A 121,896-nucleotide genomic window follows, 5' to 3' on the forward strand; every position below is an offset into this window, starting at 1 on the left:
ACCTCTTGGTACTAGACCACCAAGCCTATACATATAACATATTACATACATATTATGTATAACTTTTTATATTTCTTACAAAAGTATTGATATCAACATCAGATCATAAGCTTTTACGCCAAAAATAATAAAATAATTTTTGAATAAATCTCAAATCGTTTCTGTTAGAACTCTGAATCTAAATAAATTAATGCAACAAATTTGCTTCCCCGCGTCTGCTCAAACACTTACATAACTCTGATTAGCTGTGTGTCCACGGCCTGGCACATACCCACATACATCGCGTCTGTTTTTATATTATTAAGAGGTATTCCAAGATCATCGGTCGTCTCTATGTGATATACACAAGCATTCTGTATGACTGCAACGATTGCGAGTGTACCAGTCGTATTAAGAGCCGGGGGTTTGTTATCCAATCGATTTCGTTCAAGTTCAATATTTGCGCGATGAAAGTTTCTTGCAGCCTCTCCGAGACTTCTTGTTAACTAATGTAATATAGCAGCAACTCGACGACTACATAAAGCTATCTCTCGAACACTCACTCCACTTTGGTTAAAACTTTCACGGCCTTTCATATTCAATCAGCGTCGTCTGCAAACGTTTCGAATGATATCGTCGAAATCGCCGCAAACTGACATATTTAGGTATCACATACATATAATAATATACATAATAGGTAAACCCGTGTACGTGGGTGTCTTGTGGTGGTTTCGAAATTTCACTGAAACAGTTATTCGATGCGAATTTAAAGTGACTATTTGCGCACTGTCATGTATGAATGTATATCATTGTACAGATGTTCTTCTTAAATTACCAAAGTCGAACACGACGTGGCACTTAAATAATCCTCTTACATACATAGTACTCGCTGCGTATAGTTTACTTATCATTAAAAGTTAGTTGCGTACAATGGAATGATTGTATTGTTTGTTTTTATTAGACGTTACTTATAATCGACATTATTCGAAATATAAAGGTTTTTAGTTTATTTAAAAGTATGTTTCAATTATTTAGCTTAGCTGTAGTCAATTTACAATAAGGATTTTTGTGGTATGTGTGTAGAGATTGCAATTTACCGTCAAATTTCATTAACCGGTAAACGGTAAATGAAAAAATCGTGGATTACGTAACTGTATGTGGTTACTTTTGCTAAGAAATGATTGACTTGGACATCATGAATGTTCAGATCTTATCAGCAGAAATACTATACATCATACAAAGTATGATTCTTCTCAATCAAAGTCTAATCAGGAAACTCTCAGTCACTATTAGGGATTGCAATTTACCGTCAAATTTCATAAACTGGTAAACGGTAAATCATTTTTTACCGGTAAACCGTTTATCAGTAAATGGTAAACTTTAACTTATATTGAATCTAACCTCTTCTTAGTTCGGAATCGATTTTGTCGCCTGACGAAATTTAGGTTCTTATCCGATCGTTCTCAAACTTGATTTGGTCATCAATATAAGTGGAAATGACGTCCGCCATTACCATGATGAAAAATAATCGTAATATACACGTTTGAAAATACTGCATCTTCCTTCATGGTGATATCTATCGTCCACACTGTCCAATTTGTCCACACTGTTATGATCGTTTATACCCTTTTCGCACCCCTCTCGCTTTGGCAGATTGAGAACTTTGCCATTCTCATGATCAAAGTTTACGGAGAGAATTGGTGATTTCTTAATTAGGTTTCTTTTTATATATTGTCTTAATTTTATAAACAAAATATAGAAGAGGTTAGTTTTTAAAAAACATTTTTTAATAAATTTAGATTGTGTTTGGATTTGAAAATGATTTATATACTTTTTCAATTTATCACAAAGCAGCTAATATAAAAAAAACATACGGATAATTTTCAACGTTGTAAATGTGGTGAGCTGTCGATAAGGTGTGTCGTAAGTTACGCCGATAACACGCACACCATTTATATAGTGTAAAATATAAGAAGAAAAAAAATAAATCTTCGATCGAGCTAATCGCGATTTTGCGTCCGCTACACGGGATTAATAATTTTCTCTCGCCCCAGACACGGTGTTCTCAATTTTCCGGTTCAGTTTTCCCGGATTTCGTTTCCCTACGCCGCGATAAGTATAATCCCTCATAATCCTCGGCAGACGCAGGCGCACATCTCCTATCCCCGGAGACCGTTCAATTTTAAACCAACGAACTCGAATTCCCACGATGAAATTATTCCCGAATAAATTGGTATAAATAAGAGTTCATCGTGGCGCGCGTTAATTTTCGATAAATTCATCTGGCGACGGTGCGAAATTGAACCTACGACGGTTTACGGCTATTAATTGTATGCAAATGTGGTAAATAAATAGCGGTCGGTCAGGAGGAGATGGAAATTGAAAATATGGAGATTTTTCCGCCGAGTCTGTGGGGTATCTCGACGTGTTGGCCCGGCTTTCATCTGGCCTGCCGTTCATCACCTGTCGGCACTGCTTTGACTTCGCCCTATCATTTTGCATGTTTATTAAAAAAATATTTTAATATTCATACCCGTCCCTGGCGACTTTCATACGTTCGGGAATGGCTGCCCAACGTCGATTTCCGTTTTTAATTAAAAATCGTATCTCTCCAAACACATCAAATATCATATATATTCAAATTTTTTTTATAATTATTATTAGTACGCCAATCTTTTGACGAGGATAGTTGATTAAAATCGTCTCCAGTTGGTTCTATAAAGTACATACATAGTACATATGTAGTGTCACGTTCCAATGAAAGATTTATTTATTAATTTTTACTACTTGGTTAACCAAGATTTATTTTATAATATATTATTTAATTATATGATTTATAGTTAATATATTATTCATAATAATATATATTATTAGATTTATTTTATTATAATATAAAATAAAATAGTCCGACCAGGACTAATTTATTTTATTTCTCCAAATTTACTAAATGCACGGTCTTCATATTTTATGTATATAATATTATACTTCATCAAAACCTCTAAAATTCGAATTATTCCATTGCAAAATAAAAACATTCATCAATATCAAAAGAAATAATTATTTTCGAATAGCCCTCTTAAGAAAGCCCTTAAGAGGGCTGGACAGCAGCGCCTTGTCCATACAAACGTACTATACTTCTCCCTTCCTCAATTATGGCACTAGAGAAATTATTTTTTAATATGCTATGGATATCTACCATTGAGGTGCATCTATCGTTTTATTTTTTTGATTAATTATTTTTTATAGGAGCTAGGTGCCGCCAAACATCTATAAAATCTCCTCTTTTTTACACCCACGAAACGAGTCCAGCGTGCTTATTTAACGGTCGATTTAAAGAAAAATAAGCCAATAGATGCACAGAAAGTATCTTTCTCATACCGATGATGATTTTTTTTTAAAATTGGTCCAGTTTTGGAGGAGAAAATAGGAGAATACGAAACCTCGATTTTGTCAATTTAAAATACGTTTTATCTGGTCGAAGCGCAACTGTCGCATTCACTCAATATATATATATTGATATATATGTTGTCGCATTCACTCAATATATACATACACTCAATATATATATATATCGAAGAAAGGAATGGTATCAAAATTAAGGTTTCGGGTGTACAGCCCTCTTAAGCACGTGCCTCACAGATAGGTGAGATTCAGTACGCACCGCGCTCAAGGGTCGGTGTGCGAATGATATCCGATTTAGAATGACGGCTCTGCTACAGCCTTATTTGTTTCCTTCATTTCTTGCACTGTATTTATATTATTCCACATTTAATACTTTTATCACTAATTTCAATAATTAGCCTCGCAGATTTTTCATTATTTTAACCTAAAGCCCTCCATTTATAACTGGATGCTTGGAGTCCAGCATAGCGTCTAGCGCATTTTTTTAGCACAGTAAGGCAGGTGTTAAACCAGTTTAACTGTATGTATGTACATACATATATACATATATGATAAGATTGATCATAACAGATAAAATGGCGCCTAAATGAAGATGCTCAAAGTTACGGAAATTGCATATGTTTAATTGAGTCCGATTTCCAATCCCAAAGATATGCATACTATATATCGGCACAAAATTAAAATTCCGTAAACTTCTATTGTTGTAATCATTGCAATGTAATGTTTTCTTTGTGATCATGAAAGTTTCTCCGACTCTAAGTTGATGGTGGACAATTTTCGAACAAACTGAAGGTAGATGTATTCGTAGACGAAGGCTAAGACATAATGACCATAGCTCAAGTTGACTTAAAGCACTCGCTTCTAGGTGCGATTGCCTAATAAGTCCTCAGACATCTTTAAAGCTTTTAGGGCGAGCACGTTCTGTTGCGTAAGCTTGCGAAAGTGGATCGAAAGAAACCCGAGAAATTGAACTACTTTTATAACCGATTCGTACGAAAGTTTTAGGCTGCGAATAAAACTCTAAATTATTATTTTTTATATGAAAAATAATATAAGTCAATCGTGATAGCGATTGACTTTGAAAATATTGAGAGAAGGAGTTGGAGATTAGCCGTTATCTTTATCAGCCCGTTCATCAGAGTGTGACGAATCTCAGGCCCTCTTTCATCCTTTAGGGATTTCGGAGATAAAGCGTTGCACACGAGTATCTATAGACACCGAGTGTTTAGTAAAAAGCATTATAACTCGTTTGTAGCGGCTAATCGCTAGGGATTAGCTCGACTAATGTTTTAGAAACTACGTGACATTATCAGAGAGGAGGTACTTCAACTTTTCTTGTTGCCAACGTCAACTTTTCGTTTGTGTTTTTGTTCCCGCCAACGCCATTTATCCCTTAATAATACCAACTGATAAATTTAGTTTTACAACACATTGTGGAAACTCTCGCGTTAATTAACAGCGAATTTCCCGTCTATCTGACGACGATCTGTCCGTCTATATTTAGACGTATGGATGTCGACTGTTTTGTACAATATGAATTTCCCTTTTGATTATATTTAATTGAGTTTCATTCAAAATATAATTTATAAGTTTTAAGCATTGGGACAAAGCGTCAAAGTTTATTTTGCTAAGATGATCACATTTATGCTATTTTTTATTTTTATATATATGAGTAATTTATCTTTATTTATGTGTATTTATGTGTTTATGTGTATATGCATGTATAATGTTTGTATGTTTATGGATGTATGTAATGTATGTGTATGTGTATATGTATATGTATATGTATATGTATGTATGTGTATTTGTGTATACGTGTAAGTAATTGTGTATATATGGATGGTGTACATACATGTTTATATAATTGTCTTTGGCCAGGAAGGCGCATTGGGTTTACCTGTTAGGCCTTCTTGGTGTAAATTAAATAAAAAATAAAAAATAAAAATAAATAAATAACATTTAGAAGAGTTACACACAGTTTTGTCATAAATATACATCCATTAGAAATATCAATTACAATACCGATATACATTCAACCATCATAAATTTCAATTCATTCATTAACAAAATTTTAATAATTTTCCAACTTTTCATTGGTACGTTTTCTTTCAAAATATTATTTAAATTGACAAATGTTACAATTGACATTCCTTCACACTTAGCATTCCAAATATACTGAATGCAGTCTTCTTATTTTATTCATTTATCATAAAAACCTCTATAATTCTAATTATGTCATTATGAAAGGGTACCATTTATCGGCCACGAAAAATAGCTGAATTACCTGAAAAATTAGGTATTTGTCATGACATAATATGCAAATGACCATCTCTAAAACGTTTCGCCCTGCAAATAAAAAGAGTTCCCCTCTCTAAAATAGCTCGCACGACCCAATCGGGGTCCGCCCGACAAATGAAACGTCAAATGGGTATCGTATATTCCTGTACGCACCAGATGGAAACACAAAAAATATTAATAATAATTTGGTATCAAAATATAAGCTCTTTTACTGCATTGCAACGCATGCCGGGAATAACAACAATAACAACAATAAAATAAAATAACAACAATCGCCCAAAAACGGGAATGGAAATGGGAAAAACAGAAATAAGTGTCATTGCAACGCTATAATTTCAAATGTTTTCACATCGCGACCAACTTGTTTGCTGCCTACGTTTTTCAGACAAATGAGAACGGGAACGGGAACGGGAATTACATATATGCGTTATTGTGGCATTGCAACGCATGCCCGGTTCAGCTAGTTATGGAATAAAAATATTGATCAATACCAACAGAAATAATTATTTTCGCGGAAACCTCTAGTACATGCGCCTCAAAGATGCAAGAGAGAGGGGGAATTCAGTACGCGCCGCATTCAGCGGTCAGTGTGAGAATGATATCCGCCATAGAATGATGGCTCTGCTTCAGCCAAATTTTTTTATTCCTCGCACTTTTTTTATATTATTAACGGTTAATTCTTGATAATATGATTTTTATCGCTAATTACAATAATTAACCTAGCAGATTTTGCATTATTTTAACTTAAAACGCACTTAGTTTTTTACTGGACGCTTAGCGTCCAACACAGTGGCTAGCGGATTTTAAGCACAGTAAGACTGTAAGTGTTAACTATCACATATTATTGCTCTGAGCGAAAAAACTCCGATTTATAGCAATTTTAAAGGTAACATATGTACATACAAATGTATTATTGAATGGACTCACTAATGTTTAGACGCAATTTTACATCACAGTTTCAAATATTTTTTGATTTAAATATATAAATAAAGCAGTAAGCATATCATAAAATGTGGTAAACGGATTATTCCGCAAAAAGTCATTAGAATCTCGATCAAGGAACATCTGGCACTCGAATTCTCGTTAGTACAATATTTCGTGATTGATGGAGTTTTTCAGTGCCAGATCCTCTGTGATTGAGATTTTAGTGACTTGTGCGAGATCTCTTTTTGCGGAATAATCTCCGAACTATAAAAAGTACGTACATTCAACTACAAATTTACTAATTCCAGAAGAGTATTTCAATGATAAAACCTGTTATTCAATAATAAAACCCAGATGATACAACCTGTTATTTGTAGTGTCAATATCATCTCCTCAAAATATGCATATGGATAGTTGAATATTTCATCGTTTATTGAATTATGATCGCGAAGGTACAACCTAAGTGTACATATGTATATACAAAAGTGTTCGAAATCGCGTCGTAGCAAATTCCGTAGGCCGTAGTACTTCATCCGATGTAACAAGCGATCGAATCGGCCAGCATCTGTATTGAATTACGCGTACCACCCACCCACCCCTAAATAAAACGACAGAGGAGAAACGTCTAGGTATGAACGCGTAGTACATTGTAGGTAGAAAATAACAGAACCCGGACCCCGGAGCCGTATTATCAAATTAGCTTTATATTGAGCTACCACTCGGCAACCCTTTGTGATACGTACATATATACATATGTACATTTGTATATATTTATGTACGTAATACATTACACTGTACATACGCATATGTGTGTATACACGCAAAATTAATAATCAAATTAGGGTTAATTATTGAGAGGCGCCTTATTATTAAATGCCTTTCTCATGTACGATACATTTATAGTGGATTATTGAGGGCAAATTATTATTTTTCTTTTTAAGTGTTCGTATAATATGTATGTAAGGAATCAATATTACTATTATTATTGGATCAATCAATTTTATGTTAATTTAACAAATGAGAAATTTCAAATTTTGAAATAAAATTTGACATCAAAATATGCTGCGCTTAAATTTATATTTGTAAAATGTTAGATTCTTCGATGTATATAATATGTTAAATTTTAATAATGTAATGTTAGGGTAATATATTTTTAAGTTTTCCAAAAAATATTTGACTTTGATAAACGTTTAAGGTCATAAGGTATTGTAAGGTCATAAGGTAAGTGATAAAACATTGGACTAATTAGGAAAAGTTTTCATATTTGAATATGTTTGACTTGGTCTATTATCAGTGCAATTTTTATTTTAAATTTTCATACTATTATGTACATATATTCTTTTAGGGAAATTTAAAATTATAAATAGTTAAAACATATCATTTCAAAATGAGTGGTTACAATTTATATGAACGCACGCTATTTTAGAGTGGTTTATATATAGAAAAATATTTTATTTTTATTTTATATATGTATGTATGTATGATATTAGTATTAGATGATTGCAGTTTACCGTTTTTAATCGTGCATGCACTTTTTTGTCATGAATAAATCTTTAAGAGAAAATTTGACCAAAATAATACAAATTTTATAAGCATACCTACATATCAGTGGCGTGCCGTGACTTTTAAACCCAAGGACTAGGTATGGACAAAAAAATACATTAATATATATATATATATATATATATATATATATATATATATATATATATATATATATATATATATATATATATATATATATATATATATATATATGTATATACATTTTAATTAGAATAATCTGTCTTGAAGTGATGAGTACTTTTCATTTTTGTGTTAACAGAAATATTATCAGCCATATAATACAAATTATCAATGAGTCAAACCTATTCATAACAATACATAACAGTTAGTCATTTTTTCATTCCATATGCTACCATATTCAAAATACACATAAATTGATATCAAAAAAAAATAATACATACGTTATTTATTATAATAATTCGGTCTTTGTGCGTGCGTAAGCCTACCGAAGACTTAAAATCTACCGATGGAAACTCTCTCGCGTGGGTGGATTATAAACGAAAGCTCTGCTAAGCAATGAACAAACGCAACCCCCTTCCCTCCAACCCGTTTCGATTACTCGTTTTGCTATGATGATACGAAATAACGATGTTTACCCGCCTAAGATCCGACCCCGTTAATACGAATCGCTTCTAAAGCTTCCCCAATCCGAACGTATCCGGTTCGCAAACACCGAACGCGAATGCACTTCTTTCGATACGTTGATAAATTTACATCGTTACCTTACGTATATATATGTATGTATATAATATATAATAAGATGAAATTTTCGGTAATTCGACGCTTCAGCTTCTTCTTTGGATTTATTTGACTTGTTGGAAGAATTTGTATGGTTTAGTATGCGATATTCGTTTCGGTGTGCTCGGAAGTTTCGCACGATCAACTCAAACAATGGAAAACTTGAATTTTCAAAGGTCATCTCTCGGAGCAACGCTAATTACTGTGTAACGTTTAAATTATACACACGCCACGTCTGATACATACTAAGTACGTATCCTAACCGATAGAATCTTGCTTGTGTCAGTATACAGGAATATTTAAAATCTATCAGCGTTTGCACAATATAAATTAGCCTTTCATCAAGCACGGGAAATCGGTTCATTTTTTTTATTTGTATTCAGTTTTTTTATGTATGTATTCGTGTTACGTATTTACATCTTCGTCATATCTTGAATTTTTCTAGTTAATTCAGATTTTACTAAATACGAAATTCTGCTTTTAAATCTAATAATTCGTCCTGTGGAAATTCTTGACAAGCTTTTTCACCGATGAGTACTACATATGTATTGTCACGTTCCAATGTAAGATTTATTTATTTTTTAAAACTACTTGGTTAACTAACCAAGTTTTATTTATTATTATTAAAATGTTACATTTATCTAATATTATAGATATATTCGAAAAACGATAGATTATGGAACGATGATAATTTAATGAGATACGTAAAACTTATTTCACTATAACTTTAACTTTTGTTCACTTTATTCTGCTGACCGTCATTTGCGGACGCGTTCTCGGAGTCTTGATGATGACGACTGTCGCTCTCAGAGTCGATGATGATGACTGACTGTCACTGCGGAGTCGATGTTGATGACTGAATAATTCGATCGAATCGCGATCTATATAAATGATTTATTATCTTATGGGCGGGGCACATTCCTGGATTCTTATCTTATCTGAATATCCTATTACAGGAATGTTTATTAACTTGTTTACGCGAGTATGAGCGTGAAAAATTGATATTTGATTATTATGGGATCGAGGTACATGTATGTATGTATGTATGGATAACCAAAGCTGAGAAAATAGCACAGATAAATAAACCATTTTTATTTAAAAAGAAAATATTAAATATATATAATATATATACATATCATCACTGTCTAGCTTCTAGTACTCTCTTTCCTATAGTCAAATGATTCTAATATCTAAAAATAATATAATCTGTGATACAAACCAAATTTTAAGTCAAATTTTGAGCAAATCGTTGATTTTCTCAACTTGTTATTTCATAGAACTTCTTTTTAGATTTAGAAAAGCATATACATATATGTAGTTTTGTACATAAATTTGAAATGTAATGTTCAATGAAGTTAATTTATGATTGAAATTTACGATATCTCTAACATAGGTATTTATCATATATCTAATGAAACTTACTTTTAACGGATATGGCTAGTGAAAATCGATAAAATCTGTATTTTATAAATAATTTGGTTTAAAGTAAATATCCTAAATATGGTTGTAATCAAACCGACTAATTTGATACTAATATTAATGGTAATGTGTAGTATATGTAATATACATACATACAAGATAAAAAATTAAATATGTATTAATGACGAAACAAATCAAAAAGTTTATATTACTTAAATGAAGTATTTTTCCAACAGTGAATATTGGGATTTAAAATGCTGCTTTATTTTTTTTTATAGAAAAAATTGTATGTATGTACGTACGAAATAATGCTTACAGATCTTCTCATTACTTTCTTGGATATATATGTAAAATAATGTTGCTTTTTACTGCCTTAGTTGAAATCTCTAAATATAAATTTTGAAACTTTCACATATTTGCATATGTAGATATATCAATAAAATTTTGCTATTACTTTTTATATGCATATGTACATTTTGTATACCCATCCAAAGTAAAGCCGTTGTATTTCAAAGTGGTGGAAGTTCAATTTCCTGTTCCAAAAACACAATTTCTGTTTGACTTAATTCACTTATTTTAATTTGATATGTCCAGAATCTTGGAGTAGTAGAATAAACGTATTACAGGCCGCCAGAATTTTTAAATATTGTTAAAGGCAAAATATTGTATTTAAGGTTTTGCTAAATATTTCTCGAAATCAAGAATATATACTTCAATACAGATAATAAATTTTATTAACACACAAAGATTTACTTGAACTTTTAGCATAACGACTGCATATTTATGAAAACGCAGCACTATTCGCGTTTCACGGCATTTTACGATGTGTCGCCGCGTTGAAAAATTGCCCATTTCGTCCAAAAATCGCACACAACACTTGCCCGAATATAAATAAAATGCAAACATTTATCTTCCGTGCAATTTATGGTCTATGTTGATTTTGATTTTGGAAGCTAAATATGCCCCATTTTCCTCGGAAATTTCACTTCGCGAGCCCAAAGGAAATTTCCGAGTGTTTTTATGTGTATTGGATTAGAGCAAACAACATCTTCAAAGTTTTTGTTTTTCGAATCAATTTCACACAATACACTTTTTGATTGAATTCTCACTTTGCTCCGAGCATTCGTCGTCTCGTTCACTTACATAAACTGTCTCGCCGAATTTTGCGCCCTTTGAAACTTTCGAATGTTTATTCAATAAGGAAATCCTTCCGTTTGTTGTATAATATAAAAGGGGGGCGTTCATTGCTAGAACAAATAGATTTAAAACATAATCCGAAAAGGTTTCGTACGTTTTATATTGAATTATTATTGTATTATATCGTACGTATTACGTTGAATATATAATAATATATTGAAAATACATGTGAACATATAATATGTACGCAGTCACGAGATAAAAGGAATACGATGAAATTATCGACAGATTTTTCTTTTACGATTTTGGTCAATTTCGACTCCCTATCTGTTTCCTCGTCGCTTAGTCAGCCTGTTTTCTTTTCTGGCGTTTTCCGTGCTTTTCTAGCGATTGAAAACATTTTTCTGTTTTTCCATAAAAGAAGTGATTTATTTACGGAGTCACCACTTCGACGATTTATTGCGTTTGCAAAAGCAGATCGTAGGATGCATCCGAATGTAAGAAAAAAATATTACACACATACATTACCATTATTTTCATATAAAAATACAATTAACTCTAAAAGCGCTATTTTCTGTATATAAATATAAATTCGGTATTTTTAATAATTTAGAATATTCATATAAAATGCATACGATATATCAAGTTGTCATTTTTTTATTTATTTCTTCCAGAAGATGCAAGATAGTATGAGTTATTATGTATATTATTTTCATATAAACCAGCAGAATAGACTAGTGTTTAGTATCTAATGCTTCTAACAAAATGGTCACCTGTTCAAATCCCACTGGTTTCTGTTGGCCAGACCTTGAATTTGTGACTCCAGGTTGATCGTTTCCTATCAGAGTTTGTCAATTTATATGATTTTCATTGAAACGGTTCCAAAAAATTGGCAACCTTACCCATTTTCTCGCAAATCTCGGTTTTTAGCAATCTTGAATTTTGCTGAATTGTATAAAATGCTGCAAATTTTCAAATTTGAACATTTATTTATTTATTTATTTATTTATTTATTTATTTATTTATTTAATAGTTTTGGACCATTTTGGCATTACAGGAAGAACCTAATGCGCCACAATGGCCTACATTTGAAAAAGATATAAAAACATGATATAAAAACTGTAAATAAAGGAAAAAAGCAAAAGCAGAAAAAATGGTAAAATAAAATAATAAAAAAAGTAACAAAAGGAAAATAATACATCATTCAGAGAGAAAAAAAATAACAAAAGTGTAAAAATTAAAAAATGTATCAGTGGATGTTAATTGATATGTATTTACTTTGTATATTACTAATAATAGTTTTATCAAATTTGTATCAAATTTACAATATTTCTGGCCAGGAAGACGCATTAGGGTTCCTATTAGGCCTTCCTGGTAAAAAATAAAAATTAAATTATATATTATATACTTATAAATATACATATGTAAAATATAATCATTATAACATAAAATCCTTCACAAAGTACTAAAACTAGTATTTACTCGGACACTTAAAAGCAATCCAATTTCAACCGGACTATGCTTATTGTATTAATATAATATTTTAATTGCCAGTCCAATTTCCTTACACTATGTATCGTACGAGTGTATTAAACACCCATGTACATTCTTACACATATAAACGTGTGCGTATTTTCGTCTTTATGTAATAAACGCGAAATTATTCCGCCGAGACCGTGTTTTATATCACATTGCGACCACTCTCTGTTCTTTTTGGCCACTCGCTATTTTCCCATTTTGGCCGTTTCAACATTCGCACGTCCAAAAAAGGCGGCGTCCACTATCCCCGAGCATAAATTCAAATTTATAATACAACAGAGCGACATAATTTTCGGATAATGACGTCTTTATAGTGTCGAGACGCTTAATATGCCTCGCCTTTGGCAGCGCGAAGCTTTCATCATCTCGAATCTAATGTACCATCTCTCATCGTAAACACGACGTAAAGCAACTAAATCCATTTTAAATGTTACACTACGCACAAGTATTCGTCGACTTTGTATAATATAATAATATACAGAATCGATATCGACAAGGATTTACTATATTTATGTTTGTGTGCAGTGTTTTGTTCCCATGAGGTTTTCTGCACACGTTATTGTATCGATTTCCACTAATTAGGTAATACAATATTCTAAGTGAGTATTAGTGTTCGTGAGTATAATCAAATAAATGTGGTATTGACTGATTTCCGATTTGATTACTTTTACAAACTAATAATTTAATTTAAGAATAATTTTTACATAGCATCATAGTGACATCAATGGATAAATTTGCAGTTTTTTTATAAATCAGTGAATTCAAGATGTTGTAAGCTTGAATTTTGCAAGAAATTGGACAGAGTTTCCAATTTGTTGGAACTGTTTCAATGAAATTAGATAAATTCTGTTTCAATGAAACTAGGCAAACTCTGATAGGATACAATCGACTTTGGAGTCACATATCCTAGGTCTGGCCAGCAGCACAGCTAGGGATTAAACCCGTGACCATCATTGATCCATGCTGATGGTTATCATTCTAAGATCTCAATATGAAAAAAAATCATTTGAATAGTAAATTCTAGGCAATATGTGTTTTTTTTTTGTATAAAGATAGACGATAGGTTCAATAAATAGAGGCACTTATAAAGTTGAAGTATTTCGAAGAAAGAAAATTGGCATTTACAGTCAGTGAATTGGAATTTGATACTATAAATTGAACATTTGTTATCGGAATTTATAATCATTCGATATTCTTTCTTACGTTAGTTATTGTTGTCGTTATTTCAACGTTTACATCATTATCGTGCACACTTTATTGCGTGAAATCAACAACATGTATAGTTATTATAGTTTTGATTGACAGCATATAAAATTTTATACATTTTAACATTACGTTTACGCAATACTGAATATTATACAATACTGAGCTGATTGTCATCAGGCCAACTAATTATAATACTTATTGAAATACAAAAAATCATGTTTTTTACTCACAGACACTTATAAATACATATGTTTTAGGTTTAATCCAATTCGAATAAGAATATTATTTTTGTTGATTTCTTCTTGTTTAAAATGTAAGCGCTTAAAAAATGCTCAATTTTTACAGACTTTTGGCTTTGCAGTCTTTAGCTCAAAATCTAGTATTGTGCTAAAAATAAGTATATTAATCAATAGGCAGGCAATTTTTCTAATCATTGTGATATTTTATTGCTTTATTTTACGTAGAAATAATTATTTAGCGAATTTTAAAGGTCAAAAATATATTTTTTTACACATTTTTTTCTCGAGCTATTGTGCATTTATTGAACCGGTTCTATATTTCAATACATTCACAAAGATTGGTTTTCAATCTCAATTGTTACTAATTTGAAAGTTAAATGATTTTAAATAACATAATGAAATATTCTAGGCTCGATCATCGCTCGTAAGTAAACGGGAGCAAATGAGTCAAAATTCGTAAAAATTAAATAGTCTCCACTTAATTATTAGTTATTATTCCCAATTCATTCATCAATATAATTGAAATTGCAATGTGAAAGATCTTACGTCATATTTTCAAATTTAAACTGCTACAAATTTAAATATTAACTGATTTGTAAACGTATATTACACGTCAAATTTTTCAAACACAATCTGCTTTAGATCGTCGACTTTAGAGAGTCTTTTATTAATATTATGTACATATATTAGATGTATTATGAGCATTTATAAGAATTTTAAATAGGTTTTTGAGCTCTTTTTCCTATTATGCTGTACATTAGTTTATGTACTTACAAATCTAAAATATCTAGTTATTCTTTTAATGAATTTGAAGTGCCGAGTAAAGGACGCATATAAGGCTCGAAGAAGATGCATTTTGAAGGAAAAATAAACATACATATAAATCTATAAATCATGTCTTACAGATAGCTCCAAAGCGACGAGTATATTATATAGATCAAGTAACACAACAAATTATACATTAATAGATAATTATTATGTATTTTTACACAGATTATCTAAACACAATCTGCTTTAGATCGGCGACTGTAGAGAGTCTTTAATTAATATTATGTATTATGAGTATTTATAAAAATTGTAAATAGGTTTTTGAGCTCTTTTTCCTATTATGCTGTACATTAATATTGGAATAATATACTACTATGATTACTAACAAAATTAAATTAAAATTGTAAAATAGAAAATGATCAGTAGATCAGTAGCAATAAGATGTATTGTGAACATAATTTAGTAATAATAAGAAGCATTTAGAAATCAAAATTTCAAACGGCACATTTTCGACACTCAATGTATTTATAAAACAATATGTGAAAACTTATTTACTACGCAGCCTTATTTAGACACTTTGTCATGCACTTGTTAAAGCGAAGGAAGGAAAGGTTATACAATACATATGTATATGCACACATACATACGTATAAAGATACGAGAAATGATGTGCGTCAAGCAAAATTGAAAGCATTGAAGCGTAACGGCAAAGTAGCACGACTGCTTATTTATGCTTACGCTCTCATTTGCATGTGTACGACCGCATTCGTATCCCGGAAAAACGTCGTTGGCGAAAATTTGTGTAAGTTTTCCGTTCGTTTGCTCGATTTTCTCGCATTTTTGCCGCACAAGTGCACCCACCCAAACACACTACATACGTATACACGATTGTATAATACGTACATATGTGCAGAGCCATCCAACGACACACAATACGCGGAATCCGTACGTACGTAATTGGAAATATTTGCCATGTTGGAGTCGCACAGTCTGCGTTTTGTATCGTTAAATTTGAGACAACGAGTCTCTCCGATAACGACCGGCTCGTATATGATACGCTTCTCGTTTGATACTCGTTGATTCAGTTCAAAAGTTTTTTTTTTGTTCCATTGAAGAGTTGCTGTTAAATTTTCGATGCTTTCCTGGTTCATAGGGAACGGTCTAAAAAAGTTCCAATGGGACATTTGATATGCAACTGTTGTTTGTTTTAATAAAAAAAATATTCAAAATTTTTCCACTGAATAGATAATATTGATTTTATTGTGAACTTCTTAAATAATTCTATTTTTATCTCTTACATAATATTTGTTTGTTCCTAGAGACATATACATACATATAATAAAATAATATGACTTTTCAAAGGTGCAGTAAAATATTGATTCGAAAACACCTGCTCAAATCTAAGCTGCTTAAAGCTCCGAAATTTAGTTCATTTACTAATGTGAAGCTTGGAGCTTCAGCCAAAATGAAGATAGCCGACTTGCATCCATTGAATTAATGAAAAATCCAATTAAATACATTTAGATACAACCAAATCAAAATGAATCATATTTAAGTTGTAAAAGCTGCTTAACCAAGAGACATCCTACCAAGGTGGTTAAGTTAGTAACCAGATTCTATCACAAAGGCAGATATTTATTTATTTTAAACAGACCATTGTGGCATAACAGGAATTCCTAAAGCGCCACAATGGTCAAAAAATATAACACAAAAAAGAAAAAAAACAAAATAACAATTAAACATAAACATAAATACATCCATACATACATAAAAAATAGCATTTATAATAACAGATAAAGTAAAAATATCAAATAAAATATAGCATAAGGAATGCCTTGCACCTACAGCCAGTTTCAATAAATATGTAAGAAACAACTACAAATACAAAACATCCCTGTAAGGCCCAAATGGAAGAGAGTTAATCAAAATTTCACTCATAAATCACAATCAATCATGAAAACAATGATGAGCGCAGACTACCAGATAAATGGGTTAGAGTAATTTCCGACAATTTACGCTCACTAAGGTGGAAAATATCACATTCAGTCTCGGCAGCAACGATTTCATTAAGAAGTCGGATAGCTCTTGGAATAGGAGCCATTCGAAAAAGGACTGTGCGGGCAGGAGGTCAGCAAATGATGATGTCTACCACGCACATAGTGAATAGGGACATAAAGCCCCAACTGCTCCAGATATGATTGCGTCATAATGAAAATATTGCAAAACGTTGATTAACTAGAAAAAAAATTACTAAAAAGTGAGCAAAGGGATGCTAAAGGGAGTCTGGAGAAGGTAAAAAGTTATCATTTTAAATTTATTTGCTAAAATAAAACCTGTAAGAGTTTTTAAGATGTAATATAGGTAACAAATATAATATATACAATTAAACCATATATAAATTTGTTTTTTGCAAATAAATTTGTATGCCTATACGTTTTCATATAATTAAATCAAAACTATAATATATAAACATAACTATGTTATATTTCAGAAACCTTTGTGTTAATTAAATTTACAATATGTTTTGATTCGACTTATACAATTTATGTTCAAAATAGCTCATAGTTTATTCTTAGACCAGTTATAAGTAAATTTGATAATTAACGACTCTCTTGCATCTCCCACATTCGTATGAATTTTCTTCGACATAATACGTCTTGTTTAGGTGGGTTTTCCCACGCAAAAGCTCGTTGTTACATATTCATCGATCCACGTTCAAATCTGCGGAATTAAATGGAATTTTCCAATCCTCGCGAGGGGGACTTCGGCACGTCTGGACACCATTTTCCGAGGATTTTCCGTAAAAACCCCTAAAACGTTTCCGGAAATCTATACGGTTCCAATTTGGAACACACGCTCCGAAAACCGCCTTTTACAATCCTCGTCATTTTATAATATGACACGAGATTATGGGAAAGTTTTCGTTTAATAACATTTTTCGGTATACTTTGTTAATACGTATAGGTATACGTGTGTATGAATTTAGGTTTATTTTCTTTTTACACTTAAAATGTCTACAAAGTATTATGTCAAAATTGGAATTTATCTATTACGGATAGCTCTTTTTTCGGACGATTTATATTCGCGATGTTTTTTCTGTTTATTACGTTTCGTGCAGGGACCACATCTCAGATTGGAAATAAATGAGGAAAATCGAAAAAAAAATAATTCCCGTCCGAGGAAATTGCCGAAGAAAAAGCGAAAGAGAGACGAAGAACCTACGGTCGGGAAAAAATAAAGAGGCTTCCATTTGTTATGAAAACAAGCGGCCAAAAAGAAGAACGAAAGTAAGAATAAAATAAAACATGAAAAAAAAATGAAAGAATCCGTTTTGATATAATTACAGTACGTGGAAGTGATGAACAGAAGCCGCATACGAGAAAGAAAAACAAAAGTGGGTTTTGAAAGAAACCATCCGAAGTTTGGAAAGCTTTGACGTCGTCTTGGGGATTTTAAAGTTTCATCCCAAAATAGCCACCAGCCAATTAATTACCGATTAGATAGGACGAAGATCAAACAAGCTGGCGCTGAAGCTGACTCGGCTCCTTGATGGCTATAATCGTTCTATCGACCCAAAATTCGTAAATACAAATTTTACAAACAACACAAGCGGAATACATCTTAAATATTTAGAAAAATGAACCTTTAAAATCCCATTAAATGATATCAAAAGATAAAAAACCAATAAATACATACATACATACACTCATTCAGTATCCAGTCTTAAGTGGGATGAAAGAATCTTTGATACATGCATATGTATTATAATTCATCAGAATCATAGTTTTGATTTGGTCAGCTATGTATTATATATATATATATATATATATATATATATATATATATATATATATATATATATATATATATATATATATCAGTATTTCATCATTTTATGAATGAAAGCCTCTTCAATTCTTGTCCATTCCTAATTTTGTCTTATCTTTTTTTTCTAATCATCTTTCACGATACATTTTTGCAACCACTTCCTACATAATAATTGAGCGTTTCTTTTGTTCATCTATCATTTACATATACATACATACATATTACCATTTTCTCAGCTACGTACATCTGTCATTCTTTTGATCCATGTAGAATTCTCTTTTGATTCATTTGTAACATTCCAAGAGATATTTACCATAAAATTCATTGCAATGTAAAAAACATCAACAATCCAAAAACACTTCATCCGTCTTATTTCCTCTTCATTTCAAACAGTCATACATCAGTCCAATTTTTCTAGATATGTATATGTAGGTATAGGGCTTCCAAGCCGGCTTAAACCGAAACCGAAAAGCCGGTTTTTTGACCATTTTTCAAAAAACCGAAAACCGGTTTCTTTAGCTTGATCAACCGGCTTTTTAAGGTCTTCTTTAATTAACGTTTTTTTCCTCAAAAATAACAATTATAAATTTCAAATTTTTTATCCAGATCAAAAAAATTGTATATCCAAAATCGGCGCATATTTATTTGAACAACAAAAAAAGGTACAACACTTAGCAGTGGCTTTGAGATTTAGTAATAGACGAAGACCAGGTCATAATAACCAATAAAATATTGTTAAAACAACATAGTTTGAATAACTATACGAGGACTTTAATAACTCATTTTAATTTCTAATCAATTATTTTTTTTGCATAATATAACTTGTATATTTACAATTTTGTTTTCGATATAAAAATTTAAAACTTGAAAACAATCTTCTGGAAGCGGTGAAAGCTTTTTATTTGAAAAAAAAACGAAAACTGGCTTTTTCTTTCGGGTGGTTTTTTGGAAACCCTTAATGTATGTAGATATAAACTACACTTGAAATTGACTACATACATACTTACATAGTCCATCCTATCTATTCTGTATTTATATTGCCGATATTTGGAATTTTTGTTGCTTTCATAAGCTTCTTTATCTTTACACACCCCACATACATATATATCATTGGTTTTAACGCTTTGACCGCGAGTTATCAGCTTACGCGCCGGTTAGTTTGCGTTCCAATGTCGCCGATATCGACGATGCGGTCATTGTTCGCCATTATGACCATGCGACCGAAACAGACATCGATTATTCTCAGAATTAGCCGCCGTACATTGTGAACAGGGGAACGAGAGGATGAGGAGGATCGTTCGTTCCACGTTGGAAGCTGCGACCTCGAATATCCCGCATAGACGGCAAGGTTCCGACAAGATATATTATCGGTGTGGTCACCCCAGTCGCCGGCCATCCGTTATCATATTAACGTCTAAGCGCAAAGCGATGAAACGATCTCAAATTTATATGTGTATGTATATAATATACTATTAAAAGAGCGGTTATTGTATAATATAATATGTTCGGGCTAAAGTAATTTGATGAAATTAGATGATATTACCCGTTTCTATTCGAGTACATATTATGTACATACATATGTAGATTTCAATTTGGGGAAAATTCGTTTAATTGGTGGGTTCTTTAAAACTTGAGTATCGTTTCCCAGATATCGCGTTAATAAAGTACATTAATGTTTTAGTCGCAAGACTCAATCAATTAGGGTAGTGTTTTAAAAATTTAAATAATTCAATAAGATTAAACATTAAAATGATAATTCATTATAATAATATTCAAAAAGTATTACTATATGACTAACTGTCTTTATTTGGTATGTAACTTCGTTTGATTTGGTCACTAAATAGATGATCAGTAAGTTATATCACCGGTCGGTGACTGCTTTACAAAAACTGGTTTACTGACCATTTTTATCTATGTAAATACATACATACATGTACATACTAAATTCTCGAAAAAGTTTATTGAAAAATCTGATAATTCAATCTTTTTGCTTTTCAATCTAAATTTTTTAAGCTTTTATTTTTTATTGACCCGTTAAAATTTCAACGGTTGCTTTTGAAAAGGACTTGATACTTGATTTGAAATAAAAGTTTAAAAGTATTACCACTATATTACGTTATTTTTAAGTATTAATTAGAGTGCCTTTTAAAAGCTATTTTGAATCTTAATATAAGAAAATAAGTGATTTATAAAACTTGAACAAAACACAATATACTAAGCAGCAATACATTGATTTTAAATTATCATTAATTACATATATTCACAATACATCATAGGTCTATTCTAATAGCTACTGATACAATGATCATTGTCTATTTTACACAATATTTTTCACGTAAGTATTTATAGTATTTTTTTTACTTTATCTATTTACGTAGTAACAATAGACGAAGTTTTGTGATCATACAAAAATTCTAACTAGAGATTTTGACTGATTCGAGCTCAGAATTGATCACTGATCACGTTGTCATGATCTAGAAAAAATGTGTGTGTATATATTTTGGGAATTTTTTGAAAACCGTTAGTCCTATCAAACTGAAACTTAGTATAGGTTACTGAAATTCTTGTTTATCCGACGATAATTTTTTTTAAATTTTACCTTCCCTTATATGTGTCTTCTTTTTTATATACATATGTAAGTGTATACGGTATAATAGAAAAAAAGCTTAAAAACCTATTTACAATTCATATAAATGACAATAATAGATACATTTGTATATACATATGTATTATTTTTAACTAAAGGCTTTTTAAAGTCGACGATCTCAGTCAAATTGTGTTTAGGTAATCTGTGTTTTATACTGAATCCAACGAAGCCTGTTCTTATTTTATTTGATCGTAAGACAAAATGTCTTTTAAATCGTAGCTTTAGCGATTGATGCTCAGTCTTCCAGATATTTATGTTACAATTTTCGGTTGGAACTTGTTCGCAATAAAATGTTTGCAGTTGAAAGATTATCCCATCAGAACGACGATCGTGTGCACTGGTAACTTCAAAGAGCTCTCTTTTAGCTGGAGAGCGAAAAAATGCATTCATTTATGCAGCCGAAGGAGCATGAGCACTTGGTGATTTCCAGCAAAATGCACTCTTTGTAGTATGTAGACAAAGCGCATTTTTCAATTTTGTTTTTACATCGATTTTGCATTCCTACGAACATATTTACATACATTCCAATACTGATTCTGCTTAGCTTGTACGATGCGGAATTATAATATTGTTTTGACGTAAACTTTTTAAATATTTATTAATTCAATGGGGAAAAAATGAAAAATTCCGATCGCGTAAAAATGAAAAGCTTTCACATTCTCTCTTTTTTTCAATATATATGTAAAGTGTTGGCAAACAAATTTAATCCATCTGCGTTCGGTAGCGCTACGGCGAACGTGAAATGGGTATTTCAACTGTATTACCCACTGTAGAAATTACGATGGGGGAAAGCTTTCAATACTTTCATTTTTCATGACTGCAATTTGTATTACAAATCTAATTCCAATCATTTTTTATCTAATTTATAATATTATTTCATATTCCAATAAACATTTCATTTAAAGAGTTTTTCAAATTGACTGCATACAATATGTAAATTATTGAAAAGCTTCATATGAAAGATAATTCGTCTAGAAATTTATATGGTTCTTATATTAATATCATTCTATTATTTGTTATTTTTCTGGTAGTCTGCGCTCATCATTATGTATAAATGTGTTTTTGTCTGTGTATATACATACATACATATGAATATATTTATTTTTCTTTTAATAAGACATTCCCTTCTTTGTTTTTTTTATAATTTGTAATTATTACTATACGCTATTTTATAGCTTATTGTTTTTTTATGATTATGTTAAATGTGTTATTTGTGTATATATGTATATATATATACATATATATATATATATATATATATATATATATATATATATATATATATATATATATATATATATATATATATATATATAAATCAATGTTTGTCTGTCTCTCTCTCTGTATTGTTTTTGTAATATCTAATTTCTATAGTAATTATTTTGTTTCTTTTCTGTTATATTTTTGACCATTTTGGCGTGGCGCAATAGGAATTCCTGTAATGCTACAATAAAGCCTTTCTAACACAACTACCGCTCGAGTTAGTACTTTTAGATAAAAAAAATTGAGATAGTAAAACAATCCTTATAAACGAAGTGAGATAAAAAAACGAATAAAAGCATAATAGCATGAAAAAAAATGTGTAAAATATATATATATATATATATATATATATATATATATATATATATATATATATATATATATATATATATATATTTGACTTTTAAAATTCGCTAGATAATTAATTATAAGTATTTTAAAGCAATTAAATATCACAATCAATGGGAAAAATATCTGACTATTGATTCCAATACTCATTTTGAACAGAAAAATACTACATTTTTTGAGTTAAAGACCGTAAATGCCAAAAATCTATAAAAATTGCGCATTTTCTTAAAACGCTCATATCTCATAAACCGTATCGAAATTTGGGTTTACCCGTTATGGCTTCCTAGTATACACATATCAATGTAAAATAAAAAACGTCAATTTTTTTTATTTTTTGGAAGTTATTTTGAATGGCTTTGAAATGTTAAGATTTTGTAAGGAAGTCATTTTGCTATATCATCTCGGTATAATTTGATATAATGAAAACTTTAAAATACGATTTTCTTAAATAATATATGTACATATGTATGTGACTTTAAACAGATGATTCTACGAAAATTTCACTAAAGTTAGTTTAACATTCAACAAACTTAAGATAAAAAAAAATCGTTCAGCCACCAAATATATTTTATCATTAATATAATCCCCAATTTGTAGGTGATCAAATGATAATATTATATTGATATTCCATATCATAACGACAAATTCATATTAAATTCAAAGCTTCTAATGTAAGTTAAATTGTATATATTTTTATTACCATATTTGGTCACAGCGACATAACAGATATCCTCAATTTGTCGTTATGATTTAAATATAAGATATCAAAGTACTTTTTTAATACTAATTATATATGCAGACACGGAGGCACTCACTGAAGATGACATCACGAAAATTTCATGATGAAACAGCACTAATCCAAATACACACATTCGATCGTATACCCGGAATAGTGGGATTGTGTGTGCGTTCGGTTCATTATACATATAATGGCCGTTATGAGGGGTCGGTTTTGATCGAGATATTCAAATTAGCCACGTAACGGTTTTCCGTTGCGAATTTGCATTCGGATGAAGAACGGGACCATGGCGAAATATGCGCCGAATATGTTCGAGATGTGCAAATTGGCTCTGGAAACGGTATGCAGTTGCAAATCGAAACGTAAACGCGTCAGTGGAATACTCGAATGTTTCACATTTTACCATACGTCGCATCGTGCGTGAATATCTCACCGGAATTTCGGTTAAATTGAAATTTGAAATAAATTCATACATATATGTATCTGTCTCTAATATTAATTAGAAGCATTAGGTTTAGTTGCATTACATTAATTAATTTTCAATCTAAATAATTGGTAACAAATGGTTTTTACGTTATTCAAAACAAATATATGCTGTGTATAATACATATGTAAATATGTAGTCGTCCGGTTGTCATAGTCGCATAGTAATTTTATACAAAAAAAAATGTATTTCATATCTCAATAATGCTTCTTTATAAGATTACTTTAAAAAGTCGTAGCATATGTACGAATTTAGAATACTAAAAAAAATGGAAGAATTATAGCCGAAAACACATGAGATCACGTTCTTGTATGGTTTAAATTCAATTAAAATAAAATAAACATTTCAGATACCAAATTTACTAACATGAATCTATAGCTTTTATAAATCCGACAAATACTAAAAAAATACTAAGATTCTCTTCACATACATTTATTTATTTTAAGTTTGGACCATTGTAGCATTACAGGAATTCCTAATGCGACACAATGGTCAAAAATATAACAGAAAAGAAAAGAAACAAAATAATTCACTGTATTGTAATTATCATATGTTCTCGAATCATGCATATATTTTTCATTGATTTTTATAACGATTTCAAAATCTAAAAAAAATAAATTGAAGTCTATTGTTGAACATAAATATTAAAATTAATTTAATACTAGAAATTGGCCCAATAAGAACAATTTAAAAAATAAAATAAATCAAACTACTAAAAAACAAACTGAAAAAGTAAGAACTACAAAAACCCATTATTTTAAGTTTCTTTTTAAAAAGGTTAAGGCTACTAAAAGTTACTAATTCATTAGATAGACTATTCCAAATGTTAACCACTGTATTTAAAAAGGATTGTCTCATTATTTTGAAGTGAATATATTTTTAGGGTCTGGGAGTATGACCTCTCAGATGACAGTTATTTTAAAACGTAAGGAGGTTAACCATAAGACAATTGTTATGGTTATTTATAATTTTATAGACTTCAATTAGATCACCTCTCATTCTTCTCGTCTCTTAAGTGGAAAGATTCATTATTTATAATCTCATATCGTATTAGCGTGATTTTAGTTCGGAAGGCATTTATGAAATTCTTCATTAAACATAATTTATTCATACATTCATTTATAGTTTTGGACCATTGTGACATTACAAGAAGAACCTAATGCGCCACAATGGCTTACATTAAATAATAAACTACAAAGTCCTATTTATATATCTATAAGGTTTAAAATGATATAATCAAATCCCAGTTTTGGTATAATATAGGTTTTATAAATTTTGGTCAATAGCTTGGCATTGAGATAATTAAAAACACCTTTTTTTAAGACATAGAACAGAATAACAATTTTTAATGATAGAATTTAGAGTTGACCAAGTGGTAATAACTCCAAGATCGGACTGAACTTTGACTGGATTAACTAAATTTGAATCTAAATTATAAGTAAAAATTCAAATTATTAAAGCCTAGATGAAGAATTCGACGTTTCTATAATAAAAAATTGCATTATTTCCAAAAATATTAGACGAAATGGAGGCTTGTTATCAAGAAAAATATAATAAAGTAATAACATTTTTATGAAACTTCCCATTTAAGGCGGGGTTTCTTTTTATATTACCAACACTGAAAATTCAGTCGAAATTCAATACTTTTCGCCACTCTGTACATCATCATATTACGATTGATATCAACTTTCAATAAGAAACAATTGAAAAACAATCGCATACACTATCCTCCCGTGATTGTTTCGAAGGGTTTAACCCTTAGCGTGCGCGCTTCGCATCTTGATTCTCCTTAATCCCACATTGGCTTACGGTCATATATCAACGTTGGCACTTGCACCACCGCACCGCACCACCAGGGGGTATGACGGGGGTTGGATTGAGAAAGGGGAGGCTGGGCACACCCGTGCCGGCCACTTAACCGAAAAACCGAATAATTTAATTAAACGAAAACTGAAACGGTAAAAAGGGTCGCGACGATCAATCAGTTAACGTCATTCACAAAAACCCGGCCAAATACAATCGAATCGCGTCACACGCACCACCCTACTCCCCCACCCCCTATATATAAATATACATATACATATACGTAGAACAGACATGGAAGGTGTAGATTCGCGGAATTTAATTTATTACGATTAAACTGATTGTTTTCAGCGTGAAGCTTTTATAGTTTGCGATATGCGAAATGATAATTCGTATGAATGGCGGTGTGTTTCGTTTAGTGTTTTTCATTTAAATGGTTTTTTGCTTGATTAAAATATTATTTTTTTAATATTGGACGATTGTTTCATGTTGTTAGCGTCTATTAACAGTATGGATATTCTTAAATATGTATAAGATCTGGATTAATGTAAATATTACTTTTTTTTGCGATGCGTCATGTAATATATGGAAATATTATGTATATTTTTATACATTATGATAGATTGGCTAACTTTGTAATGTAATTCAGAAAAAAGTTTTGCCATTTTTTATATAACATTTTAAGAAACGTCATGTATATTGAATTAATAATGATTTCCAAATTTTCTTTGCATTATAATTTATTTATTTTCGTGTTTTTTAATGATAAGTAGTTACTATATAAGTAGACTATATGTACATATGTATGTACATATATATATATATATATATATATATATATATATATATATATATATATATATATATATATATATATATATATATATATATATATATATATATATATATATATATATATATATATATATATATATAAAATATATCTGGCCTCATTTTTCATTACAGAATAATAACATGTTTTTTACTTGTCTAGCCGAAGTAACTATTTAAATATCACTTTTACTCAATTTGGAAATAAATACATGTATATTAAAAAATACTATTATATATTTATATTAAAATACTGATAATTAATTTGTATTTTATTCGAGAAATATGATAAAATATCGTTCTAATATTTAATTCATATAACTTTTCTATCTGTGTGTTATTTTCCAAACAGATTCACTTTTATATCTTATACATAATATACATATATGTATTTAAATATGTACCATATTACTACCATACATCATAACTTATAACATAATTGTTGATTTTCAAATTTTACTCAAATATTATATGTACATATAATATTAGTCTGGAATAAGAAATTCCGTCTACATCAGTGCTACTCAAACTTTTTCAGCTGGCGGACCAGTATATATTTATCAGTAATTCTCACGGATGGCATCATATTTTAAAATAAAAGGGTTATATATTTATATGGTTGAAAACTTGTAAACAAATTAAAATAAAATAAAATCTAAGTAGTAAAATTTATTTTATTGAATTCAAAGAAGTACAATATGTATATACTTAGACAAAGATAAAATATGTATATACTTAGACAAAGATAAAAAATGAAAATATAAAAACTAATGAGACATACATATGAGCTTTTTTGTTATTAGATAACTTATCCAGTCGTGGTTTAATCGAAGACAATGCCACACGCAATGGATCATAAATATGTATACACACTATTACCATGTTTTGTTTAAATTATACTCATTGTTGAGAAACCAGTCTCGCAAAGGTAAATTGATGCAAATGGTAAAAGAGTTTTTACTGCAAGTTCATAAATATATGGGAATTCTACTTTTAATTTGATCCAAAAGCCTGCAAGTGAAGTTGTGGTTTCAAAACATTTTTTTTAATTCTTGATTTGCAGTCAGATCAATTGGTGTATCTTCCAAATTAGGTGATAGATCATAATTCCATTGCAAAAATGGATTTCGTATCCATCCTTTTCCCTTTCGTGGATCGTCATCTGGTGGAAAATAGAAATCGAATCGCTCTGATAAATTTGTCAAATGACAACTGATAATATCGCGCAAAGACGTCATATTAAGCTCCTCTCCTTCTTCGTCATAGCAATCTCTTGAAACACGAATCTTCCACGTTTTTAGTTTTCGTTTCAACCCATCTGTACTGTATTGTTGTGAAACAAGATGACATTCTTCCTTTCATGGATAAGTTAAGGTCATTCAAAATGCAAAAAATATCTGTCAAATAAGCTATCTTGGCTATCCAGTCTATATTTTGAAATAGTTCAGACATAAGCTATTGTTTTATTTTTTTAATTACGTCTTGCTCCGTGGACCAGTAATGGGCCGCGGACCATAGTTTGAGTAGCACTGGTCTACATTGAGGATTCCACTTATTCACTATCTATATGACAACAGTTAGTTTTACTAATCTATATAATAAGTACATGCTTATAAAAACTATATATAAATTAAATACTGTGATTTGAAATACTATTTTATTTTTAGATAAAAAAAGTAAACAAAAAATTTCATATCAAATGTCAAATTACAAATTTTGTTGATAGTGCTATAAAAATATTATTGATGAAAGTCTCAAGGAAACTGGCGTTTGTGTATGTATCGATCTTAATTTTTTTATCATTAGAACACCCAAACGTTATATTTATTTTATTTGTAATAAAAAAGGTTTTCCGCTTCTGATTCAAACGACAGGTCACAAACTATCATTAATCAAACGTTTTTTTCTTCGCATAAAACGTATAAAAGAAATAATGGTTTTGTATTATAATGTCGAAATACAATATATCAAATGTGCCATGTACGGATCGATGAACAAAAAAAGGTTTTCCTTGTCGAAAAATGACTTGTTCGGTTCTGCAACATTTCTTCTGGTCTTTTGGATCGCAAAAAATCTAAAAAAAAATAAAATAAACCAAGAAGACCTTCTATTAAGAACGTAATATAAAGTCACTTCTAGAGGGTCGTGTCGAATGAATATTAAATAGTGAAATCTGCGGTTGACGATAAAGGTTCCATTGGAATTTTAAATGATACCCATTTTGTCGGCAATCGCAAACCATCGCCGTTTATTGGCATCGAATCGAATCGCTTTCCTATCGCGATTCCGGTTACGAAACCTATCAAAAAAAAAAAAACCTCTCATATCCCTAAAGAGCTATGCATTTAAGATTCAAAGATCGGATAGTTCCAACTTGAAGTAAATTAAAATTTTATTTTGATAACTTAACCAGACATAATGCAAATACATATATTGAACGTGCCTCGCATCAAACTGTTGCACCGTTCGCGGCAATTGCATTATTAATTTTCGCAATCAACGTCAATGATGTTGAATTGAATTCGAGCGATTTGCAAACAATTAATTCAATTGCGAACGAATCAGACGAAATCAATTTGAACGTCTGTATGGTGCGCGCGAAAAATATTCCAGAACTAATTGATGCACCTCGAAAATATTGGTTTGGTTTTAAATTATTCGACACGTATCGTGTTTTCGCGCTTTGGGATGTATCGTGCCAATAATTACAAATGGGAGGGTGGCTGGGAGGAGATTCAATTGAACTCTATGGTGTTTCACAACCCCTCGTCAATTATTTGTATGTACCTACGTTTAATTTTACAATATATACACTACTATTTTATTGCCTGTTGAGGCTACAACGGAAATTTAGTTCAATACAACTTTATGATCGTAAAAATCAGCTAACCACAAAGCTAAATACACTCATTCAAAACCCTCAAATGCATTTATGACCACCCGATATTTATTTAATTCACATACAAATAAAATCTCATACTCATGAAATGCACGTAGTTATTTAGTCGAACAATAACATCAAATTTTTGATTGGGATTAAATTTCATACACTATTTCTACATATATGTATAGAATTTAAATATTATAGAAATTAAAATCACCTATGTACATATTAAACGCGTCTAGATTAGACACACATAGACACTCAAGTCGCACTTATGTATATATTTTTTAACTTTATCTCTATAGGTATGTATGTACGTTATACCAATAGATGAAGTTTTGTGATCATGGAAATATATTGTCCAACTCAAGGTTTTGACTGATTCGAGCTCAGAATCAATCACTAATCATGTTTTCAGGATCTAGAAAAATGTGTAAGCGATAGTATGTGTGTCTGTTCATTTTGGTGATTTTTTTAACACTGTTAGTCTTATCAAACTGAAACTTAATATCGGTTACTGAAATGCTAATCGATACGATGAAAAATTTTTAAGTTGACCGGAAATGGTACCTCCGCTTAAACATACATAGTGTCGTCTTTTTTTTAAGTTTTTGGATTCAATTATCTCCGAATTTTTTACATGTAATAGAAATTATAAATTTCATACAATAATATTTTTTAAATATTTTCACCTCAACTGAAAATAGTACTTTTAATCTAGTTTTCTCATAATTTCGTATTTTTATGACCAATTTGGTGCACTAGGGACTTTAATAATGCCAAAATGGTTCAAATTTAAATATATAAATTATTTAGCGCACTGATAAAAATGAGATGGAGGTGCCAACTCTGTCTATGATTCAAATATTAAGACTATCCTCACGGAGTCTGATGTTGTGACTGAATGTCGCATCGAAGTGCGGTTTATACAGCCGATTTTTATATCTTGTTGCAAGTCATATCATCATATATATGTATATAATAGCGCTATTATGTGTGTCTCCGATAACGCTTGCAGTAGTATAATAGTCGTTTCGATTCGACATATGTATGTATGTACGTCACAGTTAAAACACAAATGTAAAACAAATGTAAAACAAACAAAATGTACGAATGTAAAAACGTATCAAGAAAAAACCTGTATACATACAAATTATTTTTGTATTTTGAAAAAACCTGTATACATACTCTATTTCTGATTTCTGATTGTTTATGTAATCTGTATTTCGTTAACGTACACCCGCCGCATTGGAGCAAATCTGTAATGGCGAGTGTATATTGATTTGTAACAATAAAATAAAAATAAAATAAAATATATACTTTTCGCAAACAATATTTCCTCTAGGAAAATATGTAGTCTCACCAGCATTTAGCGCCATCTATTTAAAATTACTTGAATTAATTAATTAATTTTTCTATTGGTGGTTTATATCGTTTATATATGTAGGTAGGTTAGTAGTCTTTATTTATAATACACTCGATTAAATTTTCATAGAGTCTAGCACTTTATTAATCGAAATTGCTTACCTCTAATATGTAATGTCGAAAGAGACTTTGTATGTAAGTATTTAAGTATGTATGTATATATGAAAGTATCTTTGGTTGGGAACTTCGTAAACAAAACTAAGTTTCTATGACGACAATTCAATTGGTTGAATATCATATTTTTTGGATTCAAACAAATTAAAAAAAGAAATGAATATTTACTATTAGATTCGCCATATTTAAGCTGTTTATATACAAATACTGAGCGAAGCCGGGTAAAACAACTAGTATAAAATATACGTAACGGTCATTTTTATGGAGGCTTTGAATCAAACAATGAAATAAAAATATTAAATTAATTGTATTTTAAGGGTATTTGAAAAAAATACGACCGCGATGCAAATCGAACACATTACTGACACATTCTTTTTTATTGAATAATTTAATATGCCATAGCCCATACGATGATATCTCATCAGGCCAATCACTAGTATTGTATAGCTATGAAGAGTGAAATTAGAGTGTGGGGATGTTGAAAGATAAGCGAGGTATGTAAAACTATGTATATAGAAAAATGTATCGATCTTTGAGTAGAAAGCGCTTTTCATTAAGCGTATTGTGTACGAAAGTTTATTTTGTTTGATAAAAGTTTAATTATTGTCGATCGCGCGTTTTTAATCAAACGCGCCGAGTTGGATACATTTTTTCCGGATTCCGGAATCCGTTTGGCCGGAACGGGTTGCCCGGCAATAAAAACGCCGTTATCGACACATTTCACGGTTTCGTGCCAATTTTTCCGATTGTCCACTAAATTCGGCCGAAAGTTTCGCGCCAACAGTGGACTGTTAACGGCGCTGAAAGAATGGGATTTCCGTGTAAATTGAATGGACAATGGTTTCGGTCGATTCGCTAATGCCCCACCTCCACCATCAGATGGTTCAGAATCACTGCTTTTATTGGGCGTGTGCGAATGTTGGTGTCCGAATTTTCAAATTTACATACCATGACGACGCATGAAGCTTTTCCAGTGATGCGTATTGGTTTTTTTAATACTGAAACCAGTCGGTGTAAATTGAATCGATAGTCAAACCAATACACGTATGTATTTTTTTTATTTTTAAATGCTTTTATTTAAATGTTGAAACAGGTTACTCATCAAATCAGCAAACCATCCTATTTACTACATATTTGTCATCACTCTTTGAATTTAATTTCAAATTTATCATCTATAAATTTATATATAATATATACATGTTTAAAACTATATAGAAATGGCACCATGTTAAAATATTTGATTTTTAAATGCTTTTTATTATTACGAAATTATGTTCACAATACATCTTACATATATCTATTTTAATAGCTACTGATCTACTGATCATTTTCTATTTTACAATTTTAATTTAATTTTGTTAGTAATCATAATATTATATTATTCTAATTTTAATGTACAGCATAATAGGAAAAAGAGCTCTAAAACCTATTTACAATTCTTATAAATACTCATAATACATCTAATACATAATATTAATTAAAGACTCTCTGAAGTCGATGACCTAAAGCAGATTGTGCTCAGGTTATCTGTGTTTATACCTGAAGGGTATAGACATTTTGTTGTAATCACCGAGACTCTTCACAGGTTTGTTAGTATGGTTATTAGTGATTCTGTTATAGAATCTACTGGTTAGTTCGTTAGTAATGTCTGTAACAAACGGAATATTATTTATAGCATGCAGTTTTTCCAAGTTAGTATATATGGGTGTATCGGTCGTTAAGCTTCTGCTTAACACTGAGAGGCCCCGAGTTCGATCCCTTGAGCTGACCTCGATTGAAAAGAATTTTTCTGAGTATATCTGTAATGCTGCTGGTCAGACCAGGATTTGTGACTCCTGGTTGATCGTTTCCTATCAGAGTTTGCCAATTTTCTCTGATTTCATTGTTGAAACGATTCCCGATTAAAAATTGGCTAAAAAATCCTTCCTACCCACTATGTCACCACTATTTGAGTATGATTAATGTAAATATTACAATAAAAATGTATGTACAATTCATAGATGTCTCGTTAATTGTCGAGTTTAAGTCAGTGTCTCGTAATTTAGCGACTTATATAATAAAAAATGCTGTATTGTTTGTAATTTGGCCAGGAAGGCGCATTGGGGTTTACCTGTAATGCCTTCCTGGTATGAAATAAAATAAAAATAAAAAAAAAATAAAAATTATAAATTATTTTTAGGTATTTACTTTATATTATTTGGAGCTTGTAAAGGTTAGTATTCGAGGCGTTATTCCATACAGGCGAAGCATAAGTTAATAATGGTAATATGAGCGCGCGATATAATTTTATTTTATTTTGAGTTGAGAAAGAGCTATGACGATTAAAACGTATTAAGCAATTTGATATCGATGAAAATTTTACAACAATATATGTATGCATGTTCATATGGGCCGTTGTATTAGAAAGTGGCATAAGTTCACTTTCCTTCATTTCAAGACATATTTTGCAAAACATTAAATATTAATAATATTTTACCTTTAACAATATTTAAAAATACTGGCGGCCTGTAATATGTTTATTCTGCTCTGACATCGAATTAAAATAAGTGAAAGCAATTTGTGAATTAAATCAAACAGAAGTAGTGTTTTTGGACATGAAAATTGGACTTCCGCCATTTTCAAATAAATATACATAATTTATATGTATGTTGGTAATATGCTACTCAGTGTACTCAAAATCATAAGCCATGCAATTTGAAGACATTGTTGCGTAGGGGTGGGTTCAGGATCCGAATTAAAGGCCAAAGTCGCTTCACAGCATTTATTCAACGATCCCAGAGGTCTAGACGGAACCACCGCTCACTCCAAAATAATCTGATCTACCGTGTGTACCTCCTTATAAAGAACAACTTGCACAGCACAGCTTCCCCGATCCATTAATGTGTCTTTTTTCTAGGCACGTACTAGTCTATTTTTTACGCACGCACTTGCCCAAGTCTGTGAAAACTTCAACGTATCCTTTGTTCGGGCATTTACTGAGCCCTCTTAGCCTAATCCGGGGTGTATTGTTCACCCACGACTTAGACAGTGAATACTCTCTCTCTCATTTTCCCACGTTACAATATCATTGCAGTCCACTTAATCAATATGAAACTTTCACAATAATAAAAACAAACATCGCATTCAAATTTATGCCATCGATTTGTATGCAAGGCAAATTTCCCAAATTGAATATACAAGTTGAAATTGAAATTTCAAGTTGAAAAACTCCATTTTAATCAACATTCTGAATTCTTTGTTGTTCTTTTGCTTCATTTATCTGGCTTGGTAAAACAATCGCCGAATAATTATCAACCTGGCAACACAACTTCGAACGCTACACATTGACGCCATTTCTCAATCTTCCGGCTCGCATCCCAGAGGGTCTGGAGCTTTTCGCCGGAACTTAAATCATTTCCAATCCCTGTTGTATTATTTACGGCAAGGCAGGGGGTGTGTGGGTGGATAATCCGCGCGCCGATGCACCCCATCCCACATCCCTACAATGCACAGTGAACACCTTTATATACATTTATTTGTTTAGTGAAATTTGTTATGGTGGTTTGAGTAAGTTTATCAGGGCGGAACTAAAATTGAAACTTTATACGTCACTCAAATATGTGAAGTATGTATAGTATGCGCAACTTATCCAAGACGTTATTAATTTTAATGTAAATGAGATGAGATTAAATAAGAGTGAAATAAGTAACTGTTAACCTCTGAGCTATGAAAGGGTGATAGAAAGCCATTTTTAGATAGTTAGCTGTCATTGCTTTGATTTTACACAAGATTCTAATGTAATTTTTAATGAGTTCGTTGGTAATTCAATTTCTCTGGCTTCATCTCACATTCGTTAACTTACTTCAATGTTAGTGAACCCCCCGTATTTCGGTAAGATATCAAAGTGAACTGAAGAGTAGAAGTGGTTCAAATTCAATTAAAATTTTTTGGCGGATAGGAATGTCACTGAACTAACCGAGTGAAGCTAATAAAAAACTTGTAAAAGCACACAAAATTTATAAAATGCAAAGCGATTGGAATTCAATTTTATTGATAACTGGTCGGCGTTGCTCAAGTTTCAAATAAAGTCTTCAAATAGCTCCGATTTCATTCAAAACCCGTCTACATAAGCTAAGGTACAAAACTTTAGGGTCCAAAATTGTAAACAGTAGATTTGTTCTTTCAATCATTTGTGTACTTTTTTATCAATATGTAGATTTTCTGGTGTTGGTTGGTTGAATGAATTCTAATAAGAAACAGTTACAGTAAATCAAAAATAGCCAGAAATAATTTAATAAATTTAATAGTCTTAAATTTAAAACTGTAGATTTGCATAGCAAACAAACATACAAATGTACAAATGTAGAAACGTCCATTTTTTATAAACATGCGTAATAGATTCACTTATTTGATTTGAACATTAGATTTTAAGCGGTGCGTTATTAACCATTTCAAAACATTCATCCTATATTTTTTACTTCGTAGTCGAGTTGTATTAAAAAAGATATTTAGCTGCCCTAATTTATTGGTTGCTTTCTGAAATAGAAAGAATTAAGTTAGGGTATATTTTGCAAGATTTAACATGCAGCATATCTCAGTGGTTATTGTATAATACTTACCACTTGCAACTGATCTTTTCCTATCAGAATTTGCCAATTTATATGAATTCATTGTTGAAACCTTTCCTACCAAAGTGGCCGACTACCATCATTATTTGAATTTAATATCAAATTTATAATAATATCACAAATGTATATAAAGTACATATGCTAGCAGTATGGCTCAATGGTAGCGTGTATGTTTAGCACCAAGTGATCAGTGGGTTTGATCCGCCGTACTGCTGGTTAGATTTGGGGGTATTTGTAACTCCAAATCGATCGTTTCTTATCAGATTTTTCCAATTTTATCTGATCATTGTTGAAACGGTTTCACAAAATTGGCAAAAAATCATCTTTCCTGTTGTCACAAATCTTCTGTATTTATTGAATGTACAATTTGTAAACCATATGTTCAAATCAAAATCAATAGATGTCTCAATGTTAATTATTTAATTAATGAAATAATTAATTATTATTTCGTGTTCTTCAGCTTCTCAAAATACAGTGATTTATGTAATAATAAAATGCTGCATTGTTTGTAATTAATTGTCCAGTAAGGCGCATTGGGGTCTTCCTGTCAAGCCTTCCTATCTATCTATGTAAATAAGTATATAGAATAAAAAAATTACTTACGAAAGAGTTATTAGAAAATTACTTAGCTAACCAACATTGTACATACATTTTTTTTGCAATTTATAGTTTGAATATGCTAAACACTCTTTAGATGTGCTAATGTGGGCTTTCGAATATCAATCAGTTGATCGATTATATTTTATACTTCGAACCACTGATGGAGAAATACTAGTGTTGTAATCATTGATTGATATAACTGGTGGTTTTGGAAAAGACATTGATAAATGAATTAAATTCTTAAGTAATTTATTTATTCTATATACTTATTTACATAGATATATGTATAGGAAGACTTGACAGGAAGACGGATGCGGTGCATCCGCTCTAAAATCGCCAGACAAATTGAACGACAGATTAACGGACGGCTGCTTTAAATGCAACTATCGTCTTCTCGAATGATATATTGCACATCAGATGACGGGTAACCTTTCGATATGCACAGATGCAATTATTAAAATGGTAATTATTAAAATTGAGTTAGATCTTTCAGGCGAGTTTAATAAGGCAAGATTCGATAAGTTCTGAATCTTGCCTTATTAAACTCGCCAGAAAGAGCCAACTCAATTTTAATAATTGCATCTGTGCACATCGAAAGGTTACTCGTCATCTGATGTGCAATCTATCATTCGAGAAAAAGAGAATTATGTTTAAAGCTGCCGTTCTGTTAATCTGGCGATTTTAGAGCAGATGCACCAAACCTGAGTAATGACACCATGGTAAAAATTAATTTAAAAGTGTATCAAATTTTTAGTAGTGCCTCTTTGAAAACAATTATATCAACAATTGCAGTCAGACTAAATCTTTAAATTTTTACAGTAGAAAGTCGAAAAAAATTCAAAGCTTGCCAGATGTAATATATGTATGTCCTCGAATCGTATAGATTTTTCAAATAAATTTTTAGATTTCTATGAGTTTGAAGCTTGATCTATTATATGATTTGATTTTTACTGGAAATCGACGATGTCTAGTCGGATTGCTAAACGGCTGCACTGTGCGGTGCGGGGTCGTAGTCTCCTCTCGGCCTCCCCCTTTAGTACCCCCCCCCCCCCCCATGACTATCCGACTTCTCTGGCAAAATAATGCAAAAGGATTAATTTATAATTTATATTGTGGCGTGTAGCAGCCCGGCCACTCAGGCAAACACCTTTAGTGTTAATTGGGAAAGTTTGCGGTGGTGCCGCTGCTGATGTCGCATGGTGTAACATTATACCAGTTTTCTTTCGCGTCGGCGATTTTCCCAACACTTTGCATACGCTCTTTATAATACGCTTCACTTTAAACTTTGGTCCGTCTATATTTGGGCTCTGGTTAATGTGATCTCGTTAAACTCGGCTGTCTCCTCTTTGAACCAAAGTCGCGTACTTAGCCTTCAAGATTGGATATATCATTAGGAATTTTTGTCGGTTTCAAAAACCATCTGTATCTTTGATATGGCATACCTAGTAGTAGCTGGATAGAAAATGTAGAACAATAGGCCTAAAAATAAGCGTAGATTAGACTAAATTATAGAGTATTACATGCCTGATAGCATTACATTACAAGACAGTGGAAGTATTTAATAATAATATATACGTATGTACATATAGGTTGAATCATTGACATGTCGGGTAGCAGAGAAAAGGAAAAAAGGCGTCTGGAATTAAGATAAAGATAATTATAGTTATTAAAATATGACGCTATACAACTGTGTAACGGGTGGTTAGCATACAATGCTTTCGAGCAGTTACATAGAGTCCCGCTGCTAGCCAGATCTTGGTTTATGACTCCAGGTCCTTTTTATTCTTATCAAAGTTTTTCTGATTTTCATTTAAACGGTTCCTGTAAATATTGGCATCTCTTTCCCTATCTCACTTGCTAATCTCAAGTTATTTAGCGTCTTTAGGTTCGCCAATAAAATGCTGCAAAAAATTCTCCATAGATGTCACTGTGGATGTTTGTATGAATTCAAATTATATAAAACGCTTATGTATATTGATTGTATTATATCTTTATAATTGTACTCGTCGCTTTGGAGCGATCTGTAATAAAATAAGTTCTATGAAATAAAATAAAATAAAAAATATATATTTACATATGTCAACGATACGTATTCAATTTGAAGGCAAAATAGATATTTTCCACCTAGAATATAAATAAAAAAAAGAAATAATCAAGTATATACATATGTATATTCGTATTTTAGAACTTTACACATACATAAATATTACATTAGTGGCAACTTTATACAAATCATTCAGCAGAGTGGTTTTCACTTTGTTGAATTTTTTTTCCTATTTCCTAGTAAGTTTGTACAAGTCTCTTGGTAAATGTTTCATCGTCTATATTTTTAGTTTTTAGGGATGTTTCTCATATAGAATACTTTTCCAATAAGCATAAATTCAATGGTGATACATAAATCTTGTGACTTTAATCAAATGTATAAATTATCTATTTATATTTCAGGCGAAATTTATCTCAAATGTATAAGCTATTTTGATCACTTAATTGATGTAATATTTCTCTAAATGTACTAAATCGGGGATAGTGTGATTTCCACATTATTCAAACTTGTGATTTAACCTTCCATTTTCCTTTTACTTTTATATAACATTATTTCAACCCCAAAGGTAAAACCTACTAGTGACGATTAACGCAATCAGAGCACACATTCACGTGACACACTCCGAAGCATTTTATACATATCGCGTTATAGATAATAACCGTGCAAAAAAAATCCAAACGATGACACGCAACGGAAAAGAGCCTATATAACCGCCGATAAGGAGAGCAGGGCAATTTATGTCGCTTCCAAGGACCGAATGTAAACGGCCCTTAATTTTATTGCCCGTGAAATGAAAACACATACGGCCACGGGGGTGGATTGGGGTGCGTGTGTATGTTTTTTTTTTTCAACACACGCACCCTTTCGAATCTATTTTTTCCGTTCGTGTTCCTTCAACCCCCATGCCTCCACCAACCATCCCTTAACCGGCTACGCAATATTGAATCGCACATTTCTCTTTGCGCTAAGCCACCGTGAAAAATGGAGCAAATAACATTTCTATTTTTGTGTACATTTTTCATTCTTGTAGGGGGGCAGGCGTTTGAGAGGCTGGGGATGGGGAGAGGTGGGAGGTATGGGTGCTCGCTCACATTCAAATTGAACGTATAAATTTGAATGTAATGGGACTTGATAAGACCTGATTCCGGTCCTGCCGTCACTCGTGACTGATATATTTCCTTTTATTGTATTTTCGTCACTGCCGAAGTCGTATCGTTTCAATCGAGCGACTAAAGATAATATGTTTTGCTGGTTTTTTTTTTCTTTTATTTATTTATTTTTTTTGCCATCGTTTTCACTATCGTGCCATATGACAACTGATGCGACAGTTATCCTATTCCTATATATTTACATTCATATGTATGTATGTACATATATACATACATACATATGAAGTCATATTTTATATATTCTTTCTAATCAAAAAAGTTTCGCCATATCTGATCTTATGCTTGAAAGTTACTGGCAATAAACCATTTATTATTATATGACTCAACACTATCGATATCAAGAAATAAAACTAAATAGTAATATTAAATACAATATATCATTGGTATACTGGCAGCAAAAGTTAAGCAAAATATTCACTCGTCACTCGACGCTCCGTGAGAACGGACGTGCCGAAGACGTACTCTCTGTGCGAGCGCTCATAATACAGCGATACGCCATACCGTCAAAAAACCCACACCTTTTAACATACAAAACAAACACCCCCCACAAAACGAACACCAAACGAACACATGTTGGCACCATGCGAGGATCCAACCTGAAAAAGCGAATTAAGAAGACACTGATAACTACAACCGAAGCTCCTCAACCAGGCTGCTCTCAGACCGCTCAGATGGAGACCGAGTGGCAGTTTCCAAAACATACGGCAAAGAACGTGAAAGATGTTGCTCCTGAATTTAAAATTCAGGAGAAAAACAAATTTGAAGGGCTCTTGGAAGTTTCCGATGTCCCCAGAAGCGGTGGAAGAATCCCGCCCATCATCATGACAGCTACTGGCACTCACGGCAGCATGATCGAGTCGATCAAGAAGTTTATAAAAGACTTCACAATGACTTACATTGGTCAAAATAATGTCAAGATACAATGTAAAAGTCTTGAAGACTTTAAAAAACTTCGGGATGGATTGACACCAGACCGACAATTCCATACCTTTTCCAGGAAGGAGGAAAAGGAAATAAAAAGTGTCGTACGTGGCTTGCCGAAATTGCCGGAAGCTGATATTAAAGATGACATCATCAGACAGGGATTCCCTGTAACCAAAGTCATACAGATGAAGACGAAGGAGCCTAGGAGCAACGCCACCGAGCTATACTTGGTGTTCTTCGAGCCATCGGTATCGGCAAAGAAGATTAAAGAAATCCGGTACATCTGTTACACAAAGGTCAGTGTCGTTAAATATACTAGTAAATCACAAAATATTACTCAATGTTTCAGATGCCAAGAATATGGACACGCTGCGAAAAACTGCAATCGGCAGGCCAAGTGCGTCAAATGTGCCGGCACTCACCTCACCGCACAATGCAATCAAGGAATAGTTACCCCTGCTGTCTGCTCAGGCTGTTCAGGATCTCACCCCGCTAACTTCAAAGACTGTCCAAAAAGACAGAGCTATCTGAAAATGCTGGAATCGAGGAAGAATCGAGCATCAATTGTCAAAGCCAACCCTTGGAAACTCCCAGTGGCGCAGCCACAAAATATCCCGGTCGTTAACGATCATAACTTCCCAAAGCTACCGACCATTAAAACCCCTTCACCAAATATCCCAAATATCCCTAAAAAACCCCACCAACCAACCAATCCCAACATTCAACCAACAACAGACCTAACTTCCATGGCGTCTATGACGAAGATGTTGAAGATCCTCCAGGAGATTCGTGCCAAGGCCAGCGGTTGCACCGACAAACTAGAGCTGGCACTCATGCTTGTCGAATATCTCGATGTCTTTGATTAACGGGAGGCGCCTGAACATTCTAGCGTGGAATGCTCGTGGACTTAAGAATAAGATTGACGAACTAGAGTCGGCGATCGGTGAGTACTGTGTTGACATAGTTTTAATCTCCGAGACCTTCTTTAAACCTCATATCCGTATTAACCTACCTAACTTTAACTGCTATCGCGAAGACCGAGAACAGCATGGAGGGGGAGTTGCCATTTTTATAAAATCGTCAATTAAACATTATCGCGTAATAACTCCGCCACTAAAAAATTTAGAACTAACCGCCATCGAACTAACAATTAACAACACCCGTCACATAGTAGCATCCGCTTACAATCCTCCCCAAAAACGATTATTGGCATCCGATCTTAACAAAATATTTAACATTGGTAGTTCGGTAGTGGTAGCTGGTGACTTTAATGCCAAACATCCGTTATGGAGTTGCGTAAACACTGACCTACAAGGCACAACTCTTTATAAATACATTCAACTAACAGATACAATCTTACTTCATCCGGATACATACACACACTATCCCACAAATAACTCACAACCATCCACACTAGATCTTGTCCTCGTCAAGAACTGCCCAAAAATATCGACACCAAATGCCCTTCAAACCCTGTCGTCTGATCATCTCCCGATAATCTTCTCAATCGACGGGAAACCCGAGGAAATCATCAAGCATAGTTGGGATTACGGGAGAGCTAACTGGCGAGAGTTCAAGTCGTACATAAATGACCAAACCATTCTAACTTCTACCACACTCACAAACAAAACCGAAATCGACAGCTCCATAATACACCTAACGGAATCAATAACTCGATCCAAACACCTTCACATACCTAAGACACAATACATTGAACACAAATTAGAGATAACTGACTTTGTTGCAAATCTAATTAAAAGTAAAAATAAACTCCGTAAAATTTGGCAAACATCAAAAAATCCAGCATTAAAAACATTAATTAATAAGCTCACATATCAAATTAAAATTAGAATCAAAGAAATCAAAAATGAAGCTTGGTCTAAAAAATTAGAAAAATTGAGCTCAGTTGATGGCTCTCTATGGAAATTAGCTAAAGCGATTCGCAGGACAAAAAACTCGATTCCTCCATTAGATGATGCAGGAATCTCAGTGACGCGTGATTGCGACAAAGCAGAACTATTATCAAAATCCTTCCAAAAACATCACACACTCACACAACATTACAATCACATACCAACGCATAATAAAGTCAACCGGTCCATTAAAATCATCACAAAAACTCCCACTAACAGTACTAAAAATATAAAATTGGTGCATCCGTGTGAAATCCAAAATATAATACGTAATTTAAAAAATAAAAAGGCACCTGGGCGAGATTCAATAGATAACATCACAATCAAACAACTTCCATTTAAAGCTTTAGTCTCACTATCTAAAATATTCAACGCATGTTTACTCACCGGGTATTTCCCAGAATACTGGAAAACAGCCAACGTAATTCCCATACTTAAGCCCGATAAAAGCTCAAAAAACCCGGCCAATTATCGACCCATTAGCTTACTTTGCACGCTTTCAAAAATTCTGGAAAAAATAATCTACACACGTTTACTTAAAGTCGTAAATAAGAAATTAATAAATGAACAATTTGGATTTCGCACTGGACATTCCACGACCCAACAACTAACAAGACTAACTGAACACGTGACGAAGAACTTTAATATGAAGAGAAGTACCGGAATGGTATGTCTCGACATAGAAAAGGCCTTCGACACGGTTTGGCACGATGGACTCATTCATAAGCTCCTTATTAACAAAATACCAAACTACCTAATTCTCATCATCAAATCGTACTTAACTCGTAGAAAGCTAGTGGTTAGCGTAAATAATGAATTATCGTCTCCAAAAATAATCGCAGCTGGCGTTCCGCAGGGGAGCTTGCTTGGCCCACTCTTGTTCTCCATATATATAAATGACATACCTATTCCAAAAAACTGTCACATAGCCCTATATGCAGATGATACAGCTTGCTTCACAAGTAGCAAAAAACCAGACACTATTCTTAAAAATCTTGAATTTGCAATTAAAACAATGACTGAACACTTCACTAAGTGGAAAATTCAAATTAATCAAACCAAAACAGACGCCATATTCTTTAGTGTTAGAAAACATAAGCCAAGTTCAGATCTGAAAATCCCCTCTGGAGAAAGTCTGAAATGGCAGTCAGTAATAAAATATTTAGGAGTAACGTTTGATAAAAGAATGAGATGGGCACCTCACATTGAGGCAGCGAAATGCAAGGCGATGCGGGGTATATCCTCAATATATCCAATTTTTAATCGCCATAGTTCTTTATCAACGCTAAATAAAATAAAATTATATCGCGCGCTCATATTACCATTATTAACCTATGCTTCACCTGTATGGAATAACGCCTCGAATACTAACCTTTCCAAGCTCCAAGTAATACAAAATAAATCCCTTAAAATAATTTATAATACACCCATATATACTAACCTGAAAAAACTGCATGCTATATATAATATTCCGTTTGTTACAGACATTACTAACAAACTAACCAGTAGATTCTATGAAAGAATCACTAATAACCATACTAACACACTTGTGAAGAGTCTCGGTGATTACAACAAAATGTCTATACCCTTCAGGTATAAACACAGATTACCTAAACATAATCTGCTTTAGGTCATCGACTTTAGATAGTCTTTAATTAATATTATGTATTAGATGTATTATGAACATTTATAAGGATTGTAAATAGGTTTTTGAGCTCTTTTTCCTATTATGCTTTAGATTAACATTAGAATAATATAATACTGTAATTACTAACCAAATTAAATTAAAATTGTAAAATAGAAAATGATCAGTAGATCAGTAGCTATTAAAATAGATATAAGATGTATTGTGAACATAATTTCGTAATAATAAAAAGCATTTAAAAATCAAAAAAAGCAAAATATTGGATGTTTTGAATTTATTAAGAATTTGCTATTGAATTTGGATTTTTTTAAATTTATTATTGAATTAAGTCAAAAAATGAATTATTATTTAGGTCACAAAATAGAGAGCTTCAAACTTCTTGATTTTCTCTAAACAAGGATTTTCGACTTAAAGTTTTCTGCCAGTATACCGATGGTATAATATTATGCATATATCGAAATAAATTAGTACTAAAAAAGCAGCTATTTTCTGTCGAAGAAAGAGAAGTAAAAACATTATAGAGTTAGTATTTTGATTGTATTGTTTTCATTGTAATATTCAAATGATAAATTCGTTCTGCATAGATTTAGACCCGCCCTTAAATGATGGGAAGTTTTTGTCCCTCCTTAAAGCAACAAACCACTGGAATAACATTCACGAAACGACCATTTTACTACTATATAACATAAAAATATTAGTCTAACAATGAAAACACGACCCTTCAAGTTTACTTAAACGATCATTTCTATTGTATAATATTTTATTTGACTCATTCAGAAAAGGTTACATGCAAAGCTGGCGCCACCAAATTTTCACAATTCTCCAACTTTTATCCCAACATTATCCCCTTCAGTAGATGCAGAGCATCCCCTTTCCAAGATATTTCAACATAATAAAAACCTGTGTTGGTGTGTAAAAATAAAATTAAAAAAATGTATTTTCACTTCACATCGTTCGATTTACGAGTACTTATTTGTAATATAAAGAGCTTACGCCCTCGGAAAGGAGAGAGAGAAAAGAAGGAAAAAATACTTGAAAGGGATTTTACGGCGTGTTAAAATTTCTTGTACACGAAAATTTGCCATAGTGCTAAAGTAGCGTCAGGCGATAAAGCGTGATGATTAAAAATTTATGAACGTCGGACGACGCGTTCTGATAATATATACGCTTCTGGTGCTAGTATCGGACCCTCGGATAAACTTATTATTTATTATTATTTCGCGAGACTTTCGGTCGAATATATGTATATGTATTTGTATACATTTGTGATATGTATTGTATGTACATATAATATGTAGGTATTGTTCTCTGAACTTCAACAGAGGCGCCTGCGAACTTGCCCACTGCTGTTATCGTTCTCTCTACTCCACTGTTTCCTAAAGTTCGCTGGGTATTTCGACTGGAAGAATTTCAGATGACGTAATTCCACCTGTATATGATATTTATAAACCAAAAGTGAAAGATTTAATATTGATTTTAGTATAATTACAAAAAAAAATTGATTGATCTGAACTCAGAATCGGTCAATGATATCGTTTTTATGGGCTTTAAAAAATGTGTGTGTGTGGTTTAGTATGTATCGATGCATTTTGGCATTCGAAACTATCAATTACTGAAAAGTTTATTCTAAATTTGCTCTCTTTTTGATGGAATTTAATGTAATTTTTTTTCAATTGATAATTTATTAAGATGTAATAAAACATCATGCTTTCATGTAATAAAATCGAATTTGCAAATTGTCTTTATTCTAAAAAATATCATTATTAGCTTCATATTTAGTACGCATATTCAGATGCAGGAGATCGTGTCGTAATCACTGATAAAGACATTTACGGACTTATTTGTATGTGGACGACCGGGCAAGAGTGTGGGGATGGAACGAGAGGATAGCGTGGCCGGTAGAGTGAAGGGGATGGTGTGTAAGGGCAGCAATAAATAACATTATGTAATGTAGATATGACTGAAAGGACTCATCGTGTTGGTTCATGTGCCAATTCTTTGAAATATCAACGGGCACTATACTATTTTAATGTAAAACAATACTATTTTAAAATAATACGGGCACTAAAAATATTCACTAACATCATAAAATATTATTAGAACTTCTATAACAATATAGAATGAAAACGTGTTCCTCCAATTTTGTTATCTGCTCGTAAAGTTTATGGTTTTCACATACATATTTTTATAATTCACATACATACATATATCAAATAATTTTCAGCGTTCAGACGCAATAATATACAGATTTTACCAAGCGATAGATTGAAAAGCGACACTTTTTCGCATACCGAAGAACTTCGAATTTATATACGTACATACATACTAAAGAGTATATTACCGCCTAACTTGTTTACCGGTAAATGGCTCGAAAAGTAGCTCGGTAAATTATTAAGTTTTATCAAATTTCTCTCCATTATTTAATCTTCTGACAAGACTGATCCTACCTAGAGCTTCATATTTGAGAAAAAATATACAATAATAAAAATAATATTACAAAATATACATATTATGTATACATACATAGATCGGATTTACAAGGAAGATGCAGTAAATCTAACTGTTTTAAATACCGATGATGATATTGTAGTAGTTCTATCTACGACTAGTACGAAGTGGTATTGTCAGTAAAAGAAAGGCTTTAGTTAGCTTTTAGAAATAAAACTGAATTCAGATTGGAAATAGAACTGATCCAGAAGAAAATAATAAAGCAATTGTGAGAATGGAAATTACTTTTTTGATGAAATGAAATAGAACTGAAAAAAATACTTGAAAAATAATATCACAACTTTTGGACTATAGGGTGAATACATTATATTTTCTTTGCTGTAATTTTCGGGTTCCTTTTTCAGCTCTGGATCCAGAATCGAATTCCTTTTTCAGTTTCGGGTCCCGATACCTTTTTCAGTTCCGGATCTCTTATATATATTAAAAAAAATCTGCTTGTGTGTAATTAATTGCTGATTACCTGTCCTTAACCTTTCTTCGATTCAAACAAATTTTATAAAAAAAAAAACAAATGAATGTTTACTATTAGATTAGCCATATTTAAGCGGTTTATATATAAGCCATAATAATATAATATAAGCAGCATAGCTCGGTCGTTAAACTTCTGCCTAACACCGAGAGGCACCGGGCTCGATCCCATGAGCTGACCTCGATTGAAAAGTATATCTATAGTGCTGCCGATCAGACCTGGATATTTGTGACTCCAAGTCGATCATTTCCTATCAGAGATTACCAATTTATCTGATTTCATTCTCGAAACGGTTCCCGATTAAAATTGGCTAAAAACCTTCCTACCTACTATGTCATCACTATTTGAGTATGATTAATGTACAATACAATGTCTCGTTAATTTGCGAGTTTTTCAGTGTCTCGTAATTCATCGACTTGTGTAATTAAAATGCTGCATTGTTTGTAATTGGCCAGGAAGGCGAATTGGGGTTTACCTGTAAGACCTTCCTGGTATAAAATGTAATAACTAAAGGGCGGATAGGAAGCGTGCTTTTTACAGGAATCAAGGCGTTTTGGGTCTATTTACAAAGCTAGAGTTAAAAAAAAAGTTCGGCGTACCTTTAGCAAAGCACGGCAAACAAATTAACAATGAACGGCACGTTTCCCGTCCGCTCACAAGTAATAACAAATACCGAGCGACGCCTAGTAAAATCGCCAGTAATAAATAATGTTAATTTTCGTTTGGTTAAATATCTATATTTAGTACAAAAAAAGGAGTTTATTTTTTAAATTGAAACATCCGGTAATTTACCGATATGCTGGTAAACGGTAATTACGGTAAATTGAACTCCCTAGTTACTAGGTGACTACGTTTACATATGTAGTATGCCTAGTACAAATATGTATGTACAAATATTCAATCAAACACGTGAAATATTTTCCAAAAATTTAAACAAAGCTTACGCTTTTCTCAGCGACGGTCTAGTCAATACTTATATTATCATATCAAAACAGCGTACATACATATTTGTAAAAGCTCCCGACTAAAAATGATTTATGCGACACGCGCCGCCAATGCGGCAGTGGTATTTACGTCTGCACGAACAATGCGGTTGCGGCAGCCAGGGCTGGCGCGTGATCTACGGCATTTTCTACTGCCCTCGCCACCGAACGGACTCCACTGCAATTTTGCAATTGTTTTCGCGAACCACCCACCCACCCACCTACAGACTATGCACCCACCCCTCGGAGAAAATTCAAGCCTTTCAGCGCGGCCAGAACGGCTCCTCGTACATATCCTGCTCTCAGGTCGGTGCACTCGCCTCCCCCAACACCCACAATGCTAATTCGAATGTAATTAAACACGGTCTAGATAATTATTAGGTGTATGGTATAAAATTCCCGTTTAAAAACATTGGCCAGCTAGCTCTGGCTTGAAAATGCGAGAGTTTTTAGACCAAGTCGCTTTCCGTTACTACCTTTCATTAGTGCTCGGCGATTGTTTTCCGAGTGGTTGGAAATTGAGTTGTTTCCAATAGTGGAAGTAAAATTGATTTTCTCGAAAAGCGCGTACTCCTATAATAAGGTTTTTTCCGCAACAGTATCGGAGTTAATGTTTTCTCTTGGTAGATAAAGTCTACCCTGGAAAAGCATTATTGATTGTAGAGTGCGTGTTATACGTACATAGGTATGCTTTTTCCTATCGACAAATTGTTTCACTACTATTTTTCGTTTTATCTAATTGGTTTTGTATTTGCTATGTGAATTTTAATTAAATCTGTGGGATTATTCTGAAGAGCTTACAAACTATATTTAGATTTGCTTTGATCTTGGATCGTATATTATATATTGTAGATTATTCGTCTGCTTAATGAGCAAAACTACAATACTTAGTTGCTTTCATCTCCAAAGCTATTGAAATATTTATACTACATATACATTATGAAACCTTGAATATTGATTTTTTAAGAAAAGCTTTTTATCAACCATATTATATTAGGGGTACAGAAATATATAGTAAATCCAATTATCTGAATGAAATTTTTTTTCAACGATAAATTTCATTACCTTTACTTTCTTAAATTGAATATTATTTAGGTTAATAATAAATCTGCTCTTACGAATTTAATGATATATACAATGTACATTTGTACATACATATATTTAAAACACTGCTAAATGTTTCCAATCTACATATGTCAAACTTGAATCTTATTTTAAACAATAATTAGCTTCATATTTTCTATATAGTATATATGTATAATATACATACATATTTATTTTCATCACTCATAGCATTTACTTTTATTTGTACATGCATTTTACGACCATAAATGCGAGTATATGGAATTTAGTAATTTTATGTAAATTTCAATTCATTTTCGAAATAAGCGTTCGTTGAAATATCAACAGTAGCGATTTAGCCTTATAAAATAGGCTTTAGTGAGGTTAAGCTCTTTTTTAAAGCTATTTTGTTATTATAAACCTTTAGGATTTCATTTTTTTGTGATATTTCTTTGCGGAAGGAAGAAGTTTAATATTTATTTTTTTATTTTTATTTTTATTTTACATATATACCAGGAAGGCCTTACAGGAAAATCCCAATGCGCCTTCCTGGCCAATTACAAATACAAATGCAGCATTTTTTTATTATAAGTCGTTGAATTGCGAGACACTGAAAAAACTCGCAAATTAACGAGACATCTATGAATTGTACATAAATTTTTATTGTACATCCATCAAATTTCAAATAGTGGTGACATAGTAGGTAGGAAGGATTTTTAGCCAATTTTTTTTCCGGGAACCGTTTCAACAATGAAATCAGAGAAAATTGGCAAACCCTGATAGGAAACGATCAACCTGGAGTCACAAATCCAGGTCTGACCAACAGCATACTCTGAAAAATTAATTTTCATTCAGGGATAGAACCCGGCACCTTCTTGACGGTAAGCAGAAGCTTAACGTCCGAGCTATGCTGCTGGCTAATATGTATTATATTATACATATATTATTATATTTTATAAAAAAATTACATGTGTATGTATGTGTGTGATTCTCTTTTGATTCTTATTCTTATTTTCGCGAATTTCCTCCCAAAATTGCAATAGTTGAACGTCTCAAATTTGATTCGTTTTCTGAATTTGCGATTGAGTAAATATTAATCAGCGGCAGATTCGTGGAAGAGATTCGCCCAAGGCAACGCGCCATGGCGGCACAGTCACGTCCTGCCGCCAACCATTTGTCAACAGACCGGCACAGTTTCGCCGGAGAGTTTTCCGCTCGTCAAAAGCTCCTTTTCCTCTTTTTCGTTTTTCTCTAGCATTATATTGATTTCGAAATAAATTGGTTTTCTGACGCGCTCGCCGAGCGATCCTGTCCCGTTCACTTCAACCGAAAATTTTAATTTCAATCTTCCCGCTTTTGACGTCCAATGGGTATGATTTCAGAATTTTTCGTTTTAAATTTCGTCACTTGTCTTATACTTTGAAAACTCCTTGACGCATTATAAAACAATTTGAAGTCCTTAAGCGTTTAAAGATTGCTCGGATTTTAATTTAAAAAAAATTACTATATAAATTTCGTAACGTAAAAACCTTGGACTTTCAATATCGAAAGCGTTTAAAAATGTCATTCGATTTTATAATACATCAAACGTATTACATGTAAGAAAATAATAAATCATTTCTTTCGACGGCTTTTATAATCAATTTTGACCCGAAATTGGTAAAAATACCTATACGTTTCATATCCCAAAGTGAATAAGATTGATTTTCTGTCATAAATACAATAAAAATATACGATTACATTTTGACATAATCTAATGCTTAGCAAAACATTTTATATTTAAATAAGATATCAAAATAATGGATTCAGTATCTTACAAGGCATTGTTATCCTTTCATCATTATTCTTCAAAACTCGCCCGTTAAAAAAGGGTATTTTGTATCCTCTTTGTACACAACGGATAAAAATCAAACCTTGAACCCTTTAATTTTGTCTGTATAATAGATAATCTTTATACATAATACCAAACAACAACAAAAAAACGAGAAGCTATGAAATATCAGTATAGTTTCAAACACACAGGAAAAACAATATTTCACATACGAAAGTTATAGATTTATTTATAATTCCCTAAACGTTAGTAAGTTGGAAGACAACACACGCACTTTTATGCGAAAAAATTCGTCACGTACGCTTAGAAACATGTGCGTACGTGTACGGGAGAAGTTTTACGGATTTTTCCTGGTTTTTCCCCCTTGCCCGTATCGCACTTTATCAAAAATTCTCAGCACATAAATCATCGTCCTCACTCGCGCTCTTTGGAAAACCAATAAAAAAGTACAGTGGGATGTGGGCCGGACCGAGAAGAAACACTCGGAAAATTTATATTCATTTTCCGTTTAAGTTTATAACCCTTAGGGCGCCGGAGGGGGCGCACTCCACCGTAAAAACCGAAAGGGAAGCCAACGTGTGCTCAGTGCTAATTTTTATTAACTTTTTAACGCGAACCGACTATACATACATACGTACATGGACTTATACACATATGAATGTACGTTGAAAAAGCCCTTCGATTCGAATTGTTCGATCGTAAAACCACGCCGTAAAATTCGTTATAGTTAAATTATGAGCCATTTCGTTCAATTTTCTCATATTCTCTTTGAATTCAATTTTGTGGTCACATTTCAATTCCTTTCCATTATATTTTCCTAATATAAAAACAAACATCTTACCGTATAATTCTCATACATATGTATATAGTAGATACATAATAGTTCATTTATATTGACTTGTGCATAAATTTGTGCCCTATTTTCATATGTACGTTGTTTAAAGGCTAACAATAATTAACTTATGCAATCATCTAATATAAGCATACATATATATGTTTACGTGACATTTATAACATAAATACATATTTATTTATTTTTTACATATAAACCACGAATGCATATATACTCACAAGTATACCTATATGTATGTATATACAATTCCAATATATGTAGATGTATTTGCAATAACATAAATTATAAATTCGCAGTTTTAATAACCTAATACAACACTATTAAACTGTGTTCTGAAAATCATTTACTCTATGTAATATGTATGTATATACGTATATATAAAATAATCCAACTGATATTCACATAACTTTCAACCATTATAAAAGCTTTAGTATTTGTACTCTTTATTTTTTATTTTTTTAGAGATGTAATAAAACATGTCAATATAAAAATTTATTTTCTTAAAAAAATATTGCTCTCGCTAAGATTTGAACTACATATAATCATTGAAGCTCATTCTAAAATCATTAAGATAGAAATAATAGACTATTAAAAACTGTCACATAAAGAGTTAAGCCAAATAGACCACTGTGGTTTACAAGCGATTTTAATATAAATTTTCATACTTCTATGTTATATTTTCATGTGTGTTCAAAGATTACCAGAAAATCGATTTTCCGTATTCGTTTCAGCACCAGTTTTATTCCGGTAATTCAAGAATAAACCGGATATATCAACATATATGTATATGTATGTATATACATATATGAGCCGTAATAATTGAAAGTGGTATATGTCTACTTTGCTACATTTGGAGAAATATTTCGCAAGACATTAATATATGTATGTAATGTTTTGCGTTTAACAATATTTAAAAATGCTGGTAATACGTATATTCTGCGATTTTGGACATGTTGAATGAAGAAGTGATTACAATTTGTGAATTAATTCAAACAGAAATAGTGTTTCAGAAACTGCAAATTGGACTTCCGCTAATTTCAAATATAACGGCTCATATATGTATGGTCAAATTTATCCCGATAGGAAATACTTACAGCTGCGCAAAGTATACGGATATTTGCGTTGGCGATTTAATGGCCGAAAATTTCAAAACAATTTTTATTAATACGCCAAGGTCGAGTGCTTAAATCCCTAATAAATTAGATACCATAATAGTTTCCCTTTATAATTCCAGACAACTCATTAATCCGGGACTCGGTCCGGCGTGCGTACAACAACACGCCCCGCTTTTCAACGCGCAGAACATTCATTAAAAAGACTTTCGTAGCAATTTCGAAATACTTAACATTATTCCTGGAAGGCCAGTAATGGATGTGTGTAATGCGTACGTAACATATAATATTACATAATAGTAGTACGCTTTCGTTTCGACGCCATTCTCCATCCCCTTTAAATGTATTCGTCAGACGCGTGAAATATTTCCTACATTCTAAAATGTATACGACAAGATAAACCTACTCCATATTTCAGGCGAAATCTCAAAAGCGAATTAATATTATATAAACATTTTAAACTCAACTGTTCTGTAAGACAATACGGTATGACGATTTATTTCATATACGTTCTCAAATCACTCAATTCTTTACATACCAATACATATGTATGTACATGTGTATTCAAAGATATATACCTATATGTAGATCGAAAGATCTCATCCTGTACTCAAGACGGCGTACATATTTCTCTTACAATGAATATATGTACATACAAAGATATTCTTATTATGATGAATATAACACGTCACATTATACGGTAGTATTTTATACTCTAATTTTTATCGTGCAAATAAATGAGATTTATTTAGTAAACGAAACTTCGGGAAATTCTATGATATTTCCACTCTTTCAATATGTAATTAATTATATTTTATATTTGAAATGAAAGCCTGATTCTATTTTAAACCTTACAATTTTTGTGCTGCTTTCGATTTTGACTTGAATTTAGAAATTTTCAATTTAACTACATAGCTGAATACTGTCGATGGCTACTTAAGTTTATTATTTAAAATACTAAATATCTCGAATTTAAAGAAATATTTCAAACCAGCAACAAAGATTAGTGTATTGCTATCAAACCGAATGGTCACCGTTTTAATTCCTGTCCAGCGCTGCTGACCAGACCTTGGATATGTGACTTTAGGTCGATCGTTTTCTATTAGAGTTTGCCAATTTATCTGATTTTCATTGAAACGTTCCAAAAAGTTGGCAACCTTGTCCTATTTGTCGGAATTTTCGAGATTCCAGCATTAAGAATTCACCGATTTATAAAAATGCAAAAATGTTAATTAATCAAATTATAAATAATAACACTATTAATTATATAAATTGTTTATCGATGTTTTTAATTGGTCAAGAAACTATTAGGTTTTTATTATATACATGTACATACATATATGTATATGTATGTTAAAATAAAAATTAAATTTAAAATATAGTATAGTCAATCGTTGCTCAACTTTGATTGCTTTGTTGTTTATTATTTAAAATTTATGATATAAAATTATTTAAAATTTATGATATAAAATTATTTAAAATTTATGATATTGAAATCATTTAACACGAATTTATATATTGACTAGAGAAAAAAATCTATTTTTGATTAATATTTAATATCGTTCTACGAAAAAATCTGCTACTTGAATGAATAATCAAAATTTTAAAATTTAACATATAATAATTATCTGTTATTTCCTGATCCATTTGATCTTTTTTATGTCCTAAAAAATAAAAAACAGACTATGAGGTATTGATCGAATGAGTTTTATTTATTGGAAAAGAAAATTCGGCAAATTCCGACGTATACATATTACATATTAAAAATGACATTACAGTACCGACAATATGCTACCTATAACATAAAATTGATATTATTGAAAGTTATACCGAAAACGTGTTCTAATATATATTATTTATAAGAAAAATGACACACGGAAAAAAAGCAAAGCAATACGCTTAATCATGCGAAGAAAAGCAGTTTATGGATTTTCCTCTTCTTTTATGCTTTGTTTCTTCGTTTCGTTGACGTCATCGCCGTTACAAAACACCGACAACACACATATCTATATACCATCGATAAAATGGTACATTTAAATGATACAAAATAAACGAAGCACTACCATCCAATTGAATATGACTAGCGTATGTTACATATTTACGAGCGACGTACAAATAGAACAGACGGTCTCCTTTATATGTACACCTGTATATGGCTACATATGTTTATGATATATAATATGCATACTTGAGTACGTTCTCCCTAAAAGGCAAATTTCCCGATGGCCATTTGACCGTGTAAATTATTTAACGGATACTTGCGGTCGTTGAGCGTGTGACGTGCAACTATTAGCGTGCAACACTGCACAAAGGTACGAACGCGACCGATCTCGAACATGTAGAGTTACGGCTTACATAAAACGACACTTTGACGTCACCTGTACGTTCATTTTCAATGGTTTATTTAGGTTGATTTCCACCTAATTGGTTTGATTATTGTATGGCAGAATAATTCAGCCGCCAGCAGAACTTCAGTAGCGTGTGAGAGAGTGACACTTTTAGCATTGATGCTACCTATTGATACGATAATGTTGAATGAGCATATGATCAAGTACTTTTTGCTTAAAATATTTTAAATTTTATTTAAATCAATCACACTTTGAATAAAGCAATTATGTACATATGTATGTATGTACATATGTACATATATATTTTATTTTTATTTTAATTGTTACAAATCAATATACACTCGTCATTACAGATTTGCTCCAATGCGACGGGTGTACGTTAAAGAAATACAGAATACATAAACAATCAGAAATACAGTAATACATATACAATCAGAATATATAGCATATAACAATTAATCAGAAATAATAATCATAGAGACATCTATGGATTATTTTTAGATTTTTTTTTTGTGTACAATTTTTATACATATAATAAAATACGAAATTATAGAGATGTCTATAGAGATATCTATAGATTTCAGATTACTGTGTATAATTATTACAAATTATACACAGGCAGATTTTGTGACAACCGGAATAAATCTAATACTAATTTTCAGAAACCGTTTCAGCAATGATCAGATAAAATTGGCAAACTCTGATAGAGAAACGATCGATTTGGAGTCACAAAACCCCCAAATCTAACCAGCAGATGGCGAGGACTCGAACCTTTGACCTCAGTGGTGCTAAATATATACGCTACCACTAAGCCAAACTGCATATGTATATACATACTATAAAGCAAAAATTTGCCACATAAATGTCCTGTTCTTCATTAGTAAGATCTTTTGAATGATCTTACTTAATGAATAACGATCTCACAATGAGTTTAATTTCGTGTTTTAAGATGGTTTTCTTTAAGATTCTCTACTGAAAAGTAAAATTACCTATGGAAATAACTGTTTTAAGAATACTTTTCAAAATAAATTTCTCATTGCGTTTTTGATTTATTTTTAAAATTTTCTATACTCTAATGAGACGTAAAGTTGAAGTTGTTTTTTCTTTAATTTTCTCTAGAAACTTTGGGCTTATCTTTAGAGCTTGATGAAATTTTGTACAAATATGTAATATCAGGTACCTTATAGCCGAATTATACATGACAAAACTACGTATATACATACATATGTATGACATACTAAAATAATAAAATAAGTGAGGGAGAAAACAAAAAATAAAATAAAAAAATTAATAGATAGAACAAAAAGCAAAGAACAAAAATAAGTAAAAATACAAATAAGGGAATGCCTTGCACCTGCAGCCTGTTCCAATAAATAAAAACAAGCTACAAATATAAAACATCCCTGCGAGGCCCAAATGGAAAAGAGTAGATTAAGATTCCACACATATTATACATACATCACATTCAAATTAAGAGAATAATGATGAGCGTAAGTTACCAGATAAATATGTTAAAATAACATCCGATAATCTACACTCACTTAGTTGGAAAATATCACATTCAGGCACGGCAGCAACGATTTCATTGAGAAGTCGAATAGCTCTTGGAATAGGAGCCATTCGAAAAAGAACTGTGCGAGCAGAAGGTACAACCATCAAATTATGATGTCTACTACGCACACAGTTATTAGGGACATAAAGTCCCAACTGTTCCAGCAACAACTGGCATGACGCATTACCATGTTGTGTCGGGTCGTATCGTTTGGTTGACGCATAGTGCGGTCAGACCTTTATACTCAAGGTAGACGCTGTCTATCAAAGTAGTAGCTGCTACCAGAATGTCAGTAGTTTGCGGTTGAATAGATTTTCTTTTTTTCTCTTTTTATGGTTGATTTTTGATCATTTTCTTTGTTTTTTTCCAGGGGTGGAGTCAGCCTAAGATGGTGTATGTGCTGGTGGCGCTGGCACTGTGTGCGGCGGCCGGCCCGGCCGCGGCCAACCCGGAGGCCAAGCGTTTGTACGACGACCTGCTGAGCAATTACAACAGGCTCATACGCCCAGTCGGCAACAACTCGGACAGGCTCACGGTCAAGATGGGCCTCAAGCTCAGTCAGCTCATCGACGTGGTAAGTACTACTTTTCACAACCAAAAACCATCTATTTCATACCAAAATGCCCCTCACACTCGCCCAAAAGGTCAAAAATACGTTTCGAACGGAGCTCAAACCGAATCCAATATACATGTAGGAAAGATTTTCAGCCGTGCAGGGTGTGTGGCTAACGAGCGTGTATATCCATTAAACCTGAGTGTGCACGGAAAAAATTATTTATTTATTTTTTACGGGTCTACCTCACGGCACCGAAAGTGAAAAGGTCGAAAAGCAAATATCGGAAGGCAAAGATCGAAAATCGAAAGATCTTAAGTCGAAAGATAAAAAAAGGGTGCATGGTAAACGGTACTATGTATATTTATTTTTATTTTTATTATTTAATTTACACCAAGAAGGCCTAACAGGTAAACCCAATGCGCCTTCCTGGCCAAAGACAATTATACAAACATATATGTACACCATACATATATACACAAATACTTACACGTATACACAAATACACATACATACATACAAACATAAATATAAAAATACACATATATACATATACATACATACACACCTACACATATATATATATATATATATATATATATATATATATATATATATATATATATATATATATATTCACATATACATGCATATACACATAAACACATAAATACACATAAATAAAGATAAATTACTCATATATATAAAAATAAAAAATAGCATACATATATAAATAAAGATAAAACCAACATACATACACATTATGCTAAATAATAAAATTACAAAATGAAAACAACATGTGTAAATATGTATGTAGCTAGAAGTCATTTCAAATATGCTGCCTGACAGAACTGTATGATACAGTAAAAACATCAAGGCTCCCGCATCAAGAAAGCAGGTTAAATAATCGAATGGCTCTTGAAAGCGGTGAGTCATCAAGCACATTAGTTCTGGCCCGAATAGGCAGGAATAGAGTTCTGGAGCGAGATTCTCTCAGTTTCTCAGGTACCCTATATAATATATATATATATATATATATATATATATATATATATATATATATATATATGTATATATCAGTGGCATGCGGTGAAATTATCTCTCTTTTTGTCATACAGCCTTGTTTAATGTGCGCGCGCAGGATACGGGAGGAAAAGTATGTTCCTCTTGTTCCTGTTGTATCCTGCTCGCGCAAATTAAGTGAGGATGTACCACGGGGAGAGAGAGAGTTTTACCGCACGCCACTGATATATATATATATATATATATATATATATATATATATATATATATATATATATATATATATATATACTAACCGTGTTTCATGTGTATGCATGGTAAACGAACATTTTCGACTTTTTCACTGTCGACTTTTTTACGGTCACCCATTTTTTACATATTTACCAGGAAGGCCTTACAGGTAAACCCCAATGCGCCTTCCTGGCCAATTACAAACCATACAGCATTTTTATTATACAAGTCGCTGAATTACGAGACACTGAAAATTCGCAAATTAACGAGACATCTATGAATTGTGCATAAATTTTATTGTACATTAATCATACTCAAATAGTGGCGACATAGTAGGTAGGAAGGTTTTTAGCCAATTTTTAATCGGGAACCGTTAAAAATTGAATAATAAAAAGCGAATAATATAAAATAAGTGCAAGAAATGAAAAAAAACGGCTGAAGCAGAGACATCATTCCAAGGCGGATTTCATTTTCACGCGTTCTGAATTCCCCTTCTCTCAAATCTGTGAGGCACGTGTACAACGGGCTTCTTGCGAAAATAATTATTTCTGTTGATATTGATCAATGTTTTTATTTCGTAATGACATTACTCGAATCATAGAGGTTTTGATGTGGAATACATGAAATATGGAGATCCTGCACTAAAGTAAACCAAAAATAGCGAACCGTAACTGAAGACGGTGTCGAATAAATTTTTCACGAGCTTTATATTGATAAATAATCGCTTACATACATAACTAGTTAGCTTCATATATATATATATATTATATATATTTATATATATATATATTATATATAGCGGTCATATTTTCCTATATATTATATAATTTTCCTGGATGAATTCGGAAAGCGCTGGTGCAAAAACATATCTGTATCAAAACAAGCCTTTACTCAGACACGCCATTAAAATCGACAGTTTCAATCTGACGAATTTGACCCTTTTATCGAATCGAAACCACATTGAAGGATGATTGATGATGCGTTCGAAATGAGAACGAGTGGAACACAGAATGGAGGGAGGATCGCTAAATCTGGCTAGCCATCCCTCTCTCATTCTCTCTCTCATCCCGTGGAGTTACATAAAAATGCACTCCGACACGCATAATTCACTGCAAATGGTCTTCTGTCTACTTTTCACAATGAAAAAGTTTTCACGCCATTTTTTTACTCTATATTGCTATATTGTTCCCAGTCACGCATTGTCATACTTCGTCCATTGTTCTTTACCACAATTCGAAACATTGAACGAGAAAATTAAAAAAGCTATCTAGGAAATGGGGACCGAAATTAGCAAATTTTATTTCAACTTCTAAAAGATTCATATATTGTATTTAAAAAAATTCATTGAACTGCAATGACTGGGAGAAATTTTATTTGGTAAAAGTTCATTTTAGTATTGCTTCTGTACTAAATTATCTCTTGTTCCTTTAATCAAAAGTCCAGACATCTCTAACAGAGAGGAACTGCAACTAATATTATACAAATTGAATTCACGAATGATGTAAAATTTGCCTAAAGGAACGATAGATAGTGGAAACTGTTTGAAACAAGGTGGTGGATTAAGACAAATTGGAAAGCTGTACAGACAGATTTGTCTATATTTGAATATATGTACATATAACAGAATAAAGCAAAAAAATATCGACGCAGACCTAATTTATATTATTTCAGGAATGTAATATAATAAGGTGATAAAGATTAATAGAAATAGAATCAAATAAATTTAAATATTCATTCATAGCATAGAGAGGGAAATTTCTTAGAATGTAAGGACTAATTAAATAGATGGCAGCAGAATGAGAAGTACTAAAAAAGACGTATTGATAAATAATGAATTGATTGAATGTGGAACAAAGACGTCTTCATATGGTATTCAAAGATGGCTGAATAGATTGATTAAGAAGCAGATCAGGATAGGCCGGGATGGGATACATTTCACTCAATAGAAGATAGTTATAAAGTAAGTATAAAATAAAAAGGTACTCAAATGAAGATTCATTAATTTCATCGTCATCACCATTTAATTTGTAAACATCATTGTAATTAATTCATATATTCGCAATATATCTATCTGTACATATATTTTTCGCATAACTTTGACATGATATTGCAAATTGACTGTAATTCACAAGGCCGACAAATATTGTTGTTATACAGCGTCACCCTTGCTCTATTCAACGATATAAGTATAATTAATATGGGAGAGATAATCTCAGATTTATAGCGAAGAAGATAGCTCATAGAAATATAGCGCTCTATTTGACCCGACACATTTTTAAAACTAGCACAAGATACTATATTATATGAGCTGAATTCAGCCAAGATGGCAGTTTTTGGAATAATTTGAGTTATGTATGTGTATGTGAAAGCTAGCATCGTTCGTCCAAAGAAGGTTAATGAAGATGGGCGAGTGGTGGACAATATTAGCGAGTATAAATTTCAGTTGGCGCGAACAAACGCCATAAAACTTGCCGCACACTCTACAAACTTCGCTCGTAAAGTTTACTTACGCCGCCACTGCATAGCTCGGCAAAACAATGCAAGGAACTTGCATTAACCAAGCCATGGCATAATTGAAACAACACGTGTATGTGCTGAGCATATGTACATATGTATATCCATACTCCACATAAAACGGACAATATATCACTCGAATACATACATACATATATTGAGATGAGCGTACAATATTATCTTGAGAACAACTGAAACTTGCAAGTTGCAACTTTTATATGATACTCTTAACAATGAAATATTGAAAGATTTTTTGTTTTCAAATCTGAAGCCATTCTAATTTTCACATTAGGTTTTATTGTGGAAAATCTATTGTAAAAAAAAAGTCATCGAAGATATTAAAATTGTTCTTCATAGTCATATTAGCCAGCAGCATATGTAGCTCCGTCGTTAAGCTTTTGCCTAAAACCGAGAGGCACCGGGTTCGATCCCATGAGCTGAGCTCGATTGAAAGAAGTTTTTGAAAAGATATTTGTGACTCCAGGTCGATCGTTTCCTATCAGGGTTTACAAATTTTATCTGATCATTGCTGAGACGGTTCCTCAAAATTGGCAAAATATTATCTTTCCTGCTGTCACAAATCTTCTATATTTATTGTGTGTATAATTTGTAAAAATTATGTACAAAAATCTAAATCCATAGATGTATCAATGGATTAATACTGTAATTAATTAATTATTATTTCGTGTTCTTCAACTTCTGCAAATACATTGATTTATGTAATAATAAAATGCTGCATTGTTTGTCATTAATTTTCCAAGGAGACGCATTGGGGTCTTCCTGTCAAGCATTCCTGGTATATATCTATATATACCTGGTATATTGGCCAGCAGCATAGCTCTGTCGTTAAGCTTCTGCCTAACACCGATAGGCGCCGGGTTCGATCCCATGAGCTGGGCTCGATTGAAAGAATTTTTTGAAAAGATATTTGTGACTCCAGGTCGTTTGTTTCCTATCAGGGCTTGCAAATATTCTCTGATTTCATTATTGAAACGGTTCCCGATTAAAAATTGGCTAAAAACCTTCCTACCTACTATGTCGCCACTATTTGAGTATGATTAATGTACAATAAAATTTATGCACAATTCATAGATGTCTCGTTAATTTGCGAATTTTCAGTGTCTCGTAATTCAGTGACTTGTATAATAAAAATGCTGTATGGTTTGTTATTGGCCAGGAAGGCGCATTTGGGGTTTACCTGTAAGGCCTTCCTGGTATAAAATGTAATAAAATAAAATAAAAAAAATATTTGTACTGAAAGCTTAAGATTTTATAAAAAATAACATCCAATTTAGGCATTTGAAATATTGTAAGTCTAATGTGTGAGGAATCTGCCTCTATCTTTTACTGCTTTACTTTGAAATATTCTGCCTCTTTTTGCTCTGTGCCAAATTATTAAAAAAAATCCATACTAACCTGGGTGAGTCTGTCAAATATGCATTCTATAAATTGAACTTAAACGTAAAGATTAATTCCATTAAATTTCATTATAAAAATAATAAAGTTCTCAATAAATAAACGATCATGACAATTAATTTTCGGTGAATTCAAATATCAACCGACGATGTTTCAAAAATATGAATTTCGATTTGAAATCGCTTTTACTCTACAGCCATAAACCGATCTTAAACTAAATTGTTACCATTTGAAATGGAAAATCATCCAGTTTCAATAACCGTAGATGCTTCTCCTAGTTTAGAATCAACCCTTACCCTTAGTCTTTCGCAAAATGCCAACGCTAATGATTTTATCTGTAATAGAATGTCTACATTACATACATACTACGTACATATAACTATTTTTGACATTGGACTTTCCAATTTGAATTTTTGCATATTTACGAAGAATCCTGATAACTAACTCGTTATGTAATTTAGTAATTATTTATGACAATGATATATTCTTTATTCCAAAGTACATAAACTAATGCCATAGTTTTCAAACATATTTAGATTTTCTTTCAATATACAAATGTATATTACAAAACAAGCACAACTTTATATTAAAGATTCAATGAGGAAGTCCTAGGAACTTTTACCTACACAAAAGCCGACATCGCCACCAAAACCCGGAAGTCTGGTCACTCCAGCATCCGTGTATTCGTTCGTTGGCTTAACCATTCCACTACTTACCGAACTAAACTAAACCTTTTTTCCGTAAATTTGAACGCTCTCCGAAATATAAAAACATACACACTCACGCGTACATATAATACGGATAAACCCGTCTCTGAGCTCAAACGATCAATGTCCGCAGAGACTATCCGAGCTTTCGTCTGGAAAGAAACCTAAATTTATTGGTCTGCGAAACCAGAGACCTCGTCGTAAATAGCGGCTTCGCTCCGGGCCAGACGTAGTGCTTTTGCACATTCTCGTAGGAGACGATCTCGGCTTCAGAAATATATAAATCTACTTCCAATAACAGTGCCACTTCCGGTAGAGGACAAGATATAATATTCCAATATTTTATGTGTATAAAGCGCTGAATCAACAGCGAATCCTCTTTACTGCATCATAATTTAAAGGGTGCGCATTCCGGAACGTGTCATATTTCTTGTTAGAATGGCGTCAGCATAGAGCTCTTGGATTACTTTTATTTAAAGAATGTCTGGTTTATATTTTTCTTGAAAGTATTATTTATATTCAACATCAACGCAAGATTCAAATTTAATGGGGCGTGACACACACACACACACTATCAAACTTTAAATGAAAAATGTTTTACATAAACTTAATGATGTTAAATAAAAATTTAATTATTCTTTCATTTTCATTAAAAAATATAAATATAACAAATTGAAGAAAAAAAAAATATGTATATATAAATAAGCAAATTGATTAGACTATCTTCGACAGCTGATGATGTAACATAATATGAAGAGTTTTGTTAACAGGATTTTTTCCATTTTCCTGAATATTATTTAAATAAATCTGATAAAAATCTCAATATAATCGTATTTTGGATTTATACACATAATACACAAATATATTATAATATCGTATGTATAAATCCAAATCCAAATTATACAAATTTTTATCAGAACGTACATTTTTTTAAAAGAAAAAATGATAAAACAAGATAAAAATTAAATATAATACAATATTGTATTTAACAGTTATTTATAAATAATTATGATGAAAGTAATAGCACAGAGTGATTATTTTTTTCAGAAACATGAATTAGGTAACAATATATTTAAATGTTACTTTAAAATCAATATATTGTATGTAAATATGTATTTATATATAAATATTTGTTTTTGGAAACAAAATAATTTAGGAAATATGAGGAAAAATATACACATAGCATAACGGGACAAATCAAACAATTTTTGACGAAAGCAAAGCACGTAAATAACGGGACTGTCCCGGCCAAAACGCTATATTTGGTAACCCTAGTTATATACTTCTAGTTCTTTACTTCTAGAACTAGCAGTATATAATTAGGGTTATATATTATATAACTAGAAGTATATAGCCCTAGTAATATACTTCTAGTTATATATTTCTAGTTATTTATGAGTTCAATTTTATTTATTTATTATTATTATTTTTATTCTGTGAATGTGTGTGTGTCTGAGTGTGCGTTTGCTTAGGTGTGTGTATGTTTTTGTTTTTTGTGTATGTGTGTGTATGTATGTGTGTGATTGTGTGTGTGTGTGTGTGTGTGTATGTGTTGGTGTGTGTGTGTGTGCGTGTTTATGCACGAACATATAAACATACATACATGTATGTTTACTTGAAGTGTGCGTGCATTCGCACGGCACATTTCAGGTATTGTTTCCTAACGCATGCGCGCTTTATGTGTTCATGTTTGTTTGTGTTATTTTGTACTTGGTTATGTACAGTGTGGTTATTTTTAATATAACAGTGATGTGCGGTTGTTCTTGTGCGATATTCATGAACAACCATCTCGTTCTCCGACGAAAGGGTCTCTTAGACTGTATTCGTTGGGGGGGGGGTGGCCTCATGTTGAGGGCTTTAAGGGTCAAATTCCTTGACCTTTAAAGCGGGCTTAGTATATACTTCTAGGAATGATTTTTTGTTCAGTATAAATGATTTAAAAAACTAATGAAAATACTTCAAATGAACTTAACGATTCAGCGACATTTGTCTTTATATTTATATTTCCTTATTTACCAATGGTACTTAGTTATAATTACATGTTGGAAATTTCTCGTAAATCGTTCATTACGTTTCCCATACATTGTGTTTTGTTCCCATAAATTGTGTTTTGTTCCGCACTCTCCTCGAGTGCTCTCAGGATACACGATATGAAGACAAAATAGACAAAAAAAAAATAAGAATTCCGCGATAGCATTCAGCATACTACACACATACATACATACATTATTTATGTGAAATTCGCATTAAATTCCCGTGGAGGCCACTCGCCCGCCCGGCAAAATTTTCCAGGTCTCTGCTTATTAGCTGTAGAGGCTCTTCTCCATTTCCACTGAAAAAATCTCATAAGCGATCAAAGGGCGGAAATGTTTCGTCTTTGAGTCGCATCGTCCACCCACCCACCCAACCACCCGCTCCCTTCGGTGGGTCACCCTACAGAGAGGGACGTACGAGCTGTACACGGGAATTATTAAATGCGCGCCCCCGCCAATATGTCTGAACCGGAATTAGATTTATATTCGAGTGTGGCGAAATGTAAAAGCCCCTGCCTCCCTTCTCTCCCATCCCCACGCCTTACCAAGTCCCAAGGACATTTCTGCCATCTCAGTTCCGGCAGTGGAGACAATAAAATTTATGCGGAATTTATCCGGAAGGGAGCGCGAGAACCGAACGCCGATGAATTTTCAATACCGAAACCGAAATGAAAATTTATCGATTTCCAATGGACTTCTTTTTCTTTAGCGTTTTCGTTTTCGTTTTTTTTTTTTGTCGAGCGCACACATTATATTCCGATACATTTCTAATGAAGCGATTCGTTTCGTCGGAAAAGAGACCAAAGAATAATACACATATAATGCGACTTATGTACTTGCGTTCGTATGCGGGCCCCCTTTTTATTTCATGGTTTTTTTTTCATTCGTTCGTTCTCCAAATCGAAATCGGTGAGCTTGATGAATGTTTTAATAATGGATCGTTTTATAACGTGATTTTATACCTATATTGATTTCAATACTACCTTATTATAATACTATAGGCTTACGTATATAGGCATTTCATTTAAAACTCCGATTTATATGTACATATAAGTTGTACATTGGTGTACTCTGTAAAATAGCTAAGCACTGTTATTTATTTTAACTACATATGTAACTATACATATATATACACTTTGACAAGTGAACGTATTTCTGCAATGTTATGAGAATAGAAAGAAATTAAATATACATACATACATACGGCGATGTAAAACCATTTCAACAAGCACATAAACCAAATTTAAAGCATTCGTATCACTACATATTTCCACATATAAATCTATTTGGAATATTTTTTTATTTATCTATGTACGTATGTATGTAGATATGCTTAAAAGCTACAGCGCAGCACACTATTCAAGCTATTGTATACCAGTATTAAGATCCTGGGGTTCAAATCCGATTTTTTCGATGATTATGAGCACCCTTATTGCTACTTGCTAGATCTGGATGATTATTAAAACCAATATCGACCATCTCCTTTTAGAGATTGCCAATGTGACGGGTCCAATAAAATTGGAATCAAGTCTGAATTTGTTGATTGTTGCAAAAATACATAAGCAGGTGTTATTTTTAGGGTGACCTATCCTGGCACTATGTCATGACGAAATCAAGATACCAAATATATATATAGAAAATTTGAAGATTTTTATCTTTCAATTTATTATTAAAAAAAGCCGTAATATTTCTTTTTCTGTCGTTTCTTCTATTGATTTTGTATATCAACAAAAATCATTTATTCCACTCATACATCACAATTATAAAAATAATTATGGGCGCAAGCTACCAAACAAAGAGGCTTAAATAGTTTTCGATAACCTACGCTCACTGAGGTGGAAAATATCACATTCAGGCATAACAGTAATGATTTCATTGAGAAGTCGGAGAGCTCTTGGAATAGGAGCCATCCAATATAGAACTGTGCGAGCAGTAGATATAACCATTAAATCATGATGTTTACAAATGATGACAAAAAGTTCCAACTCTTCCAGAAACGACCATGTATTAAATAAATAAATTCATAATATAACTTCCAAACTTTAAATAAATAAATATCATAATACTAGAGAGTTTATTACCGGCTAACTTGTTTAACGGTAAATGGCTCGGTAGATTATTATATTTTAAAAAATTTCTCTCTTTTATCTAATCTTTTAGCAAGACTGGTCCTACCCAGAGCTCCATATATGAGAAAAAATATACAATAATAAAAATAATATTAGAAAATATAGATCGGATTTACAAGAAATATGCAGTAAATCTATCTCTTTTAGATACCGATGATGATATTGTAGTAATTCCATCTACGACTAAATTTGTATTGACAGTAAAAGAAAGGCTTTAGTTACAAATACTGAGCGAATCCGGGTAAAACAACCAGTATTATATATGTATACAGCAATACAGCGATTCATTTCACCCGATCCGAAACCAATTTGCGCCCCAGCTTCAACATTCAAACACGATCCAATCCCAATATCGTCCAACGTGTAGTCAATATTTGTCGAGTTTGAATCAATAATAATTTTTCATATTGATACGCCATATTTGAAAAGTTCGAAGTTGGCATTTTCCGAGTGGAGCGATGCACCGCCGCGAATGCAAGTTACGGGCTTTCCAGCTTTGATTTAGAACGAACGTTTGTTCGAAAACTCGACCAAACGTGCACTTCTTCCGCAAGCTTTGATCATCGCAACTCAAAGCTATGCGGATGAATCGACGAGCTTTCCGACAGAGTGCAAAAGCTCTGAAGCGACACGTTGCAGTTTAACGACGGGAACTTTCAATCGCAAAGTACAATAGACAAGCCAAACGTGTACACACTCCCCACCCCCACGTATTTGCGTCCTATCTCGTTACCTGGTGTCTACCTGGTGTTGGTGTAGCTTTTTTCCGATAATATAAAATATTTACCAAGCATACAGTATACATCCATACATTATAATTTCACTGCTGCTATTATTTTCTTCAAATTATTAAGAGGTGATATTTACAACCCAACTATATTGGAAGAAATGAAATTTTGGGTTCCATCTCGCCTCATTGATTATCGATTGCGTCCATTGTTCCAAACAATTAAAGCAAGAACAAAAGTTCTTGCTTTTTCACCAATCGCTCGAGTCTTACGCTGCTTGAATTTGGTCAGCAATCACATTAATATTTTCAATATTTCACTGGATAATCTATCCGTATTTTTACTGTTTTTTACTTTTAATGCAATTTAAACTATTTATATATTTATATATAAGTGATTTTTGTTTATTATTTTCAATTTTAATTTTTAATTTTTGATTTTTCAATTTTTTTAATTCTCAATTTTTCAATTTTTAATTTTTATGAACAATTTTTTTAATGTTTTATTTTTTTGTTTCTATTATTGTTGTTTTATTTTTTCTTATGTTTTTGATCTTTTATGTATTGTCTGGCCACAGTATCATATTGGGGTGACCTGTAAAGACACTGTGGTATACTTGTATATTAAAATAAAATAAAATATTTCACTGACATTTCAGTTCAGTTCGTTACCTGATGTCTACCTGGTGTTGATGTAGTTTTTTTCCGATAATATAAGATATTTACAATACACACAGTGTATATCCATACATTATAATTTTAATATTATGTATTAAATGTATTATGAGCATTTATAATAATTGTAAATAGGTTTTTGGGGTATTTTTCCTATTATGCTGTACATTAACATAAGAATAATATAATACTATGATTACTAACCAAATTAAATTAAAGTTGTAAAATAGAAAATGATCAGTAGATCAGTAGCTATTAAAATAGATATAAGATGTATTGTGAACATAATTTCGTAATAATAAAAAGCATTTAAAAATAAAAATAAAAACATTATAATTTCACTGCTGCTATTATTTCACTGACATTTCAGTTCAGTTCGTTACCTGTTGTCTACCTGGTGTTGATCTAGGTTTTTTCCGATAATATAAGATACTAGTGGTTTTAACCGGTAAACATTTTATTAAATTTATTTGAATAGTTTTATTTTATATAAATTCATTTGAATACTCATTTTTTTTGTCTCTATCGAAATTATATGTATACCAGAATCCGGCACCTGCGTCCCTGGAGCCTACGCCCCCGGAGCCTTCGCCCCGGGGACTTCGAACCTTTGAATCGAAAAAAATCGAATCGGCGCTTATGAATCGAAAAAAAACTATGAACCAACGAACGAAGGTTACATACATACATATATGCAAAGTCTCTTTCCAAATTATATATTAGATTCACAATGCATACAGTATATATCCATATATTATAATTTCACTATTATTTCTGCTATAATTTCACTGCTGCAGTTACATTGTCACTGGGTATAGTTCAGTAAAATCATATCTAATTAAATTTTCACTGGCCCCTATCAGTGAAATTATATTTTTTGATAGTTGGATGATAGTGCGTCGGAATATCTCTAAAGTCGATGACCTAAAGCAGATTTTGTTTAGGTAATCTGTGTTTATACCTGAAAGGTATATACATTTTGTTGTAATCACCGAGACTCTTCACAAGTGTGTTAGTATGGTTAAAGCCTAATATATGTACATACATACAAACATATTATAAATTCTATATTCTAATATTCAATTTAAATATCTATTTTTTATTGATTTTTTTTTATTAAATGCATAATTATATATTTTTAACTGCAACATGATTTTGTTAAATATTTACCTATAATTTTAAATTACTTCTAACAGTACGTATTCTAATACCCCAATACGTATTCTAACACCCCAATAGTACGTATTCTAATACCCCAATACGTATTCTAACACCCCAATCATTCCATCTTCATCACACTATCAATTAAAATCACCTTATAGACAGAACGGCGCGTCCATTCTGTGCAAAGCTTGAACACGAATCGAATTATATTTGGTTATTTGCATAAGTGTTCGTCGTTGCGGAATAATCCGGTTTCTGTGTACGTTTTCGGCACTCTGTGACCGGATAACGAGGACGCGTCGGTGTCGAGTGTCCTGCAACGCTTTCAACCGGCATTAAATCTGGTTAACCGGCCAAAGACGACAACGGCCAACCATACAATTCAGTCCTGAAAACGGATTACATATAGGCATATATTTTGCGACTATTCTGAATACAGTTGCAATAATTTAGCAAATATATTATGTAGTTTCCACAATTTGACTTAAATGAGCTATGAATGCAGTTTTGTTTCTGTTCACATATTCTATCAAAGCACATCGATAGTATTTCTAAATAACTTCCCACAAAATTAAGATATATAAATCGCAAATCAATTCCTTTCTAACGAGCAAAACACAACTAGAAAATGCAATTGAAATGAACTTACAATCCGACTGATTTATTGTAAGTTTCAAAACGTTGCTTTGATCAACAAAGTCGTCATAGTTTATCATGTATGTAAATCATCATCAGTTTAATAAGTAGAAGTAGAATTGGTAATTCATTTAAAACACTCTCCAATTATCGGTCAAGCTCAGTTCCTACGACTACATAAGTCATTAAGCTTGGAGTTTAATCATTATTTATTATATATTTCCTCTCAATAAAGAAAGGGTGTAAATAAAACTTAATTTTCATTCTTTATATATAACAAAACGTAAAAATATCAGCTTAAATTTAAAAAAAAATGATGTACCAAAAAATTAAAATTCATTCATAAAATAGGGCTTACGACCAGCTGGAGACTCGATCGTAAAAATTAATTTACTGCTGTCTGGGCATTTCAAAAAGTTCCGTTGAAGGTGAAATTACATACAATTTTTATATTATAGTCAATTCATTTGTTAAAGATGTAAAAATTCCATCAAAATATATCTATCTGTTCTCGCTTTTGTATGTACTAAAATCTTAAATAAGATCCTTACTAATTCCAACCCACTATATGTATAAGCATATGTTGACAAGAGCTTATAAAACATATGTGTATTATGCTACATATTATATTAGCACTTATATTTACATTCATATACAGTATTAATGCTAGTCTTATTATACATATATGTATAGTAAAATAATTTATCAAGTGAGCAATATAAATTTAGGCGATTTCGTAAGCGTCTTATCCCATGTGCCACATTTCGCAGTCAATAACAGACTGATAGTACAACTATTATACAGTTATTTTGAATTAGTATATAACTGCAGTATATAGTATATAATTTGTATAGCCAATAGTAGGGCTCCGATTAATAATAATTTAAAAAATAAATAAATAAGATATTTGAAAATACATATGTACATATGTATTTGTTAGATTCGAAATATATTCTTTATCTTGTAATAAGTCCTCAATTTTTTCAGCATTTTGAATTACTTCATCTATCAGCATATACATATGAAAAATATATTATATATAAATCAGAGTGCAAAGGGTTATTAAGCGCGGAGAAAATTCGCAAAGTTGCTTTACGTTAACAACGCGACAATGGCGTGTGACGCGTCCAATGATTCGTCTGGGAAACTTTCGCCTTCAGAAAAACGTTTCCGTGAAAAATGAAAGTAGTTTTCTCCTTCGATTGATGTCCGTAAAAAAAAGTTGCGTCGTAAAGAGGCGGGAGGCAGAAAGAGATGCGATGGAACGAAACAGGGGCGAATCTTGCGTGAAAATTGTGGAAGCTTTCAGCGTGTGAATGGATCCGCGAATGAAGTCGCCTTTTCGTAGGGGGGGTCAAATGGGGGGATGTAAAAGAAGTAAGTTTGTTTTCTGAAAGCTCCAAGAATAGCAAAACAAATCTACAAGCCACCCTCTTATTATATTTTCAAACTTCGCGTCGCGCAAATGTGTCTTCCATGGCTGGTGCGATCCGATTTCACGTCAAAAGATATGTACATGTGTAATTTTTATTATTTTCTATGCATATTCATATACTATTTTAATTGTGTGACTTAATTCGAAATTCGACCTTCGTATCAAATCCTCGATATGCGTGCGAGTTTTAAATAAAACATACACTCTTACACCGCTGAACGTTTTCGAGCCCAAATTTGCATATTTTTTAGGAGTTGGCAAACAAAAAAAATCACAAAATCCTTTCCCTGCCGTAGAAACATTTTTTATTAATTAAAAATATGAGCAACGTCCAGTAATTTATTCTGAAATTTCATCCCACTAACTTTTTACATACATAACTGTTTTTATTCTCACATTACTGACGAGTTTTTTTATTTTATTTTATTTTGATAAACATATACCACATTGTATTCACAGGTTACCCCAATATGACACTATAGCTAGATAATACATATATAATACACATAGACAATAATATTCGTATTGATGACGGTTGCTTTTTATTACAAAAAATATTCCGGAATATCCAGCATCAATCCCCACACTAAAGTCGAATCACTTCGTTTGAATACATCGTGTTAATTTTGACGAGCGAATGAATCGATTAATTAATTTGTGGAAACAATCACCATAAATTAAATTCACACATTCATACATTTATATTGTATACATGTTTATACACACATATATACATATGTATGTATACAGAAATCGACGACAAATTACAAGCGTTTCGCGCAAATGATTAACGGGCGCAGACTCCACCACTCGCAGTGAACCCTCTCGTGACCGGTGCGGGACATAAAATATTCAGTAATTAAATAAGTTGATAATTGTCGGGGCGAGCAAACTAAGGCTTGATTTAATGAGCGCACTGCGGAGACTTTCCACCGAAACGGCACATGTCACATTGTTATTTATTAATTTAGCAATTTCAACCGAGTCTTAAGACGCTCACCCAACTTGAACATTACAATTTCGTTTGGAACGCGTGCGGTTTGGTGCTCGGTCGCAACTCTGAACTGTTAATGTTTTCTCATGGCTTTAATTGAATTATTTGTAATTTAAAAATATTTTCGGGATGACTTCATAATAATTTCGAAGTTTTATGAAATAATTTAAAGATGTCTGAAGGATTATTGTGTTTTTTTTTATGTTTTAATGAGTTAAAAGCACATTAAAGTGAGTAACTACATATCTTACATTTCATTTCGAAGCAAATTGTACTATTGCTTTTGAAAAAACATTTAGTTATAATAAATAGTGTAATACCATAAAGTGTTTTTATGGTATTACAAGTAGTCCCTAATTTATTACATATTTATAGTCTCCGCTCTGGTAACTCAAAAACGTGATTTATTGTTGCTCAGTGTTATCTAACAATGTCTCCGAAACAATAAAATTATCTTCTTCATCGCTGGTGTCATCTAATTCATCATCACTGCCGACAAATATGTTTTTGATTAAGGCAAATAAGCCATCAATATCTAATTTTTCTAAATCTATTCTTTCAAGCCCATTTTTGTATATGGCATCTCAAATTAAAAAATATATAAAAATTTGTATTTTACCTCAAGTAATAAATGCATGCTGATTCGTATATGAATCATTCAGTATTTGAAGTATAAGAGAAATAAGTACAAATCAACTCAAGATCTAACATCACGAAATAATTCTCTAAGATATATACAAAACAATAAAAAAATTTTGGACATACCTTGAAGACGTAAAGGAAGTTATTTATTTTCAAAGAAGCACAAAGTCACTACCCGTGTTGACCAATCGAAAGATCGTCACAAAATGGTTAAAAAAGCCTTAGGGATAATTTTTATGATTTAACATCTGGTAAATGGATGGTTTACAATGGAATTACCATGAATTCAGGTAAAAAAAATTCTGTCACAAAAAGTTATATGCAAAAATACAATGCGGTTCATATATGAATCACCATGCACTGTAGGGTTAAGCTTGGACCATTGTGGCATTACAGAAGTCTCTAATGCGCCACAATGATCAAAAAAAATACAGAGATGAGAAAAATTAAAATAAATACATACACATGCAGACAAAAAAATATTTTTATATATAATCATTATAATAATAGCAGATAAAGTAAAAATCGTGTATTATATATATATTTTATTTTATTTTATTTTAAAAAATCAATACCACAGAGACTTGACAGGTTGCCCCAAAGCGTCAATGTGATTTTAATACAAATAATAAAAATCATAAAAATTACAAAAAAAACATCATAAAAAAAAATAATAAAAATCATAAATAAAAAAAAAAACATAAGAAAATAATAAAAATCATAAATAAAAAAAAACATCATAAAAAAATAATAAAAATCAAGTAAAAAATATGTACACAAAATAAAAACAAAGAAATAAGATTGAAAAATTTATATCGTGCTATTTAGGATGTGTTCCACCAACTCAACATAACTGGCATCGAATAGGTCCAAGTATTGTGCCAGTAAGTTAAGGAGTCGAACAGCTCTCGAGAGGGGGGAGTTCATGAGCACGTTTGATTTAGCCCTAATTGGTAAAAATATATCATGTTTTCTTAAAACTCTACGATTTTCCGGGGCCCAGAATTTTAGTTTCTCCAGGATAGTGGGATTGTGAATCTCTCCTCTAAGTAATTTTACGAAATGTTTCCCAAGAAATAAATCTCTTCTCTTTGCCAGGGAGTTGAAACCCAAAGATCCCAAGACAAAGGCACTAGGGAACAGATATGGATAAAATCCAAATGTTTTCAGATATAAAAATCTAAGGAATTTCCTTTGGACTCGTTCCAACATTAGAGAGTAACGAAGTTGATAGGGAGACCATATAATGGAGCCAAACTCGAGCACACTGCGAACTAATGTACAATATAAGAGACGAATGGCAGTGAGCCCTAGTTCAGACGAATTACGGATTACGAATCCAAGGATTTTTGTTGCCCTATCACAGATATTCTCAATGTGAATGTTGAAACTCCAACTATTTTCGAAGACTATTCCCAGATCAGATATAAATAATTCTCTCTGAAGAAGAGAATCATGAAATTTATACGGATATTTAATAGGAGAACGAGAACGAGAGTAAGAAATGACCCGACACTTTAGGATATTGAAGGGAAGTTTATTAACATTAGCCCATTCATAAATAGAATTCAAATCCTCTTGCAAATAAAGAGCGTCAGGTAAATCAATTATTCTCTTATAGATTTTTAAGTCATCCGCATATAATAAAAATTTAGAATGGTGAATAGAAGATTGAATATCGTTGATAAATATTAGGAATAATAAAGGGCCAAGATTTGATCCTTGGGGAATCCCAGAAGTGGCAACATACTCATAAGAAAAGCAACTCCCAAACTTAACGAATTGACGTCGATCCTGTAAATAAGAAATAAAAAGACCAACAAGATTATAAGTAAATCCAATAAAACTTAATTTACTAACCAAAATTTTATGATCAACTTTATCAAACGCCTTCTCAAAATCAGTATATATTACATCCATTTGATTATTACAATCCAAAGTGCTGGTTATGTCATTAGAGAAACATAACAAGTTGGTAATAGCTGATCTGGCTGGACGAAAGCCATGCTGCTGATCAAATATATATATATATATATATATATATATATATATATATATATATATATATATATATATATATATATATATATATATATATATATATATATATATATATATATATATATATATATATATATATATATATATATATATATATATAATATATATATGATATCGCTATTCTGTGTGTCTGTATAATATAACGCTCGCCGTCAGAGAAATGTAATAATAATAGAAAGGCCCTTTCTAATAAATAATTGTTGTCAATATTACGCGGTACGCCTCTATAAATACGCTACAACGCACGGAATACAATCGGATCAATTTACTTATAAAAATGTATCCCATGTTGTTTATTGTGTGTGTTTGAATGCATTTTGCAATTTTTACCGATGCTTGCCCATCTTGCGAGTAATATAAACAAACAGAGAAGTTTTTATCGGACATACGTCGAGCACCAAGCTTCAAATACGACTGATGCTAAAATTATTTAGGATTGTCTGTGGACAATCGTCACTTGACGACAATATGACGCCTAAAGCCACTTCTATTAATATAATAACATTTCTCTGCTCGCCGTACTATAATGGTCGTTTCGATTCGACATACATATGTACATACATATGTATATACGTCACAGTTAAAACATTGCGTACGAATATAATAACAGATCAACAAAAAACTTTCCTCTCGGCAAATTTTTCTCTGAGTTTCTAGTGCCATCTATTGAAAATTTATTTAATTAATTAATTGATTAATTTTTCTCTTGGTGTTATATATGTATATTGTTTATGTGTAGGTAGGTAGGTAGTTTTTACCATTTTTTTTTCATACTAAATATGTGCGCAATCCCGTTTCCAAGCTATAGAAATGAAACGCGCGCCCGGGCTCTAAGTGTTAACAAGAATATTATAAATAAAAAAATAAACGGTTTAGTATCAGTAATTTTGACTGCAAAAATACCATTTCAAAACTTGCCCGGAATTATACCCGGATGTATGTATCTAATTATTATCTCAATTTAGTATACGCTTTATTAAATTAAACATTTAAAGGCTTAGTCCACATTTTCACGTACGTTCGTCAGACAGGCGTCGCCGGTTGTCCCAATCTAATTAAAAGGGCCGGAATAGAGTTGAAACGAAAACTCTAGCTGATTTTTTTTTTATTATTTTGCCAGACTCCCATGGAATTTTCACCCTTTATATACACCGCACTGGGAGCGGTGGCGAAAATTCGGCACGACGCAAATTGCGATATGAGAATCCTTTTACAGCATGAATTTTAATACGATAAAATGAACAAATACAAGACGACATGCGGCTTAAAACGATTTTAAATCCCTAGGACCGCTTTTAGTATACTACGCCTCAACAGGAAAATTTACAAATTTCGAATGGATTCGTTGCTTCGACAATTCATTAGCTTTTGCGTAATCTAATACGTTCCAATTTGATTTAAATAAAAAAAATATGTATCATATTTATGTAGATTCAAATAGAATATTTTCTACCAAATTAGGCTAGAATATTTAGAATGGTTATTCATTATTTGTCTTATGATTCGTTTATACCAGTACAGCTGGAGCCAGCAACTGCACGTTGACAGCAGCAAGATAAAAAATTTTAGTGCATTCTACATACATATATGGACATATTCATAGCTTTCGTAACAATTTAAGGCACGTTATCAGCGAAATCGTTGATACCGTGCCTGAATGTGATATTTTCCACCTCAGTGAGCGTTTTTGAACAACGTTAGTCCTATCGAACTGTAAAATAGTATTAGTTACTGAAATTCTAATCGACACGAGGTAAATTGTTTTTCAAATTTTTAAGGTGTTCCAAACCGCTAACTGAATTGGACTGAAAATTTTTTACATGTAATAGAAATAATAATCTTTATAACTTTATATTTTTTAAATATTTTTATCTGAACCGGATTAAATATTTTATCTGAATCTTTTACTCTAGAGAATCGAGGTGTTTTATATTTTTCTCAGAAACCTTTTGATTTATTGAACTGAAATTTCATATCTACAAGTTTAAGCTTAATAACAAGCTATGTATATAATTTGGTAAGCATCCGTCAACCGGAAATGGCAGTTTACTCTTGTTCGATTTTTCTTCCACTATTTTTTTCGACCCTTAAACATGTGTGGTCGTCACGAAAAAATTCAAGTATAATTCTTGTTTTTATTGGATAACTTAATATGCCAATGCGATGAAATTTCATCGGGCTTATCACTAGTTAGTAAATAATTATTAATATATCTAGCACACTCGTCGCGTTGGATTAATAAAATAAAATAAATGGACATTATGTATAAGTTAGTATATGATATGATACTATTTTTATTTATCCCATATTAATTGCATTGAAAAAGTCCAACTAAAATTTATTAAATCTTTACGCTACCGTTTTCCTACCTAATCCCATACTACTGTTCCCAATATTTTAAAAATCCTATCCTATAACAATCTTTTTGTCGGGTGACGACTCATTGATGCTACATTATTTTTTAAGCTCCTAAATGGTTTCCTTGATTGTTCTTATTTACTGAGTAAGATTAGTTTCAGGATCCCAGTTAGGTATTCTAGACACGTTGCACTCTTTTCACTTAATCCTTTCAAAACCAATTCCCTAAAATATTCCTATCTACAGCGTGTTTATCGTATGCTAAACGGGGAGCTGAATGAGGTTGATCTATTCGGTATTGCATTACAAAAATTCAGGACTGCCATCAGGAGAGCCTTGACTGATTGATCCATTTCTATTTCTATTTCTATTATTTATTCTTTGTCTAATTATATTATATCACTTTATGTTTATCCAATTATATTATTTTATTTTATTTTATTTTACATACATATATACAAATATACCAGGAAGGCTTAACAGGTAAACCCCAAATGCGCCTTCCTGGTCCACATAATTATTACATAGATACATGTAAATCTAAACAATATCTGACGGTCAGATATTACAAACATCGTATTAATACGATAAATAACGATGAATAACATTCATGTAACAATACGAATTTTATATTCGATAAACAACCACAGAGAGATCTATGGTGAGCAATATGGAGAAATCTAAGATATAACAATAACTAAAGGTTTGCAACAGAAAATTGGGAAGGAAACGCCAATTTTACAGGAATCGTTTCAATGAAAATCAGAAAATAGGCAAATTCTGATAAGAAACGATCGACCTTGACAAACCAAGGTCTGGCCAATAGCGAGACTTAGCGGGAATCGAACTCGTAACATCAAGTACGAGATAGTTCAACATTCACTACTAGACCACGCTACTGGTTATTATGTCACTTTATGTTGAAATAAGCATTGTCCTATTTAGTTATATTTTAGTTTTTATTATTTTCTTTCTCATTTGTTTGTCTATACATATGTACTACCTATAGATATGTATATTATGTATTTTGTAAAAATCTACAATTGGGCTCGGATGTTATTTTGTTATAGTATTTATAATTTGTTTTTATGAATTTCTACATCTAAGGCCTGTTGATTTTTCAATAAATAAATTCTATTTTGAATCGATTTGACTAAAAACATGTTTCATATATTCCAAAGTAACACATTTTTATTATATTAATCACGAAAATATACCTGAAACGCTTTTTTTTCAAAAACATATGTACGTACAAGCATTCACAGTACATATGTATAATGCACTAGAATGTAATCAATAGCAAAGCTACAATCGAAAACAGTAAACATAAATTTTCAACCGGATACGTTTGATCGCCGTCTAAAAAAAGGATCGACCGGTACGGACACAAAAGCCCCCACATCCTTAAGGTCCACGAGCGTCCCTTTTATTGAGAGATCCTTCGCATTTTACACAATAAATAAGGCGCGGTGTGTGCTCCCGTTTTATGCGAGGGCCAGATGATTCGACACTTTCCCTCAACCCTGTATGTGGGGTGCGGTCCTTGCGTCTTTGACGATATAATGCGGACTATTTTCGTGTCGCAATGTCCGCCACCTGATGTATACGGAAAAAAGGGACCTCGGTGCCCTTCGGCGTGCAAAAAATGGGTTCTCGCGAGGTTCGGCATAAATTTACTTGTAATTTTCGCGCGCGAAGAAAACCCGCCGCGCGCATTATGAAGTTGGCAAGTCATAAAGCTCCGGCGAAAGCTTTCGCATAAAGGGAGCGAAAAATCTCCGATGAAAAACCTCACATTAATAATATAACTGTATATGAAAGTGTGATGTGCGCAGAGAGTGGGGTAAACTTTTCATCGCACACGTGTCAACGCTTTCTTATTATCCCTGGACGATAATATATAATGGACATCCAACCTAACCTCGAACTATTTACTTTCCTCGTGAGCTGTCGATCATCGTTTTATTTTCACGAAACGGGATCAAAAGCTTTACGAAGTTTAGACGCAAACAAAATTTTGGATTCTACTTAATTTGATCGAATGGGGTTTGACATGAACCGCTATACGATCCTCTATAAATATTTGCGTGGCTTGGTATTTATTTCATAATTTTCTGTATCATTCAAAGTTTGTATTGACTATTTGTCGAACTTGGAAAGTTTATTTGTGTTACATTTTCCGGATTTGATATGAATTGTGAATGTGGTTTGTAAAGTAATATTAAATCGTATAATATATCAATATCCTCTCAAACTTTTAAGTTACTATTCATTTGTGATATTATAATGTGACGCTTTCTTACACAGATACTGTTTTTTACTTAAAAACATCTGTTACCATATTTTTATTCCTTGCCTTCGTGTAGATCATCTCATGAATCTCCTCTTATCTGTTCTTATTCAAACATTTCTTTATAAAACCGATAAATATTTTATGTATAAATAAATAATATCAAATGTACAAATATTTATGAATGTATATGTATGTATTACAATTATTAATAGATTGAAGATATGTTTATTGTATATTTAAACGATGGTGTTTAAATAAAAACTAAATGGCTATTTATTCAAAGTGATCCTTCAATGTTTTATTATATGTACGTAATTCTATACTGAAAAATTATTATAATTATATATTAAAATATATTATTGAAACTAATTTTAAAAATATGTTTCCAAATCAATATATATTTAAATTAATTACAAATATTTTATTTAACTTTATTACATATGTCATATGTACCATGACAGAAATTACCCCAAGGCCTCACATATAGTTAGATTATTTCCGTACATACATATGTCCTAACAATTTTCCAAACAAAACAGAACATAAAATTCAATAGAATAAAATATAGACATCTATGAACAAACAAAGAGGCGATAATTTAAAAAAAATCTAATTTAAAATAAACCATCGATGAAAATATCAACATGAATATCAAGAATGTTGATAAAATCAACTGCCTTAAATAGAAGCGGGTTCATTAAGATTGGCTCTTACGAGTACAATATACATATATTCATTATATATGTACATATGTATATATGTATGTTCAAATTTTAATTACATTATACACACATGTAAAACAGCCATCCTTAATATTAATTTATCGGTCATTTCTAGATTAATTTATTTTCATTATCGTGTATAATACTTAATCAATTCATAGTATATTTTAACAACTTGTATATACGAAAGGGTATCTTAGACTGTATTCGTTAGGGGTGTGGTGGCCTCATGTTGAGGGCTTTAAGGGTCAAATTCCTTGACCTTTAAAGCGGGCTTAGTATGTATATACTTATGTATACATTCATACATACATACTAAGAAATGTTCTGTTCTGAACATATATATGCATGTACATACATATATATATACATACATATTTATATAAAAAAGCATAAACATGAATGCAGCATTCACTATTGACACTTCCCCTCGTATAATACCAGTAGGAAATCTAATCAAAAAGCAATGAAAAAGCCTCAATTCAGTGAGAGAGTTTTCCACGCGCGAGAGAGTTTTCCCCAAATCTGAACGAATCTCGCCCCTTCCCCGCACACCCTTTTTTCCTCGGTCCGGAAGATTTTTTTCCTCCGTTCCGGATGTGGCGGCCTTTCCTTTCGGCAAGAGCCCGGTCGTTTGGTATTCCGAGATCCTATTGTGCGGAGTTTAAGGTATCGGAGGGCCACAAACCCTCCCTGCGAATAATGCCCTCAACTCGGCTTCCGGGCATTACTGGCGCCGCACCCTCCAAATCACCTAATCCCGTAACGTTCCCCTTAATCGACAGCTTTTTCGGCACTCACAATACACACTATGTGAACTCTCAAGTTTTATAGCCATGATTTCAGAGCTGAAAATCGCACGCCGAATGTCATCGGTCGAATCTATACTGGGATTAAGCTCGGCTCGAATAGAAACGCTCACTCTGGGTTATCGCGAAATCGATATCGGCCAGTTGACAGACCTATTCAAACTTGCACCCGTTCGTTTTATTCCGTTCAGGGCATATAACAAATATACATATAATAAAGCCAGTCGACCTACATTGTAGATTTCGGATAAAGCGGGGTTGTAATTGCAAAAGTGCGCTTTTCTGGAAAAAATCCTTTAAGGGTTAATTTAACCTAATGATATTGTAAGGGTGGGCAGGGGACGTTATTTGGAGAGTAAAGTCGTTTGAAGATAAGCGTGGAAATTTACCGCTTTGTATGTGCAAACATTGCAGATTATTTTTTAATTCGTGAATCAACATTAAACTCGGACAAATAAAATAGAGATGCTTTGTTTCATTCATTAGTCGTTTAAAATATTTGATTTAGTTCACAATTTAAAATTAATCGGAGGTAAAATTTAAATTTTCTTTAGTTACAAAATCATCATGTGCATACATATGTATGTATGTCCATATGTAAATATTAAAAACTAAATGAAAAATTTTATGGATTATATTATTATGTATGTGATTTATGAGCCGTTATATTTTAATGTGGCGGAAGTCTAATTTTCAGTTCCAAAAACACTATTTCAGTTTGATTTTATTCATAAATTGTAATCAGTTCGATATGTCCAAAATATCGGGAAAGCAGAATAAACGTATTACAGGCCACCAGCATTTTTAAATATTATTAAACGCAAAACATTGTATTTAATGTTTTGCTAGACATTTCTTGAAATAAATGTAAGTGGACTTTAAATTATCACGATTCATATGTTTTTGAAGTGTTTTAAAAGAAGTGTTATATGTCATGATAATTCTAGATAGACAATACAATACATATTACACATGAATAAAATTTGTTTTTATTTTATTCATTATCTTACATAAAGGATTACGTACATACTAGATATATGTAAATATATAAATATTTAGAATGGTCCTTAGTTTCCTGAACAAAAGGATATGTATATCCTCTAGCATCATATAAAGTATATGTATTGACTTAAATGTCAGATAACTCCCGCTTGTTGGTAAAATATCAAAGCGATCGAAAGAATGGAAGTTGTTTAAAATTGGCAAATTTACAAACATCTGATGAAACTGGTAAGTTTTATCAAAATAAAAACCAATTTAATAATTCAAATGAATCTACATTTAAATAAAAATAATTAACAACTAATTCGCAGCATAATGAGATTTAAAAATACCATAATAAGTTGCCCCAAATCGACAAATTTTTCCAAACTTATACATATGCACTATACACATATATTTATTTGAAACCATGTTCATTCAATTACAGATAAGAGAGTAAGTAGCCAATTTGTGTAGAACCATTTCAATAAATAAATCAGATAAATTGGCAAGCTCTGATAGGAAACTATCGAATATATCACATATCCAAATCCGACCAGCAGAACCCCAGAAATTCTTCAAAATCATACAACACGATTATTTTCAATCAAAGATCAAACCCGGAACCTCTCAATTGCTAGCAACTGAGCTATAATATATAAGTTGATTGTACCAACAATGAATATTACATATCTATAAATTGACAGCACCATGAACTAGTAGTTAGCATGTCTTGCTATGGCCAGTGTGGTTGTGAGTTCAAGTCACACTGGTTGCTATTGTCCTTATTTTTTTTTAATTTTATTGTTACAATCAATATACACTCGTCATTATAGATTGCTCCAATGCGACTAGAACAATAACGGTCAGATATACAATAATACATATATAATCAGAATACATAGCATATAACAATTAATCAGTATAGAAATAATAATCATAGAGACATCTATGGATTATTTTTAGATTTTCGTGTACAATTATTATTACAATTTTTATACATATAATAAACACGAAATTATAGAGATGTCTATAGAGATATCTATAGATTTCAGATTACTGTGCATAATTTTTACAAATTATATAGAAACCGTTTCAACAATGATCAGATAAAATTGGCAAACTCTGATAGAGAAACGATCGATTTGAAGTCACAAAACCCCCAAACCAAACCAGCAGTTTGACGAGGACTCGAACCTTCGACCTCAGTGGTGCTAAATATATACGCTACCATTAAACCAAACTTATGTATATTTTTATGTACTATTTTTCTTTTGTTTTATAGTATTTTTCTGTGTTTGATTTTTATTTATTTTTGAATTATTACTATTATTATTATTATTTTTATTTCCCTCTCTTATTTTCTTATGAATAGTCGAAATATGATTTTTCTAAGTGGAATTTTATTTAATTCTCATATAAAGACAATTTAATATATTATCCCAATTAGTTCAATTCAGATTCGTGTTAATACGAGTAAATAATAGTACGAAATGTTAACTCGCAATTTTACCGATTTAAAATTCAGCACACTTCCAATTAACCCTTTTAAACGAAAACAAAAAATAATGTGGTTAGAAAACTATCCCAATAAACATGTTTCAACAGAAAATACTCAATATAAAATAGTATTAACAGTGGAAAAAAATCCCAAGTGAAAATACGTACTTTTGACTTTTGATTTGAACTGGACGACTACTTAGAGAGATTTGAAAGCTGAAATGTACTACAAATGAAAGATAAAATACCCGACTATAGATTCCAATATTCATTTTGAACAGAAAATTGACATATTTTGATACATCGACCGAACAACACCAAGATATAGAAAAATCGCGCGATTTAAAAAACACATATATCTACGAATCTCGAGCGAATCAACATTTTTTATTACCAGATTCGTGTTAAATGGGCAGAGATCTATAAGAAAAGTTATATCTAGTCTATATTATACTCACTTTATATTCAACTAGTTGCTTAACCCGGCTTCGCTCAGTACTTTTAATATAAACAGCTTAAATATGGCGAATCTAATAGTAAATATTCCAACCAAAAATACATATATATATTTACATACAAAGTCTCCTTCGAAATTATATATGTATTAGATGTTTTTTTATTTGAAAAAAGTATGAAATGTTTAATCGAATCAATTCTACGTAATAAGTTGATGAATTAAATAAGTTTTCCGAGAAAATGTAAAATTTTCATGGCAGATTTCCTCGACTATTTCACTGGTCGGTATTGTGCGAGCGTGTGTGTGTGTGCTTTGGGGTGTCGGTGTCCTCGTAATTAATTTAGTGCACAATTACATTACAACGGTCGTTGTGCGCGAGTGCTGCAATGTTTCCTGGCAGCCGAGCGGCTCTCCAGTGCCAAATTGGGACTCATTACCCAACTTTTGCCCCAGCACATCTTTTTGAGCCATTGTTTCCCAGAGCTGTGGCGCACAACCCGCATCGCCACAATTCCTTTTTCGCGAAACGCTACACGACCCCTTCATACCTATACTAACCTATCTACTCATACATTTACCATGCACGCTTATAAATATATCGTTTTTAACGTTAAACTCTGCTATACATGTTGGCTGTGACGCAAAATTGAACCCTTTAAAATCGTCAAAAGTACTTATCGATATTACAGTTGAAGTATGTACATATATCTTCCAGTATATCTATATACTATAATATCTATATCTATATATATATTATTTTATTTTATTTTATTTTTTATTTACAAACATATTTTCACATACATATAGCCAGCAGTTTGGCTTAGTGGTAGCGTATATATTTAGCATCACTGAGGTCAAAGGTTCGAGTCCTCGCCACTGCTGGTTAGATTTGGGGGTTTTGTGACTCCAAATCGATCGTTTCTCTATCAGAGTTTGCCAATTTTATCTGATCATTGCTGAAACGGTTCCTGAAAATTGGTATTAGATCTAATCCTGTGGTCACAAAATCTGCCTGTGTATAATTTGTAATAATTATACACAGTAATCTGAAATCTATAGATATCTCTATCGACATCTCTATAATTTCGTATTTATTGTATGTATAAAAATTGTGTACAAAAAAAATCTAAAAATATTCCATAGATGTCACTATGATTATTATTTCTGATTAATTGTTATATGCTATATATTCTGATTGTATATGTATGTATTACTGTATTTCTGATTTCTGATTGTTTATGTATTGTGTATTTCGTTAACGTACACCCGTCGCATTGGAGCAAATCTGTAATGGCGAGTGTGTATTGATTTGTAAAGAAAAAATGAAAAAAAATGAAGAAAAAAATATATACAAATATATCAGGAAGGCTTAACAGGTAAACCCCAAATGCGCCTTCCTGGTCCACATAATTATTACATAGATACAAGTAAATCTAAATATCTGACATCTATGGTCAGTATACATATATTACAAACATCGTATTAATACGATAAATAACGATGAATAACATTCATGTAACAATACGAATTTTATATTCGATAAACAACCACAGAGACATATATGGTGAGCAATATGGCGAAACCTAAGATATAACAATAACTAAAGGTTAGCAACAGAAAATTGGAAAGGAAACGCCAATTTTACAGGAATCGTTTCAATGAAAATCAGAAAAATTGGCAAATTCTGATATGAAACGATCAACCTCGAGTAACAAACCGAGGTCTGGCCAGCAGCGGAACTAGTGGGAATCGAACCTGTGATACTCTGTTCGAAAGCATAATATGCTAACCACCAGTCCCCGCCGCTGGTTATAATATAAAACATGAAATTAGGATGGAGTACATTTTGGGCGAATGAACGCTGTTTTTAAATAAAAAATGCCACTTTGTTTGAAGAATATCTTCGATCAATGTGTTTTGCTGGTGATGATTAAAGCCCGGACCCCGAGGGGGCTGTATATTGTTCAAATGTTGTAAATGCATTGTTAAAGGTTTGCCGAACCTTTTTTTTTCAAAGGATTTACAACAATTGAACAATAAACGGCACGCTTCCAGTCCTACCTCTAGTGATGATGTATGGATGTGAAACTTGAACTTTGAACGCCAAAATGTTAGCGGTGAATCGAGCTCGTAACATCAAGTACGAAATAATTCAACATTCACCACTAGACCACGCTGCTGGTTATAAAATTGAATGTTTGTCTGTCTGTCTGTCTGTCTGTCTGTCTCGAATAGGCTCCTAAACTAAAGAACCGATTACGATAGAACTTTCAGGATATGTTGTATGCATGTCCGGATAGATTACTGTGAAAAAAAATCTTTAATAATAATATTCGTAATTACGATTTTATCGACGCGAAAGTATGAAGCGCCAGTGTATAGTTAAGGAAATGTTTACGTTGGTAACCAAATTGCGCGCACGCATTGCCAACGTACAAATGCATAAACCAGCGGCGTGGTCTAGTGGTAAGTGTTGTATTCTCTCGTGCTAGAGGTGCCGATTTCACTTCCCACTGGAGTCTCGTTGCTGGCCAGACCTTGGTTTGTCGAGGTCGGTCGTTTCATATCGGAATTTGTCAATTTTTCTGATTTGAAACGATTCCTGTAAAATTGCCTATCTTATCCAATTTTCTATTGCGAAAAACCTAGAGATATTATTATCTCTTAGGTTTCGCCTGATTTTCTCCATAGATGTCTCTATGGATGATTGTTGAAATATATGTAAATATTTCGTATTGTTACAAAAAAATAATAATGTTATAATTCGTATTTGTTTACGACGTTTATATTAGTGTCTGACCATAGATGTCAGATGCTATTTCGATTTGTTTGTATGTGGATTTGTATGTATAATAATATATGTATTGTATGATGTATCGATTCTTAATCTGTTCGGCATATTCGCCGCTTTGGAGCGATCTGTAAGGTGAATTTGCATGATTAATTGAAAAATGAAAAAAAATTAGGTATCACTCATATCAACCTGACATTACGTACCGCTCATAACAATCCTACATATATAAACCAATGTTTGTTTGTATGTCACGTATGCGTTCCTATACTTTACTATAATTTAATTTGATTATTATGTATTCATTTGAAACTGAAACATTCACTTATCGAAACGCATCGAGAAACAGAAACGGGAACGGGAATTGCATGCGTAATTGTACGATGGAACGGTGGAGCTTTCAGGATTTATTGTATTCATGTCCGGGAATCTTACTGTGAAAATAAAACGGGATAAAACCTCTTAATAATAATATTCGTAATAACGATTATACAGACGCGAAAGTTTGAAGCACCATTGTGTAGTCAAGGAAATGTGTTTCTGGATTCCTTTTTGTTTCGAATACAGACTCCATTTTCAGTTCCGGATACCGATCCCTGTTTCATTTCCAATTCCCGATTTCTGTTTTAGTTCCGATTCCGATTTAATTATTACAATACGTATTGTAACTTTATTTTAAATCATGTATCAATTGCAACGGGCACAACACTTGTACTACATAGTGTCGTACTCGATGAAATATCATCGCATGGGTATTGGTATATTGGGTTATTAAATAAAAATATCTTTTAAATATATTTAATTTAATATTTATATTTAATTGTTTAATATGAAAAAAATGGTAAAAACTGCATTACATGTATATAACAATATAAAACACCATAGAAAAATTAATTAATTAAATAAATTTTCAATAGATGGCGGTAAATGCTCAGAGACTTAGCGCCATCTATTTGCCTAAAATTGGTTGGAAATAGTATATATAGAAGTTATTTTCTTTTCTTATTATATATGTATGTCAAATATATATATATATATATATATATATATATATATATATATATATATATATATATATATATATATATATACATATATATATATATATATATATATATATATATATATATATATATATATATATATATATATATATATATATATATATATATATATATATATATATATATATATATATATATATAATATATATATATATATATATATATATATATATATATATATATATATGTGTGTATTCTATATATATGAATGTATATATGAATAAACATATGTATGTCGAATCAAAATGACTATTATAGTACGGCGAGCGTTATCTCAGATACACAGTCAGACACACAGAATAGCGATATTATATATATGATGATTTCAATTTAATTCAATGCAAGGTCTATATTTATATTTTAATAATTACTGATCTAGTGATCATTTCCTATTTTACCAGTCTTTTTACTTTATTTTTTTTTGTTTGCGTTTGCTAAATTATATAAGATTTTGTATTAAGTCCCGTAAATTATCATAATAAATGAAACTGTTGTTTCACAAAGTAATGTACCAGACTTTGTACATTACTTTGTACACAAAGCAATGTGCAAGATTTTGAATCTTTTTAAAACAGGAAAACTAGTAGCTTCATTTCCGCTATAAATCCTAAGCTATGGCAGGAAGTTTAGAAGTTATATGTTCAAGTACAGTGGATCTAGTTTTTTTAATTAATTTAAGAATACTATTCCTATTTTAAAAAAAAAGAAACAGTATATGTATAGTCAATTTGGTGTTTCCCATGTAATGAACTGATATTGCAAATATATTTTCATGTTTGCTAAAAACACTGACTTATTCTATGAATCATACGTCAATCACAGCATATGTATATATTTTATACACACCATGAATATACCATAGAGATATGCCATTCTTTTACTTTATTTATTTTTAAATGCTTTTTATAGTTTCTCATTATACAATAGTTTCTCATAAAGCGATTATTCTCTATTAACATTTTTTTTGTTACTACATATGTACATATATGTATAATTATCTTATTTGAATTTTATTGTTGGCCATAATAGGAAAAAAGTTCAAAAACCTATTTACAATTATTATCAATGTTGATAATACATTTTGTGGGTAGTATTTAAACTAAAATCTCTCTAAAGTCGACGATCTAATGCATATTATGTATATATGTATATACATAAAGGATATACACATCTTGTTGTAATCACTGAGACTCTTCACATGTGTATTAGAATGGTTATAAAGGGCTCTGTCATAGAATGTGCTGGTTAGTATGGAAGTATTTTATACGAATAACAGAATGTTATTTGTGGTCTGTAGTTTTTTCAGGTTATTATACATACTTACATGGGTATATTATAAACTGTTCTTAGGGATTTGTTTTAAATTATTTAGAGCTTAGAATTGGAGGCATTATTCCAGCAGCAGGAGCAAAGGTCAATATCGGCAAAATTTATAAAATAATGCGTACACAATATCAAATAGCTGAATTTTGCGTGGTCAATGATATGTGCACAATGTTTTATTTAAAGCGTATCAAGCAAATTCTTTAAACATCACTGCAATTATTCCGAAATAAAACAAATATACTTAAAGCACATGAACGGTCGTATTTGCATTTCATTTATAAGTTTTAATGCGCTTTAAATTAAAGCTCTTTGCACACCGGAAATGCAATGCTACCCAAGTCCAATTTTACGCATGAAAACTCTCGCTTGCTTTGCGAATAAAGTTTGACGTGAAAAAAATCTTGAAATCCCCTTGCTAATTATTCGTAACACACACTGACACATTACAATCAACTGAACTATTTTAATTATACCATATTCTTATTAATTCCAAGAAGGAAAATAACCTACTCGCAAAGCGTCAGCAGATCGTCTAGCTACAACCGAACAATCAAACAATTGTATTTACACCGAAATTCATATTGACAGAGAAACTTCACGAGAATTCTCATCAGTCAAATTTATTACTCTGCATACACATACACGTATATACGAGCGTTCATTATATGTATAATATAATAATATATATACGAGAGAGTTAAAGCAGCAACTTCTCTCCGAGTGAGGAAACTTGTCTACGGTATTTGCCGGCTCGGATCATACTTTCGGATGAACTATGCGCGCTTGCCCTTCGCCACGTACAAAGCTCGCAATCACAATCCCAATAATTTACCATTTACTTGGCCGCTTTTCCATTTTCAGTTATTGCAAACTTTAGCCGGATGCGGTTTTTCTCGCTTTTCACCCGCGCAATCAAAACTCTGGCGCTGACAACGCGCAGATATCGCTTTTCACTTGTGCAAATCAGTTTTCCGAAGTTAGTTTTGCGAGATATGCCGAGACGTTCATTCGAGTTTTCCACGTTTATTATACCTTACCTATGTATATACGTGTGTATAATGCGTACGAATCTCCTGCTTGGAAACTAACATATGTTCGCAGTTGTTTGTTTTATAAGTTTGTCTTTGGTTGTTTTAAGATCCTCTGTTTATATACAGCCTCAACTGTATATCAGTCATTAGAACGTTTTGCTTGTATTCAGAATATCCAAGGCTTAAACTTTGAAAAGCAATTGATTTTAATATATTCAGTCTTTTCACGAATATATTTTATTTTATGAGAATAATATTTTCCATTGTCTATTCTAAGTTAATATCAAGTTATTGGTCTAATTTTTATTTTATTTTACACGCAAATGCATCAAATTTTGCATTTACATATAATGCACGATTAAGAAAAACCCATTTCCAACTCTTATCAAAAGTATTAAATACCTTATACATACGTCATGTCATTTAAAGTATGCGATTGAAATAAAATTGTGCTTTAATCATTTTTATTCATATTTAAGTTTAAAATATACTGTCATCTAATGCACTTAATCATATAAGATCACTTTTTCATAAATATTTGACAGTTACTAAGAAATATTCTCTTTTGTAAATTCATATTGCTCACATACTATAAAACTGCATTTTGTGGAAAACTTCACATTTTATCATATATTATATATTATAGTCTATCATTTTCCGAATTTTCAGCAATGAATACAAATCACTAGAATCTTTATCATAAGCATTGCTAAAAATTTTGTTTTTGTTTCGATAAACGAACGCTGATTGAGCGCGGATTGAAGCTGCCGAAATAATTCAATAAATCGCTGGATACGTGCTGACGTAATTAAATTACAGTGAGTTTGGATTCGAACATGACTGCACAAGATCAATGTCAATTATTAAGACATAACACGCTCAAATAATTACCATGTGAATTAATTGAATTATTCCCAAGTATGACAGTTTTCCGGTGAGCGATACAAAATTTTGTTATATTTTCTTTTTAAGGCCGCACGCTCGTGACTCTTTGTATATTACTTCAAAAGATTCATATCACCAAAAAAGGTCATAACCGTAAAAGGCGAGATTCCTCATTCCGCCGCTGAACTCCCTGATGAATTTCAGACCCTCCATACCTTTCTGGCTTTTTCATGGTGAAATTTAATAATAATGAAATGTCCTACTGAACCAGAAACACCTATACAAATGCTACTCTTTTTTCTCGTCAAAAATTATACATATACAAATTTACATTGCTCGTTCCATTTATACAATATAATAATATAAAATATGTATTCGTTCGAAACATTTAAATAAAAATACGTAGATATGTTATCAGATCCAACTTCTGTTAAATGAAATATATAATTATTAAAAACACTCTCTATTCGAATTCGAATAAAATGAATAGTGATGGAAGTTTTATTATTACATCGGAATTGATTTTAATGAGTCGCAAAAATCACTTCATTTGGAAATATTCATTGCTTACATAACCCAAATATGAAATCATTACAATTTTCCACTTAATCTGATTTTGCCATCAAGCATTATCCATTTTATTTTATCAATTAAAATATATAATATATTATTTCTCCAATAAACAAATACTCGTATAGTTATTTATAAGTACATTATAGTCGTTTTTTGCCAAAAAAAACAATTATTTAATTATAAGCTTTTTCAACAACACAACCAGCACTGTAGACTAGTGGTTAGCATATTATGCTTCCGAGTAGAGTGGTCACGGTTCGATTCCCACTAGTAGCTGCAGGCCAGACCTTGATTTGTAACTCCAGGTCGATCGTTTCCTATCAGAGTTTGTCAATTTTTTTTGTCTTGAAGATCGCCGATTTGTATAATAAAATACTGCAAAAAATTTTCCATAGTCGCTGTGGATGATGTTTGTATGAATTCGCATTGTATAAAATGCTTATATTGATTGTATTGATCGTATTGTATATGTATTAGTACACGAAGTACACTCTTCGCTTTGGAGCGATCTGTAAGGGCGAGTTTACATGTTCGATTGAAATAAAATCAAATATTATTTAATGAAAAAAAATACTGAAATCTTCAACAAATGGTTCGTACTCATTTGAAAGATTTAAAAAACATTAATTTTGAAGCAAAATGAAGACCATCTAAATGTAAACTTAAATCACCATAAAGGTCTCATCATTATTAAATTACGTATTAATCAGCAATATAGCTCAGTGGTTAGCGTATTTATATATTTAAAGTTTGGACCATTGTAGCATTACAGGTATTCCTAATGCGCCACAATGGTCAAAATAAATAAAACAAAAACAGAAAATAAAAGAAACAAAATAATAACTAAAGAAATTAGACAACAAAAACAAAACATATATGTATATACACAAACAACTTATAATAATAATAATTACAAATTATAAAAAAACAACAAAGAAGGGAATGTCTTATAAAATAAAAGAGAGAAAGAAAAATAAATATAAACATATGCAAATACACAGACAATAATACATAACATAAGGAATGCCTTACACCTACAGCCAGTTCCAATCAATAAGAACCAATTGCAAATACAAAACATCCCTGTGAGGCCCAAATGGAAGAGAGTAAATCAAGATTCTACTCATAAATCACAATCAATCATGAAAACAATAATGAGCGCAGACTACCAGATAAATGGGTTAGAGTAATATCCGACAATGTACATTACACTCACTAGGGTGAAAAATATCACATTCAGTCTCGGCAGCAACGGTTTCATTAAGAAGTCGAATAGCTCTTGGAATAAGAGCCATTCGAAAAAGAACTGTGTGGGCAGGAGGTACAGCCATCAAATGATGATATCTACCATGCACATAGTTATTAGGGACATAAAGTTCCAACAGCTCCAGCAACAACGGGCATGACGTATTACCACGTAGGAGCTGGAGAACGAAACGAATTAAAAGTTTGTCCGAAGTTCAAGGAAATTATACCCTAGCATGCCCAAAAGGAAAGGAGTAGAGTAGAGATATGGGTAATACCCATATTCTTTTCTATATAGAAAACGAAGAAATGCTTTTTGCACTTTCTCAATCATCAGAGAGTAATTTGCTTCATTCGGATTCCACACAATCGCATTATACTCTAGCTTATTACATATATATGTATATATAATGCTTTCAACTGAAGGGTCATGATTCATTCCGTGGCCCAGTGTTGCTGGCCAGACCTTGAATACATACAACTCCAGGCCAAATTTTTACCATCAGGACTTGCGAGCTCATCTAATTTAATTTTTAAAACGTTTCCGCAAAATTGGCATCCTATCCCCTTGTCTAACGAATTTGAGTTTCTACAATAGCATCTCCAATTTGTTGTGTATTATAAATATGCTACCCACCCACATAGTCACTACTACTACATACATACATACATACATGCATACTACATACGAAAATTGTATTTCTCACAAAAATTTTCTGTATATCGAATTTGTCCATATATTTTTATGTGTAATGTTTGTAATGTAAAAATAGACTTCCTGTAAAAACATAAAATAAAAAAAACTTTTTGAACCTATAATAAACCAACATATCTTTTCAACGAATACACTTGGCATCTTATCATATTGTATATGTATTTTGCATGTAGACTACAATGAGCAATATTAACCTTAGTGCTTTCGCTTTGTTTCAGAACTTGAAGAATCAAATCATGACTACGAACGTCTGGGTCGAACAGGTAAATTTAAATTCTCTATTGAATTATTCAACACACACCAGCCCACTCACTGTTGAACTTATTTTACGATGTGACTGAACTGCACGGAAACCTCGACGTCTAAAATAATATAAAATGTAGACTGATTAATGTCGCTAACTTGGCGCTGAACATAGTGCAGTTCCGCGTAGAGCACGTAATCTGCTTAATATGCAATTGTGCAAAAGTGCATAGCGCTTCTAATGTGTGGCCGCGGCGAATCGCAACGCTGCATAATTTTTCACTTCTGTCAAAACTGCAACCTGCCATACAGATTCCCGGCAAATTAAATTTCGACCGTCAAAATAACCGCACACCAAGTGCATTATACGTTTTAACTTGATTTACCTTTTGTCGCGGTAACTATTCGCACAATTCAGTACTCTATTGGATGTAATATTAATTAATAGAAATAAAAACAAGACTTGAACATGCTGAGGGATAAAAGCAAAACCGAACAATCTGTCTAACAGGTTTTAATTGAATTCAAAGCAAGGTCTGTAGTAGAATAATGGAAATTAATATTTAATTAATACAGGGAATTTGATTTTTGATTTTTAAATGCTTTTTATTATTACTAAATTATGCTCACAATACATTTTATATCTATTTTAATAGCTACTGATCTACTTATCATTTTCTATTTTACAATTTTATTTTATTTGGTTAGGAATCATAGTATTATATTATTCTAATGTTAATCTACAGCATAATAGGAAAAAGAGCTCAAAAACCTATTTTCAATTCTTATAAATGCTCATAATACATCTAATACATAATATTAATTAAATACTCTCTAAAGTCGATGACCTAAAGCAGATTGTGTTTAGGTAATCTGTGATTATACCTGAAGGGTATAGACATTTTGTTGAATCTTCGAGACTCTTCACAAGTGTGTTAGTATGGTTATTAGAGATTCTGTCATAGAGTCTTCTAGTTAGTTTGTTAGCAATGTCTGTAACAAACGGAATATTATCTATGTCAAACAGTTTTTTCATGTTAGTATATATGGGTGTATTATAAATTGATTTTAGGGATTTATTTTTATTATTTGGAGCTTGGAAAGATAAGTATTCGAGTTTAAATAGTTCGTTTTTAAAAACTGTATTATTACGTTATATCAAAAAGAAAATAACATCAGTAAATATATGTATATTGCTCTCCAAAATAATCGATCTAGAAAACTTGTAAATTTAAATAAATACACACATACACATGATGAATATAAACTTATCCAAATTCGTTAATGTAAAAACTATTTCCATTAACTTTTTCTTCGAAATTTTCACAACATCGTATACATCTCACTCAGCCAACTTTACAATTTGAAAATATGCTAGATGTATCGTTTTTTTTTTCGCTCTTCAGTGGCAATTGTTCGGTGAAACGTGTCTCTCGTTGTGCTTCATTATCTCGTTATGACGAAGGTGGAAGGAAGGTTTGCTCCCATTCAGCTTTTCACCAGACGAACAATTTTACAATATGGAAATTTCAATCCATGCCACCACAAAGACAAACCCCATCTCGCTAACTAATATAACTACCGCCATGGTTAAATATAGCATACATTACACGCCTAGGATTGTGCAAATTTCGTCATCAACATATTACATATACATATATGTATATATGTATACACTACGCAAAAACCACTGTAACCTACTTTAAACAAATTGCTAATGAAATTGTGAACCCAATTTGAATGAACTGAATATTAAGATTTATTTATTCAATTAACATATTAAATATATTTAAATGCATAAAAATAATCTAGAACTTCAAACTCATCAAAACATAAATATTCGTTACTCAATTATATGTAAAAGGGGATAATATGCTTTATTTAATGTGGAATAAAACCATATTCAAAAATGGTTTCAATCTCAAAATAATAATTATTATACCGAAATTGAAGTGGATTTTCTCAGTGTTTAAAAGTATGTAATGTAGAAATAACGTGCTTTGGGCATAGAATTTTTTGATAAATGTTTTTTTCATTATTTTGTACATTTTCTTAGTGAGCATCATTGAAGTTGATAATATTTTCGTTTATGGCCATTTATAAATATTTCATACATTTTATAATAGCTTTAGCACTGTAGGTAAATCTAATACTAAGCTAAATATACTGAGTAACAAAAAAAATACCTGAGCGGAGACTTTGACGCTGATTCAATTTTGATACGACAATGATTTTTGCTTTTTTCTTTTCGTTTATGACAAACGTGTTTGAAAAAATGCGGATTTTTTACAGATTTTTGGCTTTTGCGGTCTTTAACTCGAAATCTAGAATTTCTGTACGAAAAATTAGTACTCGAATCAATAGTTACATGTTTTTCTATTGATTTTCATTTTGTATTGTTTTAAAATACATATAATTAATTATATAACAAATTATAAAACTCAGAAATATACTTTTTTTAAAACATTTTTTTCTATAATAGCTTATATCACTAATTTTTCACTTGTTATAAGGATGGGTTTTATATATTTATATTTTTTATCTAAACCTACTAATTCGAGCAAATTCATGATCTAAAAATGTATATTTTTGACTTTTAAAATTCGCTATATAAAATTAATTATATGTATATATAAAGCAATAAAAAACCGAAATACTACATTTTGAGTTAAAGGTTGGAAATGTCAAAAATATGTATAAAATTGCGCATTTTCTTAAACTTCGTACCTCATAAATGAGAGCAAACCTACAAAAATCATTGTCATTTACGAATTTAGTGTGTCAAAAAGATTGATTAGCCTTCGCTCCAGGTAAGTCAAACGTGACTTTTTGTTGCTCAGTGCTATCATTGCTAGGAAGTGTCATTCTTAATCTAAACAAACATATAAATTATTAATATACAACCCACAAATAGACATATGTAGCTCTACGTCAAAAAAAAAGTGTAGAATCACATTTAAAAGTTGTTAAATTGTATCTATGACACATAAATGATAGGTAACATTATATATAAAATTATTTTTTAAATATAATTTTTAGCATATGACGTCCCAAATTTCAGACATTGTTTTATTTATGTTAGCTCTTTATAATATAAAAATTATTTATTTTATTATAGGAGTGGAACGATTACAAACTAAAGTGGAATCCTGACGACTACGGAGGTGTGGACACTCTACACGTGCCTTCTGAACACATATGGCTGCCCGACATTGTGCTTTACAACAAGTAAGCTAAGCGACTCGTTTTTCTTGAATAGTTAACACCCTGAGTGCTCCGAAAGTATTCCCGATATTTTCCAGAGAGCGCGCATTAGCCGATGCATATTGCAACAAGAGACGGGCCTCTTATCTGCCTTATCCTGGGTGCATTAGTTCGCTATAAAGTGCACGTAACGACATGCACTCCGAGCCTTTTTAAAGTGTGCCTCTCGAATAGGTCAACGATACAGTTGACACCCACCCACCCACCCACAAACCCACTCTTGTATGCATTTGACCCTGTCAAACTGTCGTGCATTATTATCGATTGGGAGCGTTGGTAAAGTGGGTGGGTGGGTGGGTGGGTCGGTGGGCGGCGGCTGTGATGGTTCAAACGCCTTTTAAATTGATCGAATTGAGTGGAATGTCGTGTAGGGGTTGGCTTATGGCGTAAGGGAAAGCTTTTTCGTTTAATTTTTTTTTAAATAATAAATATACGAAGTAGTGGTGTATTTATTTAACACGTTTCGTATAATTGATGTTTATTTTGGGCGATTTTTTCCCATTCGAGTTTCGAGACGTTTAAAATACGAAAATGTATTACATTAGTAAGAGTCGCTTAAAAAATCCTCAATTTTCGCTTTGAGTGTTTATAATCTCTTATTTTCTCAAATGTATTCATTTATTTTTCCCGTTTTATTCATCCATTTTTGTAGACTATTTTCAAAATTAAAAATGTACGTTGGATAATAGTGCTATTTTACCAAGGTATTCTGTCTTCTGAATTGCATTTTTTTTTAATTATTCACTAATAAAGTTTAGATTGATCAAAAGCTCTTTTCAACTGACATTATTTCAATATGCTTTCAAGTTTATTCAATTTCAATTTAAAGTTGTTTTACTTCATATTTAAATCTTACTAACATTCATTTTTTATTCCAGAGAAATAAACATGAATAATTATGAAAACATTTTTTTATTTCCATTACAATGAACCAAAAAGAATTTTATAATTATACGTACTTTACTCGCGTAAACTTTCGTGTGAGAAAATCATTGTAAAAGCTCTTCCTTTTAAAAGCACTTCTTTTGTATTTAATATTTAGTTTTCGGGTATAAAATATTTTATATAACACTCATAATAAAAAAAAGTAAGAAAACTTTTCAATACGGTCGTCAAAGATGCGAAGGGAAAACGAATAACAATTTTTCGCCGAAGAAAAAAAAATCACCACTCAAGCAATTAGAAGTTTAAACCAAGATGTCGACTTTTTTTTTACTTTGCCTTTCGTTCGCGTAATTTTATGGAAAAGAGGCAATTTTCAGGCATGGAAAAAAGTTAAGAGTTTCAAAACTAGATTATATAGTAATTATTCGACTCTTTAGAGGAGCTAGAGGTGTGCGAACCTCGACATGAGACCATATCTATGTATCTTTAATATTATTCTTAATCTCTCTTTCATTGCGCGAGGAAAATATAATACGTAATTACGCGAACACTCCACAAGCGCAAAATGGAGGCAAATTGAGTTGTAAAAGTAATATCGACACGACGCCATTATATATCAATTAATCTTCAGCGAATAATCTCATTGAGTATGGCCACCTATGTATACATAAAAGTATAATAGTTCTCGCCGTTGTAATATAACGTAATTAATGAAGTGAAACTGTCACAAGGAGGGATCTCACGAGCTTTTCTCCACGACTGACGTAATCTACCTTTTTTTTAATACCACACAGCTAGGCTTAGCACGTCTCCTACCCATCCACTTTCGCGTAATCTCCTTCTGGGGTCAATTTCACATTTCTTCTTATGTCCACAGCGCCGATGGCAACTACGAAGTGACCATCATGACTAAAGCGATCCTTCATCACACGGGCAAAGTGGTGTGGAAGCCGCCGGCGATTTACAAGTCCTTTTGCGAAATTGATGTCGAGTACTTCCCCTTCGACGAGCAGACCTGCTTCATGAAGTTCGGTTCATGGACGTACGATGGATACATGGTAAATCAATTTATTATATATTACATTCTAAGGTCGTTGTCAATATGATGTTTAATTTTATGTATGTACATATATTTCAGTATTTGATTATAAACTGGCCTGTTCAAGTTCGATCCTCCGATAAGGGTTGACATTTCCATTAAAATGGTTTCTAGTATCGACTGAACTTCTTCCAAGATCCGAATGTAATTAAAATCTAGAACATTCCATGCAAAATTGATTGACACCATTTGATATTTTTAATTTTACCTATTGAATTTATTAAACTCTTCAATATAGAAAATCGTTGTATTATATTTTTTTTTTTGGATGCGGTGCATCCGCTCTAAAATCGCCAGACAAATTGAACGACAGATTAACGGACGCCTGCTTTAAATGCAATTCTCGTCTTCTCGAATGATAGATTGCACATCAGATGACGGATAACCTTTCGATGTCTGTGCACACCGAAAGGTTACTCGTCATCTGATGTGCAATCTATCATTCGAGAAAACGAGAATTATGTTTAAAGCTGCCGTTCGTTTGTCTGGCGATTTTAGACCAAACCCATTTTTTTTGTTTTTAAGTTTGGACCATTGTGGCATTAAAGGAATTATTATTGCGCAAAATGGTTGAAAATATAACAGAACAAAATACATAATGCATAACAAATAATAACAAATATAATGGAAATAGTTCAAACAATAGTCACAATAATGGAAGTACTACAAAACATCCCCGTGAGGCGTGAATGGAAGAGAGAAGATCAAAATTCCATTCAAACATCACATGCAATTATGAAAATGATGATGAGTGCAGGCTACCAGACAAATAGGTTAAAATAATCTGTGATAACTTACGCTCACTGTGGTGGAAAATATCACATTCAGGCACGGCAGCAACAATTTCAATTTGAAAAGTCGGATATCTCTTGGAATATGTAAGAGCCGTCCGATAAAGAACTATATAATCATCCGATAAAGTGGTATAATCATCAAATACATAGATAATGCAATATTGACAGTTTGGTAGTAAACCTGGGTATATCAAGATGGTCACATCTAATTAATCTGCCTGGTACATGGAATCTGATTAAGCTTACCAATTCAGAATGCCATTAATAATACCGAATAAACATAAAGTATCATTAATTATTCATCTGTCACACAATTTTGATAAATACATTTTTTTATAAATGATAATGCTGCTGACGTTATAGTATTAGCACGTAGAAGCTGGAGAAAACAAATAGTTAATGAGAAGTTTTTCCAATGTTCAGAGGAATTAAATATACTCAAGCATGGCCAAAAGGAAAGGATTTGGTTAGAGATATGGGTGATACCCATTTCGATTGTATATATCTATTCATTGATACATCTTGAGTTTAAAAATCGTAATTAAATTTGATTTCTTTCAGAAATACACAAGCATCCAGTGCGATAGTTAATTTTAAATCAACCATCTTGAAAAATGCTGCATTTTTATTACGTTTCATACAAAATATATTGTGATAAAATTATAATTATAATAAAATAATAAATGATAAATAAAATCTACTCTTAAGAGGTCTGTACACCCAAAATCTTAATTTTGATACCGTTCCTTTCTTTGATATATATATATTGAGTGTATGTATATATTGAGTGAATGCGACAATATATATCAATATATATAATGAGTGAATGCGACAGTTGCGCTTCGACCAGATAAAACGTATTTTAAATTGACAAAATCGAGGTTTTGTATTCTCCTATTTTCTCCTCGAAAACTGGACCGATTTTTAAAAAAATGTCATCATCGGTATAAGAAAAATACTTTCTGTGCATCTATCGGCGTATTTTTTTTTTAAATCGACCGTTAAATAAGCACGCTGGACTCGTTTCGTGGGTGTAAAAAAGAGGCGATTTTATAGATGCTTGGCGGCTCCTAGCTCCTATAAAAAATAATTAATCAAAAAAATAAAACGATAGATGCACCCCAATGGTGGATATCCATAGCATATTAAAAAATAATTTCTCTAGTGCCATAATTGAGGAAGGGAGAAGTATAGTACGTTTGTATGGACTAGGCGCTGCTGTCCAGCCCTCTTAATACATTTTTTTGGATTCATGGAATAACAATTTAAATAAAATTAAGTTTTCATTATGTTTTCATTAACTATTTATTAACAAGTATTTTCTTCAAAACTACCATTTTTCTCATAAACACAGATTGAATTTCCTTTGCTTATTTGTTTTCCTTAATAATGACAATTAGTTTGAATCAAGGAAGGAGATTCTCTTTTATAGTTTAAACATATAATATATTATAAATATAAAAATAGCATACTAAAGTTGGTGCTTGTAAACTTTTTTAGTATTCGGACGGCTTTTCAGCTTTAAGCCCCATTTTAAAAACTCAAACGTTACAAGAATCTCTAATTTTAGTGTTTTTGTAGTAACTCTTCTTTTTTTAGTTTTATAGACCTAGAATCACCATAAAATATGCCACAGATAATATCATTATTTTAAAATAAACATTATTTTTCGGTCGAACGTTTCAATTGAGTTTTTTCAGAATTTGAAAACCACCATAAATTAGTCTGAATATTTTCATCGCCCTGGTTTTACGCCCCTATTTCCGTAATAAAGCAATGAATGGACCGGCTAATCTAATTCCACCGTTGAGTTGCTATCTGTTCAAAGGTACATAGGTACATACATAGACATCGGGCAGTAAATAAACCGCTACAAGTTTATACGTATGAACTTATTAATATGACCCTTGTATTAAGTTGCTCAACATTAGTTAAACATCACCGCAATGCATTGTTACGTTGTACGCAACTTGTTAATTATGTTGTACGATTATTATTCACAAACTAAAACCGACGATAATAATAAGATCGCCGAGAAAACAAAACAATGCCCAACGACTTAAGACTCTTCGTCGTTTGACATCATCTTAACCAATTCGTCGGCACAGTGAGCTCTCCCCTTTCTGCACAAAAAACGGCTAAAATAATTCGGTTTCAGAATCGTTCTCAGTCGGAGTTATTACAGCTAAACCGACTGACAAAATGTAATTTTATTTATATACATATACCGCAATAACGACAACTATTCCCCTACGAAGAAAACGTTCGAACGAGGGTGAGTGGAAAGTTGCTCGGTTCAAAAGCGGATTTGTGTCCTTATAGCCTGGCCGTAGCCGAGTACACAGATTATTATGAAATAAGGGAGTTGTGACCGCTTTTGTTGTGACCGAATAAAGCTAGCAACCCAACGAACAAAAGAAACTTCAACGAACAATTAAACCGACACAAAGTTTCCATTTACTATTTCAACGGTGCAAAACTACTCGCGACTTTCGACGTGGCGTTAGCGCGCCGCGCTACGTACAACACTTTTTGATTTCAGGTCCAAACTTGAAAGAAGAATTAAACTAAAAATATAAAGCAGCTTCTAAGAGAGTTTTTTAACTGTATTTTAAATTTTTGTTTTAAAAATATATCGTTTTGTATCAATTATGAAATTCTAAAAAAAAAATACGTATATGTTACAGTCGAAGTGTATTTTCAGTTGTAATATATTCCAACTGGCGTTTTAGGTCATTCATATTAGAATACAATTCAACTAGTACATTATATCTCTATAAGCGCAATTACACTTTCAACAATCTCCACCAATTGTAAATTTGTAATATAGCAGATGAGTTTTGATAGCTCTGATGACAGTACGAATGCTTTAGAATGCAATAATGCGTTAATATTTGCTAGATATTACGAATAAAGACAATAAGTACCATATAATGACGACTCTAAGAATGTGTTCAAAACAAAAATGTGACTTTGAAACTCAATTTACTAATCAAATGAAGTTTTCACGAAAACCCAACCTTTCCATCTTTCTAATGTACAATGTATAGTTGAACTGTATTTTCAATTATTATATATTTTGACCAGTTGGAATGTAGTTTTTCATATGAATCAACTTGCGTGGGTTAGACGGAATATATTCCAACTATTCAAAATATATTACAACTGAAAATACACTTCAACTATAACGGTAGTTGGTACCAGATTAGATGTAATGTATTCCAACTAGTTAAAATATATGTATTATAACTAGAAGATTCACTTCAACTTTAATATACATATACATACATTATGTTTTTGATACCATTTAAGATTCATGGAGATAATAATGTAATATATGACTGACAAAATTTGAGATAAAAAACATAAGTTCATGCAAACAAATATAGATAAATTCATTAATAAATATTTAAAAAAAAATAAGGCGGTCATAAGGGTCAAAAATGGACAAGACATATTTAATACACCTAATTATTAATTATTATGAAGCGCACAACTAAGCCCTAGATTAGAATTTTTTACTGAAATTAAAATACAGTAGTCGTTATTTTACATGTGTATATTTATTTATCATCATCCTTGTTTCAAACATTTTCTTTGTTAACATCATTAGAATCAAAAATAATTTAATAAATTTACAGATTTATGTTTTGCTTTGCTTTAACATAATACTACAGACTCACTGTAAGTCAACTGGTAAAATAATTGTAATTATTTTAAATGATCATTCTTGCTCTATTCAGCAATAAAAGTGTTATATTTTCGCAATCGATAATCATGGATTTATAGCGATATTAAAAATCGATACTTTTTCAATTCGTACATGTGCGTATACGAATTTTAATTTTATTTCATATTAGGGAATAGCGACATAACGTACATATGTACATGTGTATTTGTGTAAATTTGTATTGTATATATGTAGTTCAATGTCAAAAGAGTCTGAATATAAATAATTGAAAATATCAATGATCAATTTCGAACGCTCCATACATAGCAGTTTAATTACTTTTGTTGAACATTTACCTCGTAAACTAAATCCTTTGTTTAACAAAGGATCAAAGCTCAGCATGTGTGTCAAAATCAAAAGAAAATAAGATAAAATAATAATCGAAAATATGCTCATGGAAAGAAAGTTCAACATATGTAAATTTATTATAATAATCTTGGTTATTTTTATAGTATACTACTTTTCCGATAGAATTTTCTTCTCAAAATGATATCTGAAATCGTCTGCGTATTATATTTATGTTTCAACCAAAGTCAAAACAATCTAATTTTCTTGAAAATATTTTAAAGAAGTGCATTATATACTTTCAATGTGACTTAAGTGAATATTTTAAACGAAGTTATTCAGAATTTGGTCGACATTTCACTCTACGCTCTGGTGGATGGTGTTCTCTCCGAGGTTCAATGCTTGTGTCCGCTTTTATACGTAGGTCGACTACCCCTAGGACGCTTGTAAAGGGATTTAATGGCAATGCGAACCTTGAATTAGGGTAGAAATTGTCCAAAAGGGGACCCTTTTCGTGCAATAAGGAATGAGGTTACCCGATGAGACGCCCAAAGGAATAAATTATGGTCGGAACATTGACTCCATAGCGTCCACCCACCATCTAGTAGTAGTTGCATTGAATTTTTAAATTAAGACTGCCATCGGAATCGGAAAAGCCTTAGACTTATATACAAACTGTATACTTTGTATTCCCTAGACGATTAATATAGACCGCCTTTCCTGTAATATATTCTCACTGAAGTGCATTGAAAGTTTTCGTATTCGAACTTCGAAGAGGGCTTTCGTTTATCTGCGTTTGGACCACAAACGTTCAACATTTTTATCACATTGTGAGATTAAATTTGAATATTAAGTCAATATATAGTGATGTATACTGAAACTGTATGTCCATTTTCAGACTTGAATATAATAACATATTGATTTATATTAATATTATATGTACCTATATATTTTTATAAAGCTTGTTTTTGTTTATCAGGTAAAAATTTACATCATTATATTCACCAAATCATTGTCTTTGATCTTTGTTCTTCACCCTTGTAAGTAAGGGAACAGTTATCAGTTAAATATACTTTCTTATACATTTTTATTGCTCGCGTGACATTATGTGAAAAACTCGTCATAAACATCATTTTTCACTAATGTTACTAATATAACTAATTAATAACATTATTATTTATATTAATAACTAATTACTAACAATAATTAGTAATTTATATAAATAAGATTGATGTAAAAATATTTTTTTAATAGTTATTGTTCTATGTATGTACATAGTAATCATTATCTATTTCATATAAATATATATTTATATTATCTATTTATATAAAAATATATTTACATTATCTATTTCATATAAAAATATATTTACACAAAAAGGAATCACAGAAATAGTTGGTAGAACAGGGATTAATGTGAAATAATGAAGTATTATTGAGGGATCTGATTGGACATTGAAATAGGATCTTACTTAATAAATAATGACTATCAATTATACAATTCAAAAGCTTCAACAAAAAACCCAAATCATAAATTTTCCTCATAGATTGTTAGGAAACAAAACGATCATTGTGAATAAATCTGGAATTGCAAAAGGAATGGATTTTTTTATTTATACGTTCCAAATTATAAAAATATACGAAAGGATTCCAAACAATGCTTGGAAATTATAGATAACTTCTTAAAAATAAGTTGAAAAGCACGGCAACAGTACTATGGGATTTAAAGCGCTTGGATAATCTACAAATGAAACCCAAACTTCTATATATACCTTGTTTATTATAATATTAAATTTAATCATTTATGATGTTTCACTTATTTTTATGTTTATAGCATATAATAATAAAAAAAAACTATTCATAATGTTTCATATTTATATTCACTTTTAATTATCACCAGTATTTTCGAAGACCACTATATGTATAATATTGGAGCGATGACTTTGAGAGACGAATAGAACTTTTTTGTTTTTTTTTTTGATTTTCTGTTGGTTTTCGTCCAGGATATTCTTAAGCCTTTCTATAATAATCTTTGTGAAGAGCTTGTAAGCCACTAAAAGTAGACTAATGTGTCGGTAGTTCTTTATATCGCTTTTATCACCTGTTTTGTGGATTAAATTGATCGTTGCGTTGTTCCATCCTTCTGGTGTAGTTTAGTTCTGGATACATTTGGTTCAAAGCCTAGCTAGGATTTTATTTAATTTAGGGGGGAGCTGCCACATTTATGTAATATGTATATAAACACATACTATGTATATGAGCCGTTATATTTGAAAGTGGCAAAAGATCAATTTTCAGTTCCAAAAACACTATTTCTGTTTTAATTAATTCACAAATTGTTATTACTTTTTTTAATTCGATATTTACATTGATATATACTAGGAAGGCCTGACAGATAAACCCCAATGCATTAATTAATAAATCCATTGAGACATCTATGGATTTAAACTTGTACATATTTTTTTAAATATTCAGATATTTGTGACAGCGAGTAGGATGATTTTTGCTAATTTGAGGAACCGTTTCAACAATGAAAATCAGATAAATTAGCGATCTCTGAGAAGAAACGATCGACTTGGAGTCACAAATATCTAATTCTAATCAGCAGTATTAAAGATTAGCACGGGATCGAACCCAGTAATCTTTCGATGCTAAGCATAAACGCCACCATACTGCTGGCTAGAATCTGGTAAAAGCAGAATAAATGTATTAGTAGCCATTAGTATTTTCATATATTGCGAAACGCAAAGCATTATATTTAATGTTTTACGAGATATTTCTCGAAATGAAGAAAAGTGGACTTATGGCACTTTCAATTATAACGGCTCATATATGTAGTAAGTTCTATTTGAAAATGAAATACTCCATTATAAGTTTCTCTCCGCTATTCGATTAACTGAGTGGAACTTATACGAGTCCAATTCAAACGAAAATAAAAATATTATATAGCCTAAAGAGTCAGTGAGGATAAACGACGAGTAGTTTCAAAAGCGCGTAACAGAAGACGTCGAGGAGAATAACGGGATCGGAGCTAAACTTTGCTATGGGGAAATAAGAAAAAGCTTTGAAGATTAGCAGGCGTCGGGGGGCGAACGAGAGAAATTAAAGGAGCAGAAGGGGGTCGGCTCGGGGAGAAAGAGGGGGCCAGGGGGGCGTCGGCGCCGACGGGGGCCTCGAGATGAGTTTTTAATGAAATGCAAAGCAAAACAAAGTCCCTTTAAAAGTGCTCCTCGGGAATATTTACGTTTGGGTGGGCTGTGCCCCGAACCCCCAACCCCTCTAGGCGCAAACAGAGCCTTCGCAGAATTGGATTACTTTTTCGTTTATAACGTCCTTCCCCACACTCCCTTCGTTATGAGTAGGCTATACACACCCCCTATCCCCAGAATAATACATGCATCCATGTTCCAGCTCTCCCAACTATGCCAGCTCTTCACTTATTGACCGCTGTGACCTTCGTTTCTCGTGCTAATTTATTTTTGATGAGTTTTACTTAATCGCATTTTGATATTTAATAAAGCCACTGCACAGCGATCGCTTTAAAATTGAGAGGTCCAATCTTCATATCCAGACTCAATAAAATATCTCAATTTCCTCCATGAGAGAAGGCAAAATTTTACCAAAACGTATCAGTCAATCCTATAACATCTAAAAAAAATCTATTTTCATATTTTATACATAGATTAAACATCTTTCATCTGAATATATTTATACATACATATATGTGCTTTACTCCAATTATATCATATACCCAATATTATTGTTGATTTAATCTTTAACTGATCTTTAATCTTTTGTTCTAATCACGATTAATGATCAATTGATACAACCAAGAAATTTATATATTTTATTTTATTCATATGTTAATTAATATTTTTTCTTGGAATCATTTTGAGCATTTCTTGTCAGAATTGGCTAATAATTATCCTATCCAAAAAATCTTTATTTAATCCTTCGTTCCAATATTTTCATTTTCAATATACTAGACACGCTCTTCCCAAAAAGATTCATTTTTGTTTCACACAATAACTACATACATATATGTTGTTCAAAATATATTTTGATAATATTTGAAATAGCATATATGTAAGATATTTTTTATTTTTTATTCATATTTTGTTTTATTTTATTTTATTTTTTCTTTCTCCTTTGTACATTTTTATATACTATTTTAATTTTGCTCAGTGTAAACAAAGAATGGGATTTATGGATTTTATTTTTAATTTTTACACTTTTGTTATTTTTTTTTCTCTCTGAATGATGTATTATTTTCCTTTTGTTACTTTTTTTTTTTATTATTTTATTTTACCATGTTTTCTGCTTTTGCTTTTTTCCTTTATTTACAGTTTACTTGTTTTTATATCATGTTTTTATATCTTTTTCAAATGTAGGCCATTGTGGCGCATTAGGTTCTTCCTGTAATGCCACAATGGTCCAAAACTATTAAATAAAAAAAAATAAAAAAATAAAAAAAAGATGAAAAGAATACACATAAAATCTTTTCTGCTGTCTTTATTTCATAAACGACAATTCAATGTTATTTGGAAACAGTGACACAAAAAGAGAACTTATGTAAGTACGTACTATGAACTTACATATATATGTACTACGACTTTACTCTTTTATATAAATCTGAAGCAAAGTTTAAGTCCTACTTTGTGGAGTGTTCCATATACATAAATCTGTAGACATGTTATACATATGTATATGTATGTGCATATGTACATATTTAGATATTTATTTTCAGCATTGAAACCCCGTCTGTCTAGACATGTTATCGAATAGGCAGTGGAAGTTTACCTTTTTAAATGCATTTCAGATTTACACACACAAAAATGAAAATGCAAAGTTGGTACACAATAGTCTTTTGTTTATATGCATGTTCCTTATTACTCGAAACGCGGACAAGTGAAAAAACAATAGCTCACAGAACAATGCCTTGCGTGATTCTAGTGCCGTTGCGAACATTAAAAAAATATCACGTAAAAATATTATTTCTATACGGACGGTCGTAAATAATTTTAAATTTAAATTTCAACATTTTGGCGTATAAATTGTTGAGGGCAAACCTTGATATGATTTGGGTTTTTTGTAAACGCTTTAATTGAAAGTTTAAAGAGTAATATAAAGAGCTTTTGTAAAAGGCGTAAAACAAAAAGGAAATTTCAGTAAAAGGATTATCAACGAAATTGAACGCTCTCCCAAAAATAGACTAATCGGCTTATTCCTTTATAGAAATTTTAATTGAAAATAAAAAAAATGATAAAATCACGGTAAAGATTTGTTGAAAATTAAATGCTTTTGAATACAATAAATTTTTCACATTTGAAATACCTTTGTTTTTCAATTTGCTATACAGCTATGTACTATATTTTCTAAATTAATTATTTTTATATATTAATTTAGTGCGATTTATCATTGTACCATATTCAAAATTAATATAACAATTTCTATTAATTACTTATATTTAAATGGGAGCTATACGTTAATGATTCTAAGAAGATATTCTTCATCAAATGTAATTATCATATTTTTATACAATTATGAAAGAAAAATATATGAATAAATTACAAATAAACAAAATAATTATTTTAAGTAAATAAAATGTATCCAATTTATAGAACTCAAGGTTTCAAATTTCAAGTTTCAATTCTCTCTTTGTCGCATTGTAAGTTCTATATCATTGCGGTTGAATTTTTTGATGTAGCAAAACTTTCAACTATACTAGAAACGTAATAAAATGTCAGGTACACCGAAGTGGGGCAACGATCTGGTATGATTTTCCAGGTTTAAATGGCATTTTCCACGGTTTAGAAAATGGACTTTTCCCGTTCGGACTGGGAAGTTTTCCACCGGCGTCATAACTGACGCAGAGCCGCTCCCGTTTCTGGTTATCTTCTTTCCGCAACAACTTCCGCCGCTTCTCAAACGGTGAATACGATTAACATAATCGGGCAGGGGACCGTTCGGTGGATCCCCCATTAGTCAAAAGTTGAGACCGTGGCTTAATTACGGCCCATAAAGTGCGCCTGGCAAAACTCGACCCGTTTTATGGCGGGAAACTTGAAACAGAGTCCAGTGACATCGACGCGCGTCCCGACATCTCCACAATAAAACCCCACCGAGCGAGTCGAATTCGAGTTGTGCCAGTTTTTACGACACCTACTCCATCTCAAAATCCCCTCCCATTACATCATCCCCCCCCCCCAAACAAGTTGGCCAAATTTTACGAGTGACATGTCTTCGATTTTATAGGCGATAAATTTTCAAATTCCATATCTTTATTATAGAAGCTTTTTTTGCTTCCTGTATACAGAATGTGTACGTTTTAACAATATTCTGCATTTCATGTTCAATTTGTGAAAAGCTATTTTTGGCCAATTTTAAGTGTTCGAACGAAGCCACATATATATGTATGTATGTATGTACATACATATGTATATGTAATGCTCGATGTATGTATATGCTAATGTAATCTGCATTGTCTATACTGGATAATAGTATATATATATGTACATAAATTAAATAACTCGTCGTTTTTCAAAAAGATTTTCTTTATTTATTTACATGACAACGATTTTCAACAAATATCATTGATAAAATAATTCAAATATATTCAACTTGCAAAATAAAAAAATTTAGTTATTTTTTTTAATTAAACGGTCTTTATTAATTTTCACGATAAACTATACTAGAATAGTCTAAGAATTTTCCATTGCGGCATTATTGAAATGCTTGAAATGTACTTCATAATTCGTGTGTTTATGTTTGGTAATAAAATAGACGAAACCTTCAAACAATCTCTGAAGAAAATTCTTATTATAAGTAGAAAAATCTTCCCAGTAATTAGCTCATCCTTAATTGCCATCAAATTTACATTATTCACCACCAGGACGCGACTGACCCTTTGTAAATAAATATAATAAAAATAAATTAGTCGAGGAATTCCTTGGTGTAATTTAAGTGCTTACCTGACATTCATACATACATACATATATAACTTTGAAATGGGAAAGTTTCTACGAAATACATTTCAATACAGACAAACCTTATAAACTAAAATTTGATATAGAAACCGGGGTTGTGAAATCGAATGAAAATTTATCGACTCCAACTCCAACTTGAATGATTTTAGTAAAATAACTTGTAAAATAACAAAAATAACTTAGTAAAATAACTAAAATTCTTGCTAACGTTTAAATTATTAGTAATGTAAATAACTTTATTCAAAAAATAAAGGAATTAAAAAAATCACTGAAAATTGTCATGCTACCCAATTTATTGGATTATTGGTAATGAAATTGGTATAAATAAAATGTTAGTTCATTATGTCATACATTATGTTCAGTATGTCATACACATTCATAGTGTATGACATACACTGTATATGTATGAATTTCATACACAAAAAAATCAATTTAATAAAAAAAAATATATAAACACAACAAAATAAATACATCAAAATACACAGACACACACACAAACATTTTTTCTAGATCATGAAAACGCGATCAGTAATCGATTCTGAATTCGAATCAATCAAAATCTCGAGTTCGAATTTTCGCATGATCACAAAATATCATCTATTGCTACTACGTACATATGTAAATAAAGTAAAAATTCAAAGATTTTGTTTAAAATGTAATAAAGAAATAATTAAATTTCAATGTATTGGTGGCTTTACTTCAATATAACAAAGAAAATAATAAAATGGAGTCGGAGTCGGTTGATTTTTTACGGCTCCGAATCCGCCTCAAACGCTCCGACTCCATGACTCCAACTCCGACTCCACAGCCCTGATAGATACGATAATACATCAATCTTTATATTAAAATGTCTGTCTTGACTTGAACTGACGTTGCTATTTATGTGTAGGTGGACTTGAGGCACCTGCAACAGACTCCCGACTCAGACATCATCGAGCTGGGAATAGATCTGCAGGACTACTACATTTCAGTAGAGTGGGACATCATGAGGGTGCCTGCAGTACGCAACGAAAAGTTTTACTCGTGTTGTGAGGAGCCATATCCGGACATAATCTTCAACTTGACGATCCGAAGAAAAACGTTGTTCTACACGGTGAACCTCATCATACCGTGCGTGGGCATCTCGTTTCTCTCAGTGCTTGTGTTCTACTTGCCCAGCGACTCGGGCGAGAAAATCTCCCTGTGCATCTCGATCCTGCTCTCCCTAACTGTGTTCTTCCTCCTGTTAGCCGAAATCATCCCGCCCACCTCGCTCACGGTCCCCCTTCTAGGCAAATATCTCCTATTCACGATGATGCTAGTGACTTTGTCAGTTGTGGTGACCATCGCCGTGCTCAATGTCAACTTCCGGTCGCCGGTCACGCACAAGATGGCGCCGTGGGTGCGTAGACTTTTTTTAGAACTATTGCCGACAGTGCTTTGCATTAAGAGACCCGCGAAAGAGGAGCCGAACTCGGAAGAGGAGGATAAAGGGTTGACGGAAGTGTTCAGTGTGCCACCGGAAGTGGACAAGTTCACGCCGTACGGGGGCAAAAGGTTCAGCGCGGACTACGACATACCGGCCCTGCCGCCCTCCAGGTTCGAGACCTCCTCTCCGACAGGGCCGTGCTTCGTGGAGCCACCGTTGCCGCTCCCAGGGGCTGACGATGACCTCTTCAGCCCTGGGGGTGGCAGCCCTTGCGGAGAAGACGGCGACGTCAGCCCCACCTTCGACAAGCCCTATATTAGGGAGATGGAGAAGACTATAGAGGGGTCCAGGTTCATAGCTCAACACGTCAGGAATAAAGACTCCTTCGAGAGTGTAAGTTTTTCATTACTTTTTTAACACATACAAATATAGTTTAATATCAGAGGTCGTGAATTAAAATACCGACCGGAATCAAAAAAAAAATCAATTGGTGATTACTAGTCACCGGACCCTGAGGGGGCCGTGTATTGTTCAAAGGTTGTAAATGCATTGTTAAAGGTTTGCCGAACAATAGATAGCACTGTGACTATCCTACCTCTAGTGATTACGAGTACGCTTATGGTTAATAAAATACATATCGACCGTCTCCTAGAGTTTGCCTATTTTTCTAATGGTGCGTACGCACCGGGCCAACGAATGGCACCACAGGCCAACTCTTAAAACCAGTATTTTATTTATATATTATCTTAGCTATCAAGCTAAATTAAAAATACATCTTAATTACTTAACTCTAAAATTTATAATTAACTTATATGTACTGTCCCTCACAGAGGTGTTTCTTCGCACCTCGTACAAAATAGTAGCTTACAAAATATCGAAACAAAAATTAAAATAAATATTAAAATTAAAACTATTATTATTATAATAAAATTAAATTCAAATATCAAAATACAATTATAATTATTAAATAAGATATTGAAAGTTAAAGCAGAACACACACAATTTAAATAAATATCGAAATATCGAAACAAAAATTAAATTAAATATTAAAATTAAAACTATTATTATTATATTAAAATTAAATTCAAATATCAAAATAAAATTATAATAATTATATTAAAATTCAAATTAAATATTGAAAGTTAAAACAGAACATACACAATTTAAATAAATTTGATGTTTTGAATTAAGACGATACGCATTTACAACCAGAGAAATATTATGATTTCTCTGCTTACGAGCGAAAAAAAAATCTTGTTATTATTTCTTAAAAGTCGTCACGATATCCACTGTCCTTTGAGAAAACAATTATACGGCATCACACTTTAGCCTATATACGGTTGTATGAGTTGATTTGAAATTGTATTTGTATTTCACGAATTCGCTCCCATTCGATCAAAATCCATCCTCTTGCCGGTCATCACAAAGGGAAATAAAATTAATAAATAAATCAGCTCAGAGGTAAAATTTATCGGATGATGTGTGATTTTTATTTTGTTTTTCTTTGTGATTGCCGACCGACATAAAAATATAGAATTCTCTATTAATTTTATTTCGACGAAAGAAAAATAAACCCTTTGACAAAAAACCGACAACTCTAGTTTTTTGTCAAATGGTTTTTTTACCGATCATCGACGGCTGAAATTGTGTATGAACAGTAGCGGACTTTTAAAAATTAATTCTTTGATTTTTTTTCGATCGTAGTGCGTAAATCACAAAATTAAGGACTACCTGTACATATATGATTGTTGATGATCTAATTTTAGCTCATTCTCGAAAATTTATTTAAATTGTGTGTGTTCTGTTTTAACTTTCAATATCTAATTTGAATTTTAATTTAATAATTATAATTATATTTTGATATTTGAATTTAATTTTAATATAATAATAATAGTTTTAATTTTGATAGTTAATTTAAAATTTTTAATTTAATTTTTATTTCGATATTTTGTACGCTACTGGTTTCAAAAGTTGGCCTGTGGTGCCATTCGTTGGCCTGGTGCGTACGCACTATAACTTAATTGTTGTCCCCTCACTCTCACAAATTTGGCTTGTCCAAAGATGTCCAAGTTAAATATTTTAATTTTTAAACACTTACCCACCAATATTAAAAATATTTGCCTTAAAAAAATTTAGGCAATTCATAATACTGAGCAACAAAAAAATCAACGGAGCGGAGACTATTGAAACTTTAACTTATTTTACCCATTGAATTCGATTATGACTAGAGGTAGGATAGTCACAGTGCTATCCATTGTTCGGCAAACCTTTAACAATGCATTTACAACCTTTGAACAATACACGGCCCCCTCAGGCTCCGGTGACTAATTATGACAATGCTTTTTTCTCGTATATGAGATACACATGAGCGATTTTTGCCTTTTGCTCATTTTTAACTCAAAATTTAGTATTGCTGTGCCAAAAATGAGTATTGAAATCAATATTTGGACGTTTTTTCTATTGGTTATGATTTTTTATTGCTTTAAAATACATATAATCAATTATCTAGAAAATTTTAAAAATCAAAAATATTTTTTTTCTATAATATTCTGATCTAATTCTACTTATTTTTTAACAACAACGTTTATAAGGATTTTTTTGTGTCAATATTTTTTCAACGTACTTATTCGAGTTATAAATTATTTTAAATTGAGTAAAAAAAATGCTATTGTACGTGTGTATGATGCAAGGGCGAAATGAATAATTAAGAGCGCATCACTCCATATCACTCGCTCACGCTCACTTACAGACGATGAGTGGCCCCGCCTAGAAAAGTTCATGTTGTAATTTAAAATAATTTACCCCTTGAATTAGTAAGTTCAGATAAAATAAAATATTTAAACTGAAAAACGACGCTTGTAAACAAAGTAAAACAGAACGTTCCAATAAATTCATGATAGCTCGAGAAAAAAATATATATACGCGTTTTAAAATAATAAAAAATCACAATCGATAGAAAAAACACCTGACCATTGATTCACATATTTGCTTATGGCACAACAATACTGTTTTTAGTTATCCCAAACCCCAATAAACTGTTAACATTGCGCATTTTTTAAGCGCTCGTATCTTATAAGCGAGAAGAAACCAACAAAAATAATTGTTATATTGTCAAACTTATTAAACATTCATTAATCTTTGCTCCTGTAAATCAAAAACGTGATTTTTTTGGTGTAATTTCAAAATGAACACTTTATTTGATATATTATATTATATTATAGCATTATACCACACAAATTTTTTAAACATGACGTCACTCGAGTGAGCTTCACCGAATGCCAGGAAAACTTCAGCACATTGTCGAACATTATCCATCACATTCCTCGTTATAGCCTTTTTTGAACTTTCTAATTGAAAATTCTGAAATTTTAGAACGGTGTCTTCCCAACGGGAATTGACACTACTGGACAGATTCACACTGCACATTTTAATATGATGTAACCTGATCAATATTATCTTCATAAATAACTTTGAGGCATTTTCTATGCTTTTATTTGCTGGTGTTGCGTTATTGACCGTTTAAATTAAAATGGTCACTTTAATATTACTAAACCATTCCAACCTGAATATGAATATCATATTGAAGTTCTAAACTTTCTTTAAAAGTTTTAATGTCAATGTATGTAAATAGTTGTAAAATGATTGTATAAATTCATGCCCGTTGACCGTTAAAGAACTTTACAAAACGTTAAAAAATACAATATACGAAAATCGAGCAACACATTTTTATGTCACCACTATTAGAATATTTGAAGTCTGATTTTTATAGCTAATTACATTAATAAAAACAGACATTTTTACCTGGATAACACTGTTCGACACGAAAAATGGAAAAATCGTGCGATTTAAAAAGCACATATATCTCCGAATCTCGCGCCAATCAACATTTTTTATTACCAGATTCGTGTTCACTGGGCATAAATCTATAAGAAAAGTCATATCTCGTCTCTGAACCAAAAAAAAATCGCGATTTGTCGATAAGAGATGTAATTGGCGTCCATGACTAGTGTTAACTAAATATAAATTAGATTTTTTTTTCGTTAAAACAATAATTACAATTTATTTTATATTAATTTATTCGTACTTATATAATATGTATCATAATGAAAATTAGTTGAAGACTTGAATGAGTCATTGTCTACATTTCATGGTGTCCCAAAAAGTACACTTTCAAAATTAAGAAACGATACGTATTTTAACATTACTCTGATCTATCGGATTTTTCTTATAAATTTGACCTGTTTTTGATATTTAAATTAGTTGTTTTTATATTTTTTCTTGTTTATATATGTATTTTTATATATGTATGTTTGTATATATGTATATGTTTACCCAAAATTTTGGAGGTATGATATTTTTCAATCATGTCAAGGATTGAATATGAAAAGAGGAGTTGATGTACATATTTATAAATGTAACCGTCTGTTTTTGGCATTAGGTGGAAGAAGACTGGAAATACGTAGCGATGGTGTTAGACAGAATGTTCCTGTACATCTTCACGTTCGTCTGTCTGCTGGGCACGGCCCTGATCATATTCAGAGCACCGTCCTTGTACGACACCACGAAGCCCATAGACATTCTCTATTCGAAAATCGCCAAGAAGAAACTAGAACTGCTGAAAATGGGCTCGGCGAGCGATCCAGCTCTCTGAAATTCGTCTCTCGTCTTTGGCGGTAACTCGCCGCCAAAGACGTTCTGGGAGCTCATCGTCATGTGGTGGGACGGATGATAAGTTGCAATCGTCATCGGCTACATCGACATGTCATCATCCATCACGCTGAGGCTGCTGGTTGGTAGAGGGCGCATGGCGCCCTCTAGCCTCGCCTGAGATTTTCGAACAATAAAATAGTTGTTGTGACAGTTGTTCATTGTTAAAGCTCCCGGAAGTGGACGATCGTTCTTCAAAATCAAAACAAGGAAACATATGATTGAATCAGAACAATCTGCGTCAAACACGTGTGAATTTTTTTGTAATACGTAAATGTGCCATTTTTAAGTGTACGTGAACAAACACTCGCTGTATGCAATGAAGATTTTTAATTTATTATTTTTTTAGAAGGACTTTTACGAAGCGCTCCTTCTACCATTATAAGAGAGACACGTTTTAAATAATTTAACATTTTATATGAAAAAAAAGTATCTTATAAGAAAGTTGAAGAATTTGTATTTTACATGTAATAAATAAATAAAATCAAAACTTTCGGCGACCGCACGGTAACGGATCGCTCATTAATTTCCTCGTGTAAGACTGTTAAATATATTATTATTATTATTATATTTAAAATATATATATATATATTATTTAGATATTATATCTTAGCCAACGGAATAATCCTATCTGATAAAAATTGATAGTTTTAAATACGTTTTTTTATATGTACACTAATAGGAACGAATGTATGTATTTGATTGATTATATTATTATATTATATTATATCAGATTTTCTATGTATAGTTATTTAACAAATCAGGCACATTTACACTGACGTACGCGAACAGGTGCAATAACTTCGCTGATAGAAATCGAATGCTATGTCTAAGAGGCTGGCCCTTTTTTTAATGAAAGGTCTCGCTTCTTATACTCGGTTCTCGTTATTGGGATTTGCTCGCGTTTGTGCTCAGCGGTGTAAACGAGTCTTTATATAGTGCATACTCAGAGGTCGCCCAAGGGGCACTACAACTAACCGAAGCGCACACGATTTCGTCTTTCAGTTATTTTTTAATTATTTGTGTTGAAACTCAAATTACAAAGGCAATTACACAAGCACCGTGCAAGCTAAGCAACACTGCAAAAATATACTCAAGTAATTAAGTTGTTTGCGTTTTTCAATCGTACAAATCAACGTCGCTCTCGTTGTATGGTCTGTTGAGATCGACAAATTTCTTAGCGCTACAGAAATTTGTCCGTCTGTCAACAATATTACTAGTGTTATGAATTGCGTTCAGTTTTCCAGCGTCTTTTGACTTTTCAGTTTTGCTTTGTGTGAAATAAACGACGTTCAAGTAAATCACGTCTTACGAACGAAGCTTTTCTTCGTGGCACAGATCCAAATCGTTGGATTCAATTGAGGTGGGTTTTTTATTTTATTTTCTTTTTTTAGTTTGTGTTTTTCTTCTGAACCGTTTGTGTATGAAAAATCGCTCGAAAAGTCGCAGTTCACAGTCGCTATATTTTTGTTTTTGTCATTTGAAAAATTATTTAGAATGCTTGTTAATTTAAAGCTGTCCTTATTGTGATTGTTTATCTACGCATTCAATACGTTTCGATTTAAGGTAATCGTGTCTCCTATGTAGTTCGTTTTTATATACATATTATATATGAAATATGTATCAAGATGGTTAACTTCAGAATTATTCGTTAATTATTGATAAGCAAATATAAAGTGACTCATCTAAGGAATTACACAAAATGCTCAACCGTTTTAGAAAACTGATTATATTACATAATATGTACTAAACGTATTTTATAATAAATAAATGAAAAAAAATGATTAATCACACGCGAATTATAATGTATAAAAAGATATCGTGTTACTTTTTATAAATCTTCAATACTTAAATGATAATTTTTTTAAAAAAACAAAAACAAGGAAAATCAAACACACCTAGTTCGCAAAAAACTATAAATAAAATACAATTAAATTTTACTTAGTTTTTTGTACCTTTCAAACAAGGTAAGTCTAATAATTAAGTTAAGGTCTTATACATTTTTATTCATTGTAAATGCACGTATGAAAACTTTATACTAATGTAGAAAAAATGATATTTAGTCATAATTATTTATTCGTTTTATAAATATATTGATATTTTATTGCTCGTCGAGTTTCGATCGGTATTTTTTGTTCTTTCTAAGTCCGCTCACTCATTTTCATATGTAAAATATAATTTTCAATGTTGATTGTTTGCTTTTTGGACAATTATTTGATTTCGTCGTAAGTGTGCGTGTATGTGTAGATGAATTTTCATTAATAATTTTTGGCTTCTTAACGAATGGATAAATCAGATTGTCTTTTAATTGGGTCACGTTCACAATCATTAATTAGAAACTGAGCTTGAATTTTATCAATATTTTTTGTAGATTTTTATATTTATAAAATAATATATATATGTATACATATATATATGAGCCGCGTTAATGAATGAGTACATTTTTAAAATAAATCCGTAATTCTACAGTTAGATGAATCTTAGAGTTGAAATTTATATACTATATATACATATATATTTACTGATTAGGGTGATGTAATTCATTTTTGTTTATTGAGAAATGGCTGTACAATCATTAAAACACATCAACAACTTTTTCTATCTTGTATTTACTTTTTCGTTTCTAAACGGTGTCTAAAATCAATTTAAATGCATCCACGAAGCGACACACATCGCAACGCGAGGAAAATATAAAACGTCATTTGTCGGAAAATTTTACGGAAATCTTTAGGTGCAGAATGCCGCCAAAGGAAAGCTGTTTCCGATGGTATCATCAGAACTTTTCCCAACTAGATGTGTAAGCGACGATAAAGGAATTTGTGTAATGGCTCATCGCATTTTCCAAGTTTTCCACCTAGGCTGGGTCACGCTCCAGATGATTGATCGGAAAAGCTCAAAGATTTCCCAAAAAAAAAAAAAACTTAATATCATTGCGAAATTTAAAACTATTTATAATAATAAAATATGGATGTATAGTGTACGGCGGCAGTACAAACAACACAATTATACATTTAAAAAAATATATACACACACATATGTACATATGTATAATATACGCAAATTTGTATCATCGACATGTATGTGTATGTGTGCATATAGTACGTATTTCGTTATACTTTTTAAAAACACAAAATGGATATTGGAATTAAATTTAAATAAAAACCGAAACGACACTTTCGTTTGATAGATAGTGATTAACATTTTTGTAAATTTACGTTATTTAATTATATTTATGAATATAATCGTAACCGGTAGTGTATAATACACCTTAAAAGCCTAAAATGACGACTATATGTGGTATTAATTATAGGACTTGTATATGAAAATATGAGATTGTTGTTGATAAATAAATAAATTAATAACAAAGAATAAAAGTTTGGAATTAAAATTAATTAAAAAAAAAGTGAATTATGACTTACTTTTTCCGATAACATCTGCGATTTCATTACAACAAAAAAAATGTGTGTAAATAAACTATTAAATAAAGGATTATTAGACGGGGGGATACCCGATAGATAGTTGACATTTAATATTTGTATTTTGTGAAGAATTAGCTCACACTGTATATTATTAATGGTAGGCGTTTCCGATAATAATATTATTTA

The 121,896-nt window shown here is 31.7% G+C and overlaps 1 protein-coding gene across 1 annotated transcript; it reads left to right on the forward strand.

The window, feature by feature from the left end:
• The first annotated feature begins 57,589 nt into the window (after positions 1-57,589).
• On the forward strand, positions 57,590-118,235 carry nAChRalpha1 (nicotinic acetylcholine receptor alpha1). The gene is made up of 6 exons (XM_077434347.1): positions 57,590-57,775; positions 95,110-95,154; positions 98,253-98,362; positions 100,161-100,341; positions 113,066-113,977; positions 118,023-118,235. Exons 1-6 carry the CDS (start codon positions 57,590-57,592, stop codon positions 118,233-118,235), a joined length of 1,647 nt encoding a protein of 548 aa, XP_077290473.1.
• Positions 118,236-121,896: the final 3,661 nt, after the last annotated feature.

This window comes from Arctopsyche grandis, chromosome 7 (assembly GCF_051622035.1).
Source record: "Arctopsyche grandis isolate Sample6627 chromosome 7, ASM5162203v2, whole genome shotgun sequence".
Lineage (NCBI taxonomy): Eukaryota > Metazoa > Arthropoda > Insecta > Trichoptera > Hydropsychidae > Arctopsyche > Arctopsyche grandis.

Bases quoted from the DNA above. Each gene is read 5' to 3' on its own strand.
- nAChRalpha1 (XM_077434347.1), top strand. From the start codon at position 57,590: ATGGTGTATGTGCTGGTGGCGCTGGCACTGTGTGCGGCGGCCGGCCCG. The intron at 57,776-95,109 runs GTAAGTACTACT...GCTTTGTTTCAG, and splicing joins TCAGTCAGCTCATCGACGTG to AACTTGAAGAATCAAATCAT. The intron at 95,155-98,252 runs GTAAATTTAAAT...ATTTTATTATAG, and splicing joins CGAACGTCTGGGTCGAACAG to GAGTGGAACGATTACAAACT.